At 42.5% G+C, this 144,179-nt stretch overlaps 4 protein-coding genes across 33 annotated transcripts in view; 2 read left to right on the top strand and 2 right to left on the bottom strand.

Moving 5' to 3' along the window:
• LOC109895032 (mucin-15) overlaps positions 1–8,186 on the bottom strand; it is a 10,284-nt gene extending 2,098 nt beyond the window's left edge. Inside the window, exons 1-2 of the mRNA XM_020488688.2 lie at positions 8,057–8,186; positions 5,771–6,634 (exon numbers count right to left, since the gene is read on the bottom strand). Of these exons, the coding sequence (XP_020344277.1) occupies positions 5,771–6,611 (841 nt within the window). The 5' untranslated portion in view covers positions 6,612–6,634; positions 8,057–8,186. The remainder of the gene's footprint in view (positions 1–5,770; positions 6,635–8,056) is intronic.
• A 32,447-nt stretch (positions 8,187–40,633) lies between these two features.
• On the top strand, positions 40,634–42,680 carry LOC109895033 (fin bud initiation factor-like). Its single transcript, XM_020488689.2, has one exon. It carries the CDS (start codon positions 41,174–41,176, stop codon positions 41,801–41,803), a length of 630 nt encoding a protein of 209 aa, XP_020344278.1. The 5' UTR covers positions 40,634–41,173; the 3' UTR covers positions 41,804–42,680.
• Positions 42,681–43,546: 866 nt separating this feature from the next.
• Positions 43,547–68,956, top strand: LOC109895543 (gamma-butyrobetaine dioxygenase-like). The gene is made up of 8 exons (XM_020489305.2): positions 43,547–43,678; positions 44,843–45,282; positions 47,637–47,751; positions 54,996–55,194; positions 63,733–63,838; positions 63,992–64,188; positions 65,384–65,550; positions 65,805–68,956. The coding sequence occupies exons 2-8, from the start codon at positions 44,857–44,859 to the stop codon at positions 65,963–65,965; spliced, it is 1,371 nt and encodes a 456-aa protein (XP_020344894.1). The 5' UTR covers positions 43,547–43,678; positions 44,843–44,856; the 3' UTR covers positions 65,966–68,956.
• On the bottom strand, positions 68,811–143,641 carry LOC109895542 (MAP kinase-activating death domain protein). Of its 30 annotated transcripts, none has more exons than XM_031830625.1 (37): positions 143,314–143,641; positions 122,555–122,770; positions 121,774–122,412; positions 118,821–119,124; positions 116,151–116,282; positions 115,584–115,697; positions 114,851–114,931; positions 112,271–112,327; positions 111,226–111,398; positions 108,875–109,110; positions 104,932–105,091; positions 104,321–104,421; positions 103,760–103,980; positions 103,278–103,531; positions 102,824–102,963; positions 102,314–102,427; positions 97,775–97,889; positions 97,278–97,464; positions 97,000–97,150; positions 93,784–93,993; positions 92,217–92,273; positions 90,421–90,524; positions 89,995–90,078; positions 89,294–89,452; positions 88,940–89,072; positions 86,032–86,094; positions 85,399–85,519; positions 85,189–85,294; positions 84,941–85,051; positions 83,865–83,972; positions 83,451–83,615; positions 83,198–83,270; positions 82,420–82,526; positions 79,977–79,985; positions 79,280–79,349; positions 71,908–71,954; positions 68,948–70,307 (listed from the first exon to the last, which is right to left on the bottom strand). In XM_031830625.1, exons 2-37 carry the CDS (start codon positions 122,611–122,613, stop codon positions 70,194–70,196), a joined length of 5,079 nt encoding a protein of 1,692 aa, XP_031686485.1. In that variant the 5' UTR covers positions 122,614–122,770; positions 143,314–143,641; the 3' UTR covers positions 68,948–70,193. The 30 variants fall into 30 exon arrangements, with proteins under 30 accessions (XP_031686497.1, XP_031686505.1, XP_031686485.1 ...); XM_031830628.1 differs by having other exon boundaries at positions 89,998–90,078; XM_031830627.1 differs by having other exon boundaries at positions 93,784–93,990.
• Positions 143,642–144,179: the final 538 nt, after the last annotated feature.

Genomic DNA, 144,179 nt, shown 5'->3' with positions numbered 1-144,179 from the left:
AATAAAAAATGAAAAGCTGAAATGTCTTGAGTCAAAATTGATTGGTTTAGCATATTATTGCGGGTATAGCGAAATGATTGTGTTTCTAGCTCCAACAGTACAGCAATATCTAACAAGTAATATGTAACAATTTCACAACAATACACTCATCCAAAGTAAAGGAATGGAATTAAGAATATATAAATATTTGGATGAGCAATGTCGGAGCGGCATAGACTAATATGCAGTAGAATAGAATAGAATACAGTATATATGAGATGAGTAATGCAAAATATGTTAACATTATTAAAGTCACCAGTGTTCCATTATTAGCCAGTTATTTCAAGTCTTGGTATATAGGGCAGCAGCCTCTAAGGTGCTACTGATGACTATTTAACTGTCTGATGGCCTTGAGATAGAAGCTGTTTATCAGTTTCTCGGTCCCAGCTTTGATGCACCTGTGCTGACCTCGCCTTCAGGATGATAGCAGGGTGAACAGGAAGTGGCTCGGGTGGTTGTTGTCCTTGATGATCTTGTTGGCCTTCCTGTGACATCAGGTGCTGTTGGTGTCCTGGGGGGCAGGTAGTTAGCCCCTGGTGATGCATTGTGCAGACCGCACCACACTCTGGAGAGCCCCTGCGGTTGCAGGCGGTGATACAGCCCGACAGGATGCTATCAATTGTGCATCTGTAAAAGTTTGTGAGGGTTTTAGGTTCCAAGCCAAATTTCTTCAGCCTCCTGAGGTTGAAGAGGCGCTGTTTGCGCCTTCTTCACCACACTGTCTGTGTGGGTGGACCATTTCAGTTTGTCAGTGATGTGTACGCTGAGGAACTTGAAGCTTTCCACCTTCTCTTCTTGAAGTGGCACCACACTCCCAGGGCCCTCACCGCCTCCATATAGGCTGTCTCGTCATTGTTGATAATAAGGCCTACTACTGTTGTTTTGTTTGCCACAGAGTCCTGCGTGAACAGGGAGTACAATAGGGGGCTGAACATGCACCCTTGTGGGGCCCCTGTGTTGAGGATCAGCGAAGTGGAGATGTTGGTTTCTACATTGACCACCAGTGAGCTGACCGTCAGGAAGTCCACGACCACAATTGCTCAGACCCAGGGCCTCAAGCTTAATGATGAGTTTGGAGGGTACTATAGTGTTGAATGCTTAAATATAGTTAATGAACAGCATTCTTACATAAGTATTCCTCTTGTACAGATGGGATAGAGCAGTGTGCAGCGCGATGGAGATTACATCATCTCTGGATCTATTGGGACAGTAAGCAAATTGAAGTGGGTCTAGGGTTGAAGTGGGTCAAAGCACTTCATGATGACCGAAGTGAGTGCTACAGGGCGATAGTCATTTAGTTCAGTTACCTTTGATTTATTGGTACAGGAACAATGCTGGACATCTTGAAGCATGTGTGGACAGCAGACTGGGATAGGGAGTTATTGAATATGTTCGTAAACACTCCAGCCAGCTGGTCTGCGCATGCTCTAAGGATGTGGCTAGGGATGCCATCTGGGCCAGCAGCCTTGCAAGGGTTAACAAGCTTAAACGTCTTACTCATGTCAGCCAAGGAGAAGAGAGCCCACAGTCCTTGGTAGCAGGCCGCTTCGGTGGCACTGTGTTATTCTCAAAGCGGGCGAAGAAGGTGTTTAGCTTGCCACATACAGTACGTCTTGTGTCTCTATACTGACATTTTGCCTGTTTGATTGCCATACGGAGAGAATAACTACACTGTTTGTATTCGGCCATAATCCCAGTCACCTTGCCATGGTTAAATGTGGTAGTTCGTGCTTTCAGTGTTGCGTGAATGCTGCCTTCTATCCATGGTTTCTGGTTAGGGTAGGTTTTAATAGTCACAGTGGGTACAACATCTCCTATACACTTCCTGATAAACTCAGTCACCGTATCCGTGTATTCGTCAATGTTATTCTTAGAGGCTACCCGGAACATATCTGCGCGATCAAAACAATCTTAAAGCGTGGATTCCGATTGGTCAGACCAGTGTTGAATAGTCCTTAGCACGGGTACTTCCTGTTTGAGTTTTTACCTATAGGAAGGGAGGAGTAAAATGGAGTCGTGATCAGATTTGCAGAAGGGAGGGTGGGGGAGGGCCTTGTAGGCATCCCGGAAGTTGGAGTAGCAGTGGTCGAGTGTTTTAGCAGCGTGAGTACCATAGTCAATGTGTTGGTAGAACTTCGGTAGTGTATTCCTCAAATTTTACTATACCTAAAGAGAATTATCTTGAGAGGTAAAACAGTCGGCATTTGATTGTGAGGTATTCTAGGTTGGGTGAACAAAAGGACTTGAGTTCCTGTATGTTATCACAATTACACCAGATACTCATAAAACATACACCCCTGCCCTTCTTCTTCTCGGAGAGATATTTATTCCTGTCTGCTCGATGAACTGAGAACCCAAGTACTATACTTGGAAGCGGTGGGTGGTGTGCGCGCCTCCTGAGTCGGACTAGAAGTCCACCCCAAATACCTCGTCTCTGCCGGCGGTGTTTTGGATCAGCCTTTGGAATCAATTCAATTGCCCTGGGGGGTACGAAAGGGGAAATTCCTGGTCATAATAGTGGTAATATTGGTGAGTTACCGGCGCTCTGATATCCAAAAGATCTTCCCGGCTGTATGTAATAACACCCCAAAAATTCTAGGCAAACAATGTAAGAAATAACACAGAAAAAAAACAAAATACTGCAAAGTTTTCTAGCAACTAGAAGCACGGCTGCCCTATCTGTCAGCGCCATTTTACTGTCAATATTCAAACTCTTTGTTATGGCAAGCCTAAATAAGAAATCTGAGATAGGATTGTGTCGAGGCATTGAAGGTCCCCATGAACACAGTGGCCTCCAACATTCTTAAATGGAAGCAGTTTGGAACCATCAAGACTCTTCCTAGAGCTGGCCACCCAGCCAAACTGAGCAATTGGGGGAGAAGGGCCTTTGTCATGGAGGTAACCAAGAACCCAATGGTCACTCTGACAGAGCTCCAGAGTTCCTCTGTGGAGATGGGAGTGCATTCCAGAAGGACAACCATCTCTGCAGCACTCCACCAATCAGGCCTCTAGGGTAGAGTTGCCAGACAGAAGCCACTCCCTAGTAAAAGGCAGATCACAGCCTGCTTGGAGTTTGCCAAAAAGCACCTGAAGGACTTTTAGACCATGAGAAACAAGATTCTCTGGTCTGATGAAACCAAGATTGAACACTTTGGCCTGAATGCCAAGCATCACGTCTGGAGGAAACCTGGCACCACCCCTACAGTGAAGCATGGTGGTGGCAACATCTTGTTGTGGGGATGTTTTTCAGTGGCAGAGACAGAGAGACTAGTCAGTACTCCAGAGTGCTCAGGACCTGAAGGTTCACCTTCCAACAGGACAGCGACCCTAAAAATACAGCCAAGACAACACAGGAGTGGCTTCGGGACGAGTCTCTGAATGTCCTTGTGTGGCCCCGGACTTGAACCCAGTTGAACATCTCTGGATAGACCTGAAAATAGCTGTGCAGAAACACTCCCCATCCAACCTGACAGAGCTTGAGAGGATCTGCAGACAAGAATGAGAGAAACTTCCCAAATACAGGCATGCAAAGCTTGTAACGTCATACCCAAGAAGACTCGAGGCTGTAATCGTTGCCAAAGGTACTTCAAATCAAAATCAAATCAAATTTATTTAGCCCTTCTTGCATCAGCTGAAATCTCAAAGTCCGATTTTCATCGAGGAACCTTTTAAGTTCTTGGTGGTTCTAGCAGGAACCTAACTACCCAACTGAAACATTTGGATTTGAGATGACAGCAGGTGCAGGCATTTAACTGGAAAATTGAAAGATCTCCTCAATTTAAGGTCAGGTTTCTCTCTTGTATGATCTAAATTGATATTGTTTTATGATTATATCATCTATCTTTCATATTTGTTCAAATGGCTGTTGTTGGACACTTTGTCCCTTTTTACAATTCTTTCTAATACAGAAAATCGACACAATTCAATGGATATCAATCAACAGAGGTAAGAATATCTTAATAATATAGCTGCATTGTGTGCAGATGCCTGAACTGCTCAGTTATTTGTGTGTGCCTTTGTATGTACAATTAGTAGTGGTTTGCCTCATAATAATATGCAGATCACATGTATGCTCAACAGTTCATTTAAATTCTCTAAAACCTCATAGGACTCTGTCACAGCAGCCATCTTCCTCCTCCCTTACCTCTCCAATGAAGATCCCAGAGCCCTCTTCATTATGGACCAGGTTTGTGTATGAAAACCTTTGTCAAAAGTTAACCGTTTGTTTTCATTCACATTTACCACAAAAACCAAGGTATGAATACTGTTGTGTGCACACTTTGTTAACCATCTGTATAATGATACATTTCACAGACTTCACCTTCCCTACACCTCGGATGAATATAACAGGAAACCTGTTAGATCACCATGCATTGCAAAATCATTCTGGCTATTCATAGTCTACAGAGGACATCAACAGCAACACGCCAGACTCGTTTTAAAGGTTTCTTCAAATAACTTATAGGTGTTACCCTACAGTTTCAATTTGAAGAATCCCTAAAGGATCCTCCTGGAATCTTTTATTTTTAGTGTAGCAATGGCGTGACGCTATTAAGTGACGGAGGTGCAAACCCATGAATAGAGAAAATATGATCTAGGTCCAGATATTGTGTACTTTTGTGTGACAGGGTTGTGTGAAACTCTACACCTTTTCTCTCCATGTTCCCTAAAGAAAAGGTAATAGCCAGTACGTGTTGTCAATTGATTAATAAGTATTGCATAAAGAGACTGCGATACATAGCTAGCATGCTGTACTAACTCTGGAAAATCTGTAAAGCCACATGCAAATGAGATAAACAAACAGGTCAAACAAGCCACAGTATAAACTAATCACTGGCTGAAATGTATGAGGTTTCTCCCAATGGTAACAATGTTTTTCAGCACACTTTTCCAAGTATTTATAGTCAAGTTTGACAGAAGTAGTTACTAAATATTCAAATTCATGACTGTACCTGGCAAATCGTGTGTACGTTTCTGAAAAGGATGCAATTGAATTTGAATTACGAGAAGAAATACACGTAAATCAATTATAACCGGTCAAAATTGGGGATATCCTCCTTTAATGAATGTCATCAATCACCCACTCAAAAATTCCCTTGTTAAGTATGTTAGAAACTGGAGAGTAGTACTCTCACGCCCTGTACTGCAGTAATGAACCTCAGCTACTGACCTCCTCCTTCCTGTAGACAGGCTAACACAGGGGTATTTTGTCCCCTGGAGAAGGCATTTGTAATGGAAGCCTCCACTCACTGTGGGCATGCAGATAGTGTCTGAAACTCAACCCTGCCCAGCCGGTGAAAGAAGGGGAGTTTGTGCTTTGACAATGAAAAAAATAGAGATCTGTCAAATGTGGGTCAGGGAGAGACCGGAAAGAAAGCGGTTTGTAAAAAAGACGATGGTGATATAAGATAACTGCCCTTTGAGCGTTGTTGGATATTGTGTTACTTTCTAACTAGGTCCCTCCAATGTTCAAATCTGATACTCGGTGGTTATTTGTAACTTTTTGACTGCTTTGTCTTTGTCTGGTTGCTGACTCATTCATTAATGCCTCTCCCAAAACATTTAAAACAATATCACAATGGTTATGTGAAGTGAACATATCCAAATTTAAACATTGTTGTGATCTCTTGGTATAGGCTCCCTTGACCAAGCAAGTAAGTAGGTTACAGGTGCACACAGCAGTACCCTTGAGACAAAGAATGTACCAGATACTTAGACACTGTCTCCTCACCTCTCGCAGAGTTGTTCCCTGAAGCTGCACCAGTTTCCATCATGTCTGTCGTTGTGCTGGGACCTGTGGTTGTTGTAGTTTCTGGGATGATTTTGGCAGTTGTAGTCCCAGGTGAGTCCAAGGGCTGCTCTGTGGTGGGGGAAGCTGTGGATGGTTCACTTGATGGCTCTGGTCCTTCTGGTACTGCAGTCGTTACATTATGGCTGTCCTCTGTACTGTTGGTTACCCCGTTCTCAGCATCAGGATCTGGACCGGCCTTATCTGTGCTATTGGTGTCTGGAGCTGTGGTTGTCTCATTCAATTCAGTGTCATTGGACATGTAATTAGAGCCATTTGAGTTTTCTGTGATTGGAGTGGTGGTGGTAGTTTGGAGTCCACTGTCCTCTCCAGTTGCATTGGAAACTTGGCTTGAGTTTAAGGCAACACTCACTGGGGGTTCTGGTGCAACAGTGGTTTCTGGAGATTCAACAGCGGTCGCTGGCAATTCAGGGTCCTCTGCTGTAGCATCTGGCAACTCTGGTGGCATTGTGGTGCCAATCATAACATCACCAGAAGTCTCATTTGTGTCCTGGATGTCGTCCTGTTCCCCACTAGATGACATGTAACCATCTGCAATACCCCAAGCAGAGTCATCTGTTGACTCAGTACCCTCCTGGTTCATATCATCCAAGACATTGAACGGAGCTTCTGATGTCTTGTTGAGCTTGGATTTGAACAGTTGACGAAGCCAACTTTGATCGATCGTCCGTCCTGGAGAGTTTGTTGGTGCCTGGAGCAAGACCACATGAAAACCTTGCAGTTGCAGAAGCAAAACAGCAGTGATGATTGAATAAAGGTCCATATCCCGTCTCTCTCGTTCGTGTTCTGAACAACAATCAACACGTAAACAAAAGTATTTTTTGTTAGATACATTGAGTCAAGGTTGGTTCTCCACAAATGTAAAAAAAAATGGTATTGCCCCATTTTGGCCTGGTCTGCAGGCCACCATTGATTATAAGTAGAGAATATACAGTATTGTACATCATTTTTCTTAGGCAACCAGTCACCAAGAATGAATTAAATGTATGAATAGTTAAATTGATTAAGGCGAGACAAGGAATTTATGAATTCCCAAGATTCCCATGAAGTATTTCATATTCCCCATGTTCTGAAACAAATGCTCACCTTGTAATACAAAAAAAAGCAAGCTCTCAATGGGGGTTTGGCTGACTTGACTCTACCGTTATCTTTTAATAGAGTTATAATCTATTCATACCAATCCCGGAGATGAAGTGTTGATGCTATCAGTTTGGCTTTGACCTCAATTTTTATAAGGCCTGGTCAGGGTTAGGAGGACAATTATTGCCCCTGAATGGAAGCAAACTCCCAATGTTTTTGTAATCAATATGATAAGAGTCTGCCAACTCAGTTTTGGGGACAATAGACTAAATGAATGTCAATGCAATAACCATTCAGGGTGTAACTATGGGGAGACTCCCATGTACTTTAGTTGAGTCAATCTGGGATGAACGGCGATATTTCCTGTTAGCATACTAAAAATGCATTCTGCAGTGTTGTCAAAGCACACATGAATGTTCTGGCTAGCATTTCCCCTTCAGAAATTTCCTCAAAGCCAAGGGTTGAATAGGTTTTGATAGCATGATAAAAAATAAAATAACATATTTGAAATAATGTATTCCGTCTGTTGGGACTGCTTATCTTACATTATTTTATTAAAATGTAAGCATATAGAAAGTGTCATGATTAACTCAGTCATTGTAGACCATGCATTTGGTGAAATGTTATCCTCCTTCAATCACTCTGAGTGTTAGGTTTGTGGTTTGTTAGGTTTGTTAGGTCCTCTTCCAACTCTACATATTTGGTTTGGTCAAAATAAAGTTTGGTTAATAACACCATTTGAGTCCCCTCAGACATTAAGCAAAAAACCCATATACGCTTGGCAATTACCTGAATCTGCATTGATAAAAGAATAGTCTGGATGGGATGACACATGTATATTGGTTTGCCTGACTGGTGGACAACTACTAAGAGCAACTTTAAACCCCGACACTGCAATATGATCATTCTGTTTCATTTGAAAGTGGTATGACATTTACAATCGGATGGATTTTCCTCATTCGCTTTGTGGCGTTATCATTGAACTAATCCAATTTCTGGCAAGTCTGTAACCTTACAAAAATACCAAACACATATAAGTGTCACACAACTCAACGTCTACCATACATCTCCCATACAGAAGAAATGGTGAAATAGCGCTACGTTAGTAAAATCACCATCGCCACATACCTTTTTCTGGTGCTCGGTCAGGTGGTTACAGCTAACAGGTGTGAGGAAGGCAGTGAGATCTCTCCGCGAAACAGCCGGCGTATGAGAGAGAGGGAACGATAGGCCAGTGAAGGGGCGGGCAGTGCAGGGAAGTCAGATCAGAACAACCAGGAACCTGTTCTACCTGATTTTACACCTGACACAAACACCCTGTCATCCAGCCAATCCCTAAATGGTAACATGATACTGTCTCTAGGGTAACTAAGGTTATTTTAAACATGTCATGGTTTTACAGTTTATCTTCTGTGTTGCTGAGATGTACACTACACATCCGTTTATTTCAGTTGAGTTTGGTTTCCAGGTGTGCAGCACCTGAATTCCCCCCTTTGGGCAAAGCATCTGCCCCCAGGTCCTCGGAACATTCCTCCCTTGTGATTTTGGAATGTCTGCTGTCGTCACGGATACAAAAGGGCAGTACCGCTTTCATCCGTGCCTTGTCTCTGGTTTATATTTGGCAACAATTGGCATAGGGCTATTCTTGTGTCGTTACAGGTTCTGTACGTCACAACCTGGTATTCTTGTTGTCGTTTTATTCAGGGAGGAACGTGGCGGAACGTACAGTAGGCCTCTGCTAACTGAGCCAATAGAACCTAGCATCTGACAGTGTAAGTAAAGGAGACAAGGAGAAGTGGCACTTGAAGCACATAGACTAAATGCAGTGTGTGGGAGGTTGAACTGTGCTCAGAGGCATCATGCCCATAGGGGGCACAGGGGCACGTGCCAACTCAGATTGGTCCTGTCTAATATTTTTTTTACTTTTGTTGTTGTTGTTGTTGTTGTTTCTCTGTAAAACTATTAGCCACCTAGGAATTTTATTAAGTTGGCTTTAGCTAGACCAGATAGGTTCCCAATCTCCCAACCTTATAACTAGCTACCAAGAAGCCATTTCAGGCTATCAATCAAGTTAGAGTAGCTAGTCTAACTATTTTAGCTGGCATGCCTGCTTGCAATGTTGGTAGACTTTAGAAAAGCAAGCAATAACTAAATTTTAAAAAAACAGTCACTTTCCTTTCAATCTTTTACCCAGATTTGTGCAGAGAAGCATATTTTGTTTCTTAAAAAAAAAAAATACCAGTCAGGAGGATGCAGACAGCACAAGAGGTATGCTCAGATATGCAGAAAAACAGACATCTTTTTTTTTACATTAAGCATAATGATTAGGGCTCTAGATTGCAGGAAAAGGCTAAATTCTCCCTCCGGACCACGCCACAGCCATCCTAAGATTTCAGGGGAGCATGATGCCCCTGACTGTGTTCATACGTTCTAAGTGGCATATTTACTTGAAAACATTCAGTAACAAAAGGAGACTGCTTCAGGAAACAGGAGGTACATTGAGTTCCGTATTTAAATACTGCCTGTGAATAATATTCTGGTAACACCTTATTTTGCCCTTATTATACCTATGTAAATACACAGTAATAACTAGTAACAACATTGGAGTTAGTTATAATAGTTGTATTATTGCATGGTAATGGAGTTTAAGTAACAGAGTATAGGTTATTACACAAGTGTAACAAAGAGTGTAATTACAAATCAATATGCTTTTGTTGAATATAATAAAATGAAGAATATTATGTAAGAGTTAAGATCATTTCACAATAGTAGCCTTATCCAAGGGTTGTCCATTGTGTTTATAAGGGTTTTGAACATCTGGCATATAGTCAGTGAAAGTGAATACGTTCAAATTGAGCTGTAAATTGCTTTTGGAAGTCTCGTGACATTTATACGTCCAACTATGAAGCAGAAATATCTCATAACCCTGCTATGGGATGTTGTTACGTATACATTCTACACACATTCTACATAAATGGCATTTAAAAAAAAGTCCAGTAGTTACATAGCAAGAATAAAGTAATTTGATATACATTACATCTAGATAGATATTTCTTATACATTATAAATCTGGGTTTAAGTCATAACTGTCACAGAACATGAGCTTTTAAACCCACACCTCACCTACTCTCAGTCCATCCCACCTATCTCCGTAAGCCGCCGCCATATGATTTCCATGTCAGTATTGATGAAAAGTGGCATGGAATCGATGAAAGGGTTGGTGGGATGAATTTTTCAACTTCGTCTCACCCAAAGATAAAGATACTATTAACTTTATTGTCCCTGAGGGGTCATTTGTCTTAGTGCTGCTGCTTCCACATGAAATAGATCACATAATACAAATCATATAATACAACAATATTGCAATAGGTTAAAAGATAGTGATTTACATCAAAATGAGCATCACCAAAGTGACATTGCTAAGCATCACGATAGAGAGGTTAGATGTAGGATAAGGTGAGACTGGAGTAACTGGAAACTGCACATTAGGCAACCATCTGAAATCAAGTGGAAATGTCTGCAATCATGAAGAACTGACCACAGAGTCATTGCCCCTTCCATTGACTCATTGACTTTTGTGTGGGTGGGTGTCTGTGTGCATGGACATGCGTGTACTGTATGTATGTGAAGGCGTGTCATTTACAGTTTACCTGATGAAATCTCTTAAGGATCCGTCCCTTTTTTTCAATTTTCACCTAAAATGACATACCAAATCTAACTGCCTGTAGCTCAGGACCTGAAGCAAAAATATGCATATTCTTGATACCATTTGAAAGGAAAAACCTTGAAGTTTGTGGAAATGTTAAATTAATGTAGTAGAATATAACACATTAGATCTGGTAAAAGATAATACAAATAAAAAACTGTTTTCAAAGAACATTTTTAATCATCTGTAATGAACACGAGGGGAGACAGAGAGCTGGTTTCAAGCGCAGGTGTTTATTGCAAAGGACCACAGGAGGAGGCAGATAGCTGGGTTCAGGAGCAGACACAGGGAGTCCAAATGGGAAAAGGTACAGGCAGGGAAAAGCCTAGTAACGTCATCCGGGAGATCAGGCAATAGGTAGATAACAGGAAATCCGATAGGCTAAAGTACATGCAGAGAATAGACGAAAGGCGTCATCAGTGAGGCAGGCAAAAACTATCACTGGAAAAACAGAGGTCCGAAAGACGTGTGTCACAAAACAAGCAATACCTCACAGTGATGTGGTGCAAAGAACTGAAGTAAATAGTGTGTGATAATGATATACAGGTGTGTGAACAGGTGATTAGAATTCAGGTGATTGGGATCTGGAGCTGCGTTCAGGGGATCTAGGTGTTTGAGGGTGTGAGTTGGAAGCAGATGTTACACCATCATCTTTGAAATGCAAGAGAAAGGCCTTTATATCACTTAGGAGTCTAAGTGCAATTTAGATTTTGGCCACTAGACGGCAGCACTGGATGTGCAAAGTTTTAGACTGATCCAATGAACCATTGCATTACTGTTCAAAATGTTGTATCAAGTCTGCCAAAATGCGCCGAATTGGTCAATTGATGCATTTTCAAGTACATAACTAGGGAGAACATACAGAAATGATATGGTAATAAAAAAAAATTGTTTACAAACTCCCAGGAATTTCATAAATTATGGATAATTTGCTACAGAAAAGACACTAACCACACATCTATCTTTCTGCCCATATAAGACATGTGTCACGGGATACTAGAAGTGGTGGATTGGAATCAGGCACAGAGAGCAGGGTTCAGTATATCGTGAATTTATTCTCCGGCAAACAAACGGTCACGCCAACCCAAACACAGGACAAAACAGTCCAGAGAATACACACATGAAAACCACAATCCAACAGAGTAACAAAAACAATCCCGCACAAAACAAGGGCGGGCCAACCTACTATATATAGGGAAGCTAATTAAACTAAAATACACACAGGTGAAACTAATAAGACAAAACCAACAGACAAACGAAAAAGGGATCGGTAGCGGCTAGTAGGACGGTGATGACGACCGCCGAGCACCGCCCGAACAGGCAGGGGAGCCAACTTCGGCGGAAGTCGTGACAACATGTCTGTGTTCTGGGAAATGTTCTTGTTACTTACAACGTTTTAGACTGATCCAGTCTAAAACATTAGCGCACGTTAGCTCAACCATCCCGCGATCCCGTATAAGGTGTCCAGAAATACTGGCTTGCTCTATTATACAGTTTCTAAGCGTTTACTGCTTTCCACATAGTCTCTTTGTATAACAATTGTCACCATTTTCCATGTCCTCCGCAGTATGAATGCCTACTTTTCCCAAGTCTCACCAGTATGAAATTCTATAATGCCACCAGATGTCAGCACTAAACAATGTACTAACAGAAAAGGGAAATATCTGTTAGCTGGACATCAGCATACTGTAAACTGTAAACGCATTTATCCTATTCACATTTCAAAGGAAAACAAAATTACTTTTCGGTTAGATTCATGACTTTGAGAGAGTTAATAAATAACTCATCACCCAATGTTTTTGAGTAGAACTGTTCGCTGGTGCTCCACGCATGGTCATGGCTCTCTAGAAGTAAAAATGCTTGCGCTATTACTAAGTCAGTCATGCACAACTGTTTTCTTCAGTTGAATGACACCCTTTGGATAATATTCCTAGTAGAAGCACACTGTGAATTCCCTTTCAAACATATTTCAGTCTAAAACAGACTGATGTCATGTCTAACATTAGTGTTAGAACAATAGTGCTGTAAGACTAATGCGTTATCCTCATTTAACATTATTCAACTTCAGGGGGTAATTATATTGAAACATCATAGGCTAAGTATTAAGCTCTACAAGTCCCCGATCTGCTATTAACTGTAGCATTATGAACATGTTGAGTTACAATCATTCTAAACGTCTAACTATCATTGTAAAATGAACAACTAATTAATACCCTGTTTATTGTGTTTTGGAGTGTCTCCTGGGATGTCTTCATATAACAGATTGCTTGTGGGGATCTTTGAGCAGATGAAACTGGGTCGTATTCATAAGGGCATGCAATGGAGAACGTGTGACAACATTTTGCAATGGAAAACAAAAATTAGTGTTTCTTACTGGGTAGGCCTAGGTAGTCCCTCCCTGTTTCAGTCCGTTTTCTTCCATATGGTGCCTTATGAATACGACCCAGGATTCTCCAGAAGGACATTAGCAGACACAGAGCAGGCCTGTCAACATGGTGAGAACAGACAACTATGCAACAACAACATGTGGAGTGGAGCAGCAAGGTCTGGAGAGAGAGGCCTGGAGAGAGAGAGGACTAGAGAGGGAGAGGAATTCCTCTGCGATGACATCACCGCCTAGCCATTATCTGAAATCAGACCGTTTGAGGGAGAGAGAGAGAGACAGATTGAGAGAGAGAGAGAGAGAGAGAGAGAGAGAGAGAGAGAGAGAGAGAGAGAGAGAGAGAGAGAGAGAGAGAGAGAGCGAGAGAGAGAGAGAGAGAGAGAGAGAGAGAGAGAGAGAGAGAGAGAGAGAGAGAGAGAGAGAGAGAGAGAGAGAGAGAGAGAGAGAGAGATGAAGGGAAAACTGACTCTCTCTCTCTCTCTCTCTCCCTCAAACGATCTGACATTAAGAAAAGGGATGAAGTGATTTTGAAAGATGGGAAAGATGACAAACTATCCAGCAAAGGATTCCAGTGATCTAATTTTCATTTTTTTTGTGAAGATATTTCTCTTGTTGTGGAAGTGAGTCACTGGGACTAGTTCCCTATTCTACTCCTCACCACATGATCAGAGATTTAGAGTTTTGGCAAATACAATATGTTTTGAAAACTTCAACGCAGTTTAGTACAGGACAGTGTTTCACCTAATTTACCCTTGCAGATATAACAGAAGAGGGGAGGTGAACAATGCTAAGTGATGAGTAACCTTGCCTGAGACCTGTAGACTGTGTTAGCTCTGAAGACAATGCCTAAGCCTTAGCACAGTGGGTGACTGGCACTGTTTCTTAGATCTTTGTTAGGTTACTGCAATGTATGCTGCAGAAGGGTCCTTCCTTTCCGTCACAACTGAAACTAGATTCAAGTGATGCTGCAAATGACAACACCGCTGTTTCAACGGCAATATGGAAAGAGTTGTGTAATAGGCACCGCACCTAATGCATTGTGGACAAGTTGGACTGTGAAGGGTTTGTTTTGTGAGGCTAGGAGAATGAACGCATGTAACTACAATGGAAAGTCATGGCAAATTCTCACTCTAGCTTTTCCCATTTGGGTTATTTTGAGAATATGTCATAACTCTGAAACATATAATGTCATAAATTGCATAAGATCTCTCAAGTTAAGGGGTTGGTCCACCACTCTGAAGATGAAGCTTAACCCCTGTAGGTCTAAGCCCTTAGATGGCGATATCTACTAAGCTAACATATAGAATTGTTTTAAGATGGTCATACCATGGATCATTTAGCTATTTGATTTAGAATTGGAGGACACTATACAGTAGGTATACATTTTTTCATTATTATTATTTGATGAAACACTGAATTTGGCCTTAATTCTATTATCCTTCAAACATGGCAGTACAGAAATGTATCAAAAGGAAGTGTGTTTTGAAATGTCCGTCCTACACTACTGGTAAAAAGTTTTAGAACACCTACTTCTTCAAGGGTTTTTCTTATTTTTACTATTTTCTACATTGTAGAATACCAGTGAAGTCAACACAACTATGAAATAATACATATGGAATCATGTAGTAATCAAAAAGAGTTCAACAAATATATTTCATATTTGAGATTCTTCAAATATCCACCCTGCCTTAATGACAGCTTTGCACACTCTTGGCATTCTCTCAACCAGCTTCATCTGGAATGCTTTTTCCCAACTTGGTCTTTTACCAAATTGGGCTATCTTCTGTATACCCCCATAACTTGTCACAGCACAACTGATTGGCTCAAACGCATTAAAAAGGAAAGAAATTCCACAAATGAACTTTTAACAAGTCACACCTGTTAATTTAAATGCATTCCAGGTGACTACCTCATGAAGCTGGTTGAGAGAATTCCAAGATTGTGCAAAGCTGTCATGAAGGCAAAGGGTGGCTATTTGAAGAATCTCAAATATATCCTTTTTTATTTTTAATTTAACACTTTTATTTTAGTTTTTTTTCCGGATTTGGTAATCGAATCTGGCCTTTAATCAGGATTCAATGTAATTTTTTGCATTTTTCAAAACTCACAGGTAGTGATTAGGATGATACCAAAAATCTGGATTATGTTTATCCCACTAGAAGGGTGGATTTAAAAAGGTGAAAGGCACTACAACCACGAAATGTCAAAGGACAAGGTGGTTTTAAAAAAAAAGGTTCATTAGGTTAAATTGACCGCAGTATAGGTATGTGGTCAGCAGTTATATTGAGAAGTGTCAAATAAATGTGTGTACTTAAGTGATATGCAGGGCTCTATTATTTTTAAGCACGTGGCTGCGAATACAGAGTTTTTTCCACCGCCCCGCTCCCTCCCTCCAGGAATCTCTTTCTCAAAGTTAAGGATCTGGATCACGTTCTGCGCATATGTTATTTTATGCACAATGCTCTGAAATGTTCAAATACAGTCCATCAGAGCATCACCGCAGAGAGAGTCTGTGAGAAAGACTTCTCTGACTTGGAATGTTATTATTACCACGAAAGTATCTCCAATAGGTCTCTCCAATCAGGAAACTACCCACTGTATTTCAGTTAGCACCTTTTCCAATGAGTAACATTTGCCCAGGAGAGCTTTCTGTGCCCATAAAGTTGCCAGGACTAGCATCAGGGAATTAATAGGGGCATTAATGGTTCTGGCAGTCGGCAGACGCTGAGGACAAGAGTCCGTTCCTGTGGTGGGCACTTTGGCAGATGGCACAGACTTTAGCACCACTGCCACAATTCACCGACAGCACAGTCCAACGATTACCGCACCGGCTCAGCTGTGTTGCCAACTACCACACAAAATGCTTACTGCATATGGAAAGCATGTGTGCTCACTACTCACCGAGCTAAAAATAAGCATGCCTCGTGGCTGCGTTTCAAAAGACACTCAAACACTCCATTGTGTGTCTGAATTGCACCTTTAAAGGACACAGTTCGGTCTGCAATTACAACCTATTTGCAGGTGTTGGGATTCAATGACCATGGAGGGATGGCTACCACAGAACTAATATCCTAACTTGCAAACCTATTGAAGAACAAAACATTAACAGAATGTGAAATGGCTCTTCTTTTATGTTACTTAAAATGATTAACATATGAATTCAGTTCGCATTCACCAAGTCTTTAACATTAGTCTATTTGTCCAATTGGCATTGCAATTTCCTGAGAATTTTCATGAAATTGGGAACAGCACAGTAAAATTAGAAAACAATGCATGTCGTATGTTACATTCTGTAGATGCAATAACTGTTTCAATGATTGTTTGTATTTAGGTGCTATTATCAATAGATTGTCACACCCTGATCTGTTTCACCTGTCTTGTGCATGTCTCCATCCCCCTCCAGGTGTCGCTCATTTCCCCCATTATCCCCTGTGCATTTATACCTGTGTTTTCTGTTTGTCTGTTGCCAGTTTGTCTTGTCTCGTCAAGCCTACCAGCATGTTTTTCCCGTACTCCTGTGTCTCTCTAGCCCTTGTTTTTCTGGTTTTGACCTCTGTCTGCCCTGCCGGGCCAGGATCCTGCCAGGCATTTCATGAACACTACCCTGGTGTCAGAGCTGGGCATCCCCACTCAGCCCCTCTCCATTCCCATGGACGTTAGAGGGCTGGATGGGCGCTCTATGGGCAGTCACCCACAATACTTCTCCAATTACCTGTGACTGTCAGGGAACCGCAGCGAGTCTATGCAGTTCATGCTCATTAAGTATCCTCAGATACCCGTGGTATTGGGGTTTTCTTGGCTCCAGCGACACAATCCCCTTTTCAACTGGACTGCCGGTGCTGTCATGGGCTGGAGCCGTTCTGCCACGCCCATTGCCTGCAGCCTGCCCCGGTCTTCCTGTGGGCTCGGAAGAAGCCTCGGACCTCTCCGTTGTTCCCGCGGAGTACCAGGACGGAGTACCAGGACGTCCGGAATTCAGTAAGGCCGGGGCCACTTCGCTTCCTCCGCATCGACCCTATGATTGTGGGATTGACCTTCTCCCGGGCACTACATCTACCCCGGGGATGGCTGTATTCACTGTCGGGTCCGGAGACCAAGGCTATGGAGACGTACATTGAGGACTCCCTGGCTGCAGGGTGTATCTGTCCTTCTGCCTCCCCTACCTGTGCAGGGTTCTTCTTTGTTGAGAAGAGAGACAAAGCCCTGCGCCCGTGCATCGACTACCGGGGTCTCAATGACATCACGGTTAAGAACCGCTACCCTCTAGCACTAATCGCCACAGCTTTCGAGACTCTCCAAGAGACCACCATCTTCTCTAAGTTGGACCTGCGGAAGGCCTACCATATGGTGTGGATACGGGAAGGTGACGAGTGGAAGACAGCCTTCAACACTGCTAGCACCACGAATACCTGGTGATGCCGTTCGGCCTTACTAACGCTCCTGCTGTGTTCCAGAAACTGGCTAATTAACGGCATTCTCCGCGACATGTTGAACCGGTTCGTGTCCGTATACCTCAACAACATCCTTGTCTTTTCCTGCTCATCTCAAGAAAACGTTGTCGACGTTCGACAGGTTCTCCAGCGTTCTCTGGAGAACCAGCTTTTTGTCAAAGCAGAGAAATGCGAGTTCCATCGCTCTACCACCTCCTTCCATGGATACATCATCGCTGCCGGTAATGTGCAGATGGATCCTGGAAAGGTGAGAGCGGTGGTGGATTGGCCCCAACCCACGTCCAGTGTGCAGCTTCAACACTTCTTAGGATTTACCCATTTCTATCACCGTTTTATCGAGGGTTACAGCACCCTGGCTTTTCCCTTTTCAGCCCTCGTCTCTCCCAAAGTCCCGTTCATGTGATCCCCAGCTGCTGACCGGGTGTTCCTGGACCTTAAGCACCGCTTCCCCACAGCTCCCATATTAATCCAACCGGACCCGTCCTGTCAGTGTGTGGTGGATCCACTCAATACCATCTACTGTATCTTGCCTATGCCGCTCTGTACCATCACTCGTTCATATATCTTTATGTACATATTCTTTATCCCCTTACACTTGTGTCTATAAGGTAGTAGTTTTGGAATTGTTAGCTAGATTACTTGTTGGTTATTATTGCATTGTCGGAACTAGAAGCACAAGCATTTCGCTACACTCGCACTAACATCTGCTAACCATGTGTATGTGACAAATAAAATTTGTCAAATCAATTGATTTTTGATTTGGAGGTAGACGCTTAGGATGTCGGAGTGGGGGCTGTCCTGTACCAGCGCTCTGCGCCTTCTTCTCCCATCGTCTTAGTGCCACGGAGAGGAATTATGATGTGGGGAATTGAGAACTACTCGCGGCAAAGTTGACATTGGAGGAGTGGAGGCATTGGTTAGAGGTGGTGAGGGGTGGAACATCTGTTCATTGTTTGGACTGATCACAAGAACCTGGAATATCTCTACACCGCCAAGTATCTCAATTCCATGCCCAGCAAACCGGATGTTTGTCCCAGACGTGGCCCGCTCCCCGGTCCTGGAATGGGCTCATTCTTCCAGGCTTGCCTGCCACCCTGGCTCCTGTCGGACCCTGGCCTTTGTGCGACAACGCTTTTGGTTCTGGCTGGCCTACTTCAACCTCTTCCTGTCCCTCGGTGTCACTGGTCACATATATCCCTGGACTTTGTCACTGGTCTCCCTCTGTCTGATGGCAACACCTGTGGTGGACAGGTTTTCCAAAGCCACCCATTTCATTCCCCTCCCCAAGCTACCATCTGCCAAGGAGACGGACACCTCATGGTTCAACACGTCTTCCGGATTCTATGGACTTCCGTGGACATGGTCTCTGACCGTGGTCCTCAGTTCTCGTCCCGGTTCTGGAAAGCATTCTGCACTCATTGGGTCATCGGCCAGCCTGTCCTCCGGGTTTCACCTCCAGTCTAACTGTCACGCCCTGTTTCACCTGTCTTTGTGATTGTCTCCACCCCCCTCCAGGTGTCGCCCATTTTCTCCATTATCCCGTGTAGTTATACCTGTGTTTTCTATCTGTCTGTTGCTAGTTCATCTTGTTTGTTCAAGCCTACCAGCGTTTTGTGTCTCAGCTCCTGCTTTTTCCAGTCTCTCTTTTCTCATCCTCCTGGTTTTTGAACCTAGCCTGTCCTGACATTGTACCCGCCTGCCTGACCACTCTGCCTGTCCCTGACCCTGAGCCTGCCTGCCATCCTGTATCTTGGCCTCTACTCTGGATTATCGACCCATGCCTGCCTTGACCTGTCGTTTGCCTGCCCCTGTTGTTACAATAAACATTGTTATTTAACACAGTCTGCACTTGGTACCTGATAGTATGAACTGGCCATGACTGACCCAGCAGACCTGGACCAGCTCCGCAACGCCATCTCCCAAGGAGCCACTGTTGGTAGGCACGAAGAGTCACGGAGTCACAGTCTGATGGAAGGGTTCCAGGCCGTGGCTGAACGTCAAGACCAAGCCTTGGAGGCATTGCGGGAGCAATCCCATGGGTTGCCTACTAGGCATCCTACCATGACGGTAACCTCCCAGCCCCTCTGTAACACGGCTGGTAGCAGCGCCGTCACCCTGGTTTCCTGGAAACCCCGCTTGCCTCCCCCGGAGGGCTACGATGGAGATTCCAGAACCTGCTGGGCCTTTCTCTCCCAGTGCTCCCTCCTTTTCGAGCTGCAGCCTTCTTCATTCCTCTAGGACCGCTCTAAGATAGCGTACATTATTACGCTGATGTCCAGGCTGTGAAACATGGGTTTGATTGTAGACACATGAAAAATGGGATGTATACGGAGGGTACGGGGCAACAGAAAACGAACAGCAGAGGGTCTAATGACCTTGGAGATGGGTAAAAAGGGCTGATAAACAGGGGGGAAAGCTTGTGGGAGTCCACCCAGAGAGGCAGATCCCGGGTGGACAGCCATACCTTCTGCCTGAGACGATACCGGAGAGCTGGGGTCCGGTGGCGGTCCGCTTGTCATCGATACCTGGAGATGGTCTTGAGAAGGGCCGACGGGCTCTCTTCCAGGTACGATGACAGCGGCGGACAAACATCTGGGCCGAAGGTATGCCGACCTCTTCCTCTTGCTCAGGGAAGCGCGGGAGGCTGATAACCCAGGGAAGACTCAAAGGGCAAGAGACCCGTGGCAGAGCGAGGAAGAGTGTTGAGGGCGTGTTCAACCCACACTAGTTGCTGGCTCAAGGTAGCTTGGGGAGAGGAATGAAGTGGGCGGCTTTGGAAAACCGGTCCACTACTGTCAGGATGGCGGTGTTGCCATCAGATGTGGGGAGACCTGTGACAAAGTCCAGGGATATGTGAAACCAGGGACGGTGAGGTACAGGCAGAGGTTGAAGGAGACCAGCCAGAGCTTGCCGAGGAGTATTCTTCTGCGCGCAGATCATGCATGCGGCGACGAGCGCGGAGACGTCAGGAACCATGGTAGGCCACCAAAAGTGTTGTTGCACAAAGGCCAGGGTCTGACAAGAGCCCGGGTGGTAGGTAAGCCTGGAGGTGTGGGCCCACTCCAGGACCGAGGCACGGAATGATGCACCTCACGAACTGCTTCCCTATTCCCCAGCTGAGTGCTGTCGCCAGGCACCCGGTGGAATTGATGGTCTCGGGTTCCAGGGTTGTAGCCGTGGGGCTATAGCGGTGTGACAGTGCATCCGGGCTTGACATTCTTGGATCCTGGTCGGTATGAGAGGGAGAAGTTGAATCAGGTGAAAAGCAAGGCCCACCTAGCTTGCCTGGAATTGAAATGCTTGGCGGTGCGGAGATATTCCAGGTTCTTGTGGTTGGTCCACACAATGAATGGATGTTCCGCCCCCTCCAGCCAGTGCCTCCACTCCTTCACTGCGAGAAGCTCATGATTCCTGACATCGTAGTTCCTCTCCATGGTGTTGAGGAGATGGGAGAAGAAGGAGCGGTGACGTAAACTTGAGGTTTGGTCAGATGACATGAAGATAGTGCTCTTTTGTCATGCACAGCAGTGGTGGGTTTTGCGTCGAATTTAGAATGCATATCCAGAAAAGAACTTGGCCACAAGTGGATCTTGCAACAAGACAATTACCCCAAACACACATCAAAATCCACAAATAAATGGCTAATTGGCCACAAAATCAACATTGAAAATATGAGGCTTGAATTGAAGAGCGGAGTCCATAAGCATAGACGAACAATATCAAGTATCTGGAAGGATTCTGTATGGAGGAATGGACTAAGATCCCTTATAATGTGTTCTGCAAAGGCAAGGTATTTATTGAAAGGTATTGAAAACCGGGGTGTCAATAACTTTGGCCCCTACCTGTTTTGAGAAAAAAAATTACATTTCTCTGAGCAATTGTTTACGTATAAAATAGATGCATTTATTATTTCTTTTATGAGGTCATTTTTGCTAGTCTTTATCAAGGGTGTCAATAATTTCAGACCCCACTGTATTTATCATCACATGCACTCATTTAGTTCTCATTTATCAATTGGGACTTTTAAGGAAAAGGGTATTGATGTTGCTGTAGAATAAGTGTTTAAACATGCTATAAGCTAAACAGATGTCAAATTCTATGTGCCTAGGGAACTTAAGTAGAAATATGCCCCTCTTGATCATAGGAGAGCCAAAGTCATGAATAGCTTTTTTTTATAGCGTTGTTGATGTCCACTTGATGTCTGCTTTCATTTAACTGAAAGATCAGAAGTGAGATCAGGTGCACCGTTGAACCAGTATCCACAAGTCAGAACAAATTGTTATCGTGATTAATCGGTCCTCTCTGTCGACTATGATGAATGGGTAAGAAAGATTCCACTCAGCCTCAGTCGGGATGTAAAATGTGCTTCTCCTAAGGATATCATATTCTGCTTATCTAGCTACTCTTACAATTCAGTTCATAAAAAAAGATGGATGCCTTGTTTTTCTGGTTGCTCTTTCCATTCTGAAATGTGCTGGCTCTCTGTCTACTGTGTCTAGCGTCGTTATAAACATCAGTTGGCGTCTGATAATTCACTCTCTCCCTCTCTAGCCACGTTGTGTGGTTGGTGGTGCTTGGCGAAAGCAAATGCTCCTTGTTAAAGGGTCTGACAATCTGTTCTGAAGTCTGTTTTTCCTCTTTTTACCTCTCAAAGAGGGAGATATAGCTTCTCCCCTAAATATTGAATGGCACGTTGGAGGCTGGAACTGGATGTTGGGCTCGAATTCTCGCCACGGCAGCCCCGGAGGGTCATAAAACACCAACAGGCCGTTAAAAGGAACTCTTAAAAGCATGTGGATATTTGTTGGAGGACATTCAATAAAAAGGTGAACTGGTATGACCCATTCCCTGATATTATATAATATTACGTTGTGTAGGGGGAATGGCTGTCTTTTCATTGACTGACAGACGTCCTAGCAGTACCAGTAGTTGATATGGGCTAATAACAGCTGGCTTTGGGCTTTGTGCACAGCTTTGAACACATCAGCGACCAGTCAACCTTTTCTTACTGTGAATTACTCAAATGCAAATGCACTAATACTGTAGTTTGGCACAACAACAACACCTGGCTGCATGATTAATGCCTATAATCAATAATAGATCTATGTAAAAATAGATTAAAATGTTCTCCTTTTCTCCTGTTGTGAATGAAGTCATTGTGTCCTTTATTGGCTTTTTACTCCTATGCCACAACGCTTGTTCGCTTGTCATCGTCATCTAATGATTGTGAAAAGGTCACATCGCAGAGCGATGCCTTCCTTTAAAGACAGCCATATGCAAACCATTATATTTGTATGATTATGGCTCTCCTAAAGAAACAGAATGGTTAAGGCTTACTAGACTCACAAATGAGGTAATCTTTTGGGGGCAAAGTGGTAAAACTAAGGTTCTCCATTTCTCTCTGTCTCTCTTCCTCTCAGCAATGTGAAACTCATTTTCAAAGAGTAAGAGGGGTAATCATACTCCCTCCACGTCCTTTTAGGATAATGATATTGTAATTGTGTTGTGTCCTTTCTGTTCCTGCAGGGTAATGATAGTGTAATTGCTTCAATGTTACTTTGCTTTGAGTGGCCCTACATGAGAAACATTCTGTTCAGCTTGAAAGATAGTTCTTCCAATGTTTCCATAATGACAGTGAGTCATATATCCCGAAGCAGAATTCTTAAACCTGTGCATCACCATTCAAAGTCATGGGTATGTCACAGGAAGTGTGTGTGTGTGTGTGTGTGTGTGTGTGTGTGTGTGTGTGTGTGTGTGTGTGTGTGTGTGTGTGTGTGTGTGTGTGTGTGTGTGTGTGTGTGTGTGTGTGTGTGTGTGTGTAAGGAAGGAAGGAAGGAAGGAAGGAAGGAAGGAAGGAAGGAAGGAAGGAAGGAAGGAAGGAAGGAAGGAAGGAAGGAAGGAAGGAAGGAAGGAAGGAAGGAAGGAAGGAAGGAAGGAAGGAAGGAAGGAAGGAAGGAGTTCAAGTAGGTAGGGCAAAGATGAAGATGGAAGATGGATCCTTGTATTTACTAAAGTGAATGCTAAGCAACAAAATGGAGCAAGTTCCAACCTAATCTTTCTTTTGTTCTATTGTAGCTACATAAGAACAGAGGGTATGCAACATGCTCACCAATTACACATCCCGTTGCCTCCTCACTTAAAGGCCCAGTGTAGTCAAAAACGTGATTTCCTATGTTATAATGTAGGTTTCCACACTATGGGGCGGTTTCGGAGTTTAATTTCAGTCCGGAATAGACTAATTCTACTTAAATGAATCCAGATTTAAAAAATGGCTTTCTGAGACGTTGCTTAACTTCAGATTAATTAGTTCTAGACTAGGGAGTCCCAGACTAAGGTAAGTAAGGACTAACCAGTTCATCTTTGTGAAGCCAAAACAGATGCTTAAAAAAACTGGGATGGGACACTAATACATATGTATTGTGTGGAATTGGAGCAAGTCACCGAAACCAAACAATGGACGTAGGTAAAAGAAAACGTTCAAAGAATTTCAGTGACTGAAAAAATCCTCTTGAAGCGAATTGTGTCAAACCAAACAATTATTGAGAACAAACAGCATGACTCATCAACAGAAAACAAGAAAAGGAATGCCTGGACTACCATTTGTAACGAATTCAACTCAAATGAAAAAGTAAACAAAAGGACGCAAACAGCATGATTCATCAACAGAAAACAAGAAAAGGAATGCCTGGACTACCACTTGTAATGAATTCAACTCAAATGAAAAAGTTAACAAAAGGACGCAACAACAACTTCTGGTAAGATACTGTATTTATTGTTGGCCCACTTTTACAAATCAGAGTCACTTTTAAATGTTTGTTTTCTTGTGTAACACTACACAGTATTTGTGTGACAGAAATGTAACCCAAACAATATCATAAATAATTACTAATATAATTTCTAAATTGTCTTGTCTTTCGAAGGTCCTATGGAAAAACATACAAATCTACTTAAAGAAGACAAATGCTGTTGCTTGTAGGGAGCGTTTCAAGACTGGTGGCAGGCCTCCAGTAAGACCAGAGACAGATGAGCTGGGAGACTTGTTGACTGGGATCATTGACAGCCAGCAACCCCTGGAAGGTATCCCAGATGAAATAACATATATGGAATCATGTAGTAACTAAAAAAGTGTTAAACAAATCAAAATATATTTTTCAAATTCTTCAATGTAGCCACCCTTTGCCTTGATGACAGCTTTGCACACTCTTGGCATTCTCTCAACCAGCTTCACCTGGAATGCTTTTCCAACCGTCTTGAAGGAGTTCCCACATATGCTGAGCACTTGTTAGCTGCTTTTCCTTCACTCTATGGTCCGACTCATCCCAAACCATCTCAGTTGGGTGGAGGTTGGGTGATTGTGGAGGCCAAGTCATCTGATGCAGCTCTCCATCACTCTCCTTCTTGGTTAAATAGCCCTTACACAGCCCGGAGGTGTGTTGGGTCATTGTCCTGTTGAAAAACAAATGATAGTCCCACTAAGCACAAACCAGATGAGATGGCATTTCCCTGCAAAATGCTGTGGTAGCCATGCTAGTTAAGTGTGCCTTGAATTCTAAATAAATCACAAATAGTGTCACCAGCAAAGCACTTCCACACATCCCCCCTATGTGTGGGTACCACACATGCAGAGATCATCCGTTCACCTACTCTGCGTCTCAGAGTGGAACCAAAAATCAAAAATTTGGACTTATCAAACCAAAGGACATATTTCCACCAGTCTAATGTCCATTGCTTGTGTCCTTGGTCCAAGCATGTCTCTTCTTATTATTGGTGTCCTTTAGTAGTGGTTTATTTGCAGCAATTTGACCATGAAGGCCTGATTCACGCAGTCTCCTCTGAACAGTTGATGTTGAGATATGTCTGTTACTTGAACTCTGTGAAGCATTTATTTGGGCTGCAATTTCGGAGGCTGGTAACTCTGATGAACTTATCCACTGCAGTGAGGTAACTCTGGGTCATCCTTTCCTGTGGCGGTCCTCATGAGAGCCAGTTGCATCATAGCGCTTGAGGGTTTTTGCGACTGCACTTGAAGAAACTTTCAAAGTTCTTGACATTTTCCGGATTGACTGACCTTCATGTTTTAAAGTATGATGGACTGTTGTTTCTCTTTGATTATTTGAGCTGTTCTTGCCATAATATGGACTTGGTCTTTTACCAAATTGGGCTATCTTTTGTGTACCACCCCTACCTTGTCAAAACACAACTGAATGGCTCAAACGCATTAAGAAGGAAAGAAATTCTACAGATTCCAAGAACACAGGATGAGATGTTACTATCCTTTGTGCAAGCACTTCAAAGAGTTAATGAACAGTGAGCTCGCTTGTCCTCCAGGGTGGACGCAAGGTTTTTAAGGACTTGGTTGTGACGCCAAGTGTAGCGTCCTTGGGTGAGGCTTGTTTTACACCCTGTGAGAATGTGCCTGAGGTTGGCTGGCATGGAACAGAGGGCACAGTCCGGATCTTCACCATACCATTGGTGAAGATTAACTGGTGTTGGAAGGACGTCATATGTTGCTCTGATGGAAAAGCTCAACCGCCTCGCTTCCATGGCCCACAGCTCCTTCCAGCTGATCTTCCTCTTCTCCACACTGTCCCATCGAGTCCACTGTCCCTGTTTGGCAAGAGAGACTGCCTTGGCCCACCTTGCAGCCTCCTCCTGATGGCGTACTTCCTGCACTACCATCTTCCGCCGCTCTGGTGCAGTGGCCTTACTCCAAGCAGCACGGCTAGTTAGCCCAAGGCCTCCTCTCCCTTGCTGAACATGACCCACAATGTCAGCATGTCTGAGGGCTGCGTTGTTGCTCACCACTGGGTCTCGAGATTCATTCAGTGTCATCTGGAGCCTGGTTTTTGCACACTTGAATTCCTCTGTTAGACTGGTGAGGGGCAGCTTGAGGACACCATCTCCATAGAGGCCTATGGTGGTAAGGCAACGTGGAACTACAAATGAACTTTTAACAAGGCACACCTGTTAATTGAAATGAATTCCTCATGAAGCTGGTTGAGAGAAAGCCAAGAATGTGCAAAGCTGTCATGAAGGCAAAGGGTGGCTGCTTTGAAGAATCTAAAATCAAAAATGTATTTGGATTTGTTGAACACTTTTTTGGTTACTACATGATTCGATATGTGTTATTTCATAGTTTTGATGTCTTCACTATTATTCTACAATGTAGAAAATAGTTTAAAAAATAAAGAAAAACTCGAAGGAGTTGGTGTGTCCAAACTTTTGACACAAACACCCCAGTTTACTCCCAAAGTCATTGCACTATCCAACAATGTGATCCAGTAAAAGTCCCTCTGGTCACTTTTTATAGTGGCCGTCATATCTGATAGCAAAGGCTGCTGAGATCACCATTGGACAGTGCACATGGAGCACATGTGTCTGATAATTCGAAGAAAACGACGGCATGGTGACGTAGGTTTAATTTGGGCTTCTTAAAAGCTCCCATAAAGAGGGTTTTTGTCGGGCTTCGTTTGCAGCAACGCCTGTGTTCTGTGCTATTGATCAATTTATGTAAGAGCGCTGTAAAAAACACACATCTTAATAAATGTATTGCTTGGTCTGCTATCTGACAGCTTTGCTAGCCAAATGTTACCAGAGTAATCACCCGACTTCCATTTTCCGTTCAACTCCCCCAACGAAAAGGCCTTTTATTGTTCTGTAATAAATTTGCTTATTTTTTGGGACACGATCAAGCTGTCTCTGTGCACACCTGTCCCCGTGGGAAATGTACACATTGTTTCAGTGAAACACTTTCACTGTGAACCAATGTTCCTTTGCTGAAATGTGGAATAGAGTGCATGACAAAAAAATGTATCCTGACATTTTAAGCGTACTCAATTTTGATACATTTTGAAGACATCAATATTGGTGCTATGCAATCTTTGCTTCCACTAAGGATACACATGCATCCTCTGCAAAAGGGGGATAGGTACAGTAGGGATGGATCATGCTTCTTCTATTTGAACAGCAGCAAATTTGTAATTATAATGGCTGCCAGGCAAAGTGATGCAATCTACTATAATTTGTGTTGTACAAGTTCACTGTTGTTAACAGTCTGATTTAACCCTTTTAATGGATAAATGCAAACCAATTTTACAAATCACATGGTAGAAATATGATTGCTATGTATGAGCAATTAGAAAGTGGATACCATAAGTGCATGCATGTCTGCTTGTATGGCTGTTGAATGTGTATGTCGTGTGGCCTATGTAGTTGTGTGTGTGTGAAAATGTGTGTGTGTACAGTACCAGTCAACAGTTTGGACACACCTACTCATTTAAGGGTTTTTCTTTATTTTCCCTATTTTCTACATTGTAGAATAATAGTGAAGGCATCAAAACTGTGAAATAATGCATATGGAATCATGCAGTAACCAAAAAAGTGTTAAACAAATCAAAATATATTCAATATTTGAGATTCTTCAAAGTAGCCACCATTTGCCTTGAAGACAGCGTTGCACACCCTTGGCATTCTCTAAGCGTGTGTTTAATGGGTAAACGTGTGTGTTCGCATGTCCAGCTTACTGTCATCAAAAATATCCTATCAATAGGGGTGAGGCCTGAAATAGTCCCATGTATTTGGGAATTTATCTCTGGCAGGAGACAACGGGTGGGTGTGCAATCCTGGTGCCCTATATAAATGAGAGTCCCTCACATGTGAGGTGGCTCAGGGGACCCTCCTTGGACCTGTCCTTTTTCTTTCCCCCATCAATAATGATGCACGTGCACCTGCCAACCCTGTGTGATGACATGAATTCGCTTGAAACCAGGAAACTGCTGCAACCATCATCAATGCAGAAGCAACTGGACGCGCTCAGCACCTGGATTGCTGCCAACGACATGCTCTTCAATGAAAATAAATGTTTAGTGATGCATATCTAGAGGCGAAAGAAACGCACACCAATTTAGGCAATGTGCTGGCTAGCGGAGAGGAACACTTGAAAAATTAAAGGAGCGCCGCACACTCTAGGAGCTCAGATGCAATAATTTAACAACCTAATAACCAACGTTTCGACAGACAAGCTGTCTTCATCAGGGTATAATGACAAACCTGCAGGGTGACTAGTTTATATAGTGTCAAAGGACACACACAGGTGTCTGTAATCATGGCCGGGTGTGGCCTGATATCATTGGTTAATTCTCAGATATAAAAATAACATACCAAAAACATGAGTGCATAGCATACGATCATAGATACAATTTGTAAATGTTTGTAGGCTTATGTAGCCAATCACAATAATCACAAGAATGGCTTCAGATCAAAGTCTACGTTGAGACCGAAGGGAGCAAGAGTCTTTAAATTAAAGATCCGGGTAGCCACTCGTTTTAACAATTTCTAGTGATGCATATCACCATCCCTAAAACCCACCCCCTACACCAACCCTCTTCATCAATGGCGTCCCCCTGTCAGAGACATCAAAGGTCATTGTGCTGGGTCTCGCTGTCCAGCAGGACATGCGCTGGAGCAGCCAGGTTGACACCATGAGCACAAGGACCAGCAGGAAGCTGTTCCTCCTCAAGTACATTAAGCGGCTCTATGTAACCACAGCAGATCTACAATCCATCTACACTGAGTATAGCAAACATTAGGAGCACCTACCTAATATTGAGTTGCACCCCCAGCCTTTGCCCTCAGAACAGCCTCAATTCATCAGGGCATGGACTCTACAAGGTATCAAAAGTATTCCACAGGGATGCTGGCCCATGTTGACTCCAATGTTTCCCACAGTCGTGTCCAGTTGGCTGGATGTCCTTTGGGTGGTGGACCATTCTTGATACACAGGGGAAACTGTTGAGCGCGGAAAAACCCAGCAACGTTGCAGTTCTTGACACAAACCGGCGTGCCTGTCAGCTACTACCATACCCCATTCAAAGGCACTTATTTTTTTTGTCTTGTCCATTCACCCTCTGAATTATACCAAAAAACAATCCATGTCTCAATTGTCTCAAGGCTTAAAAATCCTTCTTTAACCTGTCTCCTCCCCTTCATCTACACTGATTGAAGTGGATTTAACAAATGACATCAATAAGGGATCATAGCTTTCACTTGGATTCACATGGTCAGTCCTTGTCATGGAAAGAGTAGGTGTTCTTAATGTTTTGTATACTCAATGTACATTGGCTACGTAAGACGAGTTCTGGAGTATGCTGTCCCTGCCTGACACCGTGGCCTCACTCAAACCCTGACTGCTCAGCTGGAGTGTGTCCAGAAGAGAGCCTGCAGAATAATTCTGGGCAGGTTATACACTCACTACCAGGAAGCCCTCGAAACCCTCAGAATCATGTCCTTGGAGAGCAAGACGGGAACAGATGTGCCTGACATTTGCTAAATCCCTGCAGAACTCCCAGCTGGCAGACTGGCTCCCCTCAACCAGACAGCAGATTCCTAGACGGGCAACCCACAACAGCCACAAATTGAACACTCCCATGACACGCACAGGCCGCTATCAGAACTCTCCCGTTCCATTCTTCACTAAACTGATCAATGCACACACCATATTGCCCTGGGGCCTTATAATGCCTTCCTAAGAACTCTAAAGATGTCGTTTCTAAAGCTGCCACCCCAAATCTTGTCTTTGTAGTTTTGTTGTTTTTCCAATTGCATTTTTTTGCGTTATGTTATATTAAAAGTGTGATTTGGTAGTTTAGGTTTTTACTATTTGATCATTATTCATGATTGATGTTATGATTGCAAATTGGTGTACGACTGCGAAACAATAGAAACAATAAAACCTAAAACGACTTAATCTCCATCATATCTTGTAAAGGCAAAGTAAATAAAGCCCAAAGAGGTCCTGCTGTGTTTCATTGGCCTTTTATTTGCAGTGACAGCCTCTCTGGCATCTAAGGATTTCATTGCCGTCCAATACCATGGTGCTTAAACAGAGAGCTGCAAATAATGAAAACTTTTATTTCACGGAAAATTCTGCGAGGCCAAAACAGCTACAGTATGCTTTATCGGGTTCCGTATAAATAGTGATAAAAATATAGTCCAGATCAGTTCAACTGGCGTAGGTACAAGTTCATGTGAAGTTTGTGAGTTTATGAAATTTTGCCTGCTTCTCCTGAGATGCTATGTTGTAACTTGTGTGAGATTGGTCCCTCTGATGCATTGAACAAAGTGGTTCTACAAAAGTGTTTCCTTCAAAACTTGATTAGTCATATGGTCTTTAATATTATATAGAGGTGACTAATAAGGATGTGGTGAGTTGAGCTTGAGACTACACTATATTAAAGTCAAAATAGATTTTCATGGCCATCTGCAAGGGGAGGAGATCAAAGTTGGTACGTTTCACATTGGTGTCGCATAAGGCTGGATTTACAGCCTCACCACACACCTCACAGTGGGCTCTGTACAGAGATGTGGGTGCATCAGAATTTTGTAAAGCGTCCGTCAGTGACATTTTGCTGAGAAGAACGCTTGGTGAAGTAGAAACATTGGAAGTGTCCATTGATCTAGTACTATAACTACAGTCAAGACTATAAATCTTGAATTTAGATATGTTGAAGGTTCTCAAAATGTATTTACCCAAGAAAGGTAACCTGTAATATCAAATAAAATTGTATTGGTCACATACACATGGTTAGCAGATGTTATTAATGTGAGTGTAGCAGAATGCTTATATGTACAGGCAGTAAGGCCTACAGGCAATTACAAACTACAGTAATGTTATATTTTTGTAAATATTCCTTACCTGCATGAACGCTCTAACTTGTTCCAGGGTTATTATATAGGTTATTTAACTGGTACGGTGGTTACTCTGGTCTAGGGCCTATATAATGTAAGTGTGGCCAGGACCTCCTCTTTGCACAGATACAAGGAAATCTCAGGAGGGGCCCGGACCTAAAGGGATGTAAAGAGGCCAAGGGGTATCTTGTGTTTAGCTCTGTCATAAAAGTTCAAAGAGTCTCTGGAGGAGGCCACTCTGGCTGACTGCAGAACTCATCACGGACAACACATCCCCACCCCAAACCTCTTTTCCAGTCTCTGCAGGATAATGACAGTGAGGTCATGAGCCACTTTGTAGGATTTTATGAGTCAATCCTGAATGCTTCATGTGCAACATGTTGTGTGCCACAACAGGGTTCTAACGAAGTTAAGCAGACACACCCTTGTATCTTGTGACTCACTTTTCGAATGTTCCTGTCGGGATTTCATCTTGACAGACACCAGACTGGAATGTCTTTGCCAGACTAAGCCTTTTGAGTGGAAGTTGTTGTTTTTCTCCAGACTTATAAGGGTTTTTGCCATTACCTTACAGTGGCACACACTAGAGTTTGGATAAATAAAAAGGCAGAGGGACACAACCTTGACTCTTATTATACATTTATTCCACCATAATGGGAGTAAGTAAATCGGCATGTGTGACTGGATTTTGAAAATGATGTAATGCATCCTATTGCATTGTCTTTAAAATTATGATTATGTATGTAAGGGCAATTTTGCAATAACAGCCTTTTTTGTGTCTCAAGGGGTAGAATGGTAACATTTTTTTTTTCATTTAGATGTTTTTATGTTACATATACAAATATTTCATTACAGTATGGGCAGGCATAAGCTACTGAAAACGAACACAATGGCATTTTATCGATGGCAATTTGAATGCATAGAGACACCGTGACGAGATCCTGAGGCCCATTGTCATGTCATTCATCCGCCGCCATCACCTCGTGTTTCATAATGATGCACGGCCCCATGTCACAAGGATCTGCACACAATTTCTGGAAGCTGAAAATGTCCATACTCACCAGACATGTCACCCATTGAGCATGTTTGGGATGCTCTGGATCGACGTGTTCGACAACGTGTTCCAGTTCCCACCAATATCCAGCAACTTCTCACAGCCATTGGAGAGTAGTGGGACAACATTCCACAGGCCACAATCAACAGCCTGATCAACTCTATGCAAAGGAGATGTGTCGCGCTGCATGAGGCAAATAGTGGTCACACCAGATACTGACTGGTTTTCTGATCCACGCCCCTACTTTTTTTAAGGTATCTTTGACCAACAGATGCATATCTGTATTCCCAGTCATGTGAAATCCATAAATTAGGGCCTAATGAATTAATGTCAATTGACAGATTTTCCTTGGTAAAACCTTTGTTGCATGTTACATTTATATATTCTTTCACCATATATACATTTTAACAAGAAACTTGCACTATTGATGGTAGCCTACGTGCTGGTATACAGCACAGCCAGTGCGGGCCAATATGTATGGATTAAGGAATTCAAATAATTACTTCTTAATGTAGTAGTACAGATTAACCAAATAATCAAAAACCTCATTGGGTATGTCATTCAGTTTTAAACAAAAATGTTTTAGGATTTAATGGTAACCACATCTGCAGAAGGTGTTATTAGACAACTGAGTAAAAACCATGTATTGTCGAATAAAATGGTCACAGCCAATACCAGTTTGTGATTCCTGACAAAATGAGAAGAGTATTTCTGTTGATACATTTTCTTATAGAAACAAAGAAAATAGAAATGACAAAAGTGCCCGTAATTTCAAAATCACCCATAAACTATGTTTGTCAGATGATAATATCATTTTTTAATACAAACGACCCATTTGTGAGAGAATAATACATCTGCCTCTATCATTGCGCAGTAGTGGCAGCCTCCAACACCTCTCAAAGTCCATGAGAAATATGTACTGGAGACAAACTTCACGCTAAAAAACTTTTGGCGACCCCCTTTTAGTTCCGCTATTGACAATTTTTCTCATGGAGGATATAAAGTGAGAGGCCATAGCAGAGACGTGGTGATGTAAATGCAAGACAAGGGTCTGTTCAGGCTCCTTTCATGGGGATCATGACATCGAAGTCCCCACTCACCTGGCCTGACTAGAATATCATCAGGTGGAGGGCTTAGACTGCACAGGGATATGACGTTTAAAAAACAGAAGGACTTCTTCAGTATAAAGGGAAGGGACTTAGGTAGCACTAAATACTATATATATTCATACTCTGTTCAATCAAGACCGTTCACTAAGTTTGCAAGTACAATAATAGCACCTCATCTTGGATTCCTTTTGGGGCACAAAGGGTGCTACATGTATAGTAATTTCCTGCTTTAAGAAAGCAATAAGCAGTCGGAATTTCCTTAAATACCATGTCACCATGAATAGGACTTGATGGGTTCAAGTTCCGTGACCACCTTTAGCCATGGGTCAAGGATCGACAGCCATCTTGACAATGCTACTTTCAGTGAATGACACCTTGTGGCACAAAAATGTTGAATGTAGATGTTCCAACTTGAAAAATTGTGGTTAACCACTTTTCCACTCCTAATTCTCCCTCTCAAAGCACACATTTTTGTAGAGGAGTTGTTCCATGTTATTTCAATTAATAGGCCTATAGCTGGAACATTTGGGCAAAATAAAAAAGGCTTTGAAACACCATAATGTGCTTCAGCATGTTTTTAACTGAAAAACCCTGGACATTATTGACCAGAATCTGCACAGTCTAATATTTTTATTGTACATATTTTTATCAGTATAATACACATTCATGTACATATGTGCATACTACCTCAATTGTCCTGACCTGGCTATCTGCATTGTGTCCCGCCGCCCACCACCGGCCAACCCCTTTTTTACTCTACTGCTACTCTCTATTCATCATAAATGCATAGTCACTTTAACCATATCTACATGTACCATATCTACATGTACCGTGTACCTCAATCAGCCTGACTAACTGGTGTCTGTATGTAGCCTCGCTACTTTTATAGTCTCGCTACTGTATATAGCCTCGCTATTGTTTTTCACTGTCTTTTTACTGTTGTTTTTATTTCTTTACTTACCTATTGTTCACCTGATACTTTTTTTGCACTATTGGTTAGAGCCTGTAAGTAAGCATTTCGCTGTTATGTTCGGCGCACGTGACAAATAAACTTTGATTTGATTTTATTTATAAGAAGGAAATAAAGCCAGGCTTCTATGGGTCTAATTCACCCTGTGTAGACATTTTACTAAAACAATACTACCATAAATAGGATTGAGGAAAGTGATAGAGGTACAGCGTATAGTTGAGGACAACTGTCTTCAAATATAGATTACTTGCCATCAAATGTTGAGCAGTATGTCAACAAAAACCTTTCATATACTACTCAATGTTCAAAATGTACACAATTATTTTCAGATGTACTCTTTATGTAACATGTATTACAGGCATAAACTAAACTGTTTTGTCTTATTACACACACTCAAAAATAGGAACCAGTTGTGCCCATTTTAGGCTACATGTGCAGTACTGACAGGTGCAATGCACACATTGCACAGTCTCTCTAGACATAAATCAGATCAAGCCTGAACTATGCGATGTAGTAGGGAGATAGGCAGCAACTCTATAGAGATGAGATGATGACTTGGAATAAAATAATAAGGTCATCAAATAAAACATGTAATAAATACAACAACTGAAATATTTCATTCAAGTAAATGTGAACAAATGATGGTTAATAAGTGATAAGCAGTAATGGGCAGATACTACCATCATGGGACTTTTATTCTCTGTTGTTACAGCATTCAACCCACATAATACATAGTATCTAATGAAATTGAAAGTGATTATCAGAAAACGAATCAACCTCAAAAAGAACTATCAAGAACTAATCGCTCAGCACTAAAGATTACATTTAAAATGTGGTTTCCATGTAAGCCTATCTATTATTTAACACTTATTGTGGCCACGTCAATCTAGCCGACATAAAAAGGACATGCAAGCCTACATGTTTTAAATTAGACTGGCACAATCAATGTTCCACTTCAAAGTGCACATATTGTGAATTTGTTCCCTACAAAATCATGTAGGCTAAAATAGGCTATTCGTAAAAAAATTTACAATTATAGTTTAACAAAAATATGTAGCTAAATGACCTTTTTGACCCATTGCAAATGATATTTTGGATGGTGCATATTAATTTGGTGTTAGGTTTCCAAGAGAACTTGACTTCTCTCACTATGATGACAAGTCCTGCCAGACAGTCAATCAGGACCGGTCGCCCATTAGGCAGGGAGATATTTGTTGTTTTGGTTCTGTACACCAACACTTTGGATTTGAAATGATAAAATGACTAGAAGGTTAAAGTGCAGATGGTCAGCTTAATTTGAGGGTATTCTCATCTGTATCGGGTGAACCGTTTAGAAATATCAGAACTTTTTGTGCATAGTCTCCCCATTTTAGGGGACCAAAAGAATTAGGACAAAGTATTCAGACCCCTTGACTTTCTCCACATTTGTTATGTTACAGCCTTATTCTAAACAGGATGAAATGGTTTCCCCCCCTCAATCTACACACAATAACCCCATAATGACAAAGCAAAAACAGGTTTAGAATTATTTGCAAATTTATCAAAATAAAACAACTGAAATATCACATTTACATAGGTATTTAGACCCTTTACTCAGTACTTTGTTGAAGCACCTTTGGCAGCGATAACAGCCTCGAGTATTCTTCAGTATGACGCTACAAGCTTGGAACATCTGTAATTGGGGAATTCTCTCATTCTTCTATGCAGATCCTCTCAAGCTCTGTTAGGTTGGATGGGGAGCGTCGCTGCACAGTTATTTTCAGGTAGCTCCAGAGATGTTGGATCAGGTACAAGTCCGCGCTCTGGAGCAGGTTTTTATCAAGGATCTCTCTGTACTTTGCTCCGTTCATCTTTCCCTCGATCCTGACTAGTCTCACAGTCCCTGCCACTGAAAAACATCCCCACAGCATGATGCTGCCTCCACCATGCTTCACCGCAGGGATGGTGTCAGGTTTCCTCCAGACGTGACGCTAGTTCAATAGGAAGGAAGAGTCTTGGTGGTTCCAAACGTCTTCCATTTAAGAATGATGGAGGCCACTGTGTTCTTGGGGTCCTTCAATTCTGCAGAACTGTTTTGGTACACTTCCCCAGATCTGTGCCTCGAGACAATCCTGTCTTGGAGCTCTACAGAGCTCTAGTATTTGGTACCATATTCCTAGCACGCAATGATTACATAAAGCTTGTGACTCTACAAACTTGTTGGATGCATTTGCTGTTTGTTTTGGTTGTGAAACAATGTGCAAGAATTTCCGGGAGACAGCTGAACACATTCTGAAGAGCTGAGATCATTCTGGAGAGAGATGTGCCTATAACTTCACCATTTCTCAACAATTCAAGACACTTTATTTTCACACATATTTTAGATGCTTATGATCAGCTAGGCCTATTGCCACGTGCTGCCCAAATTGCAGACTTCGAAACTAGGCATAAGCCTACTCGCATGTGCTTTGAAACAATCCACAGCAAAAAAAAATGAAGAAGCTAATCATCCTATATTTAAAGTATTTTATTTATTTCTGTAAAGACAGGAGTAATTATATAATTTGGCAAATGTATTTAAATTTACTTTAGGGACAGGTCGAAATTTACTGTTGGGAGGGGTGGTCCAAGATAGGGGAGGGTTGTCAAACTGTTCTTTTAACTTTGGGAGGGTTGCATGGTTTTTTGGGGGGGCACAGGGGCGGGTAGTGTGTTTTTCCTTGGCTTACATTTGCTCTTCTACTCGTATTTTCCCTATAAACGATGTCTGGACTTACTTTTGATATTACCATAATAAAGTTTTGAAACGTTTGTGAATGTTTGGTATGGTGTGGCTATTATTAAGCTTTAGCTACTGCAGGCCTATGATATGAAGGCAGTACGCCCTGGCGCTCCAACTGACTCTGACAGTTGAACTTAAGGTGAGGAAGACTGTTTCAGGCCTAGGAGAGTTAACGGATTACCATCCTTTTGTACGTCTATATCTGTATAGCAGACGCAGTAGCCATCTGACATAAAGAAATGCATGTTGGTGTCATAGCATGCCAGCGGCATATCTCTATCTCTCTGGGGTTAGTCCTAAGCTTCTCTTCCTTTATATATACATAAACTCAGCAAAAAAATAAATAAACTCAGGACCTTGTCTTTCAAAGATAATTCGTAAAAATCCAAATAACTTCACAGATCTTCACTGTAAAGGGTTTAAACACTGTTTCCCGTGCTTGTTCAATGAACTAAAAACAATTCATGAACATGCACCTGTGGAAGGGTCGTTAAGACACTAACAGTTTACAGACGGTAGGCAATTAAGGTCACAGTTATGAAAACTTAGGACACTAAAGAGGCCTTTCTACTGACTGAAAAACACCAAAAGAAAGATGCCCAGGGTCCCTGCTCATCTGCGTGAATGTGCCTTGGGCATGCTGCAAGGAGGCATGAGGACTGCAGATGTGGCCAGGGCAATAAATTGCAATGTCCGTACTGTGAGATACTTAAGACAGCGCTACAGGGAGACAGGATGGACAGCTGATCGTCCTCGCAGTGGCAGACCACGTGTAACAACACCTGCACAGGATCGGTACATCCGAACATCACACCTGCAGGACAGGTACAGGATGGCAACAACAACTGCCTGAGTTACACCAGGAACGCACAATCCTTCCATCAGTGCTCAGACTGTCCGCAATAGGCTGAGAGAGGCTGGACTGAGGGCTTGTAGGCCTGTTGTAAGGCAGGTCCTCACCAGACATCAGCGGCAACAACGTCGCCTATGGGCACAAACCCACCGTCACTGGACCAGACAGGATTGGCAAAAAGTGCTCTTCACTGATGAGTCACAGTTTTGTCTCACCAGGGGTGTTTGTTGGATTCGCGTTTATCGTCGAAGGCGTGGCCGTTACACCGAGGCCTGTACTCTGGAGCGGGATCGATTTGGAGGTGGAGGGTCCATCATGGTCTGGGGCGGTGTGTCACAGCATCATCGGACTGAGCTTGTTGTCATTGCAAGCAATCTCAATGCTGTGCGTTACAGGGAAGACATCCTCCTCCCTCATGTGGTACCCTTCCTGCAGGCTCATCTTGACATGACCCTCTAGCATGACAATGCCACCAGCCATACTGCTCGATGTGTGCGTGATTTCCTGCAAGACAGGATTGTAATTGTTCCGCCATGGCCAGCAAAGAGCCCAGATCGCAATCCCATTGAGCACGTCTGGGACCTGCTGGATCGGAAGGTGAGAGCTAGGGCCATTCCCCCCAGAAATGTCCGGGAACTTGCAGGTGCCTTGGTGGAAGAGTGGGGTAACAAAAATGAACAAAAATATCAACGCAACATGTAAAGTGTTAGTCCCATGTTTCATGAGCTGAAATAAAAGATCACAGATATTTCTCGCAAATGATGTGCACAAATCTATTTAAACAATTTTAAACAATCCCTGTTAGTGAACGTTTATCCTTTGCCAAGATAATCCATCCACCTGACTGGTGTGGGATATTAAGAAGCTGATTAAACAGCATAATCCATCCACCTGACTGGTGTGGGATATTAATTCAGAGCTGAAAAATTAAACCAATAAATCAATCTTAACTGTGCAGTGGCCAATTGATGAATGAAATGAGATATCTGTTACAAAACACAAAAAAGTTTAATGACATTCGGGGATTGTCAAAACAAGCCTTTGATACTGGGTAAGCCAACAAGGTAGGGAGGGATGTATTTTCTGTTTGCCGAGATTGACAGTCTATTTATTGTGGTGTTGAAAACGCAAACCATGATATTAAGTGCCCGAAGTTGATATGCTTTGTTTATTGGTTGTGTGGTGCATTAGCACAGAAACCTGTTGGTGGAATAGTCATTGCATATAGTGTATTTTATATAAATATGGCATCAAAATGTAGAAAATCTGATTGCCCCCTAGCTGATCATTGTCTCTAGCCTGCTCCATTTATGTTTTGAGGTTGGACATTCGTACAAACAACTTGTTAGCAGGTAGGGTGCGCCGATTGGTGTCACCTCGTTAGTCAGTAGGTGTTACACCTGTGCAGGTTGCCGTCTCATTAGTGGGAATATGTTTCACCTGTGCTGGCCCAGGATCTGTTTAAGAGTGGCTGGCCCAGTGCTTCAGATTGTTTTGATAGATGTGGAGGGTTAACACCTTTAGTTGGTTCTCCCTATTTTGAATTGTAGACAAACAATGATGTTTTGCGCGACCTTTTTGGTTTGCTTCCGGTCTTTAAGTTTGGTGTTTTTTTTTTTTTTTGCCTCTTAGTGGGCAAATTTAGTGGGCGCTCATATGGTGTGTGTCTTTTAGGTCCCAGTTGTTGTTGCTACTATGCAACTTTCAGTGGATACACCCATGAGTGTCTTTTAAAATCCCTCCTCAAACCCCACCTGTTTCATTCTGGTTGTTGTCAGTGATTCTTTCTTGGTTCCCCCTTTTTGAGCAACATTTTTGGTTTTCTTGCTGGGGAACATAAGTCCGTGAACCCTCAACCTTCTGGCCTGTAGTAATGTGTGGCATCGACTGCCACAAAAGCATGGTGAAGTGGCAGTCTATCCATGTTTATTAACACAGGGTCACTGAAGTTGTTTGTGGTTGTAAACATTATTTTCAGTTAATTCTATGAGGGGGGAGGAGGGTGTTCAATGTATTTCACAGTACAAGGGGAGGGTCACGTGAAAATACTTAAAGTTTGGGAGGGTGAGTGCATTGTTTTTGGGACACCTTGAGTTGTGCAGTTTGTTACCAATGTCTCAAGTTCTGCGAGAGCGTGCAATTGGCGTTCTGACTGCAAGAATGTCCAACAGAGTTGTTGCCAGAGAATTTAATGTTAATTTCTCAACCATAAACTGCCTCCAATATCACTTTAGAGAATTTATCCAACCGGCCTCACAACCGCAGACCACGTGTAACCACGCCAGCCCAGGATCTCCACATCTGGCTTCACCAGCGGGATCATCTGAGGGAGAGGGGGTGCTGAGGAGTATTTTTCTGTCTGTAATAAATACCTTTTGTAGGAAAAACTGATTCTGATTGGGTGGGCCTATGCCCACCCATGGCAGCACCCCTGCCCAGTCGTGAAATCTATAGATTAGGGCCTAATGAATTTATTTCAAATGACTGATTTCCTTCCATGCACTGTAACTCAGTAAAGTCTTTGAAATTGTTGCATGTTGCATTTAATTTTTGTTCAGTATAATTAGTCTCCAGTCTGTCAGGTATCAGGACTATAAAGCTAATGTAACGTGCCTGTTTTACAAAAGTAGGCTACCAGATGGAAAGGCATTCATTAAAGTGCATTGTGGGCCGAGACTGTATTCTACTTTGTGGGGATAGGAGGGCAGCATTTGTTTGGTCTTGTCTAGGCTGCATATCGGCCAGGACCGGGCCTGCAGTCAATTGAAACTGCGCTTCCTTTTAAGTGACGGAGCATGGATGTAATTTGAGATTTGAGAGAGGGTAGGCTATCATTAGTCAAAACCAAACGCGGTGCTTGAGCAATCCAGATGTTGATCTTAAAATTGAGTCACAAAGCTACGGTCAGGCACTTTCAAATTGCTGTTTGGTAGGCTACTCCTGCGTGAAATCTTTGGGGTTTCTATGTGTAAAGTTAAGGGAACGTATTTCAAACTTCACGTGACTGTCTGTGGCTGAACCAACTGCTACTTTCCTTGAAAAATAGTTGGCAACACTTACTGCATAGGCTAAACGAAGAGCGACCTGAAAGAAGATTTACAAATATCACAAATCCTGTCTGGACACCTAGTTACTTTCGGTATTTTAGCTCATGGATACCACATGCATTGCAAGTTTAGAAATGTTTGATTGGTGAGCGAATTAAATAATATTTTATGCGCTCTAAAGGAAAGTATATTATATTGCTCACGCATTGCCAATAAGTGGGTAGAATGGCTTTTCTACACTTACTCGCTATCGGGATGTTTTCATTACCGTTTAGCGGTGCGTTTTTTAACGGACCTCTGTATCCCGAGATGTCTAACGGCACGTTCCATCACTACTTTGTGCCAGACGGCGACTATGAGAATAACGATGATCCGGAAAAATGTCAAATGCTTTTTAAGATGACGGACGACCGAAAATGCGGTCTTGACGAGGACCACGATTCGGTAATCCGAGATGATTTCACGATCATCAAGAGACACATCGAAGACTCCGCCAGGGTGCTAGAGGGGATCGGGAAAAGCATTTCTTTTGATTTGGACGGAGAGGACAGCTATGGAAAATATTTGAGAAGGGAGACGACTCAGATTGGCGAGGCTTTTACAAACTCCGAAAAGTCTCTGTTAGAACTGGAGGTGAAATTCAAACAGAGTCAGGAGAACGAGCTGAAGGAGGAGCACCGCATAAACGACGACTTTCTGAACATGGTTGTCCACACAAGAGACGTACTAAAAGAAACACTGTACATATCGGTGGGGCTGAAGGATAAACACGAGCTTCTCTCTCTCATAATTCGAAGTCACGGGACCAGATTGAGCCGATTGAAAAATGAATACATGAAGGTTAAACTTGGGTAAATTAGTTTAAACCGAGTTATAAAAGTAGTCTGACGAAAATAATATTGGTGAAATCCTGTATTTCATTGCATATTTATATTAACGGAGAGATAAAACATGCAGACAGAAATGATACCAGTGTTATTTATTCGCATGTCGGGTGAAATGTAATTCATTGACAATGTTGTCAGTTCATTTTGTGTTGGCCTATGGTTTACTTGTGGCAACATTACTTGGGCATTTGCAATATGGCGTTACGTTAAAATGCCTTGGCAATCGATAATTGTCGATGCCTTGCTCTGACGGGGGATTTCAAAGATGACTATTCATTTATCGCGATGACGTTGTCTAACAGTCGCAACAGGTGTTATTTATAGAGTATGTGACATGGCCTACCTACAGAATCCACTTGGCAGCTTTGAGTGAATTTGGCTGGAAATTATTGAAATGTTTACAATGTATAACAATTTGCATTTTTCTTTTTACAGTAAGGCCAATTAACAAGAGTTTTATATAATACTTGGAACAATGCTTGCCTTGTTTAAACGTATACGGTTGTGACTTATGATGTGTATATCCCTTTGCCTTTTTGTGGATGCAATATAGTTTGGGGAAATGTTCAGAGCATGTTATGGGAATAAATGCTGTGCATGTCAATATCTATGTGACAGAAGAGCTCAATTGTACTCGTTATTTTTGTTTAGGCTAAAATGTTTCAATATCTGCAATATCTATAGTTTTTCTTTTCGAAATGATATATGTATGTGTGGCAACAAGTATGATAAACACTTAAGACTGCAGGCAGCACTCATGGACTTCAAACACTGTCTGTGGCAACATTCCTAACAGGTTTTGTGTGTTCCGTTTTTTTAATAAAGATTTTGTGTTTGACATTCTACTCAGGGGTTTGGACACCTCGTTATTATAGACAAGACAGAACTACAGCTGGTGAAACCAGTGATTTGCACAGCTTTCTAGGACAAAAGGTATTTTTTCTTTACAAAGATTCTAAGGACATACTTCAAAGTGCCCCGACATGCCCACCAAGAAGTGTGTTATTACACACACCACTGTTTTCCCATGAGGAAGTAGCCTGTGTGCATTTGCTAGGAGGAGAGCCAGGCAAGAGGGAGGAATAGCCTAGAATTGCTGGAAATTATACCTGAAGACTTGTGTTAGCTCCCAGATCAAATGCCTAGGCTTTTGCTCAGCGGACTAAAGCATGTTCTCTTGCAGAATTACACTACTCGTGTGGTAACAGTTAATCATCTAGCACTTAAAATAATATAAAATAATTAAACACAAATGGAAACTACCTGGCAACAAATTGTATCGGAAGATAATTAGTATTCTATTACAATGTAGCTATTATTGTTTAAAGTATTTTCCAAGTCAATACCGGGTAAGTAACAGACAGTATTAAGGAAATAATTAGAATACTGTCACTCTCCACTAACAGGGTTCTGAGTAGTGTGAATATAATTTTAAGCAGGTATTGCACCCAGTTCCAGACCACAGGCTAGTTTAATTCAACCGGTTACTGACCAACTACACTGGACAAGTCCAAACTGACACAACTGAAGAGCTGAGGTAAGAGATTACTCTGCAATATTCTGTAATATGCAAACCGAGTGGGAGAATGATTAATAGCTATTGTAATTGTGATCGACTTCCTAAATTCCCAACCTTGATATTGGGACACGATAACTCTGGTCTGTTGATGTCATGTCAGCAAAGTTAACTGACTCAAAATCTCTGATGCCTCCACGACAGTGGTTATGTCATTCACCCACGTGCTAACCTTTCCCCTAGTTTGACAGTCGGCACTGCAATTTTGATAGACGCTTCGTTGACAAAGAACATTCAAAAGTTTAGAAGCCCACCAAAATAATACAGGTACATCCATTTTTCATATTTTTTTTTTTAGATACTACATATTGTAATGTTGCCGGTAACTATAGCATGTGTTGTCACTGGAATGTCTGGCTGCGTAGTGAAAGCAAGGTAACGTTTAAGTTAAACAGTAACGTTAGCTCGCTGTCTCCACGTAAATGTATGGGATATATGCTAGCTAGCTCGCTAAAAACACTGGATTTTCGTAAATCATTCAATTAATATCAGCAAGCGAGCGTCCAATGTCAACAATTTTGTCATTGGAGGCTAAATTAAATGGTAATAGTAGCTGGCTAAGGTAACGTTAGCTAGTAGTAGAATGAGAGCTAGCTTGGGCAGATAGCTACAGTAAACCTAGCCTAGTAGTTCAGACTCTCATAAGTACAAATTGTTTAAAATATATATATATAGTTTGTAAGGTTTCTCAAAGTACGGAATAACAAAAAAATAAGGCGATATATTATATATATTAGCCTTTTTTCAAAGTCTGTGGTGCGAGCTGCTTCCGGGACGCTTGCCCATGTATTGACCTTTCACCTAGTTTCCAAAGCGGAAACATGCAAAGTATCACAGAACAGTATTATAACAACTACAACAACAATTGTATCGCGCAATGTTGTGGTATCCACTAGATAGCACAGCCACAACGTCAAAAACGGTCTATATCGTAAAAAGCACGTTTTTTGTTGTTGTTAGCATTGTGTTTTTAAGGTTAGGGTAATGTTTAAAATCACATTTAAGAAGATACATTGTAGAAATGGTCCGGGTTTTTGACTTTGGCTGTGGTGTCTAGGGACAAGCCAATGTTGCCGCGCTTGTAAATAGCAAATGAAAGCAATTTTGGATACAAAAAATTGTAAGGTCCTGTTCTCCTCATCAGTGTGGTAGCAAGGTGCATTTAGTATTATTACACCTTTTGCCTCAAACTAGCCTATTTTAAATTGAACTTTTTTTTAAACATCTCAATTCTATTTATGGTGAAATATGCCTAGATAATACAATACATTTAAAACAATAATTCAAAAATAACTTCAAAAGTGAAAAAACAAGTAATACATGCCTACATGTGTCTTGACCTGTACTCTTATTAACCGTTGGAATATTTATGATGACTTGGATCCCAGTGTGTACTGTCCTTTCCAATAACCCTTCTGCTCTCATCCGGAGGTCCCGGTTCGAGAATGTGGACGACCACTATAGCACGATGTACCCTGCCGACCATGCTCAAGCGAAGCTCCGTCTTGGCCTGCCATACCTTGAGGACTGGGGGTAGGCCTGGTTGGGCAGCTGCCATCTCCTCATCTCCTTCTCTTCACCTGACCTGGAGGCAGCTCCGTGGGCACGGGACCCAGGCACCCTCCCCGCTCCCTTCCAACGCTCTGGGGGACAGCCCTGGGGTGAGGCAGGTCCGGGCCCTGGAGCAGGAAAGGCTGCTGGAGGTTGAGTGGGAGGGCAGCGGACAGAGCCTGTACCCGTACACATGGCTTAGGGACAACTGTCAATGCCCACTGTGTACCCTGCAGTCAGCCCAGGCTCGCAGCTTGCTGCTCTCCCAGCTGGACATCCACACTGGGGTCGACCGGGTGCAGGTCACTGACAACAACAAGGTAACATATCTTGGATGAACTTATCTTTCCTCAATTAACCATAAGGAGTGAAATGTAAAACAGACCTTATATCCATGTCAATCTAATGGCACTCATCCTACTCCACTTAAGTTAATTTATACTGAACAAAAATATAAATGCAACAATTTCAAAGATTTACAGTTCAGATTTTTATTTTTTATTTAACTAGGCAATGACGGCCTACCCTGACCAAACCCTAACACGAACTATGAAATAACACATAAGGAATCATGTAGTAACCAACAAAGTGTTATACAAAATACATTTTATATTTGAGATTCTTCAAAGTAGCCACCCTTTGCCTTTATGACAGCTTTGCACACTCTTGGCATTCTCTCAACCAGCTTCATGAGGTAGTCACCTGGAATCCATTTAAATTAACTTAACTTTTAACAAGGCACACCTGTAAATTTGTGGAATTTCTTTCCTTAATGCTTTTGAGCCAATCTGTTGTGTTGTGATGAAGTAGTGGTGGTATACAGAAGATAGCCCTATTTGGTAAAAGACCAAGTCCATATTATGGCAAGAATAGCTCAAATAAGCAAAGAGAAATAACAGTCCATCATTACTTTAAGACATGAAGGTCTGTCAATCTGGAAAAGTTCAAGAACTTTGAAAGTTTCTTCAAGTGCATTCTCAAAAATCATAAAGCGCTATGATGAAACTGTCTTTCATCAGGACCCCCACAGGAAAGGAAGACCCAGAGTTACCTCTGCTGCAGAGGATAAGTTAATTCAAGTTACCAGACTCAGAAATTGCAGCCCAAATAAATGCTCCACAGAGTTCAAGTAACAGACACATCAACTGTTCAGAGGAGACTGCGTGAATCAGGCCTTCATGGTCTAATTGCTGCAAATAAACCACTACTAAAGGAAACCAATAAGAAGAAGAGACTTGCCAAGGGCCAAGAAACACGAGCCATGGACATTAGACCGGAAGAAACACGAGCCATGGACATTAGACCGGTGGAAATCTGCCCTTTGGTCTGATGAGTTCAAATTTGTCTTTGTGAGACGCAGAGTAGGTGAACGGATGACCTCCGCATGTGAGGTCCCCACCGTGAAGTATGGTGGCGTGGGGGTGCTTTGCTGGTGACACTGTCAGTGATTTTTATTTAGAATTCAAGGCGCACTTAACCAGCATGGCTACCACAGGATTATGCAGCGATATGTCATCCCATCTGGTTTGTGCTTAGTGGGACTATCATTTGTTTTTCAACAGGATAAAATATATATTATTATTATTTTTTTGGTTACTACATGATTCCATGTGTGTTATTTCATAGTTTTGATGTAGTCACTATTATTCTACAATGTAGAAAATAAAGAAAAACCCTGGAATGAGAATGTGTGTCCAAACCTTTGACTGGTACTGTAGATATGATTCTGTTGGTCACAGATACCTTAAAAAAAAGGTAAGTGCGTGGATAGGAAAACCAGTCAGTATCTGATGTGACCACCATTTGCCTCATGCAGCGTGACACATCTCCTTCTCATAGAGTTGATCAGGCTGTTGATTGTGGAATGTTGTCCCACTCCCAATGGCTGTACAAAGTTGCTGGATATTCGCGGCACACGCTGTCGTACACGTGATCCAGAGCATCTCAAACATGTTCAATGGGTGACATGTCTGGTAAGTATGCAGGCCATGGAAGAACTGGGACATTTTCAACTTCCAGGAATTGTGTACAGATCCTTGTGGCATCGGTCCATGCATTATCATTCTGAAACATGAGGTAATGGCAGCGGATGAATGGCACGACAATGGGCCTCAGAATCGCGTCACAATTCAAATTGCCATTGATAAAATGCAATCGTGTTCATTGTCCGTAGCTTATGCCTGCCCATACTATAACCCCACTGCAACCATGGGGCACTCGGGTTCACAACGACGACATCAGTAAACCTCTCGCCCACACAGCGCCACATGTGGTTTGCGGTTGTGAGGCCGGTTGGACGTACTGCCAAATTCTCTAAAACGACGTTGGAGTGTGGTATGATCGAGAAATTAACATTATATTCTCTGACAAAACTGCACATTTTAGAGTGGCCTTTTATTGTCCCCAAGGTGCACCTGTGTAATGATCATGCTGTTTAATCAGCTTCAATGCCACACCTGTCAGGTGGACGGATTATCTTGGCAAAGGAGAAATGCTCACTAATAGGGATGTAAACAAATTTGTGCACATCATTTGAGAGAGGTGCAAGTGGGGACACTTCAGGCTAAGGAGCAAGTTTCACACATCCCCATGTGCTACACTAGTGTGAGCTGCCTTTGGGAAAGGTTTGGGATTCTCACGCAAACCCTTAACCAACCTCTGTTGTTGTCCTCAGGTATCCATAGTGTGGCCGGACCAGCACACCAGCGAGTTTGACCCAGAATGGCTGAGGAAACGGTGCTTCTCTCCTGCTGCCAGACAAGCTCTACAAGAGGAGCTCTTCCTAAACGGTAAGACGATTATGCCAAGAACTGCTGTATGGCAATTTCCCCACTGTCGCTGAAAGTAGATATTCTGGAATAAATCAGGATAAATCATTAAAAAATATATATAATTATTGAATTTGATCCAATCCCAAACTGGGAGGGCATACATAGTTTAATAGCTCTTAGTTTGTGTTAAGCATGTGTCTGTGTTTATTGAAATTCACTGCTACAGTACACACACACACACACACACACACACGCCAATTCACCCATGCTGACAGTGTCCATTCTATTTTGGCTAGTCTAACAGTAGCTGACTGCTACAGTGCTCTGAAGACCCAGTAAGATCTGAAAAAAAGTAAGATTCTGTGCCTTCATACAGTACTTAAATCAAGCATCCTGTTGTGCAAATTCCAATGTTACTTTTTGATTGACATTTTCTTTGTGCCACACTAACTGCATTTTCAGTTCTTTAAAACAACTTATGCTACAGGCCACAAGTACTTTAGAAAAACATTATTGATACCAATAAGCGCATTTACTGTATATCAGTATTTAAATGGCCAGCTGGTTAGTGTTGAGCACAGACTGTTAAACCTGAATATGTGTAACATCCAAGAATACATTTCATGCACCACACGCCGTGTCGTAATTAAAAATCCTTCTTTAACCCGTCTCCTCCCCTTCATTGATTGAAGTGGATTTAACAAGTGACATCAATAATGGATCATCGCATTCACCTGGTCAGTCTACTGTATGTCGTGGAAAGAGCAGTGGGCAAGGCAGTAATGAAGGTGAAATGAAGGCTGGAGCTGCACTTCAACTGAGGAGAGACTAGATGGTGTTTCCACACGTGGTCCTGAAGGAACCACAGGTTTCAGTGGCTCCTGCTTTGTTTCCACTCTAGAGTGATTTAAAGACAGTGTGTGTGTATAGCAACCTTCCCACTCCCCCTTCCTTCTCTCCTTTAGTACCTGTGTAAGAGGCCCCCCCCCCCCCCCCCCCCCCCACACACACACACTTTGTAAGTGCAGGGTATTTGTTCTTCAACTGTTGCTAGCTCAGCACCAGGAGTGCTCCTACCAGACAGAGTTTAGCTCATGTTCTGTCTGGCTCTGTCTCTCACACACACACACACGCGCACCAGCCCCCTTGTCTCTGGGTTTAATTATATCCTCCTGAGGTCTGGTCTGAAATTCCTCCTGCCAAAAACCCTGGAAAAGTTTACGCTTTTAGATGGATGGATGGTGAAACAATGTTCACATCTGGAAGTTTTGTTACTCAAGTTTTGTTCACATCCTTACCTAGCTCCCTATAGGCCCCGCTCTCTTTTTTTTCTTCTCTCTCGCTCTCTCTCTCTCTCTCTCTATTTCACTCTCTCTCTCTCTAACTCACTCTCTATTTCACTCACAGACAGACCTAGTTTGGAATATCTGTATGTTTTCCTTTTTCCCCAGAAGGCCGGTAAGATTGTCAAAGTGTAGCACACGCGGGAGATGCCGAGGTTAATATGATAATATGAGCTGTGGGGGTGTTACTCAGACTGAATCACCCCTCACTTGTTTTTTGCCTTTTGGTGTTTGTAGGAATTAGGAGTTTCCCCCTAAGCATTTACTTTAAAAAACTAAAAACATTTATATTTCATTTATTTACACAGCATGGAAATGGACCACATGCCTCCAATCATTTCTAATTATATGGGGTTCCCCAGACGCTGCTGCTGCTGTGAAAGTGTGCAGCCTGTCAATCTCTAGCCCAGAGGATGTCGCTTTCACACATGTAGACCAGACTACATCACTGAGGTATGCAGTGGCCGTATGTGAAATGGCTTAATAACTTGAGACCTTCGGCAAGGTGTGGAGTCTGTGTGCAGTCATGTTCAACCCCCCCCTCCTCTGCCATATGGAATACTAATTAAAGGGAAGCTGAATGGAAGTGGATGTTTAGAGACACCGTTTTTAAGCCAAACTCAACTCGTCGAACCAATTTGCCCTGTTGTTTATCCACCCCATGCAACTGAGGGGACCTTGTTCTGACCAGTCTTGGATTTAAATAGTAAGCTATTGGGCATTTTCGAGCCTGCCTCAAGTGCCAGGCGAGTGGGGTTTGCACTAGTATTTAAATCATTTCAAGTACTATTTTAAACCCAGCTCTGGTTCTGACCTCACTTACAGTGCCTTGCGAAAGTATTCGGTCCCCGTGAACTTTGCGACCCAAACCATGATGCTGCCACCACCATGTTTGACAGTGGGGATGGTGTATTCAGGGTGATGAGCTGTGTTGCTTTTACGCCAAACATAACGTTTTGCATTGTTGCCAAAAAGTTCCATTTTGGTTTCATCTGACCAGAGCACCTTCTTCCACATGTTTGGTGTGTCTCCCAGGTGGCTTGTGGCAAACTTTAAACAACACTTTTTATGGATATCTTTAAGAAATGGCTTTCTTCTTGCCACTCTTCCATAAAGGCCAGATTTGTGCAATATACGACTGATTGTTGTCCTATGGACAGAGTCTCCCACCTCAGCTGTAGATCTCTGCAGTTCATCCAGAGTGATCATGGGCCTCTTGGCTGCATCTCTGACCAGTCTTCTCCTTGTATGAGCTGAAAGTTTAGAGGGACGGCCAGGTCTTGGTAGATTTGCAGTGGTCTGATACTCCTTCCATTTCAATATTATCGCTTGCACAGTGCTCCTTGGGATGTTTAAAGCTTGGGAAATGTTTTTGTATCCAAATCCGGCTTTAAACTTCTTCACAACAGTATGTCGGACCTGCCTGGTGTGTTCCTTGTTCTTCATGATGCTCTCTGCGCTTTTAACGGACCTCTGAGACTATCACAGTGCAGGTGCATTTATACGGAGACTTGATTACACACAGGTGGATTGTATTTATCATCATTAGTCATTTAGGTCAACATTGGATCATTCAGAGATCCTCACTGAACTTCTGGAGAGAGTTTGCTGCACTGAAAGTAAAGGGGCTGAATAATTTTGCACGCCCAATTTTTCCGTTTTTGATTTGTTAAAAAAGTTTGAAATATCCAATAAATGTTGTTCCACTTCATGATTGTGTCCCACTTGTTGTTGATTCATCACAAAAAAATACAGTTTTATATCTTTATGTTTGAAGCCTGAAATGTGGCAAAAGGTCGCAAAGTTCAAGGGGGCCGAATACTTTCGCAAGGCACTGTATGTACATATTACCTCAATTACCTCGACTAACTGGTGCCCTCGCACATGGACTCTGTACTGGTACCTCCTGTATGTACCCTCGCTATTGTTATTTTACTGCTGCTCTTTAATTATTTTTTACTTAACACTTATTTTTCTTAACTGCATTGTTGGTTAAGGGCTTGTAAGTAAGCATTTCACTGTAAGGTTGTATTCGGCGCATGTGGCATAAGATTTGATTTGAAATGTGTCAACACCTTTACTCACGGTCTGCTTGGTCACTACCATAGTGCCTACTGAGTCACTCTCTTCCCTGCGGTGCAGATTTTGGATTAACTCGCCATGCATCAGTTTAAAGCATCCTTTCATGAGATGAACAGGCCTAATCTGACTCTGGGCCAGTTGTTAGTGGTATAATGAGATAGATATTTAAGACTGTCCCTGTTTGGCCACCAAGGAATGGAACATTCTGATCTGATGTAGTTTTAGCAAGCAAGCCATGTTTGTAAATCGTAATAAAATAGGATAGAATTCTTTCTCACTTTTTAATGAAGACCTAATTGATAACTAGCTTGGCTTAGAGATGAACACAAGTATGAATATTTAAAAAAAATAGTTACTTAACGGCATAGATATTGCATTCACTAGGTTTGCTGTCTAAAGTACTCTCATCAGCTCAACCCCAAATTGGCCTCAGTTAGTCCTAATGGGACTTGATTGGTTCCTGCTCATCCAAACAGCAGCTGATATGTCTTTCCTTTGACTTAATGGGAGTCTGTGTCTTCCTTGACTCATCTGGTATGAATTTAGACTCCCTCTGAACCTACGGGCTCTTGTGGCCGATACGTGAGAACACATCAGTTTGAAGAAAAAAAACAAGGCTCCTAAAAACATAGCTGTACCGGTGCATCAATGGAAAAACACACATATTTCCCCCAAACCTCACCATTTCCATGTACACACACTGATTTGTCGATCAAGAAGATGAATCTCTCCCACTGAGCACATGCGCACACACACACACACACAGCGCCACACACGCACAGACATACACAAACACAGACACACACACTTGGATGCGTATGGTATGTTTCGGTGGATGTGTAACCAGGCCAGCACAGCACAGCACAGCTCAGTTCAGCTTTACTGCTCAGGAGAGTGATAAGGATATTAAAGATCTGAATGGATTGAATAGGTGTAAGCAACCTGGGGAAATTCCATCCAGTCCATCTGAGGGTTAGGTCGAGCTATAACAAGAGGGGAAAGCTATTATTTCGGACTCCTATCCAAGTCTTCCAGATCTATAAAAAGCACTATGGGGTCGAGGTAGGGATTAGGGGGTCGGTTTGGAATTGGTCACAAGACTCCTTATTAAAGCTGAAAAGGCAGAGGTGGTTCTGTTGTGCAGGTTTCTCCATTAAACAGAGAAAGGTTAGTTTGTTGTATTGGATGGAGGGTGGGAAGCATTCTCCAGAGAAGGACTAGCTGTGCCACGTCAGTTTAAGACACAGGCTCTTTGTAAATGGGACTTCAACAGCTACAATGTAGCGACCTGCCTGCGTGCGTGCGTGCGTGTGTGTGTGTGTGTCTGTGGCTGTGTGTTTATGCGACTTCACTTCTCACATAATTGGATACGGGATTGTAGTTATTTTGCGGGAAACCTCCGTATTCAACTAGGTAACATTTCTCTGGCTGATTATAACACCCAATTCCATTCATCTAAAGTTTCAGTACAGCTGCAGGCTTGTCCTGATAATTGTAGTGGGCACACTCACTGGCATCAGCCCCCTTTGCAATGAAAGCACTGATGAATGCCACCATGTTTGTGAAGGCCTTTACCACCATACAATACGGCGTCTAAATACCTCCAGTCGAAAAGAACTGAACTCCACAGTTGACCTTGTGAGGAAGTTGATCTAGTGTAATTGAATTGTGAAAGACCACGCTTACACACAGAGCAGCTTTTTGGGGAACTCCACAACGAGAGAGAAGGAGTTCCTCGTCTGGAAAAGCCACAGCAGACCAACGGAAGGGAGGAAAGGAATTACAAATACACACTCCCATCAGACAGACAGATAACACGTACATACACAAGCATAACAGTGTCACATTTAAAACTCCTGCGTTCTTCGACACATACGTACTAGGACAGGCACTAGCTCTCTCTCAAGCAAACACACACAGCCTGACATTATATCTCTGTTAAACACGGCTGGAAACTATGCAAGAGTCAGAGAGACTAATCGCTGATTGGCTTGGTGGACTAACGCTACACGTTCCAGGAAATCAGAGCAGCGATTTTTGCGCTTGGTGAGAATTGTGTCGAGCATTACACACCAATAACCAAGCAGAACATTCTGGGCCCTGCACCATCGGAACCCTTCCGGCCCGGGCCCACTGCCCAGCCAGCCGCTCTCTTATCCCATCCATCACCCACTAAAGGGCCTACCCGGGTTTAGAGCGCTCTCTGCTCGGACTCTCTCTATGCTCCTTTCCACTCTCCATTTTCTCTCGCTTTTTTCTCTGTCTCCATGTGTCTCTCCCTTCCTATTTTTTCCTCTCTCCTTACTCTCGCTCTCTACATTTTTCTTGGCCCTCAAGGATTGAAATCGGTTTGTTCAAAACTCCTAATTCGATACGACATGCTTTTACCTCTGCTGTTATGGCTTACTCTGTCATGTGTGATATCCAGAACCTCAGGGCTGTCCCTGAAGCACCGTTCTGCCTCTAGCCAAGAACTTTATGTCCCCCTTTGTGTGCAGATACATACCGGCTGGTCAAATGGTGCCTATGGGCTAGTCTGATTTCATGGAACTACTTGTAACATTGGAAGGAATTAGCCTTTATTCTAGAAGTTCCTCATACTTCAACCTTCTCTTTTTGTCGGTGACCCTCAAGAATAGCCAGCCTTTAATAAAGATCTTATTTCCCCTCCCAAAATTGTTCAACCCTCTTCATTTACAGAGTTTGGATTGGGGGGGGGGTTCTTGACTTTTTGACAGAGAGTTGTTTGGGAGATGACGGCGTGAAAGGAGAGGTAAAAACCTGCTGTGGGTTAAGTCCTCAGTATCAGTGAAAGAAATCAATGTATCTCGACGACTCACTGTTGCAGGTGAAAAGGATCAGGATCATCTCCCAGAGTGACAATCAAGCTGCAGCATATTCCTGCAAAGCCCCTAGACACGTAGAGACTCCATGTGTTACCATAGCTGTACTCACAGCAAAGCTGCAAAGTCGAGCTTTCTGACATCTGACTTGGATTTTTTCCCCACTTAATCCTGATGAATTGCTACTGAAGAGGTTTGTTGTACCCCCCCCCCTAACACTAACACACTAACACAGCCACACACACTAACTGAGCTCATGCCACTGGAGAGACACTCTATGGAAAAAGGGCTGGAGCCAGCTTGGTGCAAAGCGAAGCAGTGGGAGGCTTTTTCCACTGCTGTCAGTCAAGACATGCACTCTTCTCACCCCTTTCTCCCCCTTCCCTTTCCTCCTCACAGAGTATTCAACCATAGCGAGCTGGCCTCCCTCCCTCCTATCCCTTGGAGGAAACGTTTCATGGACACACAGACACATTACATACAGACAGTACAGACTGTGGCCGGGAGCATTACACATATTGTCGTTAGAGTCCATTGTTCATTGACAGGCTGTGATGTCTGTCCATATGGTTATGACAACCTGAGCTGTCCTGAAACCAAGGCAATCAAACCAGGACATTCTATTCTGTCCCCGACCTGCACCCCAGGCAGTTCAATCACTGCACAGAGCAGAAACTGTCATTTGTCAATATTGGTAGAAAATGGCTGAAATTTGTATCTCTAGAGTTAAAGTTGCACTCTCTATGCATTGCAAATTCTGACGTTGCAAAATTCCTGAACTTTACCAGGTTTTTCAGAAATCCTGCTTCAAGGATTTTCAGTTGAAGGATTCCCTCCCAGCGTATTCCCTTGTGATTCTGGGGAGACTCCATCTGGAATTTCTGAAAAACCTGGGAACTTTGAGAAACTGATACGATACAGGACGGTATGATACAGACCATACAGGATGATACAATACTTTAATGAAGTGCATCTATCTCCTTGGCTCTCTCAGAGCGTACGTACTGGGACTCAGAGCTGCGGATCCCCACGGCCAACTTCGAGGAGGTCCTCCACGACGACAAGGCCGCCCTGGCCTGGCTGCTGGCTCTACGCCGCGTGGGCATTGTCTACCTGAAGGGTGCGCCGGTGGAGCAGGGTCAGGTGGCCCGACTCAGCCAGAGGATCGGATACCTCCGACTGACGTTCTATGGGTGAGAAACCATGCCCTCTGACCTTATTAGCGTCATATACTCTTAAACCTAACCACGGTGATATCATTTCTAAAAGCTCTGCATTTTCCACACAGCTTTATATTTCCATCGCAGTAGATTTACTAGGGTGCGTTTGTTGAACTTTGCCATCATGTCAGATTTTTTTCTAAACATCCTAATTATAGAAACCATTGCTACTCTCAGCTATCCGCTCCTTTGTATACTGAGGATAACATGGGCAGCCTGGTAAAACCAGACTGAACGCTACACTTACTATTGTTGCCTTCAGTCTGGATCAACCAGAAGTTTTATGGACATGCAAGCTAATTGAGTTTTGGTAGGTAAGTCCTCAATCCATCTCAACTTGGACTGTTCTAGTTCAGTAATGCTTGCACAGGGACAAAGACGGTGAGGCCAGTCCAAAATTCATCCAGGGGACGTTAAGCCCGAGGTATCAAATTGTATTTTTCACAAGCGCCGAATACAACCTTACCATTAAATGCTTACTTATAAGCCTTTAACTATTTCTTGAACTTGGGTTTCCTTTTGTAATCCGTAATATTTTTCAAGCCCTGCCACATCCGATGAGCGTCAGAGCCGGTGTAGTAAGACCGGTGACTGAGGTGGTGTACTCCTCAATGCCATTGGATGAATCCCGGAACATATTCCAGTCTGTGCTAGCAAAACAGTCCTGTAGTGTAGCATCCGCGTCATCTGACCACTTCCGTATTGAGCGAGTCATTGGTACTTCCTGCTTTAGTTTTTGCATGTAAGCAGGAATCAGGAGGATAGAATTATGGTCAGATTTGCCAACTGAAGGGCGAGGGAGAGCTTTGTATGCATCTCTGTGTGTGGAGTAAAGGTTGTCCAGAGTTGTTGTTTTTTTGTCTTTGGTTGCACATGTGACATGCTGGTAGAAATGAGGTAAAACAGATTTAATACAGCATTTTCTTGTTTGCTTATGGCCTTATACAGCTCGTTGAGTGAAGCCTTAGTGCTAGCATCGGTTTGTGGTGGTAAATAGATGGCTACGAATAATATAGATGAGAAAGTAGATAGTGTGGTCTACAGCTTATCAGGAGGTATTCTACCTCAGGCGAGCAATACCTCGAGACTTCGTTAATATTAGACATCGCACACCAGCAGTTATTGACAAATAGACACACACCCCCGCCCCTCGTCTTACCAGACGTAGCTGCTCTGTTCTGCCGATGCACAGAGAAGCCAGCCAGCTCTATATTATCCGTGTCGTCGTTCAGCCACGTCTCGGTGAAACACAAGATATTACAGTTTTCAATGTCCCGTTGGTAGGATAGTCTTAATTGTAGATCATCCAGTTAGTTTTCCAATGATTGCACGTTGGCCAATAATCAAAGCTGAGGTTGGAACAACAAGCATCCCACAGCCAGCAGTTAAGCCCAGGTTGGTGGAAGCTAACAGCTGCGAACCAAAGCAAGAGACATGTCATTAAAGAAGCTGCAGTTTTTGTTTATTTAAAAAAAGAAGCTGCAGTATTTATGTCTTCCACAAATAACAACCCAAGAGACACAACAAAATTCCAGGGCACCTATTTGCATATATTTGAGCACAGAGACTCCATGCCAAGAGCAAAGAAGAGACTTAGTATAATTGTTATTCATCACCTGGATTCGGTCTTATGAAGCAACATTTTACATTTTTAATTTTTTTTACATTGGATAAAAGTAGAGACTCGGTGCAACAAAATGGTATATCATACACAGCATTTTTGAGGAACAATGGGAAAGTAATTCTGCTTTGAAAGTTGATACACTCACTTTTGAGAAAAGGGCCTTTTGAATGTTTTGGTACCTACTGGAGAGCTCTCCTTTGTCTACACCAGTAGTTCCCAAACTTTTTATAGTCCCGTACCCCTTCAAACATTCAACCTCCAGCTGCATACCCCCTCTAGCACCAGGGTCAGCACACTCTCAAATCTTGTTTTTTTGCCATCATTGTAAGCCTGCCACACACACACTATACAATACATTTATTAAACATAAGAATGAGTGTGAGTTTTTGTCACAACCCGGCTTGTGGGAAGTGACAAAGAGCTCTTATAGGACCAATGCACAAATAATAATATAATAATAATCAATAATTTTGCTTTTTATTTCACCATCTTACATATAAAACCTTGTGAATAACTCACCACAGGTTAATGAGAAGGGTGTGCTTGAAAGGATGCACATAACTCTGCAATGTTGGGTTGTATTGAAGAGTCTCAGTTTTAAATCATTTTCCACACACGGTCGGTCTGTGCCTGTATTTCGTTTTCATGCTAGTGAGGGCCGAGAATCCACTCTCACATAGGTACCTGGTTGCAAAGGGAATCAGTGTCTTAACACTTATTTGCCAAGGCAATAAACTCTGAGCGCAGCCCAATCCAGAAATCTGGCAGTGGCTTTGATTAAATTCAATTTTCACAGAACCGCTTGTTGCAATTTCGATGATGCTCTCTTGTTCAGATATCGGTAAGTGGACTGGAGGCAGGGCATGAAAGGGATAACGAATCCAGTTGTTTGTGTCATCCATTTTGGGAAAGTACCTGAGTAATTGCGCACCCAACTCACTCAGGTGCTTCGCTATATCACATTTGACATTGTCCATAAGCTTGAGTTTATTTGCACACAAAAAAATCATACAATTGATGGAAAGACCTGTGTGTTGTCCTTGTTAATGCAGACAGAGAAGAGCTCCAACTTCTTAATCATAGCCTCAATTTTGTTTCACACATTGAATATAGTTGCGGAGAGTCCCTGTAATCCTAGATTGATTATTCAGACGAGAAAAAACATCACCCAGATAGGCCAGTCGTGTGAGAAACTCGTCATCATGCAAGTGGTCAGACAAGTGAAAATTATGGTCAGTAAAGAGAATTTTAAGCTTGTCTCTCAATTAAAAAAAAAAATGAGTCAATACTTTGCCCCTTGATAACCAGTGCACTTCTGCATGTTGTAAAAGCGTTACTTGGTCGTTGCCCATATCATTGCATAGTGCATGGCTTGCACACGCATTACCACTCCACTATGTCTTCCTGTCATGGCATTTGCACCATTAGTACAGATACCAACATGAGCAACAGCTACGTTTGGCTACATACAATCCGTTAGTGGAATTCCCGCGAGAGAGTAATGGTTAATGTGATTGGATGTTCATTATTTGACTACGCTACCTGTATTTAACATTGTGTTGTTATTTTGCTGAACACTAGATGGGCTACTCAGACGAGAAAAAAGCCTCACTCAAATGTATAGCCCGTTGGAATAAAAAAAAGAAGAAGTTTTATTTAATGCAAATTTTTATTTTTATTTTGCGTACCCATGACGACATTGCGCGTTTGGGAATACTTGGTCTACACCCATTCAGCATTGTTCACACCCTCTTAAGCCAGCCCAACACATCTCGTTAACGATTCACATGAGATCATGTGCTAAACCTTGAGTAGTGTAGTAAAGATTAAGACTAAAAGTGGTAGTAGCCTACAATAAGGAAAGAGTCCAGGTAAACAAAGTGTCCAGGTGCTAAAAATATTTGATAAATATTAGATGACACTTACCCAGACACACTAGTCTAAATTGATGTGAAATAAATGCTATAACCCCCAGCCACATCCAGTGGTGGAAAAAGTACAAAATTGTCATACTTGAGTAAAAGTATAAATCATTTCAAATTCCTTATATTAAACCAGATGTTTTTTTAAATTATTGACAGATAGCCAGGGGCACACTCCAACACTCAGACATAATTTACAAACGAAGCAGTTCTGTTTAGTGAGTCTGCCAGATCAGATGCAGTAGGGATGTTCTCTTGATAAGTGTGTGAATTGGACAATTTTCCTGTCAAAATGTAGCAAGTACTTTTGGATGTCAGAGACAATGAATGGAGTAAAAAGTACATTTTATTTTGGAATGTAGTGAAGTAAAAGTTGCCAGAAATATAAATAGTAACGTAATGTACAGATACCACCAAAAAATACTAAAGTAAAAATACTTTAAAGTGCTTCTTAAGTACCACTGCCAAAGTGCCTTCACACCAGTACATTAACATACTTTATATACTGTTACACACGCACTTATCACATACAGTTGAAGTCGGAAGTTGACATACACGTTAGCCAAATACATTTAAACTCAGTTTTTCACAATTCTTATATTTAATCCTAGTAAAAATTCCCTGTCTTAGGTCCGTTAAGATCACCACTTTATTTTAAGAATGTGAAATGTCAGAATAATAGTAGAGAAAATTATTTATTTCAGCTTTTATAACTTTCATCAAGTTCCCAGTGGGTCAGAAGTTTACATACACTCAATTTGTTTTTGGTAGCTTTGCCTTTAAATTGTTTAACTCGGGTCAAACCTTTACAACCGTCTACAACCCACACAAGTGGCTCAGGTAGTGCAGCTCATCCAGGATGGAACATCCAATGCGAGCTGTGGCAAGAAGGTTTGCTGTGTCTGTCAGCATAGTGTCCAGAGCATAGAGGCGCTACCAGGAGACAGGCCAGTACATCAGGAGACGTGGAGGAGGCCGTAGGAGGGTAACAACCCAGCAGTAGAACCGCTACGTCCGCCTTTGTGCAAGGAAGAGCAGGAGGAGCACTGCCAGAGCCCTGCAAAATGACCTCCAGCAGGCCACAAATGTGCATGTGTCTGCTCAAATGGTCAGAAATAGACTCCATGAGGGTGGTATGAGGGCCCGACGTCCACAGGTGGGGGTTGTGCTTACAGCCCAACACCGTGCAGGACGTTTGGCATTTGCCAGAGAAAACACCAAGATTGGCAAATTCGTCACAGGCGCCCTGCCCTGTGCTCTTCACAGATGAAAGCAGGTTCACACTGAGCACATGTGACAGAGTCTGGAGACGCCGTGGAGAACGTTCTGCTGCCTGCAACATCCAGCATGACCGGTTTGGCGGTGGGTCAGTCATGGTGTTGGGTGGCATTTCTTTGGGGGGGCCGCACAGCCCTCCATGTGCTCGCCAGAGGTAGCCTGACTGCCATTAGGTACCGAGATGATCCTGTGAGACCATATGCTGGTGCGGTTGGCCCTGGGTTCCTCCTAATGCAAGACAATGCTAGACCTCATGTGGCTGGAGTGTGTCAGCAGTTCCTACAAGAGGAAGGCATTGATGCCATGGACTGGCCCGCCCGTTCCCCAGACCTGAATCCAATTGACTGTCCAGGAGTTGGCGGATGCTTTAGTCCAGGTCTGGGAGGAGATCCCTCGGGAGACCATCCGCCACCTCATCAGGAGCATGCCCAGGCATTGTAGGGAGGTCATACAGGCAAGTGGAGGCCACACACACTACTGAGCCTCATTTTGACTTGTTTTAAGGACATTACATCAAAGTTGGATCAGCCTGTAGTGTTTTCCACTTTAATTTTGAGTGTGACTCCAAATCCAGACCTCCATGGGTTGATAAATTTGATTTTCATTGATCATTTTTGTGTGATTTTGTCAGCACATTCAACTATGTAAAGAAAAAAGTATTTAATAAGAATATTTCATTCATTCAGATCTAGGATGTGTTATTTTAGTGTTCCCTTTATTTTTTTGAGCAGTTTATAAAGTGGCATTGTTTAAAGTGGCTAGTGATACATTACATCAAGATGGCAAGATGCAGTAGATGGTATAGAGTACAGTATATACATATGAGATGAGTAATGTAGGGTATGTAAACATTATATGAAATGGCGTTGTTTAAAGTGGCTAGTGATACATTTATTACATCAATTTTTCCAGTGACTGGAGTTGAGTCAGTATGTTCTCAGCAGCCACTCAATGTTAGTGATGGCTGTTTAACAGTCTGCTGGCCTTGAGATAGAAGCTGTTTTTCAGTCTCTCGGTCCCAGCTTTGATGCACCTGTACTGACCTCGCCTTCTGGATGACAGTGGGGTGAACAGGCAGTGGCTTGGGTGGTTTGTTGTCCTTGATCTTTATGGCCTTCCTGTGACATCGGGTGGTGCAGGTGTCCTGGAGGGCAGTTAGTTTGCCCCCGGTGATGCGTTGTGCAGACCTCACTACCCTCTGGAGAGCCTTACGGTTATGGGCGGAGCAGTTGCCGTACCAGGCGGTGATACAGCTCGACAGGATGCTCTCAATTGTGCATCTGTAAAAGTTTGAGTGTTTTTGGTGACAAGCCGAATTTCTTCAGCCTCCTGAGGTTGAAGAGGTGCTGCTGTTTCCGTTCACCTTGCCCTGATTAGAAGCAGTGGTTCGTGCGTTCAGTTTCCCGCGAATGCTGCCATCAATCCACGGTTTCTGGTTGGGGAATGTTTTAATAGACGCTGTGGGTACGACATTGCTGATGCACTTGCTAATAAACCCGTTCACCAAATCAGCGTATTCATCAATGTTGTTGTTGGATGCAATGCGGAACATATCCCAATCCACGTGATCGAAGCAGTCTTGAGGCGTGGAATCAGATTGATCATACCAGCTTTGAACAGACCTGAGCGCGGGAGCTTCCTGTTTTAATTTCTATCTATAGGCTGTAAGCAACTAAATGGAGTCGTGGTCAGCTTTTCCGAAAGGAGGGCGGGGGAGGGCCTTAAATGCGTCGCGGAAGTTAGAATAATAATGGTCTAGGGTTTTGCCAGCCCTGGTTGCGCAAATGATATACTGATAGAATTTAGGGAGCCTTGTTTTCAGATTAGCCTTGTTAAAATCCCCAGCTACAATAAATGCAGCCTCGGGATATGTGGTTTCCAGTTTACATAGAGTCAAATGAAGTTCGTTCAGGGCCATCGATGTGTCTGTTTGGGGGGGGGTTATGCGGCTGTGATTATAATCAAAGAGAATTCTCTCGGTAGATAATGCGGTCGGCATCTGATTGTGAGCAATTCTAAGTCAGGTGAACAGAAGGACTTGAGTTCCTGTATGTTGTTATGATCACACCACGTCTCGTTAATCATAAGGCATACACCCCTGCCCTTCTTCTTACCAGAAAGATGCTTGTTTCTGTCGGTGCGGTGCGTGAAGAAACCAGCTGGCTGTACCGACTCCGATAGCATGTCTCGAGTGAGCCATGTTTCCGTGCTTCCGTGAAACAAAGATCTTTACAGTCTCTGATGACTGTAACGTCAGCTGGCTAGCTAATAGCAAGCTTTAACTAGCAATACAAACCGATTGGCATAGCTACCTAAAGTTAACCAAATATGTTCAATGCTAGCTAACATTAGGCTATAACTAGCAATGCGAAATGGCATTCTGAGAAAACATCACTAACATTACACACAATTCATACACATAAATGAATGTTAGCTAGCAAGCCAGCCAGTCATCTAGCCTCAGCTAACAGCAAGCTTTAACTTGGGGTCTTATGTTTGGACATGTTACGTTAAGGTTAGCTAGCTAAAAAATGAACTATAATCCCAATCCATAGAGTAATGTTACTAGCAATACAAACCAATTGTCATAGCTAAAGTTGTTAATGTTAACGTTAGCTAGCAAGCCAGCCATCAAACTCCAGCTGGCTAGCTAACAGCAAGTCTTAACTTTCAAGGAAAACAACTTTCTGACAAAATTAGAAATGTATTATATCTGAAACTGTAGCTAGATTCTTACCCATATACATGGATGAAAGCTTCATGGCAGACTGCAACCCCTTCATAAGACATCCTGTGTTGTTTCCGTTTAATTTGCACAGCTTGTTTGGCCCGTTATGTTCCACTGATTTCAAAACTCGGTGTTCTTCTTCCGTGATAACAACACTGTTGATCGCCGTTTCTTCGCCATCACTGTCATCAGAAGACTCTAGAATCTTCTTCAATGAAAATGTTTTTACCTAAATCAGGGATTTCTTCATTGTGAGAGTCCGTGAGAGTCAGCATGGCACGATCGTCCTCCAGAAGTCCATCTTAACTTTTTCCCACTGACCTTTGTCGATAGCCCCTGATAAATTCAGGGACGTTGAGAGCAGTAGCAACATATTTGCAGTTCTCCATGGCTAACGTTATATCTTTAGAAAAAAAACTGCATTAGAAAGGATTACCTGCATATAACGAGCAGCTAATTTTATAGACAAGATGCTACACCGCAGACCAATCTGAAACTCACCTCTCAGCATGTCCAGCCCACTCATTATCTCAGCCAATCATGGCTAGCGGGAAGGTTCCTGACTTTTTCTTTGGCTCAACCAACTAGGCTCTTAATTTAACAACTTTCTTCGTATTTACAGATGACATGAAAGCTCACGTTAGAGACGGCATTTCTGTCTGAAAACACATTTTGATTTTAAAAAAAATGTACGTTCAAACGGCTCTCCTGTGAAGTCGTGACTTGCGACATACGCCTAGTTTCCTGAATCGGGTCACAATTGACATACTATTTCAACAGTATCCATTTAACAAAATACTAGAAATGTAGGATGATGAGTAACTTTTTCCATGTCCTGTTGCTCTCGAACCTTTTTAATGTTTCCAAAGAGAATGCCTTGGTCATTAGTGCTCAACACCTTTGTGATGAGATAATCATTAATAATGGACCTTTCTCAACTTTTATCATTCCTTTAACAGGCACACATGGCAGGTGCAGGACAAATCCCAGGCTAACAACGTGGCCTACACCTCTGGCAAACTCAGTCTCCACACTGACTATCCAGCACTGCACTACCCACCTGGAGTGAGTAGACAGGATCCACCATCATGTTCATGAAATCTACATTAATCCTCTCCTTTCTCACTATCAGTCAGACAACTGAGTCATATAGATGTTTGTATCCTGTATGGGATGGCAGTTAGCAACGGTACTAATATCCTGTATGGCTGTTTGCAGGTGCAGTTCCTGCATTGCCTGAGCCAGGCTGGCGAGGGCGGGGAGAGTGAAGCGGTGGACGGCTTCCACATGGCAGATCAACTGAGGAGAGAAGACCCCGAGGCCTTCAGGACCCTCACCTCCCTGCGGGTGGACTTCACTGACACAGGGTCCGACTACTGCGACTTCATGGTGCAGTCCAAGAACCACATCATAGAGTGAGTGAGCGCCACACCATTAAAATACATAAGACATGGATGCATTGGTTTGTTTTTCGCACACATAAGAGACATCACTCAGCTTACATATTAATGTGACTTGACAGAGGTCAGTCTAGAACTGCTCCAGGTAGCACATGGACCAAAATACAGACAGACAGTCACATTCTCAGGATTATCTTAAAGCTACATGGATGTGATTTAGGAGCTTGAAGGATATGTCGCCATCTGCTGCTCAGAATGTAAACTGCAGTATAAATGTATAATACACAACCTTCAACCAATGTTCACTCTAAGCTGTGAGCAGGCGCGCAGCTCCCCTTGGACTGCTGCACAGAATAAATATCAGCCCGTGCATTGCTATATATGGATCTGTGCCATTCACTTTGAACTGGACTGTGTTTACAGCGTGAGTGGTTGTGCGCTTGTTTTGGGATCAAAGCGAGGGCTACATGTAGCCACCTGTGCACATTTGTTCATATTCTTTGCTAGTTAGTGAGTTATTAATCCAGTTATAGCTAATGTTTTGTCAACAATGGGGGAGTGGTTGCTTCCAACAAGAGCACAAAATGTGTGCATTTCTAGCCATCTTTGAAAAGCTAGTCAGCTAATAATAATGAATTCAGTGGATTCTTGCATCAAATCACACAACATTTTCAGTCACCTCCTTGTCTGAAGGATAAGTAGCTAAACAGGTTAATATCAAGCCTTTTTTTTCAAACGTCTCATGGAATGTAGACCTACTTTGTACATCACACATTTGCTGCTGTTATGGGATGCATTTTTCTCCATTGTTTTTGATTTATGATCAAATAGCCACAGTAGCCTACTTGGCCACTGTTAAAACTGTAACTTAAAGCGGGTACAGCCTCAGTGTTCACCATAAACACTCCCCGGAAGTTGCACAGAATGTTGCTCAGTGCCCAACATTTTTTGAGGGAACATAGCCTACAACTGATGGGTAAAGAAGATGATTTTAAGTGAGCGAGCAAGGTCACTGTGGGAATTGTATATATACTGCTACTGATCGTATTTATACGATTGTATCAGATATGTACATCTGACACTTGACAACTGCTGAGTCTTATTATGCAACAAGATCTAGATGTCCAACATGCCATCTTTTTCATAGTTTTCCAAAGGTTGACACACACCCACACTTACTAACAGTGGCACTCCTCCTCTCTCTGAACAGTGTTGACAGTGATGGGCGGGTGGTCCGGATCAACTACAATAATGCCACCAGGGACTCTGTGCTGGACCTCCCCCTGCACCAGGTCCAGGCCTTCTACAGCTCCCTCAAGGCCTACGTCCAGCTGATGATGCGACCAGAAAACATGCTCACCTACAAGATGGAGCCTGGTTAGTGTGTGCATGAGTGTGCCCCTTCAACATTAGCAGTTAAAGTGAAGCTTCCCTGGATAAAAGTTGGCAATATGAATAGGATTGTATTGTAAAATATTGCAGAGATGGTAGACGTCTATGACTATTGGTTATCTTTTATGTGAAATACTAGCACTTAAGAGGTAGCCTGTTCGTTTAAACTTTCATCTTGAAATATCTGTATAATATTGGTTGAGTACTGAGTCGGCATATCCCTCCACCTTCTCCTGCAGGAGACCTGGTCACCTTTGACAACTGGCGCCTGCTCCATGGGAGGAAGAGCTTTCAGAGCCACCCAGACCGGATGAGACACCTGGAGGGAGCCTACCTGGACTGGGACGAAGTCATGTCTCGCCTGCGGATACTCTTCAAGTCTGTCCACGGAGAGAGCTAGACCCGCCAATCCCCCAGAGCGAAGCCTCCTCCAACCCTGTTCCCGGAGAGCTACTGTCCTGTAGGTTTTCACTCCAACCCTAATCTAGTGCACCTGATTCTAATAATTAGCTCGTTGATAAGCTGAATGAATCAGTTTAGTTGCAACTGGGAGTGAAACCCTCCTGTAGGTTATCTCTCCAGGAACAGGGTTGGAGAGCCCTGATCTACAGAATTTATGAGCGGCCAAAAGAGGCAGAGGCTAATTGTCTAGCGGGCTACCGCTACTCGTGTGTGGGTCAAGATGGCTGCCAGTCTTTTGAACAGAGTGACATGTGGGCAAAGTGCAAGAAGATGGGGGGAAAAGGGTTGAGCACTTCCCTAAATGATAAACACTCCCCTTTATAAGTAGCATACCTACGAAGAATCTGTCTTTAACTGTATGAAGCTGGTAGACCATAGTGCCTTTGTTCCTAGGGTTGTGTAAGCGAACATATTGAGCTATTTTTCTAATCGGCCTGTGTTCTGCTGGTCAAAATGTTGTAGCACTTTACTACATCAACTTCTCAATGTCTTAAGGGTGTCATATCAACAAGAGGTGATGAAGTTTGACATTTTCTACCTCTTGTATCCAGTAGTATAGTTCAGTTTCAGCCATCTAACCTTAAGAAAAAAATAGTGTATAGCACTAGTATCAGCCCCAGAAATCAATCCTTTTTTTAGTAACTCTCCATACGTAAAATGTATGCACATGCAAGTTTGGATTAAAGCATCTGCTAAGGGATTAATCCAAATGTACAGAATGGTTACCTGGAGGAAATTGGGGTAGGGTCTTGCTTTTTCAATATCAGTCAAGGGGAGGGTTTAGTATTTTTTTTGTTATCTAGTCCAGGGGGAGGGTCATGTAACGTGTAATTTCAATATTGATCTATGTTTTAGAATGAGTTACTTATTAGGCTACATTTTGATGTGTGCCGGATGCCGCCCCTTTTCTCTGATTCTCCGCTGGGTGCTCAATATCAAGTGTGCATATACTCTTTAGTGTAGTCTCAATCAAATGATCCATAGCCTACGAAGTGCATGCTCAGAGAAGCACAGAGCAAAGTTATGTTTCTAAGATAGCTGATGATGGTGTAAATACAACTTGGCTGCGTTACACACCGCAATGGATATTCCAACCTGGAGCCCCTGCCTGCTCTTGCTGATCAAAAAATGTTTTTGTGTGCTGCCTAACCAATGGCTGTGCTGTGTAGGGCTACAGTTCTCAGGAGGCTTCTACAAATGTAAAAAAATAAATATTGCGCATAGCCTATGTTCTGTTCAGTTTGAGAAGGAGAGCGCAACAATGTTTCTCACCCATTATGTATTTATCAGAGTCATTGACCTCACACGAAGCCAGACTTGAGTAACTTACATCGTGTTGCTGAAACTTGAAGCTGCAGCCGCGGCACAATCAATCAGAAATAGACAGCTCATGGTGCTGAAAGTAGGCATAATTAATTTCAGCAGTCTTCATTTGAATGTGTCTTTGTTAACAACAAGAGGGCTTTGTGTTGGAACCTATTTCTTCCTATTTAAGAAAGAGGTAGGTCTACCTGTTTGATAGATGAAATTAGGCAATAGAATGCTATATCCATATATTTGTCGCTCGTTCCTCCACCTGCTCTTTAAATATCCAACCTCCATGTCGATGACAGGCTGTTAAGTTAAAACCAAGACTCGAATTGACGGGGTATGAAAGGGGATGCCATCCCACCTACCTTTTATTAAAGAAAATGGTAGAAATCACTGACTTTTGTTCGCTTAAGATTTGGAATCAAATTAAAGTGATGTTTAACAGTGCCTTGGCCCGAGATGCTTTATGCTTGTTTCTAGAAACAAACAATACCCAGGAAAGACATTACTCCATGCATATGGGAATATCATTGTTTCATTTCTTTGACATTCAGAGGCTGAGATTCAACCTTCTTTAGCCCGAGAAGACATAACATAGACTTTGCTTGGGAAGTCATTTCATTCTGTCACTATCAATTGATTAAGCTATTCACTTTCTGTAGGTTAAAATAATGTTTAAACCCAGACAGCTTTTAGGGAAACACTTGACCGTCCCTCGTTGGGTTAAACATGGAAGAACAGAAGCCAGCAGTCGAAGCATACATTTTTATGCGTCGGTAAGCCTACTCTGGGGTGGAAAGGTAGGCCTAACTTTTGAAAGTACCATGTTTAGATTCCTAATGACGTCTCAGATTTAATTATGTGCAAACAAGACACTGATTTGGCATTGGGGAAATATTGTAAGATTAACACTTAAGCCCATCTCTCTGTCAATGTTTAGAATGGAATTTCAGTCATTTGTGTGGTATTTAAAAATACATGTGAAATTAGGAATTGAATGACATTCTATAAAAGGCTTTATTTTTACCTGCAAATATGATCGATTAATGCAATGCTTTTACTATAAAGGAGATTATTTAAAAAAAGGGTATTGTCTTAGACCATGCTAGTATTGCATTAAATCTTCACAAATATTACTCTAGATTTCATTCTTATGTTTTCCAAATATATGTATGCACATTGGATATGTGCTACATCATTTTGGTGTTCATCCAAACTTTGTGGCAAAATGGAGGGCTTTGGTTGACAACTTTTATTTTGATATTGCCAAAGCTGTACATGTTCTATAAATACTTTTTCCCAACACATATTTACAACAATTTCTCATCAGCAGTAGGCTAGCTAGCACAATAATTGGGTTGGTTGGTTTCAAATACACCTGTTTTGTAATGTTCTCATGTAACTAGTCTAACAAACAATACCTTATGTTCGGTTACCGTCTTCAAACTGTTTGACACTCCTCATCCAGTTACTCTCATATTTACACCAGTGTTTTTGTCAAGAATGAAATACCTTAAATAATTACCTCATGGAAGTTGTAACAATATGTTCCTTACACACGCATTTCATCTCTAAAAAAATAAAAGCCACGTAAACATTAAAAACAATATCCTGATCATATAGCTGTATTATTCATATATTGCTTATCTGGCAAAACAATACAATGCATGTATACACTCACATACACACCACTTACAATTGGGCTGAAATGGGACTAGATTGGATTTATCTTACTACAACAGACACAACATGAAGACTTAACCCACCTCTCCAACAGACAAAACCATAACAGCAGTAGGTTTACACATCTCTAGAATCTCCAAATAGTGATTTCGCAAGTATAAACAATAGGTCATATTTATTTACTTCAATAAATATGTACGACAATGAAGTCCTTTTTTACAATCTTTGCTCTGTGTAAGCCAGAATTGCCAAGATAAAAAAACAAAAACAGAACAATGATCTGGCTCTGGCTAACTACGTAAAGTATTGCACATCTAGTGAATAAACCACACTTTGCAAAACATCTTATGTTGAAATGTACAGCATTTTTTCTCTCCACAGTAACATTCAATACAGAGGACCACAGACAAGACATTTGACAGTAGAACTACTACAGTAGTTTCGCAACACTGGGCAAGCTAAAGAGATGCACACATCTTGGACCACACAAGATATTTTGGGATCAAAAGGAATGAAACCTTAAAAGCTTTTACGTGCAGTGTTTGATGCACCATGCAGAAGTAGCATTTATTAACAAAGTGACAACCGTCAGTACTAGAGCACTTTTTAAACGTTTCACCGGTTTGGACAGACTGGAGTTTTACAGTAGTACCACATAGAATATTCATCACACAGTCGCAGAGAGTGGACGGGGCGGTTGGTTGCTTTCTTATCGACTTGCAGAGCTGTGGCTCACATCCCTCCCTCTTGCTGTCTCCATCCCATTAAAAACAACCAATAAGACCTTGGCAGCAGGCCAGGACGAGAGAAGAAAGAGATGGGGAACGAACTGTCGCCTTGAAGATCAAGCAAGCTTACGGCCAAGACATCAGGCTGGGCCTGTATGGGAGGAGCCTAGTGGACGTGACCATGGTTGGGAAGGGTGTACACACGATGCCACAGACTAGGGATCACATGTACATACACACACACACACACCATAGGAATTTTACTTACATCGCAAGGCGCAAAGAGTAGAGGGTATTTCTTGGAGATGTACTTATAGGGTGCAAAGAGGAGTAAAGAGGTGTGTAGGATCAAGGATTGTCAGAACTCAATGTCATAGTAGGGCCGAGATTACACTTTGTTGCAGAGTGAGAGGCACGGGGGGGGTAGATTAGAGGGGTTGTAGACTAGCTGGCCAGGGGTCTTGGAGATAGAAGCTTGGGCTTGCCTTCTGCTTCCTTCCCCTTCACCGCAGCCACGTAGGAGAAAAGGCAGAGGACGGAGTAACAGATCTGGTGTGCCTGTTTGAGAGCAAGAAAAAAAACAGGGAACATGAGGGAAGTGTAGCTTTGACCAAGCTACTTGTGGCATAGTTATACTACTTCTGCCGCCTTTCACTTTATTATTTGGTGTCATGGCTCTGTAGAACTAATCGTGTTATGAACAAAAAGGGGATTACATTATTTAAAAAATACTTAAGAGATTAAATAAAAAGGCTCCTTGAAAAAAACTAATATTACATGCATTTTAGCAGTAATGTCAAAGGGATTACTCTTCATAATCATGTCAGAACTTTACATACATACACCGTAGCCAAATACATTTAAACTCAGTTTTTCACAAATACTGACATTTCATCTTAGTAGAAATTCCCTGTCTTAGGTCAGTTAGGATCACCACTTTATTTTAAGAATGTGAAATGTCAGAATAATAGTGATTTATTTCAGCTTTTATTTCTTTCATCACATTCCCAGTGGGTCAGAAGTTTATATTCACTCAATTAGTATTTGGTAGCATTGCCTTTAAATTGTTTAACTTGGGTCAAACATTTCAGGTAGCCTTCCACAAGCTTCCATAATAAGTTGGGTGAATTTTGGCCCATTCCTCCTGACCGAGCTGGTGTAAATGAGTCAGGTTTGTAGGCCTCCTGGCTCGCACACACTTTTTCAGTTCTGCCCACAAATTCTCTATAGGATTGAGGTCAGGGCTTTGTGATGGCCACTCCAATAGCTGGACTTCTTTGTCCCCATGGGCAGTTGCAGACCGTAGTCTGGCTTTTTTATGGCGGTTGTGAAGAAATGACTTCTTCCTTGCTGAGCGGCCTTTCAGGTTATGTCGATATAGGACTTGTTTTACTGTTGATATAGATACTTTTGTACCCGTTTCCTCCAGCATCTTCACAAGGTCCTTTGCTGTTGTTCTGGTACTTTTCGCACCAAAGTACGTTCATCTCTAGGAGAAAGAACAAGTCTCCTTCCTGAGCGGTATGACAGCTGCGTGGTCCCATGGTGTTTATACTTGCGTACTATTGTTTGTGATTCGGTCCAAATTCCAAACAAGGCGTTTGGAAATTGCTCCCAAGGATGAACCAGACTTGTGGAGGTGTACATTTTTTTTTCCTGAGGTCTGGGCTGATTTCTATGGATTTTCCCATGATGTCAAGCAAAGAGGCACTGAGTTTGAAGGTATACCTTAAAATACATCCACAGGTACACCTCCAATTGACTCAAATGATGTCAATTAGCCTAACAGAAGCTTCTAAAGCCATGACATAATTTTCTGGAATTTTCCAAGCTGTTTAAAAGGCACAGTCAACTTAGTGTATGTAAACTTCTGACCCACTGTAATTGTGATACAGTGAATTAATCTGTCTGTAAACAATTGTCGGAAAAATGTATTGTGTCATGCACAAAGTAGATGACCTAACCGACTTGCCAAAACTATAGTTTAACAAAACATTTGTGGAGTGGTTGAAAAACGAGTTTTAATGACTCCAACCAAAGTGTATGTAAACGTCCTACTTCAACTGTATATGCAATGCAGTACTGTTAAAACAGATCTGGTGGCAATTGAATGCCAAGATTATGGCGTTAGCCACAGGAGCGGAAGAGTTTAACTCACCATGGGTGTCTTGTACTTGTGGATCACCACTTCCTTAGTTTCAGGAACTACAAGTGCAGGTGCAAGAGACAAAACAAAGGATTCAAGAGGTTGAAACCCCCCTTTAAGAAAGAGTGTTAGAGCTGGGTGTTGCAGCGGGTGTAGCATGTGATAAGAGATTTCAGACTATGAGAGGTTACGCAAAAGAGGCTGTGGGCCAAGAGTCCACACAAGTACTGAACTGGTTCAGAGTTCACACTTAGCACAAAAATGATGCTACCTGATTTGCTTTGGGAATATGCTAGATTGGACCGGACACGCTTCACTTGGGCATGATGAAAATCTGAAGTATAAGACGGTGGATACTCTCATATACTATCTGAAAAAGTGTGGCATTTTCAAAATTACCTTTCTGCCACTGCTAGGTCTAGCAAATATATTTGATATTTAAGGGGGAGGTACAGTAGAATCGAAGTGCAACTTTGGGTGGTTCTTGCAGGCAAAATACGTTCTTCGTAAACCATCTCAAATTATAGTCTTTGCGAAGCGAAGTTCAATAATGTGCTAACAATGCGCTAAGAAAGCCAATGTAGGTAGCTAGCCAGCTAATAAGCTAGCTAGTGTGCTATCTAGGTGAAGAATCCCCTTCTCCCTCAGTCACCAGCAGGGTTGGGTAGGTTACTTTCTAAATGTAATCTGTTACTACCTGTCCAAAATTGTAATCAGTAAAGTAACCTTTGGATTACCCAAACTCAGTAACATAATTGATTACTTTCATTTACCTTTGGATTACTTTCCCTTATGAGGCATTAGAAGCAGTGGTGTGTAGTCATGGATACCAAGGGAAGCCAGGCTTCCTTGAAAAATGTACCAAAAATATATCTTTCATGTATTCGTTTTCATAATTTTCCTTCAATTCGCAAGAGGCTGTATATCATGGAGAAAGCATCCGAGAGAGCGACACTGCGCCCCTCTGTCTCCGTATGTGTAGGCCATCTATCTGATGCTGTCTGGTCATTTAAATTTGCACATGTTTTATTTCACCTTTATTTAACCAGGTAGACCAGTTGAGAACAAGTTCTCATTTACAACTGCGACCTGGCCCAGATAAAGCAAAGCAGTGGGACAAAAAACAACACAGAGTTACACAGTCTTAAAGAGTATGACATTGTTGCCATTTGCCCTCCCTTGATAATTTTGTAAAGAAAATAATAGCCAATCAGCGTTGCGCTGAACTGAGTGCGCTCAACTGTGAATGGGGCGGCAGTGTAACCTGAGCATTGGACTAGTAACCGAAAGGTTGCAAGTTCAAATCCCCGAGCTGACAAGGTACAAAATCTGTCGTTCTGCCCTTGAACAGGCAGTTAACCCACTGTTCCTAGGCCGTCATTGAAAATAAGAATTTGTTCTTAACTGACTTGCCTAGTAAAATAAAGGTAAAAAAATAAATAAAAAATGCTCCTGGTGCACCAAAAGTGTCAAGGGACACCAGTTTGGATTTGGATTTCACATCGCTTCAAAAAAAAATACGTAAATGACAGAAACAACCTCAATTGTTGCATTTCGTGTTGTCCTACGGTGGCTAGCTAGCTAGCTTAAATTGGCCCTTTCCTTGCCATGGATGGAGTTAGGGATTTGGTTTTACTTAATTCTTCGTACTGACCAATGATTATAAAAGCGATTCTGATCCAACCATAAATTCAGACATTGTGCCCCTGGACTGAGAGGTTGAAAGTTCAATAGCTATGTAGCTACTGTATATGTAGAAGGTTAATGTTGCCCACGAAAGGACGTTAGGCTAGCGAGCAAGCATTTTAGCCAGGTAGCCTATGACAACAAATTATAAAAGTGTATATTGTATGACAGTCATAGAATGTTTCTTCAACATGAATGAGAGGAGGAAGACATTGGTGTTTCTCAACAAATCAAATTGTATTGGTCACATACACATATTTAGCAGATGTTATTGCGGGTGTAGTGAAATGCTTGTAGTAGGGTGAGTCAACATGTTTTTTTCTGCATGAACACACAAATCAGAACAATGGACAGCCACATCATATTTAGCTCATTTTGATCAGACTATATTGTTTTTTGGTATATTTTAGTTGTCACTATTAGACTAAGCATAGATGATGTTGAAATGGTGCTGGAATATTGGAGGCAGCGTCTGTTTTCTTTGCGATTTGCGGTAACTCTACTTAGTTCTAAATCAATAGTTGTTTAGTTGTCAGAAAATGTCGTAAACATTAACTTGCTTGACCATGCTGTAGGTCAAATATTCCAAACAGCCTACCCGATCGCTCGGAGGCGTCCGCATGGTCCTGGCTTGGCTTCCCCAGTGATATTACCCATGCACCGCTACTGAGAAGAAGACAAAAAGTTTCCAAATGCATTTGGTGATTATCATAGTGGTCTCTGACTGGTGGTCAGACTCACTCAGGTGGAACCAACTTAAATGAGAGAAAACGGTGTCATAATTTTCCCCCTACATGTAATCCTCTAAAGTATCTACAATCTGATTACAATACTTTTGCTATGCCTGTTCTATATCCCCACAGATAGCAAGGCAAAATTGTAGAAAGTTAACTTATCCCGGTCAGCCTATGCTAGCCTACTCACCTTTTATATATTGTCTATTACAAATTAATATATCAGTATTCGGTTACAACATATAGTCCACGCTCCTTGTTTAGCTGCATATTATGTAGGCTTCCATTACTGTTCCTCTGACAGGTCCATTCACCGTTGCGGTAAACCGTGGTCAGAACAGCATTTTGTTATATCCATTACAGGTTTATATTCCATATAATCTTACTTACTATCCCTTTTGTTACCATGTATGCTTACACCCTGCATGTTATTTGTGCCTGTTAATCTCTATGGGGAAATAAAATCACTCACTAGGCTGCAGTCCAAATACGTGATTTTTAGTCCCTCAGCCTTTCCCTCTGGGAATCCCCATTGAAACCGGATGTAGTTTTATTGCCACCTTAAATGGAGGTCCAATTCACAAACGTTGCCCCCTTGGCCCTCGATTTTGCTCGACGGAGCGAGTGAAGAACTTGCCACTTGCAGGGTTGATATGACCCACAATTCAATACAAACTGTAGTCACATGTCAAGCTGGTGGCCGCAAAGTTTTACATTTAATCAACAAGGCTGCATTTTCGGCATGCCAGAAAAACATTATGAACCTAGCTTGATAAAAAAAAAACGTATCTAGACAACATTGATTTTAGCGTTGTAAAATTGGCTTAGTCTCATAGTGAGGAGCCTATAAAACCTTAGATTCATATACATATTTTTGGGAATTATGAAATGTGTATATATACAACCGGCCGTGATTGGGAGTCCCATAGGGCAGCGTACAATTGGCCCAGCGTCGTTAACATGAATAGCCTTAAGGTTGGTTGTTTTTAAGTTAAAACTTAAAGATTTCCACCAAGGACGTTGCCTCTTCGATCAACACTCTCCCTCGCTTGGGCAAGGGACATTTAAGGAACACCCGGACGTGACGATGTAAAGAGTTCAGGGCCGAGGGCGGTCTACTTTGAGTTTGTATGCAGCCGTTAAAGAGTTGTCGTTTTCTAGCACCGCCCTATTTGGCATGTTCACGGATGTCAGTCAGCCTTTGCAATTAGAGCCATTACAGGGCTCACCTGCTGACTAGTGGCACGGTTTATTATTGCAAGCAATATATGCATATTGTTTACATGTGTATCACCTATTATGTATATATCCCAACCACTTATTTATGTATGCATATTTCTTAGGTATTCTTGCCATTATGTTTGTGTACATTCCTTATGACTATTTATGCATACTATTTTCTGTATGTTTATGCATATTTCCCCTGCTTATTTCCTATTGTATACCTATGTCAATGTTTCATCTAGTGAATTATTATACGTTACTAATGTTGTATTATCATTTCTTTTCTCTAGTAGAAATTTCCACGACTACATATTCACCATTATTTTGGTTACTGTGGAATTAAAGTGTTCACAGTCAATCAACGGCTTGCATCGTCTCTTTGACCGAAGACACAGGGGGCTAGGGTCGCACTCCCAGGGCATAACACACATAGTATTCCACAAGCTATGCTGACTGGCAAACAGCCACCTCGAAGTTAGGTAGCTAGCCATCATCTTTCAAGCTAAATATGGAAAACTGCTTGTGTGAATATAACTTGGGGACAGTTTGGTTATGTTTCCACCATGTTTGCATACCGGACTACCATCTTGAAGACTGTCTGCAGTTCACCAGAGATGAGATCGCAAAGTTAGAGGATTTAGTCTGCCCAGTCCACAGCAAGTGGCCAACTGGAAACAGCTCTGACAAACAGCTGGCTAGTTTGTTTATTTAGCTTCGTTTCCGAGAACCACCCAAACTTCAACCTCGCTTCTAGCTTGCCGCCAGCTTTATCCTTGTGGTACATGTCAAACAGTATACCTGTATGAGCTGGCTCAGTTTCTCACCTGATAAAAAAAAATATATATATATATACACACTTCAGTTCAAAAGTTTGGGTTCACTTAGAAATGTCTTTGTTTTTGAAAGAAAAACACCCATTTAAAATTGATCAGAAATACAGTGTAGACATGGTTAATGTTGAAAATGACTATTGCAGCTGGAAACGGCGCACAGAGGCCCATTATCAGCAAAAATCACTCCTGTGTTCCAATGGCCCATTGTGCTAGCTAATCCAAGTTGATCATTTTAAAAGGCTAATTGATCAGAAAACCCTGCCTAGAAAGCCAGCATCCCGGAGTCGCCTCTTCACGGTTGATGTTGAGACTGGTGTTTTGCGAGTATTATTTAATGAAGCTGCCAGTGGAGGACTTGTGAAGTGTCTGTTTCTCAAACTAGACACTAATGTACTGGACCTCTTGCACTGTTGCACTGCTCCAGACACTCAACTAGTCTAAAGAAGGACAGTTTTATTGCTTTTTTAATCAGGACATAAGTTTTCAGCTGTGCTAATATAATTGCAAAAGGGTTTTCCAATGATCAATTAGCCTTTTAAAATTATAAACTTGGATTAGCTAACACAATGTGGCATTGGGACACAGGAGTGATGGTTGCTGATGATGGGCCTCTGTGCGCCTATGTAGATAATCCATTAAAAATCAGCCGTTTCCAGCTACAATAGTAATTTCCAACATTAACAATGTCTACACTGTATTTCTGATCAATTTGATGTTATTTTAATGGACAAAATGTTTTTCTTTCAAAAAGAAGGAAACGTCTAAGTGACCCCAAACTTTTGAACAGTAGTATAGGTTCTGTTGTTTCCTAAAAAGTGGTTTTTACTGCCCCCATTACTTACTGTTCCTAGATTTGTTTTGGTGAATAGATTCAACTGTTTGTAGCAGCAAGTCATTAGAATACAGGCATCCAAATGATTGTGTAAAGAAGGACATATGTGGCCCACGGAAAAGGAAAGAACTCACACTAATGCCTTGAAAATACAAAAACAAATCAGTCACACAGTGCGAGCAAATGTGTACAGCAACAACAATGTAAAACAAATGTGGAGAATGTGAAAGAAACAAAGCAAGACATTATAGGGAAAAAAAGTGTGCCAACCAAGAAACTGACTACTTAAAGACACAAATACATAAGCTGTTAAAGGGATACTTCAAGATTTTGGCATGGAGGCCCTTTACCTACTTCTCCACTGTTAGATTAACTAATTGATACAATTTGTATGTCTCTGCGTGCAGTTTGAAGGAAGTTGCTAACTAAAACAATTACAAGCTAGCGTTTGTGTGATGACTGGAAGTTTATGGGCTCACAAAACTACATCCACACAGGACACAGAGACATACAAATGGTATCCACGAGTTCATCTGACTCTGGGGAAGTAGACTGCCAAAATCCCAAAGTGTCCTTTTAATGAGGCCCAACTCCCTAGACCACGTTCAAAGCCAGTGTCGGTGGACAGACTTTTCATTAGTAACTGTGGGGACAACGATAAGTAGGGGTCGGGAAAAAAGGGGGAGGGAATGGGGGGGGCAGACAAAGCCCTCTGCTCCCCACATTGTCAAGTCAAGTAGCCAGAATCCTTGGCCTCGAAACCACAAAGCATTGAGGAAAAAAAAACAACACTAGAGGGGTTTGCTTTAAAAAAAAAATTAGGGGCAGGAAGTTTCAGTTTAATAAACTGTCAGGACAGGCAGAAACCCAGCCAAAGTTTACAAGAAAGGAACGAGGGCGATTCTGCATAAAGAAGGAGGGGCATGAGAGAAGGCGGGAGCGGAGAGGAGGAATGCTCTTAAGTGAGGAAAGGAGAAGAGAAAGGTGACAGCACTTTACCTGCTGGAGAATGAAGGTTTTCATAGCGGCAAGGATGAGGGTGACGTATTAACAAAAGCAGCACAGAGACACGGCAGTAACCCAGTCCAGCGCTGATATTAATGGGGGCTATAACCTCACAGATCTAGGCCTCTCCTAACAATCTCATTGGTCACTGGTTGTCTGTTTCAAATATGGCAGTGTAAAAAAGACACGATAAACCATCTACTGTACACATCTTGAAGGAAATGCTCTAAATATCCAAATACTAGCCCTGGTCTCAGGAAAGGAATCCCCAGTCACATTTAGTAGGCACCATTGAGAGAAAACGTTTTGAAAATGGCTGAGATCCTACCTGAACGTGCCTAAGAAAGTATAATTTCCTTTTCTTTCTGATTTTTGTTGTTGTTTTTTTGTGCCTATTCAATGCAACCCAAATGTGGCCATATCCAACAAGTTAGCATCCTTCTATCCTGAAGATCGAGCGAGATAATTCAGCTTCAACTGAGAACATCATTAACGTATGTGTCTTTTATTCTTGATGAGCGTTTAAAACAGTTCAAATACGATCTGTGGCTCCGCTTCCCTCTGCTCTGGGCTTTGATGAATTTCCCTCTCATGCACATAGCATCTTACTTGGTCGAGTGAACCCTAAAACGATTTCCTACCCTAAAGCTCTAACTTCCAACATTTGATCCTTACAAAAATCTGATGCAGAAACAAGCAGTGCATCAAGTCTTCCATCTTAACACAGCAGGCCTGACTCCAAAGACCTCATGGTTAAAAACTAAAAACACAGCAAATAAAGACAAACCTCACAAATAGGGCTGTTTTGTCTTGTTTTATAAATCAGCAATAAATATGAAAATAAGCAAACATTCATATTTGTGAGGGCTGGACTTCTCAAATTGACAAATGAAACTAGCTAACTCTAGCACTGACTATATTTGCCCTGAGGTAAGCAAGAGCTGTTGTGAATCCACTGAACCCCGAGTCGTTATAGTTGCTAACTCTGTGCGTCAGCGTTTTCGTCTGTCGTGAAGCTGAGTTACTGCCGTGTCGAGTACAGACCTAGAATCAATAGATGTGGTAATTACCAAATTCCTCCAGGACAAAGACTCCCTTCACAGTATTGCACTTTTTAATGTGATTCAGCTCTATGAAAACCTAAAACAAAAAAAACAAAAAAAAACAACAAGACAGAACATTAGTAACTCAATGACAACATGCTGAAATGAAACATTTCAGAGAGAAAATGAACAACGTTAAATTATCATCTAGTCAATATTAAAAGGGAAAGAAATACAAAAAATGGTATATGCAAGCTTTTAGAAACGCTACCAAAATGAAACAGGACAGCACAGAACAGAAGTTTCCATGTTTGAATGCTTACATGGGCTGGGGTTAGGTGAGTAGAAATGCATTGTGGGAAGGTCTATGATGAAGTGAGTGCTATTAATGATTACTTGCTGAATGAAACTATAATATGGTAATTTGTTCACACTATAGTGCCTTAGATAAAGTGTGCATCAGCAAAGCTATTGTGGCCATTTGTTGTCAACAGTGAAGCAATGGCGACTGCTAATTCATTTCCGTTTTCCCTACTGATGCAAATGCACTGTGGCCCATGTAATGCTTAGCATACATGGAAATTCCATATGAAAACAGAGATGAGGACACATAAAATAAAGTTGACCACACACAGCTAAAGAAATTGAGGGGAAAAAGACCCCCCCCCCCCCAAAAAAAAAAAGTCATAACCGCTAACAAGCAAACACGGCAGAGGTTGTGTACCTTCCGCTCCTTGCAGGGGGAGAGAGCATGGAAGAGAAACGGTTTGGATTATTATCGGACAGAAGAGCACAAACACTGGACGTCGCTCAAAGAGGGCGCTGCACTATCAACCTAATGGACGGGACTTGGCGTATTAACAGCTATCAATGCTAATATACCTGTCACAGAAAATTCTACTGGAATGATGAAGTGCTAAACTACGAAAGGTGGGAAAATAACTACTGAAACTTGGTCTAGTCTATACTTTAAACAGCTGGACTTTTTTTGGGGTTCGTTCCTGGGCCTAACCCAGAAAATTACATAATTACTACCAGTTTACCAAAAACCAATACTCTGGTTGTAATTACATAATTTCAACCAGTTTTGACGGCTGGGAACCCAGTCCCGCCCCCAATGCCCTCCATGCCCCCTCCTCCAGCAACGAGGGCTGGCACCAACAGCTCAGTAGTACAGGTACAAGAGGGCAGTCAGCCACATCGCCTCCCCAACAAAACAGGCTGCCACCTATAACAACCTCACCCCTCTGTAACATGCCCGCGTATTTAACCCTACAGTGACCCGTCTGTCACTGGAAGCTTGGGTGGGCCTGCACTGGCAAAACGTAATGGGTTGGGCATGAACTATTATATGAAAAAGTTATTAAAACAAGACCGTTAAGTGTTTGTTTTAAAAAATATGTTTTATTGCATGAATGATGTCTATGAATATGACATCTACTACTGGTGCATGAGCTCCTGCAGAGCTGACGGTGGGAAAAAAAGAGGTGGTTTGAATTTTCCAAGCAGCACGTATGTGTTGTTTCTAAAAGGTAAATTAGGTTAAGTGTCTGTAGTAGGGAAAGAATATTACAACATTATGACTGTTGTACCCTTGTTCAATTCGATATGATGATGATGTAACTGTTCTTCAACCATAGCAATGTCTTCAAAAAGAAGACACAATCAAATACACTCTCGATTGGCCACTGCGATGTCTAGCCTTAATTCCTTTCAATTAGGTGCACTGTGTGATCTAAATAAATCAAGAAGGCAGTTCAAAGAATGTAGTGGTGAAAAACATTGTTTTCTATTCTACTACAATAGAGTTTTAGTTTATGAGTAGGCATTCCCATGTGTTGATTCAATGTGTTTTTGCCCCAATCCTACAGTGTGATATGTCCAGTGTGTTTCTTCACTATGGTTATATTAAATGAGTGCCACTCCTATGACCCTCAATCATTGGCGGAGCAATTGTATAATTGTTATTTCAGATCCAAGCATTTCCTTTGGGTCCAAAAAGATCTACTTGTGGACTGAGGTCAATTATATTCTTACTCAAGTTGATTCAGAAAATGGAATTGCCCCAACCCCAAAAGTTGTGAATACATGAGGTATTTTTCATCTAACTTTAATATGCAGGTCAAGGGGACAAAACTTGAAAAGAACGGTAAAATAAAATGGCAATTATTAATGAAAAGTCTTTGCACAAGGTCATCTGTCTTACCTGCACAAATCGCTCTTACACAAACAGAACACTCGCCTTCCCCCACAAACGACAAGGTTTGGGCACCACAACTAAGAATGCTAAGCATGAACAGAATATTTTTGTATTAATATATATATATATATATTTTTTTTTTTTAAATGTCCAATTATGATTATATATATATATAAATAAAAAAGTACCCCTTTTTTCTTCCCAATTTCAAGATATCCAATTGGTAGTTACAGTCTTGTCCCATCGCTGCAACTCCCATACGGACTCGTGAGAGGCGAGAGCCACGCATCCACCGAAACACGACCTGCCAAGCCGCACTGCTTCTTGACACACTGCTCGCTTAACCCAGAAGTCAGCCGGGGGAAACAGTGTACAGCTGGGGACCTGAAGTCCGCGTGCATGCCGAGTGCATGCCAAACTCTCCCCTAACCTGGACGACACTGGGCCAATTGTGCGCCGTCTCATGGTTCTCCCGGTCGCAGCCGGCTGCGACACAGCCCGGGATTGAACCCGGATCTGTAGTGACGCCTCTAGCACTGCGATGCAATGCCTTAGACCGCTGCGCCACTCGGGAGGCCTTTAACAGAAATGTTTAAGTGGATATGTGTTTTCATCTTGAAACATACATCTTAGTGACTGCACAAATAAATCATAACATATTTTAAATCATAGAAAGACAAAGCACAAAAATGAGTTATTCCTCTAAGGTCCTGATCAAAACAGTGACTGGTACTCTGCTTTTTCACTCAATTCAGTAGGCTATAAAAATGTATCAATGTCAAAGATAAATTCCTTCTATTCTCTCTTTTTTTAAAAAAGGGACCTTAGAGGAAGTGAGCCACTGTTGTGTGTGTGTGTGTGTGTGAGAGAGAAAGAAAACAGAAAACGAGGAGAAGAATTGCGGTGGTTGGAAGGAGGTTAAATGATTTTGCGTGTGCGTGTGTATGTGGTAATACAGGCCTCCTACCTGGCTGTGCATGAATTTAAGGTTGATGCCTTCCAGGGTGACTTGCAGCAGTCCTCCCTCGCCAGTCTTCATGTCCTGCACAGGGAACTCTCCACCCAGCTCTGGACCTATGGAGAGAGGGGCAGATGGCTTAAACCAAAGGATCCCTCCCCTATCCATTCCGCTGTACATCTCTTTTGAAAAGTGTTAGTGATGACAGACAGAAAAGTCTTTACTTGGCCAACTGAGCTGATTGACTCAAATGGTTATAGAATTTATTGGACGATAAAGAAGTAGGGTAGAGCTCACCTTCACTCAGAGTTATTCCTACATCCCAAAGTTCTACTTTTCCATAGACTAATGAACTATTACTAACTGTTATTAGCCCCTAGTGTAGCGGTATACAAACTTCTTCATCGGGGACCCCATTTTTTGGGGCCAAATGTAATGACAACCGTAAAAATCGGCACATTTCCATTTTTACACGAACAAATAACCTTTATTTCATGACATTTTCATCTCCCTTATCGAAATGAAAAGAAACCAATAAATACATTTACTCAATAATTCATTTTTCAAATTATCTTTCTCAAAAACGTTTGTATATTGTCCCATACATTAATCTGTACTCTTCATTTCTTTTAAATATATTTTGGTGACCCCACTGTAATTCCTCTAGGTCCCGACCCAGACTTTGAATACCACTGCCCTAGGGCCATCCATTTTCAAAACGCAGGGCAAGAATACATTGGTGGTGCCTCAAAGAAAGAGACTCCAGCCAACGTGCACACCCACATACCTGGTTTAATGCTCTGCTGTCGGGCAGCAGCTCTTTCCATGCTGTCCTTCACACAGTAATACAATTCGCGACACTAGACAACAAAACATTTGAATTTCAGATTATGGAATACAAAAAGTGGCTGTACAAAGTCTGACACGAAAGTCACAATTTACAGTCACCTTAATCACAGGTTCCACTAACACGGAGATCAAAGGTATTCATAATTGCTAGTTGCATTTCAGTATTCGACGCGCTAATGGTAGGGGCTCACCTTCTTGGTGTAGAACTTGTTGAGTTGGGTCTCCTGGCCATTGCGTCTCCACAGACACAGGACCTTGGTCTTGGGGCAGTAGGTCATGTTGATGAGCTTCTCGTACCACCAGCGCTCATACACTGTGCCAATGTTGCTGCGCAGGACTATACAGTCATCACACACCTGAATGGGGGAGATGGACAGAGGCAAAGGATGCAATTATTTGATATCCACTGTAGAGCTAAACGCTAGATCTACTGAAACTACAAATTGCAGAGTTTTGACAGTTCTTGACGATGATTTGTAAATTCGATCTATTCAGATACTCGTCAGGCCATCTCTGGGGGCACAATAAAAAAAAACATGAACAAGGCCAACTGCATGTACAAGGAAGGGCCAGGAAAGTGAATGCTGAAAGTGTCTTTCTCATACCTCCATGAAGAAGATGTCCCCCGTGGTATCAGTCCCAGCATGCACCACGAAGGTCTGCTTCTTGATGTGACGGCTTCCGCTAGGTCTGATGGACAGCTCGCGACCATTCTGAAATGTGAGTGAACAAGACTTTTTACCCTTCTCCTACAATTTCTGCGGCCCCGTGGAAATCTAATTAATTTTGATGGGGATTTATTTATTATGTCAATCTGTTTAAGCTAGAGATATGTTGTTGTTTTCTTTTTTGCATGGGCAGCGTCTCAATCCACCGCATCCGCCGAGATCGCCCTTCCACATCTGTGGTGAAAGGTGGCAGAATTAGAAGAACGGTGTTTGTCAGACCATGCGATATCCAGAAAATCAGTCTTCTCAGAAAAACGTCTGTAGCATCTGAATGGTTTGGCCTATAAAACTATTATGACTCATGAACCCGATGGTGTTCTCCGTTTTGCTCTACGAAGTTGATACATCCCCTTCTGCCAACTTCTGTCTGTAGCCTCCGAACAGTTTGGGCTACACAGTAATATGACCCCTCTCTGTGGAAAGGCGAGTCTCTCACAAACATGTTGGTTGTTTTGCTCTAGGATGCCCACAAGGCCTCAAGACTCATCTGAAGGTCCCTGGTATCAGTTTTTTTTTTTTATCAATGGAAGTATATATGGAGATTGTTAATTGCCTTGAATAAGGGGTTAAATACATGCAAAAAATAAATAAAAAATAATAAATTTCCTGATCTTTCTTATATAGGAAAGAATTTCCTTTGGGGGGAATTTTTTTGGGGGGGGTATTGTTGTTCCATGTATTGAATCTGTTATTCAACGCTTTTCTATGGGCTAAAAGCAATAATGGCCAAATCAAATGTTTCATCCCCGGCTTAGACAGGGCTTAGACTCTAGAGGGTTAAACAAATATCAGCAACACTGATATTCTCACACACTAAAAACATGTGTTGCATAAAAGGATCTGGCTCGAAGGACCACATAAAACGTTGAATCTTTATGCCACTTGGTAGAACAGTTGACTGCCTTAGTGGCTCCTATTTTATTGAAGAGAGAGAATCATTGGTTCTTTCTTACCAAATTAGCCAGTTTGTCCAGACACTCGTTGATCTCCTGGCTGTGGCTAAGGCCGATGTGGGACTTCCCCATCAGACGCCTCACCTTCTTCCTGATGTCATTCTTGTTCACCTGGCCAGACAGAGAAGGACGTACAGACAAACTTAGCAAGAGACGTCGTATGCGATGACTACTTATCTGAACATTCGTAGTTACTACAGTTGACATACGGGGGTTACGGAGTGAAACATTGTGTGTGATAGACCCACCTTAACCATTAGCATGTAGGCAATCATATTGTGCAGTAGAGTAGCTAGCAGCCTGTCCTCATCGTCCTCCAGGCGCTTACGGTCGTGGTCCCCGAGTGACAGGTATCTGTGGAAACAGTGGTAACCATCAGCCTCTAAACAGGAAACACAGCTATACAAGGATGGCTGTCATTTCAAAAATACAGATCCACTCTAATAGGCAACCTGTACCTGTCAATCATCTCTTGAGGTCCCTGGTCCATACCCATCCCCTCCCTCTCCAACATTACAGCATCCAAGTAAGCATCCTCCCAGAACTGGACCTGGTCCCACAGTGTAGAGCGCTCCTTACCTACATAAATACAACACTCACTGCTTATCTGTATCCAAAAGGACACACACTTACACAAAAACACATCATGACCACAATCACACGGGCACACAAAAAAACACAAAACTAGTCTACAAAATCATCCACAGGTCAAAATCACCTTCACACTGACAACTTCTGTACATGTCGCCCCACACTCACCAGTAGACGTGCATTAACATACACATGATCCCACAGAACCTTACATAACTGCACACACATAAACACCCACACAAACGAACACGCACCCATACGAACACACACACCAGACCAGGTGATTGTTGAAAATGTTTTGTCAACCAAGAGACATCATCTCTTGTTTACTTGTCCATAGGAGCCCTGCTGCATTGTTTACAACACCAACCACTCAGTGTGATGGGAAACCCAGTGGCGGTAAAGATCAAAGCAGCACATCAAAGCACCAGACGATACAGGTGGGCATCTCATCCAAGCACAAACATAGAAGGTCAAAAGGTGAAAGAGGTCAGCCCTACTCAGAGAGAACGTTTCCATGGCAGCATCCTCCAGCTGGTCCCACATGGAGCTCTTGTCGCGCCCTGCAAGGTGTTCCCAGGACACGCAGTAGGGAGGAAGAGGAGCAGCAGAGCAAAGAGGGTTAAGCTCAGAGCTGAGTGGGTTAATGACAAACCAAGCGAAGAGAGAGAGAGAGAGGAAGGGGTGGAAGCACAAATAAATATACCCAACCTCATTCACTCAAGACCTACCTTCACGCTTTATAGTACAGTACTTTATAGTACGGTTCATGCAGTGTTAGTCAAATAGTGAGAAAGATTTAGACGTATCAGATTGATATGCAGTACCACTCAAAGGTTTGGACACACCTACTCATTCAAGGGTTTGTCTTTATTTTTACTATTTTCTATATTGTAGGATAAGACATGAAAACTATGAAACAACACATGGAATCATGTAGTAACCAAAAGTGTTAAACAAATCAAAATATATTTTAAATTTGAGATTCTTCAAAGTAGCCACCCATTGCCTTGATGACAGCTTTGCACACTCTTGGCATTCTCTCAACTAGCTTCATGAGGTAGTCACCTGGAATTCATTTCAATTAACAGGTGTGTCTTGTTATAAGTTCATTTGTGGAATTTATTTCCTTCTTAATACGTTTGAGCCAAATTAGTTCTGTTGTGACAAGGTATGGGTGGTATACAGAAGATAGCCCTATTTGATAAAATACCAAATCCATATTATGGCAAGAACAGCTCAAATCAGCAAAGAGAAACAACCATCATTACTTTAAGACATGAAGGTCAGTCAATCCGAAATAAATGTCAAGAACTTTGAGCGTTTCTTCAAGTGCAGTCTCAAAAACCATCAAGCGCTATGATGAAACTGGATCTCATGAGGACCGCCACAGGAAAGGAAGACTCAGAGTTACCTCTGCTGCAGAGGATAAATTCCTTAAGAGTTACCAGCCTCAGAAACTACAGCCCAAATAAATGCTTCACAGAGTTCAAGTACAGTGGGTCAAAAAAGTATTTAGTCAGCCACCAATTGTGCAAGTTCTCCCACTTAAAAATATGAGAGAGGCCTGTAATTTTCATCATAGGTACACTTCAACTATGACAGACAAAATGAGGAAAAAAATCCAGAAAATCACATTGTAGTATTTTTAATGAATTTATTTGCAAATTATGGTGGAAAATAAGTATTTGGTCACCTACAAACAAGCAAGATTTCTGGCTCTCACAGACCTGTAACTACTTCTTTAAGAGGCTCCTCTGTCCTCCACTCGTTACCTGTATTAATGGCACCTGTTTGAACTTGTTATCAGTATAAAAGACACCTGTCCACAACCTCAAACAGTCACACTCCAAACTCCACTATGGCCAAGACCAAAGAGCTGTCAAAGTACACCAGAAACAAAATTGTAGACCTGCACCAGGCTGGGAAGACTGAATCTGCAATAGGTAAACAGCTTGGTTTGAAGAAATCAACTGTGGGAGCAATTATTAGGAAATGGAAGACATACAAGACCACTGATAACTCCCTCGATCTGGGGCTCCACGCAAGATCTCACCTCGTGGGATCAAAATGACCACAAGAACAGTGAGCAAAAATCCCAGAACCACACAGGGGGACCTAGTGAATGACCTGCAGAGAGCTGGGACCAACGTAACAAAGCCTACCCTCAGTAACACATTACGCCGCTAGGGACTCAAATCCTGCAGTGCCAGACGTGTCCCCCTGCTTAAGCCAGTACATGTCCAGGCCCGTCTGAAGTTTGCTAGAGAGCGTTTGGATGATCCAGAAGAAGATTGGGAGAATGTCATATGGTCAGATGAAACCAAAATAGAACTTCTTGGTAAAAACTCAACTCGTCGTGTTTGGAGGACAAAGAATGCTGAGTTGCATCCAAAGAGCACCATACCTACTGTGAAGCATGGGGGTGGAAACATCATGCTTTGGGGCTGTTTTTCTGCAAAGGGACCAGGATGACTGATCTGTGTAAAGGAAAGAATGAATGGGGCCATGTATCGTGAGATTTTGAGTGAAAACCTCCTTCCATCAGCAAGGGCATTGAAGATGAAACGTGGCTGGGTCTTTCAGCATGACAATGATCCCAAACACACCGCCCGGGCAACGAAGGAGTGGCTTCGTAAGAAGCGTTTCAAGGTCCTGGAGTGGCCTAGCCAGTCTCCAGATCTCAACCCCATAGAAAATCTTTGGACGGAGTTGAAAGTCCATGTTGCCCAGCAACAGCCCCAAAACATCACTGCTCTAGAGGAGATCTGCATGGAGGAATGGGCCAAAATACCAGCAACAGTGTGTGAAAACCTTGTGAAGACTTACAGAAAACGTTTGACCTCTGTCATTGCCAACAAAGGGTATATAACAAAGTATTGAGATAAACGTTTGTTATTGACCAAATACTTATTTTCCACCATAATAAACCATAATAAATTCACAAAAATAAAAAATAAAGATTTTCTGGATTTTTTTTCTCCTAATTTTGTCTGTCATAGTTGAAGTGTACCTATGATGAAAATTACAGGCCTCTCTCATATTTTTAAGTGGGAGAACTTGCACAATTGGTGGCTGACGAAATACGTTTTTGCCCAACTGTATGTATGTATGCATGTATGTATACAAGGATTCACTCAGCAAGATGACATTACAATGAGCAGCACCGCAGATGTGAGATGAGTACGATGCAAGCCAGCAGAGATGTTTAGCCTCGCGCTTCAACGTTCTTTGATGTTGCGGAGATTGACCTGATATTGTTTACTTTGTGCATGCAACATCTCGCTGAGGCTACTAGATATTTACTGTAACTTTTTACCACAAAGTTGAACAGAGGGAGACTAAAGAAGGCACTGGAATAGATGTTAAACCACAGCCTTTCTAAAACATCAGTCATCTGGAACGTACCCAGCAGGCCATCACATAGGTAAATCCTCATGCTGATGTCTTCCAAGGGCTGGGTGGGAGGCCCCTTAGCCACAACAGGCACAAGTTTAGCCTTCGCCTCCTTCACACCAGGCTTCATCTTTTGGGTCTTACCCTGGGAAAACACCACAAAACATAAATCATGGGATAAATTCATCTTGCCAAAGACTTTCAAGATTTTCCTGCATATACAAGATTGGCATCCACAGGCAGACTTCATGTTCCGCAGCGAATGCATTTGCACTTATCAAAAACACCCCAAAAAACAAAACAGTTGCACTAATATTAACTGGTGAATCAAGCAGTGTGATCAGCCAGGAAGGACTTTCCACTCACAAACACTGAGCTGGTGGCCGGGTTGGTCTCAACCTCGCTGTCGGACAGTGTTCCCCTGGAGAGGTTGAGATGGGGGGCATGCCTGCCACCCAAGCCCTCCCCAGCGGTGCTACTCAAGTCACTGTCAGCTCCCAGCGTCTCCCCTGAGCTGTTACTTATCTGGAGGGGTCAGGGGTCAAAGTGTCAGGAGACGAGTGAATATCAGGCATACTGAGACACAGAGAACTCACACTGACTAAGGCTAAAAGAGACAAGAGTTAGATCAGTACTCCTCAACCCTGCTCTTGGAGAGCTGCAGTACTACAGGTTTTTTTTGAGGATCACTGAGTTACACTAAGGCTAAGAAACACTGGGGAAGAGGTAGATTAGTATTACACGTACGGTTTTGACAACAGCCATTGTGCCAGGCTGAGACAAAGCAAGACAAGAGATGAGTAGGACAAAAGTTAGCCTAGACTAGAAATGAATCAAGCTCGGAATTTAGTAAGATTGGGAAGCAACCTGGTTTGGGATAAGTGTTACTGGGGATGTATGGCTTGAGCTTAAATGAGTCTGTAGAACCTTGAGTGTAAACCTTGTAAGACTAAGGATAAAAATTGCGCTTTGGGATAAGCGGGCCTTGTGATGAGTCTCACTGAGGTAAGGTTGAGAGGGGCTAAGGATTGGGTTGAGATTGTTTCTCTGTGTTGGCCGCGCCCTACCACTGTGCTGGCCTCTGAGTCCTGGCTGGTGCTTCTGGTAAGGACTGGCGGTTCAGTGCCGGTCACAGACTCTGTGTCACTCTTCTGCAAAGCAAGACCGAGAAAGAGAGGTGAGCAGACAGACAGTGGTGTAAAGTACTACTTAAGTTGTTTTTTGGGGTATCTGTACTTTACTATTTATATTTATGGCAACTTTTACTTTACTACATTCGTAAAGAAAATAATGTACTTTTTACTCCATACATTTTCCCTGACACCCAAAAGTACTCGTTACATTTTGACAGGAAAATGGTCTGACATTTTGAAAAGAACGAGAACCAGCAGACAAGCACCAGAGTTGGGGGACAACTGGCGTGAAACAAGTGTCAGATTCAACGTGTGCATTCTTCACTTAGTTACAAGAGCTGGCTTTGGAAAAGAACAGACCTGGGATCCAGAGGTGACACTGAGGCCACTGTCAGCACTGATCTGGGACTTCTTCTCCTCCGTGTCAGTCAGCTCAGGGTGCTGTTTCTTAGCCCCCTCCGCTCCTACAGGATACATGTTGTTGTCAGCACGGGTGCCATGCGCACTTCCACACTGCCCCCGTATGGAGTGTCACATGATTGGCAAATGGCAGAGAAGTGGGGGAGGGGGCTGGTGACCTAACTGCTATTGAAAGGCTTGAACACATCACACTGAATGTGGATTTAGCGTTCGTCTTCCGATTTGAATGACGACACTTTTCACACGATTCTCCATGTAAAATTGGTGCGCACTCGGTTCGCAAATTATGTTCAGAGGTGCAAGGTACTCTCGGCCAGCAAACGCTATTGGTGTGTCTGACCTCTAATACCATCACTTTGGGATTGACCGGAGATACTGGCCCTACAATAGGGACACTTCATTTAGCCAGAGGATCTTGCCTTTCTTTTTTTGTTGTGGAATTCAATGAACAACAGTTACAACAGCTGTTGTTTTTTTTCTATTCAGGAAGCAAAGAAATGTATAATAAATCAGTCATGTTCAGTAGGCCAAAACAGAAGAAAATGGCTCAAAACAGAGAGATCATATCTCATTTGTTTTCTTTTGCAAAACATTGTTATGTGTGCCCTAATGAACATGACCCAGCTGTCAGATTTCAATAGACCAAGCATGTGACTATTCAGAGGCAAGTGGAGAGTGCAAAATCAGTAGGAATATTGATAGATGTACATCAAACTGTAATTGACAAAGGCAGATACCAATTTAAAAGAGGTCAAGTTACAAAAATACATACAGACTCAGGCAGTTAGGCATGCAGACAAACTGAGGGACAGTCAAAATAGGAGACCATTTTCTGCACAAGTTTGCTTTTAGACAAGCATTGACCAACAGTGCTGTTGTTAATATACCAGTCAGTTGTTGCAGAAACACCTTGTTATGACTCACATAATGCACCTCTAGGAAAATGTTACTACAATTAAACAATGCTGGCCTGCAATCTGTACATTTTGAAGAGTCCAGGATATCAAACCTTTACATTGGAAGAAAGTACAGTCAATTACAATGGTGCAAATGTACAAATGTTCAATGCAAATGTAACCATGACTTGACTTCTGTGATACATTTGGTCATGCAGCCAACAAACCTGCAAGAGATGTTTGTACTCTAACAAACTATTGTGTATTCATTCATGGCTCAGTTATGTTTTTTTTTGTACAATTTAACTTCTTGCTATGTAGTGATTTTCCAGAAAAGCACATTTGCTAAATTAAAATGCCACAACTGACTTAACTTTGATAGAACCTCAAGAGCCCAGGAAAAAAGGGAATGTTTGGGATTTAGGTATGGGTCTGACAGACTACATTTCCAATGACTATTTCACAACTCAGTGAATAGGAATGGAAAAAGTTGTTTGCAAACATATGACAGAGTAGCTCTATGGAAAGAAAGAGGAACTCCCTATATTATGACTCCTGATTTGAGGTATGCAAGCGTAACTCAGTTATTCCACTGATATCAAGACATGATTCACCCCAAATTTACAAAACGTTACGTACACACCTCAAATCAAGATTATGGACCTAAAGTCCTAGAATCATTATCCATGTCAACATGATCACTTACATTAACTATGTAAATCATTTGTGACTAATCGACATAGGTAGGTTGGGAAAAGGTGGAGAAAAGGGCATGGAAATGTTAAGAGCTGGCAGTTGTGCAATACCCCAGTCTGTTTTTGTGTGTGAAAAATATCTTACTCTGTTGTTTTTCCATAGCTTTTTGCTTATCCTTTTCATGGTGCCTGCTCCACAATTCTACCCAAGATGCATTGCAAGCAAGGAGAGAAAGACAGAGAGAGTGTCAGAGAGCTGGTTGAGTAGGCAGGTATGGAGGATGAGCATTAGATAAACCATAACATAAAACAAAATTAAGCATTAAAAAAATATATGTTATTTTAACAATTGAGGATGTTTTGTAATGTCTGAGAGTAGTCACATTTCAGCTTGGCAATATGGAACACTATGACATAATTATCTGTATGCAGAGTTTGATCCATTGCCAGTTACTGCTACTGAGGTATAACATTACAAGACACCCAACACTCCTGGACCATGGTCCTGGAGAACCACACAAGGGAGAATTCTGGGGTTCCTTGAAAATGGTTCTGTGACCGAGGCGTTAACTTATTGGCTAGCAGTGTGTGGCTCTCCAGAACCAGTGTGACAGAGGCAGCAGGGCTTGGTGAAGGGCATGGAATGGGGACGGAGTGGCCGGCCGGCTAGCCAGCAGGTTGAATGGAGCTGTTGCAGAAGCAGGGGTGCAAGTCTCAAAAAGACATTCTGTAGAATTGAAGCTGCATCTTCCCAAAGAGAGAAAAGGGGCTGGTGAAGTGAGGGTAGGTTGGTAGGTAGGGAGATTGAGGGAGTTGGGTGAATCTGTCCCCTGTATACAGACCCAAAGCAACATTTGAGATAGTAGAATGGTGGTCGAAAGGAGAAGCAATGCTTCACTCCTTTTCCACGATGGTCAGTGTTAAATTAGCCCTATCACTAAACTAAATGCCAACTGTGGCTTGCTAACGGTGAGCATGACATTTGTCTCTTCCTTGGGCCTGTTTACTGGGGAGTGACGCTCCACCCTCCATGCTAGAGCTGAGAGAACTTCTACTTGTACGGCACGCTTTAAGGAAACCTGCAGTAAAGGCAGAGACAGGTGGTCAGACTCCTTAGCACGGTACTGCAGATTTGGAGTTTCGAGAAGACAACAGAAAACGAAAGACATGCACAGTCAAGGTGCTAGGAGGCAAACAAAGGAGGACTCCACAAGGTGGCAAACAGGGGCACTCAACATTCAGAGGGTGGGAGGAACACATAACACATCCAGGCCGGGGAGACTCAATGCAATATTTCACACACGCCTACACCGCTCAAAGCTGTTCCAATCTCACACACATAGCAACATATTATCCAAGGCCAGATCTGGAATTCAAATGTGGTTATTTGTCAAATTTGGTTGGAGTTGCATGATGTGCAAATATGCAACCTGTGTACAAATATTACGGCAAACCAGCATAGTGTATTTATGTTCCAAATATATTTCAGAGTTTTACAGCTTTAAATGCTGACCCATTGGGCGCACATCAGTGGTGTGGGTCAAAGTGGATGGAATATCATAAGGGGCCCTTTTTCTAAGGGGAAAGCACTCCCCTTGTTGCCTGGTTGGAGAGAGGTGGGTCAAGGGGTAGGGTAGGGTTTAGACTGGTGAGCAGGGGGGCAAGGGGTGCTCTCAGAGCGCATGCAAGGGGGAATGGGGTGGGCTACACACCAATGGAGGCAATAAAATTCTCCTCGTTCAGACTCCGGGTGTCAAAGTGGTGGGTGTCTTTTCCCCCCGAGGTGGGGTGCGGCAGTTGGAGACGGGGAACGAGGAGGAGCACCGGGGGCCTGGTGCCCTCCATGCGGGCAGACGGGCTGTCCTTGCTGCCCGGACTGCTTGCAGAGTCACTGGGGCTCCTTTTGTGCTTCTCTGGGTCTACTGGGGCCACCAAGGGGGGAAAAGGGAGAAGAATAGGGAAGAAGGGAAAGAGATAGTAGCGAGAGAATAAAGAAACAGTGTAGATCTGCAGTAGGAGGTTTGAAGGTTAGAATAGACGGTTGTTTTGTAGGGGTGTGAACGTTCAAGCGCTAAAACGAAATTGGGATCTTTAACATTAAGAAAATGATGTGCATACATAAGCTGGGCAGAAGTCTGTGAGTTGTGATTCTGGATGGCCAGATGGCTACCAACACTGACAAGAAACTGCCATGTGGGGAATCGTAAGTGACACATTTCAGCTAGTTTCATCTTGTTCTTGATACCAGGTCTTGTTCTGAGGTAATTTGACTGATTTCATGTCAATGCTAATATGGCAATAATTCACAAGCTAGCTAATCAACAACTGTAAAGATGTATTTGAGAGACAAAAAGTGCTCATTGTGCAAATGTGTTTGTTTTCAATAAACATTGGAGACGAAATATAGTTTACATGTTAACAATCTAAGCCAACCCAGTCTGTTTTGCCCCATAGTTGCGCATGCATCGCCATTGTTGCTAAACAACCAACCAGTCTATGCACACATTTTTTTCTGGATGCCTGTGGCGTATTCATTATGCCCATACTGCAAAACGTTTCTTAAACGGAACAAAAAAGGTAGGGAGCTACTTGCATTTGTCCAATAGAAACTTGTTTAACATCTCTAGGCTAGGGGGCGGTATTTTCACGTCCGGATGAAAAGTGTGCCCAAAGTAAACTGCCTGCTACTCAGGCCCAGAAGCTAGGATATGCATATTATTAGTATATTTGGATAGAAAACACTCTGAAACAGTTTCTGAAAGTGTTTGAATAATGTCTGTGAGTATAACAGAACTTATTTGGCAGGCGAAACCCAGAGGACAAACCATCCAGGATTTTGTTGTTGTAGAGGTGACAGTGTTTCAATGAATTTTCTATGTGGATCCAGATTTCTAAGGCACTTGGTTGCAGTTCCTATTGCTTCCACTAGATTTCAACAGTCTTTAGAAATTGGTTGATGTTTTTCCTTTGAGTAATGAAGAAGTAGCCATTTCCTGGGTGGATAGCCAAGTGTACTGTTGTTGTTGGGCGCGCGACCTGAAGCTCGCTCCACTTTCATTTTATTCGCTATTGAACGCAGTTTATCCCGTCTTAAATTTTATTGATTATTTACTTTAAAAAAAAATACCTAAAGCTGGATGAGGAAAGTTGTTTGAAATGTTTGGACAAAGTTTACAGGTAACTTATTAGAGAATGTCAGGCGTGTAGGAACCAGTGTTTTTCTGAATCAAACGCGCCAAATAAATGAACATTTTGGAGATATAACGATGGAATTTATCGAACAAAAGGACCATTTGTGATGTTTATGGGACATATTGGAGTGCCAACAGAAGAAGCTCTTCAAAGGTAAGGCATGAAATATATCGTTATTTCTGAGTTTTGTGTCACGCCTGGCGGGTTGAAATATGATTGTCATGTGTTTGTTTGATGGGGTGCTGTCCTCAGATAATAGCATGGTTTGCTTTCGCTGTAAAGCCTTTTTTGAAATCTGACACAGTGGCTGGATTAACAAGAAATAAAGCTTTAATTTGGTGTATTGCACTTGAAAGTAAATTGTATTAAAGTAAAATATTTCTAATAATTTAATTCGAATTTGGCACTCTGCCATGTCACCGGATGTTGTCAAATCGATCCCGTTAGCGGGATTTGATCCCTAAGAAGATGCAAAATGTTTTGCAACTATTTAGACTAATGATTACATGTGTTCAGTCTCCAGTCTGTTGCGTGTAGAATATTCTAGTTTATTCATTGATGATAGGCCCTGCTTTACTGAAGTTGCGAGACATTGTAGGCCAAGAAATTGCGAGATGCAGCTTCTGATTGCCGATAGGTAGGCCTAGTGCACGGTTCTGTCTGCCTGCCTGGTGACCGACATGCCTGTACTGTGCCCCTCCCCTCCCTCTGTCCCTTGCTAGCTAGCTATGAAATATGTGAGTGTATTCTCGTAAGTACAGCAATTAATCCAAATTTTAGGAGTGATTCCGAGCAGAATCCAATCTTAGCACTTAGAAATGGGAGTCGACAAGAATCAATTATTTTGGAGTCGATGCTCCAACAGTATGTCATCGTCGTTAACAGTTGGAAAAATGGCAGAGAAAGGCAAGCAGCGAAGTCCTGTATTGCAATATTTTAAGAAGTTACGTGAGGAAGGAAATGTAAACTTTGCAAGGTGTAATTGAGGTACAGTAATGGAAGTAGATGTGCAATGCTTACCCATCTAAAAGGGATGCACCGAGACCCAACCCGTTGCTGGCAGTAGCAAAGCTGCATTGTGAATTTGAGTTGAATTTTTATGAAATGTTTTATTTGTATTTTTTATCGTTTGTCACATCCCTAGTTGTAATTCGCTCAGTGAATGCTTAATTAAACTGCAAAGGTCACCTAAAAATGATGCTTTGGCGGTACTGACTCAGAGATTAAACCTGAACTCACTTCTGTAAAAACATATTGCTTACTTTTCAGATGAGTTGATAAAAGAAAAAGACAAAAAGTCTGGAACCAGAAATGATCCAGATTGCACTCCTTTTCCTATCCACTACTTGCGTTGCCTTTAAGTGGAGTGTATGAAACGCTGTTAAGCACTCCTTTTCCTATCCACTACTTGCGTTGCCTTTAAGTGGAGTGTATGAAACGCTGTTAAGCACTCCTTTTCCTATCCACTACTTGCGTTGCCTTTAAGTGGAGTGTATGAAACGCTGTTAAGCACTCCTTTTCCTATCCACTACTTGCGTTGCCTTTAAGTGGAGTGTATGAAACGCTGTTAAGCACTTCTTTTGTTTCAAACAAGAATAAAGCATCAGTAACTTTCATTTTTTCCAGAGGAAATAGTTAAGTCATCGTTTGGGAGGGGGCATGACATGCTGATTAAATGTGTCCTTTGAGAGAAAATGTTGACACTTTCAGTTGACTATAGGTTTTCTGAACGTTACCTTTGGTTTGGTAGTGGGTGCGTGCGATTTCCAGCAGAACGAAGATGCTGGCCATGCCTCCAAGCCCGGCATTGGTGTACGAGTGTTCCAGACTAGAAACGGTGCACTTCAGTATGTCTAACATGCCCTTGTAAACCTTCCTGCCAATCTCCTGAAGAGTAGAACACACACGCACGGTTTAATTGAAAGGTGTTATTCAGCTTTAATTCAAAATCAAGGTTAAAAACACAATTACATCTTCTCTCCCCCTCTCTTGCACAATTCCTTTCTACACTCACCACATCACGGATGACCTCCTGCCTGACATCCTCCTCAGACTGGACGGCACGGTTCAGCTTGCTCAGCACGAAGACGCGCAGCTGCTCGTTCTCCAGCAGGCGGCGTACCTTCTTCATGTTGAGCCAGCCCACGCCTTGGCCCTCCAGCACGCTCTGCACCACCTCCTTCAGGAACTGCTGGTTCTCACTGGGAAAGACCCAGCTCTGGTTCAGTCACTCAGATCACACTCCCCTTTGTTGTATACATCACTCTTAAGTTAGACAACCCTTCTCCTAAAGAGGATTGATATATCACCTATCCAGGTCTGTCATTTGACATTATATTGGCAAGAAAGTTTATGACAACCAGCTTTTGTTTTTTGATGGCCAACCGGATACCATGAAGACATTATGCCATGAAGGTGGTAAACTAATTCAAATATGGCAGTCAGCGTGAGTTGTCAAAGAATGCCATGACAGCAAAGTCCTGGTAATACAGTCTCATAGAGGTCTGTTACCTGGTGTTGTTGGCACGACCCTGGGGCGAAGGGGACTCTCTCTTGACCGTGGGACTGTGCTTAATGACCGACGACTTCTGGTCAACAAGCGCCCTGGGGGGACCGCGGGCACCTCCTGCAGGAGTCATATAGAACATAGTAAATACCATGGAAAACACAAAACCATAACCAACGACAAGTCGGGGACATACAAACAGAAATACTAGCCGACTTGATACAGGAGGAGCTTATATACTTCACTACAAAGCCCCTAAATCACAGTCTACAATGTACTAATTAGAAAACCACATCAAATGCTAACAGACAAAGATGGGACACATCCTGCATACATGAAAGGACACACTCACACACATACATTTTCAGTGGCGGGGACACTAACTAATGACTAGCTGAGCTACAGGTTTCATATTCAGACACTAAAAAGGTGAGGGACAGATCAACTGGGACACCACACAGAAGGAGTCAATATGGCGCTGTGTTTGGGCATCACACATTGGCAGAGAACAGAGGCGAGATCAGATTGGAGCGGGAGACAAGTTGTGTGTCATGCAGAAAAAGAACAAAAAAAATACAGATGGGTCAACAATCACACACACATACACATGGCTAACGGAACGCTCCACACTGTAGTGTTCATACTGTTAGTCACCTTGTACAGTTTGACAGACACATGAACACACAGTGCCATGGCATACAACAGTATGGTGGATCCCCTGCAGAGATTTGGCCTGTGAACAATATTATTATCAAACTGATTATAATATTGTTGCGCCTACATAGCTTACCCACTGGACAGACCTCAGTTCAACGTCTATTTTTGATTTACATTTGGTTAAGTTGTCAACTAAAGAGAATCAACACCAACAAAAAAATGTATTCCCTTACGTTGATGACTTTTTGCAAATCCAATCAGTTTTCCACAGTGATTCAGCATCACTTTTTTTTTATGACGTGGAAACAACGTTCATTCAACCAGTTTTTGCCCCGGGGGTAGCCTGTTTGACACTTTGAACATTTAAGCTAAAGGTAATGCCTTGAATGTGAGGATACAAATAAATACATCCACCAAATATGCATTGGGTCCTTGTCATAAACAGACAACGGCTGTTACCGGTATATCCAATTTTACCATGGCATTACATAGGCATGATTGTAGGCTCTATCACCGCATGTTACCAAAGACCTCACCTGACAACGAAGCCATTTTGCCCCACATTTTCCGAAGCATCGTCCATAAGTCGTACAACATGCATCAAAGCACTTCAAACAATTCCATTCCATTTGATCACTGTGGTACTGGTACAGATGCTCAGTAACCGCAAAGCCAGCTAAGTGTCCAATGACAACTCCAATCAAAACCGGTGACTATGAGTTTAGGAAGTAAGACAGAACAGCACTCTTGGTGCTGCGAGACCGCACTCCTTAATTCAATTAACAATGAAACAGTGTTTAAAACTAACTGCCAGCACTGGAAGAATGATGTCATGCCTTACCTACAGGGTAGCAGTTTTGATTGGCTAAGGCCTGCCTCCACTGGCAAGGTGATGGGAGGTCTAGGTGTGTATGTGTGAGACCAAAGAGGTGGCCAAACAAGCCAATATAGCTTCTTGCTTGGCTTGAAGAATAATGGGAAAGCTGATGTTGACCAACTCGAATCAACATCTTGTCAGGTCCCATACAATACTGTGGAATGCAGAGACTTAGATTGGCACAAAAAATAAAATAATGAATGGCATCATCTTCACAATTGTCAATATGGGATGCAGAGCTTCTAACAAGCTAAGATCGTGAGGGCCCAACTCAAACTAACGCAAAGACGTGTGGATGGGTGGAGTGACTCGGCAAAGGTTAGTGATTGGGGGAACAGTCACTATGGATGGTGAAAGACAACAGGACCGACTCGATGTATGATCTCTCGATGGTGCACGTCAGGTGACAGGAATGAGAGGGAGAGCGAGGAGGATGCTGGGAGATGTAGTTGACTGGCTAGGAGAAGCATGCAGCCCACGCAGTTTTAAAGGGCGGAACCCACCTTCTCCACTCACCGGACCGGCCTCTGTAATTATCTCCATTAGAGAATTTAGTCCAAATACTGGACACAAAACCCAGAATTAGTGCAGAGAAGTGGAAAGAGGGACAGAGAGGGACACCGGCCCAGACCGAACCAGTCTGAACATCAACCCACAACACACATGCACAGCAACACATTGACAGAGAGCACAAAGAGTGCAGAAAATAAAAACGAGAAAAAGAAAGAACGAGGGAGACCAAGGAAGGGGGAAGGACATTTCTTACAAAGAAATGTTGGGACTTCATCTCAAAAGGTTATAGCCATTAAATTTCATGACCAATCCTACATGTGGTGATTGTTAGGACCACTATATCTTTTTAGACCATCTAGGGGTGGGAGAAAGCATTTGCCAATTTTAAGTGTCTACGTCCAGAAGAGAGCGAGTTTATGGGCTCTCAGACCACAGAGACCTCAGACGGAGAACACACAAGAACAATGGAGAGCCACCGAACAAGCGAGCGAGCAAGGTAACAGACCGCACAGAGCAAGGAGATCAGGTGTCAGTTTAATTTCAATTCCAGTCCACGTGGGTAATCAATTGTACTTCAAATCGATGAAATGAAAAATCCTCATCGAAAGCAATGGGTAATTTGACATTCAGGAACTGAATGTCAATTCATCCTCAAACATTGAGAGGAATTGAAAACGGACTTGAGCCCAACCCTGCTGGGAAACCAAGAGAAAAAAACACCAAATGTGAAAATGCCACATAAAATATGTATGCAAATTAAGAGATCTGTCGTCTATAAATGTGTGCATCATAGCGCATCAGACTCCCACCAAACAGAGAGGAATAACAAGGAAACAGAGGGAAGGATATGGATATACATGGAAATACAGGTATATCTCCTAGTATGCAACCTGAGTAATATGGACTCAGGTAGGATCAAATAAGGGTCAAAGATGGAGCTAGTTGTAGGGCAAAACAAACTACCACACCAGACAATAACATACCCGGACTGTCTGGACCCGGGCTACCCGGGGTACTAGCCGGGCTGTCATCTGAACAGTCAAGACAAAACAAAATCACCATCAAAAGGAAAAAAGAAACAAATGTTGTTGCTATGGCAGCTGTCTGACACAGCGTGAGGTTATTGAGTTTAACACATGCATTTCTTATGTTCTCACACAAATGTTCCCATAACAAATCAGGCAACCATGTGGGATTGGGAACATTGAAAACGGGGTCCTCAATATCCACCTATTGCCTAACTTACATCAACATGACAGTCCACAGACAGACAAATACAAATTTAGAATGAAAGTCTATTCACTCAAAAAAAATATCCAAATAAAGATTTCTACAAACCTTCCTCAATTTCCTCCTCTATGTCAAAATTTAAATATTCTATTTTTTTGTAAATTCAAATAATTAGAGGGGAAAAGGCAAAAGGAAATAAAATAGACATTTACATGGTGAAGTTGCATAAATGCCAATACTGTGTAGCCTAAACTGGCATGCCAGACATCTCAGCATGAGCACTGAATGCTTACTTGACATACTGTCAATACTAACTTTACATAGTGCAAACAAAACAACAGCCTCTGAGGAAGAAATATGCTGATGTTAAAGAAGTTCAACATGTCAGTCAGAGTTACACATTGTTATGTCATCTTCTCTCCTTCCTTCTCCACACCAGGTTAAAGTAGGCCTAACTGTCCAGTGAAAATCTTACTTTGAAAAGTAATATTCTGTTAACCCGTACCCGAATCATGTTGTTAACTCATCCCATACTTGTATTTGTGGCCAAAGCATAAATTGGAGGGGAAAAAACCCCCACCTCAAAGTCAGTTTAAAAAAATGCCTGTTATTTCATCATGTTGGCTCATTGAGCTGGCCAATCAGTGGTCTACACTGGTTTTAATGACTTGTATACTACGACACCATTCTGTTGTTGGGGTATGCCCACATAATTCAAACAAAGAAAAGCTGCTTTTAAACATACTTAATAAAATGTTAAAAAAAAAATTGAATTAAAACTATTTCACTCATATTGTAATTAATTATTGGTCAAATTTCTAAGAAATCCAGAAACACTGGACAGTTACTTTAAATGATTAAGTTTACTGTAGCTTATGCTCAATGTGTCTTATCAAGATAAATAGCAGATACGATACGGTGTATAAAGCACTCCAAATGTTATTTTTAATGCCCATGACAAAACAAAAACCTTTACACTTTGTAACCACTGCAAGAGCTGTATGGACAACCCTTTGAACTTTGAAAGGGCATTGTTTTTAGTAGACAGCCTGCCTCTACTGCATTCAACTGACAAACCTGACCGCAATCGGCTGTAGGGCACAAAAACTGTACAGAAAACAGATAGGAGGGGAATACAGCCACAGAGAGTGAAATGGAGAAGGAGATGAGATGGATAAAAGTCAGAGATAGAAAGAGAGATGAAGGAGGAGTGACGATAACGTGAAAGGAGGACAAAACAGGGCAAAGGGCTGCATTAGTACTGTACCTTTGAGATTGGGGAAGGGCCCAGCCCCAGCGGCCTTCTCTCTCAGACCCCCCTTGTTGGGTACAGACAGGTTGGAGAGGCTGAAGCTGGAACCGTGGTTCTTGTACAGATTACCTGCAGTGAAAGAGAGAGCGTCGCTGATGAAGTCTATCAAAGCAACCAACATTTAACCATGTTTCACCATCCTATAGTATTACCCGTGATGATTTGCAGCCCATCGTCAAGTTCCATTTCAATCCCAACCTAGCAGGCAAATATTGTCAATTTCTGTTTGTAAACTATACATTTCTGGTTGTCTTCCTGGTTGAGAAGACCAGCAACCAGTATTGCCCGCTGGGTAACCCTTACCCATTCCCCCTTCAGTGTCCAAAGATCCCATAGGAGAAGATAGACGAGCAGAAGGGCAAAAAAGCTCCGCTTTGGAGGACAAAGTCTAACCGTCACCTATCCAGCCCTTTCAGATCTGTGACTATCATACAACTGAAATTGACCCTGGTTAAGGAGACTCACTGGCAAAGGACATGAGGCCCCCAAAGCCATCGCTGCTGTTGTTGGAGATGGTGGAGTTTGGAGAACTGTTGCGGGAGTCGCCCTCTCCGTCCGACTCTCCGGGCAGCTTTAGGCTGCTGGGCCTCAGGGGGCGTTGGGCTCTGTGGAGCAGAACAAGTGTTGGGAGGTCTGGGTCTGTTAGAGGTCTGTCACGCTCTGTTAGCTTCGTTTTTCGACTGCTACACCAGAGGCATATCACAGACGCAGAATTCAGAAGCGGAGACTTAATTGAGTGAGTGTGTTTAAGAGATGTATACTTCACAGTTTTTTTTAAACTATGTTTTCAGAATGTGTGGCTTATGATGCTTGTTTGTGTGTACATCGTTATGGCGTAGGTGTGTTGTAACGTAGGTGTGTTGTAACGTAGGTGTGTTGTAACGTAGGTGTGTTGTAACGTAGGTGTGTTGTAACGTACTTGTTGCCATTGAGGTTCTGGTTGAACCGGGGCGTGTACGTCTCCTCTTGGTCTTCTGCCTCCGGGTCCTCCTCAGCGGGGAAGCCATACTGAGGCTCAAAGTAGGGGTTGTCGTACTCTCCCTTCTTATTGGCTGGTCCCACCGGGGCAGCGTCTGGGGGAGGTCTGGAGAAAGGCGGAGCGCCCAATCCCGGGACAGGGTTCTGTAGAGCTGTACTGGCCAATGCCTCCATTTCCACTGGTTCTGCCTGCTCCTGGACACAATGAACATCAATCAATGGACATTAATGGATGATATTCAATACACGAGATTGCCACTTTATGAGAAGGAAGAAGAAAAAACTCAAGCAAAGATTTAATTATAGCCATTAGGTTCTCATGTTCTCAAATACAAACATAAGTTGCCAAAAATGTCAGTTGCTAAAAACACATAGTGTTAACTGCATCATTTTATACAGGTGTAAATTGAGGGGTTCACTGACATTGTTGACTCCCTGGATGATTGTGCTGGGGCTGGAGCTGGCGGTTGTGCTGGAGCTCGAGCGGAGGGCTTGTCCATCAGGAGGTTCAGGAGCTCCGTCGCCCCCCTCGGACAGTGCCTTCTCTTGGGGGAGGGGACCGTCTCCTCCCTTGAACTCCTGGAAGTCCTGGAACTCCACTTCGCTGGCGTCTCCGAGTGCAGCGTGGGTAGGGGGATCCAGGTCTACGACACCAAAAGACAGATATTAGTTAGTGTTGATGGCAAAAGGGTCACAAAACAAAATGTTTAGCTAGTGACGGTTTCTGAAAGGAATTGGTCATTTTAGGTTGCCATTTTTCAAGATGAAAACAATTGTCGGTTATTATAAATCAGTGGAATTTACCGTTTTTTTGTCATAACAATAAGTATGTGTAAGCTAGGTGGTTCTTGGGCTGCAATTACACAGGCAGCCCAAATCTGATATTTCTTTCACTATATTGGTCTTTTGCCAATAATTGGGTAAAATAATAGAATTGGGTTTCCTGGGTAAATGCAGCCTTGGTGAAATGGCACAGATACTTACTTGGCGTGTCCCCTTGGATGTCACATTTGATCATTTCGCTCACCAAGTCTCCAAGTGACGAGTAGGAAGAACTGGAGTCATCGTAGCCAGCCTCACTGTCACTGCCACGGAGACAAAACAGAGTAGCATTACCCCGGACCCCATCCTGGTGACACCTTACATGTCTACAGAAGACTAAATGAAAAACGCTAACTAAACCTTTCTCAGACTAAAATGAACCTCAACTCATACATAATTTCTAGCAAGACCAGTAAGCTAACTATTGAGCCAACTGGCAAATCTACTAGTTAATGTTTAGAGTTCGCCATCTAGTGGCTAATGTGTTGTCTATCAACATTCTATAGCCTACCATGCTGCTTCTTCTGCACTGTCTCCGTCGGCCGCACTTGCACACACACAAATGATGCACACGTACACAGATCAAACACTGGAAAGGACCTCCTTTCAGATCTAGTTTTTTTACGCAGCTAAATGGCGCACTAACATGTTTTCCACATTGACAGTACCTGGCACTGAAAAAATCGTTAATTTAACATTTTGTCAATTATATTATCACAGTAGTATCAAAAAAAAACATTATACCTTCCAACCGTGGAGGTCGTTTTTTTTACCTGTCGTCTGTGGGGTCTGAGTCATTGGCCTCATCTTCTAGGGGTCCGCTCATGGCCTCGGCCAGCCGGGAGCTGCCGTCATACACACGGTAGAACACTGGCTGCAGCTGGTGGGCGTACCACTTGCCCTTGTCTCCGATTAAAGATGGGTCATACACGTCTGCAGAACACAGAGGTATGCTCAGAAGCACTATGAAACCTTCAAACTGCCTGTATTGCTCATTGAACTATACCGGAGTGCACAAAACATTAGGAACAACTGCTCTTTCCATGACAGACTGACCAGTTGAATCCAGGTGAAAGCTATGATCCCTTATTGATGGCACCTATTAAATCCACTTCAAGTCAGTGTAGATGACGGGAAGGATATAGATTAAAGAAGGATTTTTAAACCTTGAGACAATTGAGACATAGATTGTGTATGTGTGCCATTCAGAGAGTGAATGGTGAAGACAAAATATTTAAGTGCTTTTGATCGGGGTATGGTAGTAGGTGCCAGGCACACCGGTTTGTGTCAAGAACTGCAATGCTGCTGGGTTTTTCATGCTCAATTAGTTTCCTGTGTGTATCAAGAATGGTCCACCACCCAAAGAACATCCAGCCAACAACTGTGGGAAGCATTCGAGTCAATATGGGCCAGCATCCCTGTGGTACGCGTCCAACACCTTGTAGAGTCCATGCACCGACAAATTGAGGCTGTTCTGAGGGCAAAAGGGGGTGCACCTCAATATTCGTAAGGTGTTCCGAATGATTTGTACACTGAGTGTATATTCACATTTTACCTAAAGAAAGTGCAATAATTGATAGCATAATTAACTTTTTACTTAACCCTTTACACACGTGGAAATGGGCTTATACGGATAGGGCTCAATTGAAATGTTTCTTACAGAAGAAATATGACAAGCATATACATAACAATGGTAGCAATTGAAAGAGAACAGTTTGGAGATAATTGGAAAATGATTAGACCAAAAGGTGAGTACGCAACAGTTCACCTGACAAGACCGAATCCAAACATTACACTGTTGATTTCGTGTGCATTTCACATTTACTGTACTCTTTTTGCAAACACTCTGGATACATTCAGTAACGCGATAAGACTATTACTGAGAAATGTGGGGAAGGTTCAACATACTGCAAGACAAAAAATAACAAGGGTTTGAGTGAGAGGACTAAGCGGCTACACGCCTTTCTGAAGTGTGCACAGTTCCTAAGCCATTTCAATGCACGTTTATGACTCAAAAGAAGCGTCTTCAACTATACAGGTACTTTTTTTTGTTTGAGCTCTCCTGCTGTGCCGTTGAGGAACTGTAGCAAGAACCCTTGTAGTCGTATCGCATGGAACACAACCCTGCAATCACACAATTCCTGTTGTTGTTGACGCAATGCAAAAACGGCCCATCATAAAATCGCAATCTGGGTCAGATGTGCACTACTATTTGAAAGCTTGTTCTATTGCCAATATGACTAGCTAAGTTCAAAAATACTTTCAGGCTTTCACAAGAAACAGATTATAATTTTGGTGCGCTTCGAAAGGAGTCATTCGTGCATTCAGGTGCGTGGCCAGCGGCAAATTTCCTTCACAATAAACAAACGTAGGCTCATTCTGATCAGAACAACCCAGGGGATGACGCCATGTCATCTTGTAACGGTACATCAAACATAGTATATGATTTTTAGAATTTGGAAATGTAAAGTGCACATTTGGACTCACGGTTGTTTGGCTTGCTTTTATGACATGAAAGCGGTACCTATTATAATCCTCAACGTCTCATCTTTCAAAATACCTCGAGTCATCTTTATTTACAGCATTTCCCTCACTAAGACAACCACAAATGTGCTAAAGATCTCCAATTACCAGGAGGGATGGGAGCAACATCTAGTCGCTTGATGGTAAAGTTCAGAACGTCTGTCAGTCAAAACCCATAGAAATCAAACTTTAAATTTGCCACATGCACCGAATACAACAAGTGTACACTTTACAGTGAAATGCTTACTTACAAGCCATTAACCAACAGTGCAGTTCAATAACAAGAAAGTATTTACCAAGTAGGCAAAAAAATAAAAAGTAATAATAAAAAGTAACACAATAAGAATAACGAGGCTATATACAGGGTGGCATCAGCACCGAGTCAGTGTGCAGGGGTACAGGCTAGTTGAGGTAATCTGTACATGTAGGTGTTGGTGAGGTGACTATGCATAGGCAACAAACAAACAGCGAGTAGCAGCAGTGTACAAAGGGAGTGGGTCAATGTAAATTGTCCGGTGGCGATTTTAATGAATTGCTCAGCAGTCTAATGGCTTGGAGGTAGAAGTTGTTGAGGGGTCTTTTGGTCCTAGACATGGCGCTCCGGTACCGCTTGCAGTGCGGTAGCAGAGAAAACAGTCTATAACTAAACCTTTTGAGGATCTGGGGACCCATGCCAAATCTTTTCCGTCTCCTGAGGGGGAAATGGTTTTGTCGTGCCTTCTTCACGACGGTCTTGGTATGTTTGCACCATGATAGTGCGTTGATGTGGACGCCAAGGAACATGAAACTCTCGACCCGCTCCACTACAGTACCGTCGATGTTAATGGGGGCTTGTTCTGCCCGGCTTTTCCTGTTGTCCACCATCAGCTCCTTTGTCTTACTCACATTGAGGTAGAGGTTGTTATCCTGGCACCACACTGCCAGTTCTCTGACCTCCTCCCTATAGGCCGTCTCATCATTGTCGGTGATCCGGCCTGCCACTGTTGTGTCGTCAGCAAACTTAATGATGGTGTTGGAGTTGTGTTTGGCCACGCAGTCGTGGGTGAACAGGGAATACAGGTCGGGACTAAGTACACACCCCTGAGAAAGAGCAGTGTGGAGTGCGATTGAGTCATCTGTGGTTCTGTTGGGGCGGTATGCAAATTGAATTGGGTCTAGGGTGTCCGGGAGGATGCTGTTGAAGTGAGCCATGACCAGCCTTTCAAAGCATTTCATGGCTACCTACGTGAGTGCCACGGGGCGGTAAACAATTAGGCAGGTTACCTTCGCTTCTCAGGGCACAGGGACTATGGTGGTCTGCTTGAAACATGTAGGTATTACAGACTGTCAGGGAGATGTTGAAAATGTCAGTGAAGACATTTGACAGTTGGTCTGCGCATGCTTTGAGTACACGCCCTGGTAATCCGTCTGGCCCAGCGGCTTTGTGAATGTTGATCTGTTTAAAGGTTTTGTTCACATCGGCTACCGAGAGCGTTATCACACAGTAATCCAGAACAGCTGGTGCTCTGGGCAGCTTGCGTCTGGGTTTCCCTTTGTAGTCCGTAATAGTTGTCAAGCCCTACCACATCCGACAAGCGTCAGAGCCGTTGTAGTAGGATTCAATCTTAATCATGTGTTGACGCTTCGCTTGTTTGATGGTTCGTCTGAGGGCATAGCGGGATTTCTTATAAGCGTCCGGATTGTTCTCCCGCTCCTTGAAAGCAGCAGCTCTAGCCTTTAGCTCGATGCGGATGTTGCCTGCAATCTATGGCTTCTGGTTGGGATATGTTCGTACAGTCACTGTGAGGACGACGTCATCAATGCACTTATTGATGAAGCCAATGACTGAGGTGGTATACTCCTCAATGCCATTTGATGAATTCCGGAACATATTCCAGTCTGTGCTAGCAAAACAGTCCTGTAGCGTAGCATCCGCGTCATCTGTGAAGCGCAGAGCCAGAGCTCCAACTTCATATATAGCATGTTACTGTACAGCCACTACGTTCCAATTTAGACAATTAGGTCACAAATCTGCAATTTTCAACTCGTATACATACGGGTACGAGTGTAAAGGGCTAGACTTTACATCACACTATAAATATCCAAGCTAGCACAGTATGGTTCGGGTCAGCTCTAAACACAAATACACCAATTGTCAGTCAGTGCATGGTATATGCAGTACAGCAGGTGTGTAGGCTAGGGTAAGGGACTTACTGTTGTGGATCCTCTGAAAGGCCAGGTTGGTGGGGTTGAGGGCCCACTCGCCATAGTACTCCACGGCCTGGGTGTGCGACAGCTTCTCAGCGAAGCCGGAGCGTCGGGGCCGAGAGGCCAGGAAGGACGTGGCCTGGAATGCCACCACAGGCCGGGGGAAGAGACGCAGCGTACGTGTGTGCATCTGGAAACCCTGGAGCACATTGGGGGAGTTGAAGAACCGCACCATGGCAACCCTGTTGGAGTAAGAAGGAAAGGTGAGTGTGTTAACGCTTCAATGAGTCATATTTAGTTCAATTCAAAAAGCTTTCTTGTTTATCAAGTTTACATGCGAGAGACATGCGTCTTTGATATGAGGTTCAAATTAAACACATTGTTTGACATTATGACTTTGTTGAGTCATACACTACTGGTCATCGGTTTTAGATCGACACATTTAAGGGTTTTTACTATATTGTAGAATAATAATGAAGACGTCAAAACTTTGAAATAACACATATGCAATACAAAAGTGTTAAACAAATCAAAATATACACTACTGTTCAAAAGTTTGGGGTCACATAGAAATGTCCTTGTTTTTGAAAGAAAAGCACAATTTTGTCCATTAAATGAACATCAAATTGATCAGAAATACAGCAGACATTTTTAATATTGTAAATGACTATTGTAGTTGGAAACGGCAGATTTTTAAATGGAATATCTAAATAAGCGTACAGACGCTTCACAGGTCCTCAACTGGCAGCATCATTAAAAAGTACACGCAAAACACCAGTCTCAACGTCAACAGTGAAGAGGCGACTCCGGGATGCTGGCCTTCTAGGCAGATTGCCTCTGTCCAGTGTCTGTTCTTTTACCCATCTTAAATCTTTTATTTTTATTGGCCAGTCTGAGATATGTTTTTTTCTTTGCAACTCTGCCTAGAAGGCCAGCATCCCGGAGTCACCTCTTCACTGTTGACGTTGAGACTGGTGTTTTGCGGGTACTATTTAATGAAGATGCCAGTTGAGGACTTGTGAGGCGTCTGTTTCTCAAACTAGACACTCTAATGTACTTGTCCTCTTGCTCAGTTGTGCACCGGGGCCTCCCACTTCTCTTTCTATTCTGGTTAGAGCCAGTTTGAGCTGTTTTGTGAAGGGAGTAGCACACAGTGTTGCACAATATCTTTAGATTTGTTTAACACTTTTTTGGTTACTACATGATTCTATACGTGTTATTTCATAGTTTTGATGTCTTCACTATTATTCTACAATGTAGAAAATAGTCAAAATAAAAACTCTTGAATGAGTAGGTGTTCTAAAACTTTTGATCGGTAGTGTATACAACATTGATACAACAGTAGCTAGGATGGGGAGAAGTCCGTATATAATAAAGCGCTGCTCTGCATTCTTAACAGCACTATCAACGAGGCAGGTCCTACAGGCCTTAGTTTTGTCGCACCTGAACTATTGTTCAGTTGTGGTCAGGTGCAAATAAAGAGGGATTTAGGAGAATGGCAACTGGCTCAGAACAGGGCAGCACGGCTTGCCCAATGGATGCACACAGAGAGCTAACAATAATAATACGCATGTCAATCTCTCCTGGCTCAAAGTGGAGGAGAGATTGACTTCATCACTACTTATATTTATGAAAAGTATTTGCATGTTGAATGCAATGTTTGAACTACTGGCTCACAGCCCATGCATACCCCACAAGACAAGCCACCAGAGGTCTCTTCACAGTCCCAAAGTCCAGAACAGACTGGAGAGACGACCAGTACTACATAGAGCCATGACTACATGGAACTCTATTCCACATCAAGTAACTCACACAGTAAATCAAGTAACTCCAGCAGTAAAATTTGATTTAAAAAAACATAAAAAAATGCACCTTATGAAACAGTGGGGACTGTGAATCAACAAACATAGACATAGACATATGCATACAAACACACGATAGCATACGCACTATACACACTGATTTTGTGTTATAGATATGTGGTAGTAGAGGCCTGAGGGCACACAATGTTGGGAAATCTGTTATGAATGTATTGTAATGCTTTTAATGATGTATATCTGTCTTCATTTTGCTGGACCCCCATTAGCTGCCTTGGGGATCCATAATAAATACAAATACAAATATACACTTCAGATTTTAGAAACTTCAAGTAGGAACAGGGGTCAATCCATAAATTGTGCATATGTAAATAGCCCTTCATATCTATTATCTACAATATTCAGGAACCAAATGGAGGAGGAGTGTCTAGATTATTCTGCTAGGGTCAAAGTTCAAATAGAACCAACCTCACAAATTGCCTCGCATGGATAATATGAGATCTACTTAAAAAGGGACAGAGAAACTTTGTCAAGCCTTGCCTGGTGGCCACATCCACAGAGTCCACGTCGTTGCCGTAGATGAGGGGGTTGAACTCGGTGGAGGAGGGCGACGCCTTGTTCTGGCCGGGGGGGAGCAGGGGTAACTCCTGGCCCTCCTGGAACTTCTCCAGGTTCAGAATGGGCTGGGTGTTGAGACTCATGCTGGCCAGGGCCTGGAGCGGGTAGAGGTGAGGAAGGTTTTAATCAACACACTGTCATGATGACGAGGGGTCACTCAGCCCCACTAGGGGGCACCCTCACCTCAGGCATCAGCTGAAGGGTAGTGCAACAGAATGGTCTCACTAGGACCAGTGTGGAACTGTCTGTTTGAGGTTCAAAACGGTGCAAGAGAGTAATTTGAGAAAATTGAGTTACAACTTATCATTTATTTGTTTATGTATTGTGCTGCTTTATTATGTTTTTATCTGTATGATGTAAGTTCTCATTTGAGAATAAATCATTAATAAAACACAAGGACTAAGCTAGGAGGACTCACAATGTGATTATGTTATTAGCTGACAGGTGAGCGTGTGGGATAAAATGAGGAAGCCTGTTTCCCCAGCAAATGAATCTGAAGAGTGCATGTTTTTGCAGATGCCTGAAATGGGAGCGTCACTTCGGAAAGGTCGGCGGAAAAAGAAACAGCAGAGGGAATTCACTAGCACTCTGGGACTGCTACAAGACTCATTCAGGGTTTTGCACGAAGTTAGCACAGTGGATCGTTTGATGGCCAGGTTCAGTCCTGGACGCAACCTATGTGTTACAACAGAAATCTGCATATCCACTGTGTTTGCTTACAAGAACACTCACTGATGACAAGATAGATGTGCATACATTCAGGCATGCTCAAGCCAAAACTAAGCAGCCAGTGGTGGGTCTTACGAAATATCTCTCTTTGCCGCCAGTCTGTTACAACATCTCAACAATAGTGTATGACACTTGGAGGAAACAATAACAAGCAACAACAAAACATATTTAAGTTTGGTTAGGAAGAATATCCGTGCAAGGAGCGTGGGCACATTCCGCAGAAGGAAAAATTAGCAACCTTATTGTCAGAGGAGAAGATCTGCTTTTGGGTGATCACGGTCAACCTAACCAGACACTAGGGAAGGGGAGGAGGAAGGGGGAAAAGAGAGATGCCAGGAAGAGGATCACATGAAAAGGCTGAGCTGACCAATTGCTGAGCAGAATTGAAACCACACGTGACAACAAAAAAAAAGGGGGCAAGATAGGAGGCTGTGTGGTCCAATTCCCTTTAAATGGATTCCTTTCCTCATCTCCTCTCAATCCTGACTACTAAAACAGCTGAAAGGACGGGATGCTTGAAAGCGACGTCGGAACCTTGACTAGCCAATAAGTGGGCTAGTGGGGAGATGGAGATGCCTCCCTGTTGCTTCCACATACAGCCCTTTCAGCTAAGTGGTTGCAAAAGAAGGGAGAACAGGAAAGGGGCAGTTTTAGAGAATTGGGACATAGCCAGAGAACAAGAGAGAGAGAATGTTGTAGAGAAGTAGAGCGAGAGAGAGAAGAGGTGCAAGAGAGGAAGAGAACAAACCATGACAGAGACACAAACAAACATGAGTGCGACAAAACAACACCCAAAAAGGAACAGTAATTCACCACATCACACCCAACGCAAGTTAGCCACTGAAGACTAAAGAGTCTATCGATGGTTACCAGCTGGGAGGATCGCCAGTGGATACGATGGAGAGGTGATACTGAGGCACAGAAGGGAGCAGATCTCTTGACAATAATTGTTGTAAATTAAAAACCTTTTGGCTTTTTGTTTACACTGTCCATATACCCCCCCCCCTCCCAACTCTTAACCTGTGAGTTTCTGACTAGGTGTACAAAACATTACAAAACACCTTTTCATGACATATACTGACCAAGTGAAAGCTATGAGTAGAGTAGACGGGTTAAAGATTGATTTTTAAGCCGTGAGACAATTGAGACATGGATTGTGTATGTGTGCTATTCAGAGAGTGAATGGCAAGATAAAAAAGGCAAGTGCCATTGAACGGGGTATGGTAGTAGGTGCCAGGCAGACAGGTTTGAGTGTGTCAAGAACTGCAACGCTGCTGGGCTTTTCAAGAATGGTCCACCACCCAAAAGATATCTAGCCAACTTAACAACTGTGGGAAGCATTGGAGTGGCATGGCATCCCTGTGGAACGCGTCATACATTGTAGAGTCCATGCCCCGATGAATTGAGGCTGTTCTGAGGGCAAAAGGGGGTGCAACTCAATATTAGGAAGGTGTACCTTAAATGTTTTGTACACTCAGTGTACACTAACCCATTCCCTGTGTGGGACTGCAAGGACCTACCGGCTACCACTTGTTTGTCACTGTTTTGAGGACTGCTGAGGACAGCTTTAACCCTTAAAACAATAGAACCTATGAAAACTCACCTTTACCCATATCGTTTCAATCAAATGGCTTGTTAACACAACAGATTTTTTGGCTCTGCCAACACACAGGTCTATCTTAAATCAAATCGCACACACTCTGGGATAGGGCCAAGTCTATCACACACACAAGTAACTACACTGGTTCTGATTCAAAGCATATCAACAAACTATGATATGCAGGGATTTTCAACATGACGAGGTGTGACTGCGGATTCAAATTGGGGTTACTGGGTTTGGATGTTAAAAAACAAGCGCTGAATAACATTTGGTGACGAGTTGAGACGCATTTTTTAAAGGGCGATGAGGAATCGTGCCTTAGAATGTTTAAAATGTGACATTTGTTCATATGGCGGATTCATGTCTTGTTTTTCTTTTCATGTAACTTCTCTTCATAAAGCATCTGGTGTTTAATATGCACTTTCAAATCAAATAAACTCAAAAACGTAGATGATGACAATGTTGGGTAGGAATAGTTCAATGGCAAAATGTGCTAATGATAGCTAGATGTCAAGATGGCGGGTGGGGGTAACTAAGACTGTCGCTGATAATTCGAGGTGGTTTTAGTTACAATGCCAAGCTGTGACGTGGTACCAGAGTGGAATGTTTGATTGGCATTTCACAACACGCGTAAGAGAGGTTGGTGAATCAGAACCAGCTTCTCATCAACGTATTGTTATTTGAGGTTCTGGGCTTAGAGGATTCGGTCAGTTCTACTGCTACAGCTGTTACTGAGGTCCAAGGGAGTAAGACCTAGTAGCTGCTTTTTTTTTTACCTTAGTGAGCTAGTGCATGCAAAGGAAAGAGAGAGAGAGAGAGAGAGAGAGACAGAAGAAAAAAAAACGAGAAAACAAAAAAACACTTGTTGTCGTTAGGACATTACAATGCTTAACTCCACAATGCTCCCACACTATATGCATAGTTAGTGCATACAACACGGTAAGAGGACAAGGACACCGATGTGCCTGGCGCAATTCATCAAACCTCTCTTGAAACATATCTAAAGCTGAAAGAAGAGAAGGTGATCACTTGAAAACAAATAGTGAATATAACAACATGCGGCAATATCGCAGTATTTTTAATATTTTTTATTACGTAATAAAGCAATACAAGAGGTAGAAATAAACTGAGTTAACGGTTGGCAGTGCTAACATACATGCTTAATGAACGACCACTGAAAATAGTGCTATCAGGTATGTTGCGACAGGCTATATTTACCTGTTTCAGGTGTTTCTTGAGTTCTGTGGATTCCGGCTCGGGAAGAAGGGGTAGGTGCTCTGCATTGGTGGGTGCTTTGACCTGTGGAGCAACAAAGCATGCTCAAACTGTCAAATGTTAGAAAAAAAATAAATGTACACTACACACGTACAAGAGTACACAAATACCCCTTCAAATGATGAAAGCATACATCGGTCACCATTACCTACTAAATAGTAGACGAAAGGGAAGGAATTTGCCCCTAGAAAGACAGACTGGGATGTGGGTGGGTGTTTTAGCACTGAAAACACTGATGCTCTCTCTGTCTCACAGAGAGGGAGGACTTTTATGTTGAAGTCAGTTTCTGCACAGGTCTGAAATGAGGATGACAAGAGCAAGGCATTTCCCTCCTGCATCAAGTCGACATCTAGCCTAACACAATATCTGTCACAATGAGAGAACTGAACCCCAAAAGGGATTTAGCAGTGAAAATAAAGACATCTCAAGCAAGTGTCTAGAATCTTGTCTCCCAATCAGAGATAATGCTGTATGGAACTCAAATGGAGTAGGGAACAGCATAGATCTGCGAAGGAATGACATAGATCTGTGAAGGAACAGCATAGATCTGCAAAGGAACAGCATATATCTGCCAAAGAATAGCAAAGATCTGCCAAAGAATAGCAAAGATCTACCAAAGATCTGCAGAGACCGTTTGCGGGGCCGCTGAAGCGCACCTCCATTTTGGGGCATTTACCTTGTTACAGTCCAGGTCCACGAGCCACACATCGTCGGGCATTTTGAAATCGGATTTGTAGAGGAAGAAGCTGGCAGGCACACCTATGATGTAAGGGGTGGGGGCGAGGAGAAGCTACAAAAGGAAAGAGAAAGGACATCGACGTCACGATCAGACAAAAATCAAACCAGCACACAAGCAAGAATAGCTCCAATAGGAGGAGCCTCACACCATAGACTAAAGCTAGTGGGCTAGAACTCCACTAGGCATGGATTCAAACATAATACAGGGACTAATCTCTTCTTCAACATCTACGATCACAAATGCCCTGACAAAAAAAAGCAATGGATGATAAAATTGGCAAAATTAATAAAAAAAAATAAAAAAAGTGAAACTTTCAAAAGGCAATCAATTACAGTGTGGGAATTCCTTCATTTTTCCCCCAAACGTGTGTAGAAGTGCATCCCTTTAAAACAAATAATAATAATCCATCCACAACCTCTGGTTCCAGCTATTAAAAAGCCCTCTATTTGTTCTCCGAATAGTACTACAACTACCAGTGCTGCAGTCATTGGTTTGTTGACATACCTGTTCAGCGGAGGCCATGCAGGTGGGCAGTAAGGGAATGACAGGGAACATGTACTCCAGGGGGTAGATCATGGCTACAAACGCCATGACACTCATGGTCAGGGCATTGTAGTCCCGCGACTGGAGGACCACCTGGAAGACACAAATCAAAACAAACTATCTGATACTTCAGAAGACTGGTTGGCCATAGATAAACATGCTGTTTATTCCATACAAGATCAATTCAATGACTACCACCCGAGAAAGTATCTTCATTTTTCTCCCAAAGAGTTTTTATTCCTTCACAATAAGAGAAGTAGCATTGACTAGTTGTGTGGTTGTTTCAACAGTAAACGTACAGACCAAAATCTGCTGTTTTCACTCTACAAACAGTGGCATGTTTAAGCTTGAACAGCGAAAGGAGGTCCTTCAAGGTTAACCTGACATATTGTTCTTACAGTAAATGGGAAGGGGGGGGGATAGAGCGTAGTCACTGCGGGTGTTCAGACAGTGAAACAAAGGGGACAGAATAAGGGTGCGTGACGATTACAGTGGTGACTGCAGAACAGAAAAAAACAGCAGGTAGAACAGAAAAAAACAGCAGGTTCCGGACCTCGTAGGGCAAGAGTTGAATAACCCTGCTACATATAAAATCCGTTTGTGTGTAGTGTGGGACTTGGTCTTTAATAGAGATTGTGAACAAAATGTTTGAGTCGGCCCTTTTATTCAATTATCAAGAGTTGGAACTACAGTAGGGGTGAGAAGGTTTAAACTTTAAAAAGATATCGGGATCCTTAACGTTAAGAAAGAACCCTAAACGGACAAACAAAGTTTATTTATTTTTTTCTACAAAATTACAATCACAGTGCAGCTGGCTCGCCTGCTATTTCTCTTCACTAATGATGCAAGTGTGTGTTCAGTCTTCAGTCTGTTGCGTGTAGAATATCCTAGCCTATTCATTGATGATAGGCCCTGCTTTACTGAAGTTGCGAGACATTACAAGCCAAGAAATTGCGAAATACAGCATTCCAGTGAGATACAGCTTTGATTGCTGATAGGCCTAGTGCACCGTTCTGACAGTCTGCCTGGTAGCCGACCTTCCTATACTGTGCCTCTCTCAGTCCCTCGGTAGCTAGCTATGAAAGAAGCGAGTGTTTATATTCTCAAAAGTAAGCAAACTAATCAGTCTCCTTCGTTCAAAGGATACTGGATTTTTGGAGTCGATTCCTAGATGGAAATGTGTTTTTTTTCTACTAAAATGTCATGGTAAGTCACGGTATTTAACAAACTGTAAAGTACTTTTTAGGAGAGAGTAGTTTGTGGGCAGGCAGCAGGCAGGCAGCTCGAGATTTGATTGACAGTTCTTGTCACCTAGTGATGGACCTTAGTCAAACTTCAAAAGCTGCATTACTTTACAGATAAAAAAAAATAAAAACATTTTTTTAAAACTTTTATTTAACCAGATAGTTGTAAATGAGAACTAGTTCTCAACTGGCCTGTGACCTGGCGAAGATAAAACAAAGCAGTGCGACAAAAACAACAGTTACACGTGGGATAAAGTAATGACACGCGGGATAAAGTAATTACAATTTAGCAATTAACACTGGAGTGATAGATGTGCAGATGAGGATGTGCAAGTAGAAATACTGGTGTGCAAAAGAGCAGAAAAACAAAAACAAATATGGGGATGAGGTAGGTAGTTGGTTGGATGGGCTATTTACAGATGGGCTGTGTACAGCTGCAGCGATCGGTAAGCTGCTCTGACAGCTGATGCTTAAAGTTAGTGAGGGAGATAAGTCTCCAACTTCAGTGATTTTTGCAATTTGTTCCAGTCATTGGCAGCAGAGAACAGGAAGGAAAGGCGGTCAAGGAGGTGTTGGCTTTGGGGATGACCAGTGAAATATACCTGCTGGAGCGCGTGCTACGGGTGGGTGTTGCTATGGTGACCAGTGAGCTGAGATAAGGCGGAGCTTAACCTGGCAAAGACTTATATATAGATGACCTGGAGCCAGTGGGTTTGGCAACAAATATGTAGCGAGGACCAGCCAATGAGAGCATACTGGTCGCAGTGGTGGGTAGTATATGGGGCTTTGGTGACAAACATTGTTCCATTTCTGTTAATCACTTGTCTGTGGAATTTGTTCAGTTTGTCTGTTGTTGAATCTTGTTACGTTCATACAAATATTTACACATGTTAAGTTCGCTGAAAATAAACGCAGTTGACAGTGAGAGGACGTTTCTTTTTTTGCTGAGTTTGGCTGTTGAGGACGGACACACACACACACACACACACACACACACACACACACACACACACACACACACACACACACACACACACACACACACACACACAGAACAGTACTCACTGCACTGACCCACCTAGGAGGCAATGGGCTGATTTGTGACTGAGCAATAGCCTTATTTAAGGCAGAGGCCGTGCTCGAGAGTGATCTACAAATAATATTGAGTAGCTGTTTATGATGTAAGGTGGTTTGTAGATAAGTCAGTCTTGACTTGCCTTTAAAGTTGGCTGAAATGTTGAACCAGAGTTGTTTGAGAACATAAATTCTCCTGAGTCGCTGATCACCGACTGCACCAACTGACTGATTTGCAAATCATTTTGCATCCTAAATAACTACTCAGTTCTCAGGGTAAACTCCATTCAAAACATCCACCCTTTCCCCTAACCTTGTGCTCCAGCAGGATGCAGCTGAGCACCATGAGGCAGGCATCCACACCCAGCAACTCCAGGGGCAGGTGCAGGGGAAAGTCCACCATGGAGAAGCGAGAGTTGTCGGGCAGGGCGAAGGTGAGTGCCGGCTGCATCTCGTGGGGCAGCACCTCCACATCTACGCGCCGTTGGCCCGCCACGGGCACCGGGGAGCGCAGGAGGCGGTAGACCCAGGACTCGATCTCCCGCAGGTCAGCCAGCAGCTGGCTGCCTTTCTCCTCCACCAACAGGGCCCCCGTGAACACGCGCCACATGGTGTCCCTGATGGCAGAATGACAAGTCAGTCAACAAACTGACAGTTTAGATACACATGTAGAGGCCTCTGTGACATGCAGAGGGAAATGGTGTCCCTGACAGGAGACAGTCAACAAATCATACTTCTCAACAGGTGATAAAAGCAAGCATATCCTGCGAGATAATCAACCCAAACAAACCGTACTGCTGCTCCTGCAACACCTGTACACATACATTATTCTAATATTAAGTGCTACATCAAAGCCTTATAACTGCATTTACACAGACAAAACACCCTTCCCTCTGCATTCTACTGTACGTTGTCATTGTGTAATGAGCAAACAAGACGCAGATACGAGCCGCCGATATGTCGACAGCCCTCCACTCTGAATGTCCACACCTGTACACACAACGTGGTGGCATTAAAACCCTCTTTGCGATTGCCTGGCGTCTGTTGGCTAGGGAGGGAGATTAATCAGTAGCTCGTCAGAGCTCGCCCTGGGCCGCCGCCCACTGCAGCTGCTCCCTGAAGGCAGTCAGAGCCCTCAATCTGTCAGGCGAGCGCTGAGTGTGTGTGTATGTCATAGACTGTAGTGTAGAGTGTGTAAGTGTAACTGTGTGTATATGTGTATGTGTGCGCCGCAGCAGCCCGCAACGCAGCAGACCATCACAGTGTTATGTAAGGCAGCACGGCTAGGGCTCGAAAGTGTGAGCAATTTGGACGCATATACAACTAAATATTTTTGCTGTACGACCTGGGGTTTCATTTTGGGTACACCAGCGCAACTAAAAGAAAATCACAAGTAAATAAATGTCTTAGTAATTCACCGCAACACTTCTCTACACTGCTCGAATAAGACTGCTTCCTGCCAGTTCCCGAACCACACACACACACACACACATACATACCAAGCCCCGGCCTCTGTTAATCAAGCAGAGAGCACACAGTTCCTCCACAGCCGTATTCTTCCAAAACAAGAACGATGGCGCTTTCCAGGCAGTTTCTAAATATAAATCTATAGGTCTTCCCTATTATACTGTTACTGTGTGTATCTTGCTCTCTGCAAAACTCAAGTTAGTCTAAGGAAGCTGGCATATGCCTAAAATAATGCTGATCGCTAACTAGCTGGCTAAAATGCCATTTAGCTAAAAGCTCAAGCTTGGGCAAAGCAAACATTTGCTTTCATACAGGTTGTTACCAGTGGTGGTGTAGATCAGCATGTTGTTTGCGCAACGCCATGTTCTGAATCAGACAGCCTATTCTAAACTCTTTGTCCAAATGCAGCATCTATTTAAATGTGATTAGGGTCCCCTGGGAAACACTGACCAACACGTTGGTTCCCACCCTGTCATAACTCCTAGCTGGCTTTTTGGTTTGTTGTCATGCCAAACACCAACCGTAGAACTTTGAATAGTATTTATATGATTCCAACAGTTCACCCAAGTGTTTTGATCTATATCGCAAGTCAAATTACAAGAGTCGTTTGAAAAAAATATATATTATCGTGCAGCCCTACTAACAACCTGGTAAACTTTACCAGTATATGCAAACATTTGGTTGCACAGAAAGAAAGAAAAAGTGATCTCTTTTTCAGGAGCTGTGCTTCAAAAGTAAGTAGGATTCATATAGGTGCAATGCAGGCTATATCTAAATAAATTTACGAATCAATTTTTCTGGTACTTTAAGATGTATGTGGTGCTACTAACTTTTTGAAAGTTAGGAGCACAAGTGCTACCAATTCGCAAAAAAAAATTTTGATCCCTGAGCACGATCCTTGGGTCTCTCTCTCGGTCTTCGTCACCGCGCTATACACAGACCAGGGAAAATGTCACGACAGTGAGTGAGGTCTTCATTAACCCGAAGCAGAGCTTTATACCCCTCTGCTTCTGATAGGGTATTATAGTTTACCGACATCTGCTGCTACTACTACACACAGGAATTGGCTACGCTGTGCTTTTCCTGGAGCTGAGCGACAATTGTTACTATTGTCTGGGCAGACAATACATGGATCCATTGTGGTGTTGATCGTTATAGAGGAAAGGAGAGAGGATTGGTTTGAGGGAGGAAAACTTCCAATTGAAGCAAATAAATAAGTTACTGTAAATCATTATTTTCAATATATCTCTAAGAAAACATAATAGAAATCGTTAACTCGTTAAATAATAAACATTATTGCATAAATAATAAATGGGAATGTCTCAATACCCTGTGTGCGTAAAGATGAATGCACACAATGGTCACGGATCTTCATCAATTGCCTTGCATCAACACCAGCATGATAGGCCGTGCCGGTGTGTGTCTTTCGAGAGCAGGGGAACCACGCATTTCCTGCAGCATTTGTTAGGAGACCCCACAATAGGGGATAAGGCCCTGCTGACTCACTGATGACACTACCCACAAGGTTCTCACTGTCCAGTGTCCATTTCACCTCCAAGAATTTAATCCGCCGGCATTTCAGACCAGTGTTGTTTTAAAATATAATGAGTGGGGCAATTACATCTTGTCCATGAAAATATCATGAGTGGGGTTAGTACTGCGGTTGGAAGTGTTCTGGCCGGTGTAGTTTTAGGATAGTTTTAGCAACGTTGTGAATTTACTCAACTAAATCTCCTGAAAGAAATGGAAACCAGGGGGCTCCATCATTTGATAAGCCTGGCACTATGCATAGGTCTCACCTCTGAGTTGCGCGGGGCAGGCCGGCGCGCTGGGTCATCCTGTGGCTGCAGCAGTCCACCATTCTCTTGAGGATGTACAGGCACTCCCTAAAGGTGGAGAAAAAGGGGTAGTGGCTGATCATGCACAGCGAGGTCAGCGTGCTGTCGCGGTTCTGACTGACCATCTTGGCAGTGCTGCGTTTGTGCCGAGGGGACCTGCCGGCATTTGGCTCGCCACCAGGTGGTCCCGGCTCCGTGCCTGGTATAGGTGTGGTTGTTGTGTCGGCACTGGCAGGCATCGGCAACGTGGAGGCATTGGGGCAGCCACCGCTGCCATCCGAACCCTCGCTGGTCGCTTCCACTGTCTGTGCTGCCGTTCCACTGCTACCCGCCTTGTCGCGGCGGTGCCCCCCTCGCTGGAAGGAGCGGTAGAAGTTGACGCAGATACCATAGCGCGTGATGCCCGAGTCTTTGTCAGTGAGTGCGAAGACGAAGGAGGCGTCGTCTCGCAGGCTGACCCGGCGCTGCCGGATGCTCTGGCATCCCTCAGGCTGACAGAAGAAGACCACGTCCGGGGACAGAGGGAAGTCTGGGTGGTCCTCCAGCGGGTAACGGCGGAGGAGCTGGGGGGTCTGGGACCCGCTGTCAGTGCTGGGCTGCCTGGAAGGTAGGATGGAGGAAAAATGGGCATTAGAAAGTCTTGAATTTAAAAAAAACAAAGGCCTAACAATATAATGTGAGGTAGTAGGAATCAGATTAGGATTGGACTGTTATTTCCCAACCAACCCTATGAAGTCCTCACCTGGCTCCCACCACCACCAGGTAGTCCAGTAGACGGGGACACATTTTCTTTTTCTCCATCTTTGATTGATGTCTTTAAGTCATGGCAACAGACATTTTGCACCTCTCTGGTCAGTCAGCAGCTGTTCAATCACGAAGAGGAAGGGCTAGGTGTGGGTGGAGCATGCAGGACCTTAGTTGTCATTGTGGACATCTGAGAAAAAACTACTGGGGAAACCTGCAAAACAAGAAAATGTAGTATGTTACGGTTATGGTTTTCAGCTTTATTCGTTCACTAAAGCCTTGTTCACACTGGCAGTTTGAAGTGACTCTCAACCTATTATTTGGCACATCCAACTCAAATATTTTATTTTTCCTGCAGTCTGAACAGCCCAAAAGCACATGGAATGGGATATTTCAAGCCACATACAAATCTGATTCCTGGCCATGCGATTTATTTGCCCTCAAGTGTATTTTTAGATCGTTTGACAAGAACATGTGGTAGCTAACTTGCTTGTTAATTGTTTACCAAAAAAATGGTGATGTGCTAGAAAGCTGAACAGCTACCTAGCTAGGTAGTTGAATGCTGTGGTTAGCCAAAAAGGACTCATTTTGAAAGTTAGCTTAGCTTGCGACATCACTTCTGCGTGATAGGAAGCACAAGCACCACCACCAACAAAACTGATTTGAGCATTAAGGCCTGCAGTGTGAACAAGGCTAAAGTAGCAAGGGTAACAGTAAATGTTTTGAATGGCAATCTATTGCCTAAAACTGACGGTAAATTGAAAAGGCAGCTAACCACAAGGCTTAATTGTTTAACCATTTTTTGTAATTCAAGCTCGTCTAGCTAATACTGCTATGACAACTTGAACACGTCTGTTAAAAATGACTAATTTGAGGTAGCGTGTGCCATGCAGTTTCACAGACTCTACCGAAAAGAGAGTTCCCACCCCACCTCAGCAGTGCGGACAATTACCATTGGTAATATGTCGACCTCGGGCAAATATCTTAAAAATCTATGATCAGTTGTCTCTTTTTTGTAACCAACTTTTTCATTAGTTAGCCTTCATGCATCATTATGATTACACTTTTAGTTTTGTTTGGGGCTGATGGAAAAAGCAGACATTTTGTACAAATGGTTCTCCTTTTGAATCAGGTGTGTTTCTTGGAGCATTGCTATATCAACATGGTTTCTTGCTAGGATATCAAGACAGCTGGAACATTTAATAGGACAGTTCAGGCCTTTCAAATTCCAAGAGAGAATAGCTAGCATTGCCATTGTTTAAAAAAGAAGAATGTATTATAATGTATTAAATTAGTCTGTTCTGAGGGCAAAGGGGGAGGGGACGCAACTCAATATTATGAAGGTGTTCCTAATGTTTGATATACTCAGTAGAAGCGATTAATCGGAATGGACGATTAATTAGGGCTGATTTCAAGTTTTCATAACAATCGGAAATCTGTATTTTTGGACACCGATTTGGCCGTTTTTTTTACACCTTATTTAACTGTTAAGAACACAATCTTATTTTCAATGACGGCCTTGGAACGGTGGGTTAACTGCCTTGTTCAGGGGCAGAACAACAGATTTTTACCTTGTCAGCTCAGAGATTCAATCTTGCAACCTTACGGTTACCTAGTCCAACGCTCTAACCACCTGCTTTACATTGCACTCTACGAGGAGCCTGCCTGTTACACGAATGCAGTAAGAAGCCAAGGTAAGTTGCTAGCTAGCATTAAACTTACCATATAAAAAACAATCAATCAATAAATAAATCATAATCACTAGTTAACTACACATGGTTGATGATATTACTAGTTTATCTAGCGTGTCCTGCGCTGCATATAATCGATGCGGTGCGCATTCGCGAAAAAGGACTGTCGTTGCTCCAACGTGTACCTAACCATAAACATCCATGCCTTTCTTAAAATCAATACACGCCTCCCGGGTGGAGTGGTGGTCTAGGGCACTGCATCGCAGTGCACTGAGACTCTGGGTTCGAGCCCAAGCTCTGTCGCAGCCGGCCATGACCGGGAGGTCCATGGGGCGACGCACAATTGGCCTAGCGTCATCCAGGTTAGGAAGGATTTGGCCGGTAGGGATATCCTTATCTCATCGCGCACTAGCCACTTCTGTGGCGGGCCGGGCGCAGTACACGCTAACCAGGTCGCCAGGTGCACGGTGATTCCTCCGACACATTGGTGCGGCTGGCTTCCGGGTTGGATGTGCGCTGTGTTAAGAAGCAGTGCGGCTTGGTTGGGTTGTGTTTCGGAGTACGCATGATTCTCGACCTTCGTCTCTCCCGAGCCCGTACGGGAGTTGTAGCGATGAGACAAGATAGTAGCTACTAACAATTGGATACCACGAAATTGGGAAGAAAAAGGGGTCAAATTCAACAACAACAAAATAAATACTTTATTTATTCTACCATTTAAATCATTGGGCCTAAATGTTAATAATAATGATAATTGACGAGATTGAAAAGTGCTTTCAGTGTAAACTTACATTACTAAAACCAGATAGAGTATGTACAATAATTCTCAAAGATTATATTATATGTGTGATGTATATATACACTGCTCAAAAAAATAAAGGGAACACTTAAACAACAATGTACAATCAGTCAGGAAGTTAAAGCTTGGTCGCAAATGGGTCTTCCAAATGGACAATGACCCCAAGAATACTTCCAAAGTTGTGACAAAATGTGGCCATCACAAAGCCCTGACCTCAATCCTATAGAAAATTTGTGGGCAGAACTGAAAAAGCATGTGCAAGCAAGAAGACATACAATTCTGACTCAGTTACACCATTTTGGAATGGGCCAAAATTCACCAAACTTATTGTGAGAAGCTTGTGGAAGGCTACCCGAAATGTTTGACCCAAGTTAAACAATGTACCAAATACTATGAGTGTATGTAAACTTCTGACCCACTGGGAATGTGATGAATGAAATAAAAGCTGAAATAAATCACTCTACTATTATTCTGACATTTCACATTCTTAAAATAAAGTGGTGATCCTAACTGACCTAAAATAGGGAATATTTACTAGGATTAAATGTCAGGAATTGTGAAAAACTGAGTCGGAATGTACATGGCTAAGGTGTATGTAAACATCTTGACTTCAACTGTACATACATAATACACACACACACACACACACGCATATATATATTTTAAAGAATTAACCATGGTGACTGTTCGAGGCAAACTAACCAATAAAAGGCTAGATTCTGTGGCTGTGTTATATCCTCGTATGACAGACCTACACTGCTGTGTGTGTGTGTGTGTGTGTGTTCTTTAGTTACCCCAAAAGGTACCACTGGTGGATAATAAGCTCAGGAGCACACAGCCAGCGAATCTGGAAAGACCCTTCAGAAGTGGATGAGGCATCAGCATGAGACACTCAGTCAACTGGGCGGGAGCAATCAATCCTGCAGAGATTAGCCTTGCTCTAGAAACAAAGCAAGAGCCCCAATATTCTATACTAACCTCAAAGTACATTTCAGTTTCAAAACTGTAGAAATTATAAACACCTGCCTAGTACATTTAGAAAGGGAAGAACTGAGATTCTGATAAAGGTGTCAGAAACAATAGGATTACTACAAAGCCCAAAACTAAGATGTAAAAATGGTTTGGTTTGTGTTTTAATTAAGAGACAAGCGATTTAGAAGCCAATTACTGTTTAAAAGGACAAAAAAAAGTGGTTGTTGTTGATCTTTTACCTAATGGTGGCGCTCTAAACATGCGCAGATTCACAGCCACAGCCATTTTAAAACCGCAAAGCTTGTGCAATGTGCCATGCCTTCATTTATATACAGTGCCTTCAGAAAGTCTTCACACCCCTTGACTTTTTCCACATTTTGTTGTGTTACAGCCTGAATTTGAAATGGATTAAATTGAGATTGTCACTGGCCTACACAGAATACCTCATAAAGTCAAAGCGGAATTATGTTAAGAGATTTTTTACAAATTAAACAAGTATTCAACCCCTTTGTTATGGCAAGCCTAAATAAATTGAGTAAAAACGTGCTTAAAAAGTCAGACTCACTGTGAGTGCAATAATAGCTTTAAACATGATTTTTGAATGACTACCTCATCTCTGTGCCCCACACCTATCTGTACCCCACACCTATCTGTCCCTCAGTTGAGCAGTGAATTTCAAACACAGATTCAACCACAAAGACCAGGGATGTTTTCCAATGCATCGCAAAGGGCACCTACTGCTAGATGAGTAAAATAAAAAGCAGACATTGAATATCCCTTTGAGCATTGTGAAGCTATTAATTACGCTGTGGATGGTGTATCAGTACATCTTGTAACTACAAAGATACAGGCGTCCTTCCTTACTCATTTGCCGGAAAGGAAGGAAACCGCTCAGGGATTTCACCATGAGGCCAATGGTGACTTTAAAACAGTTACAGACTATATTGGCTGTGATAAGAAAAATCTGAGGGTAGATCAACAACATTGTCGTTACTCCACAATACTAACAGAGTGAAAAGAAGGAAGCCTGTACATAATACAAATATTCCAAAACATGCATACTATTTGCAAGGGACTAAAGTAAATCTTCCAAAAATGAAAAAAATTAATAAATTTAATAATGTCCTCAATACAAAGTGTTAGGTTTGGGACAAATCCAGCACATCACTGAGTACTACTCTTCATATTTTCAACCAAGGTGGTGGCTGCATCAGGTTGTGTCATCGACAAGGACTAGTACATTTTTAGGATTAAAAGAAACAGAATAGCTAAACACAGGCAAAATCCTAGAGGAAAACCTGGTTCAGTCTGCTTTCCAACAGACACTGGGAGACAAATTCACCATTCAGCAGGACAATAACCTAAAAGACAAGGCCAAATATACACCCTGGTTGCTTACCAAGATGACATTGAATGTTCCCGAGTGGCCTAGTTACAGTTTTGACTTAAATTGGCTTGAAAATCTATGGCAAGACTTGAAAAAGGTTGTCTAGCAATGGTCAACAACCAACTTGACAGAGCTTGAAGAATGGAAAAAAATAATGAATGTGCAAATATTGTACAATCCAGGTGTGCAAAGCCCTTATAGACTTACCCAGAAAGACTCACAGCTGTAATCGCTGCCAAAAGGTGATTCTATGTATCGACTTACGTTGTGAATTTTTACGTAAATTAGATATTTAGGTATTTCATTTTTTAAATACATTTGCAAACATTCCTAAAAAAATATGTTTTCACTTTCTCATATGGGTGTAGATATGTGTGTAGATGGGCAAGACAGAAATTGATTTAATCAATTCTGAATTCAGGCTGTAACTCAACAAAATATAGAATAAAACAAGGGGTATAAATATTTTCTGTACATATGAGACAGCTGAAATCTATATCCATTGATGTAAATATAGTGGGGAAAAATGTACGCAACATGCAACAATTTAAAGGATTACAGTTCAATTGAAATAAATGAGCCCTAATCTATGGATTTCAAATGACTGGGAATGCAGATATGCATGTTGGTCCCGCTCCTCTTCAATGGATGTGCGAAGTTGCTGAACACTTCTTTCATAACTACTGGCTAAAAAGTATACGAAAGTACCAGAGAAGCTCTTTAACTAATAATAATGTTGACTCATCCTATACTTGTATGTGGGCAAAAAATGAATTGGAGATAAAAACACTTAAAAAAACACAAAAAACACCACAAACTTGCATCTCCAACAGACCGTTTAAAATTCTTGCTATTTGCTCATTGAGCTAGCCAATCAGCGTTCTACTAGCATTAGGGCTGAAACTATTTAGTCGACTGGAAAATGTTTGGTCGACCAAGATTTATGAAAAAAAAAGAAGAGTCAAACATATATTTATGTACACGAACAGTCAAAAGTTTTGGAACGCCTATCATTCAAGGGTTTTTCTTTATTTTTACCCTTTTCTACATTGAAGAATAATAGTGAAGACATCAAAACTATAAAATAACACATTTGGAATCATGTAGTAAGCAACAACAACAAAGAAGTCTTAAAATATATTTTATATTTGAGATTCTTCAAAGTAGCCACACTTTGCCTTGATTACAGCTTTGCACACACTTGGCATTCTCTCAACCAGCTTCACCTGGAATGCTTTTACAACAGTCCTGAAGGAGTTCCCACATATGCTGAGCATTTGTTGGCTGCTTATCCTTCACTCTGTGGTCCAACTCATCCCAAACCATCTCAATTTGGTTGAGAATGGGGGATTATGGAGGCCAGGTCATCTGAAGCAGCAATCCACTCTCCTTGGTAAAACAGACCTTACACAGCCTTGAGGTGTGTTGGGTCATTGTCTTGTTGAAAAACAAATGATAGTGGGACTAAGGCAAAACCAGATGGGATGGTGTATCGCTGCAGAATGCTTTGATAGCCATGCTGGTTAAGTGTGCCTTGAATTATAAATAAATCAGACAGTGTCACCAACAAAGCACCCCCACACCATAACACCCCCACGCTTTGCGGTGGGAAATACACATGCGGAGATCATCCATTCACCCACACCGCGTATCACAAAGACACAGCAGCTGGAACCAAAAATCTCCAATTTGGACTCCAGACCAAAATAACAAAATTTCCACCATTCTAATGTTCATTGCTTGTGTTTCTTGGCCCAAGCAAGTCTCTACTTCTTACCAGTGTCCTTTAGTAGTGGTTTCTTTGTAGCAATTCAACCATGAAGGCTTGACTCACAGTCTCCTCTGAACAGCTGATGTTTAGATGTGTCTGTTACTTGAACTCCGTGAAGCATTTATTTGGGCTGCAATTTCGGAGGCTGGTAACTTGAATTAACTTATCCTCTGCAGCAGAGGTAACTCTGGGTCTTCCATTCCTGTGGCGGTCCTCATGAGAGCCAGTTTCATCATAGCGCTTGATGGTTTTTGCGACTGCACTTAAAGAAACGCTCAAAGTTCTTGAAATGTTCCGTATTGACTGACCTTCATGTCTTAATGTAATGATGGATTGTCTTTTCTCTTTACGGATTTCAGCTGTTCTTGCCATAATAAGGACTTGGTCTTTTACCAAATATGGCCATCTTCTGTATACCACCCCTACCTTGTCACAACACAACTGATTGGCTCAAACGCATTAAGAAGGAAATCAATTCCACAAATTAACTTTTAAGAAGGCACACCAGTTAATCCAGGTGACTACTTCGTGAAGCTGGTTGAGAGAACGTCAAGAGTGTGCAAAGCTGTCATCAAGGTAAAGGGTAGCTACTTTAAATCATCTCAAATATAGAATATATTTGTACAACACTTTTTTGGTCACTACATGATTCCATGTGTCATTTCATAGTTTTGATGTCTTCACTATTATTCTACAATGTAGAAAATGTTACAAATAAAGAAAAACCCTTGAATGAGTAGCTGTGTCAAATACTGCATATTTAGAGTACATGCCTCAATTGTTTGAGAGCATGAGAAGTAATCCAACTAAGGATTTATGGAGATGTAGCCCAAAGGACAGAGGATATGAAATGTGGAAATAAGCATTATCCACATCCACCTTAACAACTTCACCAACCCATGACTAGGACGTAGGAATTCAAAACACACGTTGCAATTCAACATAAATCAGGAAATGGACCAGTGAGTTTGTTTTGTATCATCGGCTATAGATCACATTGTGTCACATTCAAACACCTAGTACTCCTCTTCCAAAACAGCACATTCCGATAAGACGAATACTACTATAATATAATGAAATACTCTGATTAGATCCTGCTTGTGGAGAATCGCTCGGGCTGCAAGTCTCTCGCAGCTCTCGAACCAGAAAAACTATCAATCTACCTCGTTGGCAATGAGGTGGAAATGAAGGCATGATTCAGTGATTAGTGCAGACCCTTCTGCTCGTGAAGCAATTTTTGCTAAGAGGCAAAATAGCTCACAAATCAACCTGTGGACAGAGATTGGAGATTGATAGCTGGGATGACATAGTAAGTTACCAGTAATGGGCCATTTGGATAGTAAATACCACAAGACATAAACATGTCTCCAAGTACAGTTTAGGCTACAGGACAGATTTTAACATACTAAAATAGACTGAATCAACTTAATGGGAGGTGTGTGTCTGACATGTGGAATCGAGGATTGTAGTCTAAAACCAGTGCTACAGCACCCATCAGAGGAGTAACTGGAGAGTCAGGAGACACTACAAACAAAGGTAAACTATAGCCTAATTGACAGACAACCCCAACCCCATCTAGTAGTGTGCGCTCTCAAAGTGGACACTTACCACAGCTCTATATTATGTTATATTCAACTCCAGTACTTGTCCGTCATAGCTTGTTCTCCATATTCCTTTTTAAAAATAGGGAGCACAATTTGTTTTCAACCCTCATTTCCACCATGACTAATCAAAACATGTTTTCTCATGGCTCGCTCGTCCCTCTGCAGCAGACATATGGTGAGCAATATGTTTGGAACAATCACAATACATACAGAATTGTCAAAATCACAAGAATCGCAATACATATAGTATCAGCACCTAAGTATCATGATAATATCGTATCGCGAGGTCCCTGGCAATTCCCAGCTCTAGTGGTTTCCCTGTAATGTTTTAGAAAGCCTACATTAAAATTCCCCAATTACTTTTCTCGCCTCACCAGAAGGTGAACTCGTAGCTCAACTGAAGATGCAAAGTATTTCAAATATCTTCTGTTAAAAAAGACTGAATAACAAAGGAGGTCAGGTGCACAGAGAAAACGGACTGCCGATAGGTAGGCCTACAGAGTACAGTAAGAGGCCGTTCCTTCTCTTGCTAGAACAACAACAAAAGACACTGCATGTTGCGTAACGGGCTGGTACTGACAAACCAGACATTTCTACATGTAGAATTCACTGCCACTCGGTGGCCGACAACTTCACTTTGAGCCAATCAGAGAGCACGGACCTCCGCATGACAACAACAAAAAACTAGGGCACCCATCTTGGTGTAATCCACCCCCTTTATCAAAATTGTTCTAATTAAAACAATATTAGCTACATAGTAAAATATTTTTACAAATAAATGGTTATTGCCCTGCTGAAAAGATGAATTAATCTTCCAGTGTCTGTTGGAAAGCAGACTAAACCAGGTTTTCCCTCTAGGATTTTGCCTGTGTTTGGCTCTATTCCGTGTCTTTTTATCCTTAAAAAAAACCTAGTCCTTGCCGATGACAAGCATGTCCATTACATGATGCATCCACTGCCATGCTTGAAAATATAAAGAGAGGTGATGGGTTGTGTTTTCCCCAAACATAATGCTTGGTATTGAATTTCTTTGACATATTTTTTTCAGTTTTACTTTAGTGCCTGCTTGATTGCAACCAGGATGCATATTTTGGAAATAGTTTATTCTGTACAGGCTTCCTTCTTTTCACTCTGTCATTTAAGTTAGTATTTGTGGAATAACTACAGTGTTGTTGATCCATCCTCAGTGTTTTCCTATCACAGCCATTAAACGCCGTAAGTGTTTTAAAAAAGACACCAATGGCTTCATGGTGACATCCCAGAATGGTTTCCTTCTTCTCCGGCAAATGAGTTAGGAAGGACACCTGTATCTTTGTAGTGACTCCGTGTATTGATACACCATCCAAAATGTAATTAATAGCTTCCCCATGCTCAAAGTGATATTCATAGATTTTTTTTTTACCCATCTACCAATAGGAGCCCTTCTTTGCGGGTCATTGGAAAACCTTCCTGGTCTTTGCGATTGACTCTGGGTTTGAAATTCACTGCTCAACTGAGGGGACTTACGGATAATTATATGTGTGGGGTACAGAGATGAGGTAGTCATTCAAAAATCATGTTTAAAGCTATTATTGCACTCACAGTGAGTCTGTGACTGACTTTGAAAGGACATTTTTACTCCTGAACTTATTTAGGCTTGCCATACCTTTCCCATCTAAAACAATTAAGGCTGGTTTATAAATGACGTACGCAACACAAAAACAGTACGCAAAATGGAGAGCCTGCATTCTTGTGTCAAATTATGAATTGTGGGACTGCACATGTCTGTGTAGGTTTCCTACGCAACACCATTGTGTATAGCTACTTGTAGTTCTTCAATGCGTCTGTACATAGGGTATAAACTAGGCTTTAGGCATAATTCATTGAAGAAATATTAGCCTACTGAGTGTGTGAAAAACAAGGCGGATCTGAGAGAAAAATCTAACGTCCTTGCTCAACTGGTCATGTGACCTACTTGCTTCCCAGTCAATCATTTTTTATTCCGCCTACAGCCCTATCGGCCTGAGGTAATAACATTCAGCATAGTCGTCATAGCAACCCAACCCTGCTTTCTTCTTGCTCAGCTGTGTGCCGGCTATTCTTAAAATCAGAGAACGTTAGTGAGCAGGGCACCATGTTATCAGTGGCACCAAAGGTTTTATTATCTAGGCTAATGGGCCGTTTTACAAAATATGATGAGGTCAAATTAGTACATTTACCATGACAGCTACAAAGCAAAAACCAGGAAGAATGTAGCCTATATATGGCTCTGGACAAGGCCTGACCAAATGGCAAGCATCAACAAAAAAACCTGACAGGCAAACAAACTTAGCAAAGAACGGAAGAGGACAAGTACCTCAAGTAGACTCAAAGAATAATGTGAATTGGTTCATAAAAAGTGAGGCTGTGATCTAAAATAGGCATAACTGGCCATTCACTGAAAGGTAGCCTAATGTTTGATTAAAGCAGCTCTAGTTCATTCAATTTCCTCAAAGGACGCCCGCGGCTCATTTCTTAAGATGCTCCTTTCACAATAAAGCCTAATTACCTACCCACAGGCCTGGGATATTGATAAAGCTTAATTGCGTGCTCAATTTCCGGTCATACCCGTACAATATTATGCAGACATCAAAGGCTGGTACAAACAAATGTCCATGGAAGGTTATTCTCAGTCAAAAACGGCCCACACTGAATTGTCAACAAAGCAACTAGGCATATAACGGTCTAGAATCTTCATTTAAGATGCCACTGCATGTACGTAGGCCTAGCTTTTTTTTCTCCTATCAATAACAGAGCAAATACTGCCTGAGCCGCCTTCACTGGTTTGTTTACCTTCCTTCTAGGAGTAGCATAATTAACTGACAAATGCGTGGGAGCTAATGCACTAGGGACCTCAGCAGTGAAGTGTCAGCAAATAACAAATCTATGTGGCCATGTAGAAACTGTGCACGCTTTATATCTTGTTCCCAGTAGCCTTCTTAAATGGTGATAAAATGTCAGCTCCACCTAGCATCTATAATTCAAACTGGGCTTAGGCTACATCTAGAGCCAGACAACGTGATCATTTAACAAAGTGGTCCAGTGCCTACATCTGGACTACTCAGTGCATTCTGCACTAGAAACTAGATACATTTGCAAGTGGTGCCTTTGAAACTACACCCAGAAAGACAAACACTCCACACCCAGATCAGCTTACAAGTAGCCTATATGTTAAAGTAGTTGTGTTTGATCTGATGGGTAAAGGCTAGAGGTCGACCGATTATGATTTTTCAACGCCAATACCGATACCGATTATTGGAGGACAAAAAAAGCCGATACCGATTAATCGTCCGATATATAAAAAATAATTTTGAAAAATGTATACACACACACATATTTTTGTAAGAATGACAATTGCAACAATACTGAAAGAACAATGAACACTTATTTTAACTTAATATAATACATGTTATGGGCTTTTGGATGGGTGTTCTTAAGGTGATTCCACAGGTTGGTGATATTTTTTGATTTAGCCGTTGCTGACCCCATGCTTACATCTTTATCACAAATAAGACACCTTGCTTTCCCTGGTGCCAATTCCATGTAATAGTCCCACACTGGTGCTCTGCTTTTCTCTGCCATCTGTAAAACACACACACAGCTCTGAAGTGACAATGTTACTGAGGAGTCTGTTTAGGAGACAAATACTCTCAACTGTTTGAGTTTAAGTTACCTGTGATGAATGTTGAAAACAAAAACTGTAATATCTATATGCAGGAAATGCTATTTTAATAATGGGCATGGTAAGAATTGACTACTAAAGTGCGAGTCATAATTCCCTTGACACCTTCTAGCTAAATCTGAAAAGCGGTTCCTTCATTCATTTATTCCATAGGATATTTTTAGATTCACTTAAAATAAGGTCTGCGTTTCATGTAGGCTTACACCACCTTGCCAATTTTATAACTGTGTAGATATCCATAGGACAAGGTCATTCTGATCAATATTAGCTAAATATAAGCTAAGATTATTTTTTTTTATTGTAGAGTGGATTTATAAAAAATATGTTGACAAGCGTTACCTTATCCTAGTGAGATTTACACGGGTATCAAACGCCGAGGCAATTTAGGCCTGCACGAAACACAGACCTTATTTGAAGCAGATCAAGACATTCTCTATGGAAGACATGAACGGTAAAATAACGAAGGAACCCCTTTCAAGTTCAGCCGCAAGTTATTACAGGAATTATAACGCGTCGACTATTTCTCTCTAAACCCTATACCTTTGACTAATCCGGAAACTATCACCTCGAAAACAAAACGTTTATTCCGTTCTGTATTTTATATAACGGATGGCATCCATGAGTCTAAATATTCCTGTTACATTGCACAACCTTCAATGTTATGTCATAATTACGTAAAATTCTGGAAAATTTGTGCGCAAAGAGCCAGGCGGTCCAAACTGTTGCATATACCCTGACTCTGCGTGCAATGAACGAGAAATGACACAATTTCAACTGGCTAATATTGCCTGCTAACCTGGATTTATTTTAGCTAAATATGCAGGTTTAAAAATATATACCTGTGTATTGATTTTAAGAAAAACATCAATGCCTATGGTTAAGAACACATTGGAGCAATGACTGTCAATGATTGATTGTTTTTTTACAAGATAAGTTTAATGCTAGCTAGCAACTTACCTTGGCTTCTACTGCATTCGAGTAACAGGCAGTCTCCTCGTGGAGTGCAATGTAAACAGGTGGTTGAAGCGTTGGACTAGTTAACTGTAAGGTTGCAAGATTGGCCATTCCAATTAAATCGGTCGACCTCTAGTAAAGGCATCCTCAAATATCAGCCTACTAGGCCTAAGTGCTCAGCAAAAAATAAATAGCCACGGAGAATGAAGTAAAAGCACCACACCGTCTGGATAGTGTGTGTGCCCAGAGATGGAGACATGAAATACAGGCTGTTCGTGCCATTCATTTGCTAACAGTTTGCCATTTGGAGTGGCTATGGCTGAAACAGCCTGTAGCACACAACAGACTGCAAAAGACTGAAACTCAGACGCTGAATTTCAATGACTCGGGGGCCTAGACAACATTTACAAAATCATTCAAACCTGTACAAGAAACAAGCTACCATTAGGCTGCCTTCCTCCAACTGGATTCAACTAGGGATGCACGATATATCGGTGAACATATCGAAATCGGACGATATTAGCTAAAGATGCCAACATCAGTATCAGACGATGTCTAGTTTAACACCGATGTGCAAAACCAATGTCAAAGCTGACGTGGATACCTATATAACGTAGGTACATGACGTAATGACGCCAGGTAAAATGTTGAGCTATACGTGCAACACCGCATTCTAAACTAGCCCACAATGTCTGCTGTGTGGATCAAGCAGTCAACAAGTCGAGCAGTCATTTGAAAGAGTAACAAAATTTCAGCGAGACAACTCAAAAGGCAAAATCCATTAAAGCCAAGATAATAGAATTCATTGCCCTTGACAATCAACCGTTCTCCATCATGGGTAATGTTGGATTTATTTTGACCCTTTTCTACATTCAAGAATAATAGTGAAGACATCAAAACTATAAAATAACACATGGAATCATGTAGTAAGCAACAACAACAAAGAAGTGTTAAATCAAAATATATTTTTATATTTGAGATTCTTCAAATAGCCCTGATGACAGCTTTGCACACTCTTGGCATTCTCTCAACCAGCTTCAAGGAGGTAGTCACATGGAATGTATTTCAAGGTGTGCCTTGTTAAAAGTTAATTTGTGGAATTTCTTTCCTTCTTAATGCATTTGAGCCAATCAATTGTGTTGTGACAAGGTAGGGGGTATACAAAATATAGCCCTATTTGGTAAAAGACAAAGTCCATATTATGGCAAGAACAGCTCAACTAAGCAAAGAGAAACAACAGTCCATCATTACTTTAAGATAAGGTCAGTCAATATGGAAAACTTCAAGAACTGTGTCAGTATCTTCAAGTGGGTTTGGCAGATGACAGGGGAACGCATCGTACCATCTGTAAAGTTTGGTGAAGGAAGAATAATAGTCTGGGGTGTTTTTTTAAATGGTTTATGCTAAGGTCCCTTAGTTCCAGTGAAGGAAAATCTTAATGCTATAGCATACAATGACATTCTAGACAATTCTGTGCTTCCAACTTTGTGGCAACAGTTTGGGGAAGCCCTTTCCTGTTTCAGCATGACATTGCACAAAGCGAGGTCCATACAGAATTGGTTTGTCGAGATCGTTGTGGAAGAACTTGACTGGCCTGCACAGAGCCCTGACCTCAATCACATCGAACACCTCTGGGAGGAATTGGAACACCGACTGCGCCGCCAGGCCTAATCGTCCAACATCAGTGCCCGACCTCACTACTGCTCAACATTTACTGGAAAGCCTTCCCAGAAGAGTGGAGGCTGTTATAGCAGCAAAGTGGGGACCAACTCCATATCAATGCTCATGCCTTTGGAATTAGATGTTTGACGGGCAAGTGGCCACATTCTTTCGGTCATGTAGTGCATGTCTGCTGCAGAGAGAGAGAGAGCATGACAACATTTTAATCAGTCACGGAAACAAAAGTGCTGAAAACATGTTGGCTAACCATTTAAAAATAAGATGAATAACAAGCTATAAGATGAAAAATAGTTCTGGAGCAGGTACAACTGACTAGCGCTAACTAACGCTCCCTAGCAAAAAAATATATACACTGCTCAAAAAAATAAAGGGAACACTTAAACAACACAATGTAACTCCAAGTCAATCACACTTCTGTGAAATCAAACTGTCCACTTAGGAAGCAACACTGATTGACAATAAATTTCACATGCTGTTGTGCAAATGGAATAGAGGAACAGGTGGAAATTATAGGCATTTAGCAAGACACCCCCATTAAAGGAGTGGTTCTGCAGGTGGGGACCACAGACCACTTCTCAGTTCCTATGCTTCCTGGCTGATGTTTTGGTCACTTTTGAATGCTGGCGGTGCTTTCACTCTAGTGGTAGCATGAGACGGAGTCTAAAACCCACACAAGTGGCTCAGGTAGTGCAGCTCATCCAGGATGGCACATCAATGCGAGATGTGGCAAGAAGGTTTGCTGTGTCTGTCAGCGTAGTGTCCAGAGCATGGAGGCGCTACCAGGAGACAGGCCAGTACATCAGGAGACGTGGAGGAGGCCGTAGGAGGGCAACAACCCAGCAGCAGGACCACTACCTCCGCCTTTGTGCAAGGAGGAGCAGGAGGAGCACTGCCAGAGCCCTGCAAAATGACCTCCAGCAGGCCACATATGTGCATGTGTCTGCTCAAACGGTCAGAAACAGACTCAATGAGGGGGGTATGAGGACCCGACGTCCACAGGTGGGGGTTGTGCTTACAGCCCAACACCGTGCAGGACGTTTGGCATTTGCCAGAGAACACCAAGATTGGCAAATTCACCACTGGCGCCCTGTGCTCTTCAGAGATGAAGGCAGGTTCACACTGAGCACATGTGACAGACGTGACAGAGTCTGGAGACGCCGTGGAGAACGTTCTGCTGCCTGCAACATCCTCCAGCATGACCGGTTTGGCGGTGGGTCAGTCATGGTGTGGGGTGGCATTTCTTTGGGGGGCCGCACAGCCCTCCATGTGCTCGCCAGAGGTAGCCTGACTATCATTAGGCCCTGGGTTCCTCCTAATGCAAGACCTCATGTGACTGGAGTGTGTCAGCAGTTCCTGCAAGAGGAAGGCATTGATGCTATGGACTGGCCCGCCCGTTCCCCAGACCTGAATCCAATTGAGCACATCTGGGACATCATGTCCCGCTCCATCCACCAACGCCACGTTGCACCACAGACTGTCCAGGAGTTGGGGGATGCTTTAGTCCAGGTCTGGGAGGAGATCCCTCAGGAGACCATCCGCCACCTCATCAGGAGCATGCCCAGGCATTGTAGGGAGGTCATACAGGCACGTGGAGGCCACACACAATACTGAGCCTCATTTGAACTTGTTTTAAGGACATTACATCAAAGTTGGATCAGCCTGTAGTGCGGTTTTCCACTTTAATTTTGAGTGTGACTCCAAATCCAGACCTCCATGTGTTGATAAATTTGACTTCCATTGATAATTTGTGTGATTTTGTTGTCAGCACATTCAACTATGTAAAGAAAAAAGTATTTAAAAAGAATATTTCATTCATTCAGATCTAGGATGTGTTATTTTAGTGTTCACTTTATTTTTTGGGGCAGTGTACATATATGCACACACACACACACACACAGAGAGAACAACATTCCTATAGTTACAGTTCCTATAAGTAAATCATTCAATTGAAATGAATTCATTAGGCACTAATCTATGGATTTTATATGACTGGGCAGGGTCACAGCCATGGATGGGCATAGCCCCACCAACCTGTGAGACAGGCCCAGCCAATCAGAATTAGTTTTCCCTCACAAAAGGGCTTCATTACAGACATAAATAATCCTCAGCACTCCCCACTCAGACGACCCCGCAGGTGAAGAAGCTGTATGTGAAGGTCCTGGGCTGGCGTAGTTACATGTGGTCTGCGGTTGAGAGGCCGGTTGGACATACTGCCAAATTATCTAAAATAATGTTGAGTGGTTAATTGGTAGAGAAATTAACATTACATTCTTTGGCAACAGCTCTGGTAGACATTGCTGCAGTCAGCATGCCAATTGCACGCTCCCTCAAAACTTAAGACATCTGTGGCATTGTGTTGTGTGACAAAACCACACATTTTAGAGTGGCCTTTTATTGTCCCCAGCATAAGGTGAACCTGTGTAATGATCCTATTGTTTAATCAGCTTCTTGATATGCAGCACCGGTCAGGTGGATGTATTATCTTGGCAAATGAGTAATGCTCACTAACAGGGATGTCAACAAATTTGTGCATAAAATTTGAGAGAAATAAGCTTTTTGTGCATATGGTACATTTAGGGGATCTTTATTTCAGCTCATACAACCAACACTTTACATGTTGCATTTAGATTTTTGTTCAGTGCATATAAAAATAAATCAATACTTGGAATCAAAGTATCAATATAAATGAGTCCAAAATTATATTGTGATATGTAACTATGAATCCCCCCCCATCACTAGCAAATTCTGTTTGGAAATGCCACATAGCTAAACTGATAAAGAAATGTCCTTTTGATTGGAAAATGTATTGTTTATGTTTACAGTTAGGGCCTAGCTGGGCAGGTCATTTCTGTCCAATATATAGAAAAACATTTGTAACTGCCACATTCAGTATGCCACATTAATGACACCAGAGATTTTATATCTGGCCTGGACGTGAAGGCCCCCAGCATCAACATACAGAGCTGACAACATACACAATTTCCCCACCAAAACCAACAACCCTTCTTCACTATGCATAGTGTACGTCACTGTGTACACTATGCGTTGCATGCCAGTTAACATTGTGACATATTGAAATAGAGTTATTGAAAATACACATTTTAGGGTAGGGATATCAGAGCTAGAGCTCCAGGTCAAAGTTTAGCAATGCAACAGCAACACTGGCAAAACACAAGATACACTGTAAACCTCTCAGCTGCCTCATCTGACAAGAGGTGAGACCTGGGTCAAGCAATCAAAGCCTTCCTTTCTTGGAGAGCAGGCTACCATAATGACTGAGCCATGTGGGGGAAAGCAGACCCCCACAAATCGAATCATCTTCACAGGCTAAATAATGGCACAGGTTAAGGCAACAGCTGAATCGGGTCAGAGCGGTCTACTCTGCAGGAGGCACTGACTGGTTATGTAAGCTTTGGGGGGAGGTATGATTCACACAACATGCAAACCAACTATTACCAGTAACACTGAACTGCAACCAAGATGGAAAGGATGTAACCTATTGCAGTGGCCTCACATTTTTTTAAATAGCCAGATTGCCCCTTTATTGGACAAGACAACGTCTTGATAGTTTTGCTGAGAACAAACTAAAACTGCAGAAAGACACCGAGAAACATTAAAACATAGGTACACAAAAGTGCTGTACAGTTGGGAATATTCTGAAGTACTGCTTTTTCACCATTCACTGGAAATTGGTGCCCTTGAATGTGTTTCAAAACATGAAAATGACTGCATCACACCAGCTGGCTGGCCATGGTCTCAAAATAAATAAACAAATGTGGCTCTCTCTCTCTTGGTCCCTAAAGGGACAGATATTGATGTTGTGGCTAGTGTGTCAGCATTCAGACATAGGCCTAATATAGTTTAAAAAAGGTTCAATTAAAAAACATTAAAAACACAATATTATGCCTTTATCAAATGAAGAAGACACCGACTAGTACAAGCAAAACTGCTTGAGTATTACTCATGAAAGTATTTAAGCTATAGGCTTGAGCTTCTTTCTCATTCTTGCAATGTCATCATAATTTGCCTGACGTGCAACTGCAGCTAGACAGTTCAAGACCGTGTCCTTTGCTCCAGCCTGCCTTCGCCGTCGTTGACAGAACTGCGGGAGAGCAGTGCCCGACAGGCGGGGGCCGAAAACACCTTCTACTGGTGTCCTAACTATTGTTAGCACTCAGTATCCTTCACTGAACACCTGCCCTCGTCTTTGATAACAGAACTGCGGGAAAACAGTGCCAGACAGGCGGGAGTGACGTACAGTCTACCGGTGTGCTAGCTAGCGACCTTTCCCACCTGCCAGGCTCCTGCCTGCCGAACACCTGATCTCGCCATCGTTAACAAAACTGCCGGAAAGCTGTGCCCAATCAGGGATGCAAACTGGTGAGGGCCCAAAACGGTGACACTTTTTTTCTTCTTCACTGAAACATGCAAAAAAAAATCCCTAGCTAATTAAACAACAAAGCATATGCTCTACATGCTCGGTCCGTGTGTGTAAAATAAAAAGTGGTTCATGTGAACCTAACTCACAGCTGAAACATTTAAAGGAAACAATCCAATGTTATTTGTTGCCTAGACTTTACTGCACATGACACAAAAGTCTTGAGAAAAAACATTACACTAATATTGCAGTTAGCCATGACAGCCTTTATAATAGAATGCTTATGACCGTACACATCTAAATATTGCACTTGGAGAAAAAAAACTTCTTAAAGTTGAAATAGAATGAAACAAACAGGCATTCTATTTTGCTCTATTATAGTGGCAAGTATAGTAGACATCGAAAGTGCACAAGGCTACATGTGTGCAAAAAAATTACGTTTACACAGTAAAAAATTGAATACTCCCCCCTCACTCCAACCAGGCCCAGCTCCAGCTACACTTGATCCCTGAATCCACTTGTTAAAACCTGTTGCGACTCTAGGGGCAGTATTTTCATTTTTGGGAGAAAAACAAGCAAGCAAATTGGTTGTCTCTTCTCTCTTCAGTCACGTGCTGCATTCTGCTGTTATGTGAACGATTGGCTGAGCTTTGGATACAGACAATATTGCTACAAACGCACATCACTCGTCGTATCTACACAAACACGTATGTCCCCTATTTTGGATTCTAAACGGCGAATTTCACCAAAAGGTGACTAGTTTGCATCCCTGCCGATAGGCGGGGGCAATGGACACCATCTACCTAGTGATGCTACGTTTGATACTGGAGCTCAGAGGCACACGTCGAAATCGGCAAGTGTACTTCAAAGCAGGGTGCCGATGTCTGTATCAATTTATCAGAAGCATGTGATCAATGACATCCGAAGCTTCGTTTTGTTGAACAACCACCTGATCGGTTTGGCAGAAGACAAAAAAGCTACGTTGCACACACGCTACAGGATGTGGGACATCATCTACAATAATTTGGCTGCTCTAAATTCTTTTGACCAGCAGGTGCCAATAGTAAGCGTGTTGGTCAAAGACTCGAGTAATGGACCTATTTGACAGAATTGAGTGAAAAGTCTCAATGCTTCAGGAAGCTTAGTTTCCCGTCACTAGCTAAGGATTGTTGCCCCGTCACTTCTTCCGTGGGGTTTATCAGCGGTTGGCATCCAATGTTATGGTGCATTACCGCCACCCACCCGCCTGTGTACCAGCTTAAAAACGGACCGATAGAAGTATACAGAGGGGTTCCTGCTAAAGCAGGAACGCCCCAAATTGCGGGTCGTAATGGCGCCCTTCTCCGCAAGCTACACTGATTTGCTGGCTCGATAGAGCTAAACTATGACACTACCTCACGCTGTCTTGACGGAATAAGGAAGACAGTGGTGAAGGTGTCTTAAATTATGTGAAACGGAAAAGTTACCTCCAAATGGTTGACGAGTCCCGTGTTTAATTACAATAAGGACTTAGATATTATATCTACAACGACCCGCATGTAATTGTTGTTCCAGTGTTAAGCACCATCTATATTCAGCGTCCTTCATGACAGGTACAGAGCAAACCCAACTCCATCACTTATACGTACGTCACGAGTGCATTAGCTAACCGCTATCGTAAGTAGCTAGCTATCGTAAGTAGCGGACTGTCTATCTTTAAGTTTGTTTACCATGGCAAGTAACATAATATTTGGTCGATCTGTACTCATTAACGTTGTCACATTTGTGATGGTTGTGAAATGATCAACCAAGATGAGAATTGAAAATGCAAGAACATCTTACCTAGCAGTGTTAGCTAGGTGGCTAGCAATACTCGCTAGCTGTCGTCGACGTCGGACTGGTATGTTGTTGGTGGTAGAAAGAAAGCCAGTGAGGAGATGAATTGAGACGTATTTCAAATAGCGAGATGTAATAAGTATCCTGGATCCATTTTCCAGAGATGGCGATTCAACAGCTCTTCAATGTGTATTTTTAAATCCACGCCTAATTTTAGCCTGTGAAATGCTAGTTTTCTTGCACAAGTATGATTATTGGCATAAAACCCGTCTTCATAACATTTCCTCCATATCATCTTGCAGTGACAGGAGTTCCGCGGGTGGGGGCAGACTGTACAATTGTGAGACCTATGTGAAGCTAGCCACAATCGTGGAATTTGCGGTTCGTCTTCAAAATAAAAGTCCCTCATTGAAAGTGATGCAAACAGACAGTTGAATCATGGCATAGGTGGACAATATAATGTTAAACAAGGTGGGCATGTTATATACATTTAACAATCAGTTGACATCGCACTGTGGATGTATTAGAGTTCATGATTGCATTGGGGGCATACTTATCTGTACAGCCTTACCTATGGCTTGTGGTTCAATTACATGGGGTATCAGTCCACTCAGTGACACCCACAGAACAACTGAATAGTTTACACAAATATTAGTATCATAGCTCTTATTGTAGGACTTGACTGTGGGCTTAGTCAGCCTACTGTGTATATTTATATTCATAATCATATTGCACTACAGCAGAACACTTTAATACACATTTGACATGCATTTGTCAAATGATTGCATTGTGCCACATTGGGTGGATTTGTTATTGTCAGTTCTTAGTCCAATACTGAATGCAGGGCCTTCACATCCAATTAACTGAAATTA

Source organism: Oncorhynchus kisutch, linkage group LG8, assembly GCF_002021735.2.
Source record: "Oncorhynchus kisutch isolate 150728-3 linkage group LG8, Okis_V2, whole genome shotgun sequence".
NCBI classification, from domain to species: Eukaryota; Metazoa; Chordata; class Actinopteri; order Salmoniformes; family Salmonidae; genus Oncorhynchus; species Oncorhynchus kisutch.
Note: the sequence above shows the minus strand (reverse complement) of the source record. Positions and strands in the feature narration are given on the sequence as shown.

Coding starts and splice junctions, on each gene's coding strand:
- LOC109895033 (XM_020488689.2), top strand. CDS start 41,174: ATGGCTTTTCTACACTTACTCGCTATCGGGATGTTTTCATTACCGTTT.
- LOC109895543 (XM_020489305.2), top strand. CDS start 44,857: ATGTGGACGACCACTATAGCACGATGTACCCTGCCGACCATGCTCAAG. Junction 55,195..63,732: donor CTCCGACTGACGTTCTATGG/GTGAGAAACCAT, acceptor TTCCTTTAACAG/GCACACATGGCAGGTGCAGG. Junction 65,551..65,804: donor CACCTACAAGATGGAGCCTG/GTTAGTGTGTGC, acceptor CTTCTCCTGCAG/GAGACCTGGTCACCTTTGAC.
- LOC109895542 (XM_031830625.1), bottom strand. CDS start 122,613: ATGGAGAAAAAGAAAATGTGTCCCCGTCTACTGGACTACCTGGTGGTG. Junction 119,125..121,773: donor CTGCCCCGCGCAACTCAGAG/GTGAGACCTATG, acceptor TTCTGCCATCAG/GGACACCATGTGGCGCGTGT. Junction 111,399..112,270: donor TCTTCTCCTCTGACAATAAG/GTTGCTAATTTT, acceptor TACCCGCTCCAG/GCCCTGGCCAGCATGAGTCT.